The 144,179-nt window shown below is 41.9% G+C and overlaps 1 protein-coding gene across 3 annotated transcripts; it reads left to right on the forward strand.

Annotated features, from left to right (window-relative positions):
• Positions 1 to 12,506: 12,506 nt before the first annotated feature.
• On the forward strand, positions 12,507 to 111,579 carry LOC126484331 (allergen Tha p 1-like). Of its 3 annotated transcripts, XM_050107777.1 has the most exons (3): positions 12,507 to 12,729; positions 35,557 to 35,764; positions 111,321 to 111,579. In XM_050107777.1, the coding sequence occupies exons 1-2, from the start codon at positions 12,525 to 12,527 to the stop codon at positions 35,748 to 35,750; spliced, it is 399 nt and encodes a 132-aa protein (XP_049963734.1). In that variant the 5' UTR covers positions 12,507 to 12,524; the 3' UTR covers positions 35,751 to 35,764; positions 111,321 to 111,579. The 3 variants fall into 3 exon arrangements, with proteins under 3 accessions (XP_049963734.1, XP_049963735.1, XP_049963733.1); XM_050107778.1 differs by lacking the exon at positions 35,557 to 35,764; XM_050107776.1 differs by lacking the exon at positions 111,321 to 111,579 and having other exon boundaries at positions 35,557 to 35,819.
• Positions 111,580 to 144,179: the final 32,600 nt, after the last annotated feature.

Below are 144,179 nucleotides of genomic sequence, written 5' to 3' on the forward strand. Positions count from 1 at the left end.
GAAAGACCGCCTGGGTTTGATAAAGATCGTTTGAACACATTAATCCACAGTGATCCACATCAGTATGCTCGAGAACTGGAAATTTGATGAACTGGGATCATTCCACCATCGTGCGACATTTACATTCAAAAATCGGATGCATGGCTACCGCCTGCTCTGAGCCAAAATCACAAAAATCAGCGGGTGGCCATATGAGCATCTCTGCTTGCTCGTCATCAGGTGGCTTGTGAACAACACCAAACCGTCCTATCGTGTATCGTTACTGTTGACGAGAAATGGTGTCTTGATGCTAAAATAAGGAAAAGAAAGGTATTGTTGAGCCCAAAACAAAGCGGAAACGCCTTGAGAAATCCATGCTTAAACATAAGTGCATATGCTAACCAAGCATGCAGGTTACACTCTTTTGTCTCGTCACGAACGGCACCACTGAAATGTCCTCATTACGTTGCAAGTGTTAGTCGAGGTCACAACAGTACGCTGTGAGTGCGTTATGACGGAGCTCAGTGCATTCGAACGGTGGCAGATCATTGGTTCTCGTATGGTGGATGCCTTTGTAACCAAGGTAGCCTACGTGTTTTATGTTTCAAGACGCACCGTGCTGAATAATTATACCGCATACAGGGGAAGCGGATAAACATCGTCCGCTGTCACAACGCCGATGACAGTGTGTGCAGAGTGACCGTGATGGACGGTTATTGAAGAAGATGTTAATAAAAAATAAGAAGACGACAGCTGCAAAAGTCACTGCAAAACTGAATGTCGTACTCAAGAAACCTGTCAGCACCAAAACGAAACGAAGGGAGATCCCTAAGCAGGGAACTGGAGGGCGAGCTGGTATTCTAGAACCACTCATCAGTGTGCATCAATGCCTGTAACAGGAAGACGTGAAGCTGAAGCTATAAAACCTGGACTAAGGAGCAATGGAAGAAAGTAATTCGATGGAATGTTTCTGGGTGAGTTTACATCCGAAGAGTGAAACATGGCGGGGGTTATGTGTCGATTTTGGGAACCATATCGTGGCACTTTGCGGGCCTCGTTGTTTCTCTGTAAGGGTATATTACTGCCAAGAATTATGCGACCATTCTGACTGATCAGGTCAGTCCCTTGGTACAATGTTTACTCCCCAATTGTTGCTGTCTTCCAAGACGACAGTATCCCTGTTCACACAGCTCGAATCACCCAACTGGTTTTGTGAGCACGAGGCTGAACTGTCGCATCTCTTCTGGCAACTGCGGTGACCTGATCGCAGTATTATTGAGATCTTGTAGTTTACTTGCGGAAAAGGGAGAATGATCGCTATCCACCTATATCATCATTACGTAAAATTGCCACTGTTTTGCAGGAAGAAAAGTGTAACATCCCATAGAAAACCATGGAGGACCTGTATTTTTTCATCACGAAACTACCTGAAGCTATTTTGAATGCTAACTGTTTTCCTAGACGGTATTAAGCATGGTAATTTGTTGCCGACCGGGGTGGCCGAGCGGTTCTAGGCGCTCCAGTCTGGAACCGCGCGACCGCAACGGTCGCAGGTTCGAATCCTGCCTCGGGCATGGATGTGTGTGACGTCCTTAGGTTAGTTAGGTTTAAGTAGTTCTAAGTTATAGGGGACTGATGACCTCAGTTGTGAAGTCCCATAGTGCTCAGAGGCATTTGAACCATTTGGTAATTTGTTGTGTTTTTGGGTTTCCATATTTTTTTCCACCCCTTGTATTAGCCTCATCAATAATTCGGTGGCGAACTTATGAAATAAGTGTCCTAATAATGGATACAGTTACAACAGAAGAAGGGACTATAGCCTCAGCTGCTAATCCATTTCTTCGACAGTCATTAGCAGCCTTATGTATACATCTTTGGTCTGCTCTTTTAAGTGCAAAAACCACACTTTCTGATGCTACAAGCTATTTATTTGGAAACATTCTTGTACACGGAGTAAAACGAACAGTTATGATAGTTACTTGGTCATTCTGGAACACGAATGCTTAAAGAGTAAAAGGTATATCACACCTGTAATAAAATTCATCGACTTTATTCTGTATTAAAAAAAAAAAGTACACCAGGCTTACTAATTTTTCATCTGGGACATATTGTGCTAGAATTAAATTAAAAACAGTTCCCATGCTCCAGTTCTGTCCAAGGTTTGATGGAGGTTTTCCTTGGTTGTAAGTCAACTGTCGGAATTGGAGATCCCGGTCTAGAAGTTCTTAATGTGGTCTCCCTCTGCTCCAGTACGAGGTCGCCTGGTCTTTGGCTTTCAGCCAGAGTCTCTGACGGTATAGAGTATCCGTACTCTAACATCCTGGTATTTTTAGATAAAGGAGATTATACCAAAAAGAAAATAAGATTTTGTAGTTGGTTGTTGTTGTTGTTGTGGTCTTCAGTCCTGAGACTGGTTTGATGCAGCTCTCCATGCTACTCTATCCTGTGCAAGCTTTTTCATCTCCCAGTACCTACTGCAACCTACATCCTTCTGAATCTGCTTAGTGTATTCATCTCTTGGTCTCCCCCTACGATTTTTACCCTCCACGCTGCCCTCCAATGCTAAATTTGTGATCCCTTGATGCCTCAGGACATGTCCTACCAACCGATCCCTTCTTCTAGTCAAATTGTGCCACAAACTTCTCTTCTCCCCAATCCTATTCAGTACCTCCTCATTAGTTACGTGATCTACCCACCTTATCTTCAGCATTCTTCTGTAGCACCACATTTCGAAAGCTTCTATTCTCTTCTTGTCCAAACTATTTATCGTCCATGTTTCACTTCCATACATGGCTGCACTCCATACAAATACTTTCAGAAATGACTTCCTGACACTTAAATCTATACTCGATGTTAACAAATTTCTCTTCTTCAGAAACGATTTCCTTGCCATTGCCAGCCTACATTTTATATCCTCTCTACTTCGACCATCATCAGTTATTTTGCTCCCCAAATAGCAAAACTCCTTTACTACTTTAAGTGTCTCATTTCCTAATCTAATTCCCTCAGCATCACCCGACTTAATTAGACTACATTCCATTATCCTTGTTTTGCTTTTGTTGATGTTCATCTTATATCCTCCTTTCAAGACACTGTCCATTCCATTCAACTGCTCTTCCAAGTCCTTTGCTGTCTCTGACAGAATTACAATGTCATCGGCGAACCTCAAAGTTTTTATTTCTTCTCCATGAATTTTAATACCTACTCCGAATTTTTCTTTTGTTTCCTTTACTGCTTGCTCAATATACAGATTGAACAACATCGGGGAGAGGCTACAACCCTGTCTTACTCCCTTCCCAACCAATGCTTCCCTTTCATGTCCCTCGACTCTTATAACTGCCATCTGGTTTCTGTACAAATTGTAAATAGCCTTTCGCTCCCTGTATTTTACCCCTGCCACCTTTAGAATTTGAAAGAGAGTATTCCAGTCAACATTGTCAAAAGCTTTCTCTAAGTCTACAAATGCTAGAAACGTAGGTTTGCCTTTCCTTAATCTTTCTTCTAAGATAAGTCGTAAGGTCAGTATTGCCTCACGTGTTCCAGTGTTTCTACGGAGTCCAAACTGATCTTCCCCGAGGTTGGCTTCTACTAGTTTTGCCATTCGTCTGTAAATAATTCGTGTTAGTATTTTGCAGCTGTGACTTATTAAACTGATAGTTCGGTAATTTTCACATCTGTCAACACCTGCTTTCTTTGGGATTGGAATTATTATATTCTTCTTGAAGTCTGAGGGTATTTCGCCTGTTTCATACATCTTGCTCACCAGATGGTAGAGTTTTGTCAGGACTGGCTCTCCCACGGCCGTCAGTAGTTCCAATGGAATATTGTCTACTCCGGGGGCCTTGTTTCGACTCAGGTCTTTCAGTGCTCTGTCAAACTCTTCACGCAGTATCGTATCTCCCATTTCATCTTCATCTACATCCTCTTCCATTTCCATAATATTGTCCTCAAGTACATCGCCCTTGTATAGACCCTCTATATACTCCTTCCACCTTTCTGCTTTCCCTTCTTTGCTTAGAACTGGGTTTCCATCTGAGCTCTTGATATTCATACAAGTCGTTCTCTTATCTCCAAAGGTCTCTTTAATTTTCCTGTAGGCGGTATCTATCTTACCCCTAGTGAGATAGGCCTCTATATCCTTACATTTGTCCTCTAGCCATCCCTGCGTAGCCATTTTGCACTTCCTGTCGATCTCGTTTTTGAGACGTTTGTATTCCTTTTTGCCTGTTTCACTTACTGCATTTTTATATTTTCTCCTTTCATCAATTAACTTCAATATTTCTTCTGTTACCCAAGGATTTCTACTAGCCCTCGTCTTTTTACCTACTTGATCCTCTGCTGCCTTCACTACTTCATCCCTCAAAGTTACCCATTCTTCTTCTACTGTATTTATTTCCCCCATTCCTGTCAATTGCTCCCTTATGCTCTCCCTGAATCTCTGTACAACCTCTGGTTCTTTTAGTTTATCCAGGTCCCATCTCCTTAAATTCCCACCTTTTTGCAGTTTCTTCAGTTTTAATCTACAGGTCATAACCAATAGATTGTGGTCAGAGTCCACATCTGCCCCTGGAAATGTCTTACAATTTAAAACCTGATTCCTAAATCTCTGTCTTACCATTATATAATCTATCTGATACCTTTTAGTATCTCCAGGGTTCTTCCATGTATACAACCTTCTTTCATGGTTCTTAAACCAAGTGTTAGTTATGATTATGTTGTGCTCTGTGCAAAATTCTACCAGGCGGCTTCCTCTTTCATTTCTGTCCCCCAATCCATATTCACCTACTATGTTTCCTTCTCTCCCTTTTCCTACACTCGAATTCCAGTCACCCATGACTATTAAATTTTCGTCTCCCTTCACAATCTGAATAATTTCTTTTATTTCATCATACATTTCTTCAATTTCTTCGTCATCTGCAGAGCTAGTTGGCATATAAACTTGTACTACTGTAGTAGGTGTGGGCTTCGTATCTATCTTGGCCACAATAATGCGTTCACTATGCTGTTTGTAGTAGCTTACCCGCATTCCTATTTTCCTATTCATTATTAAACCTACTCCTGCATTACCCCTATTTGATTTTGTGTTTATAACCCTGTAGTCACCTGACCAGAAGTCTTGTTCCTCCTGCCACCGAACTTCACTAATTCCCACTATATCTAACTTCAACCTATCCATTTCCCTTTTTAAATTTTCTAACCTACCTGCCCGATTAAGGGATCTGACATTCCACGCTCCGATCCGTGGAACGCCAGTTTTCTTTCTCCTGATAATGACATCCTCTTGAGTAGTCCCCGCCCGGAGATCCGAATGGGGGACTATTTTACCTCCGGAATATTTTACCCAAGAGGACGCCATCATCATGTAATCATACAGTAAAGCTGCATGCCCTCGGGAAAAATTACGGCTGTAGTTTCCCCTTGCTTTCAGCCGTTCGCAGTACCAGCACAGCAAGGCCGTTTTGGTTATTGTTACAAGGCCAGATCAGTCAATCATCCAGACTGTTGCCCTTGCAACTACTGAAAAGGCTGCTGCCCCTCTTCAGGAACCACACGTTTGTCTGGCCTCTCAACAGATACCCCTCCGTTGTGGTTGCACCTACGGTACGGCTATCTGTATCGCTGAGGCACGCAAGCCTCCCCACCAACGGCAAGGTCCATGGTTCATTGGGGGGGGGGGGGGGTTGTAGTTGGTAATAACCCAAAATACTGGGTCTAAGGTCTGCCTCTTTGAAACAACTGTTTTTTCATATAAACCAAAATTGGTTTCAGCATATTTGTGCCATAGTCAGTAAATATTCCTTACTCTTTGCCGTAAAATGTAACACGTCGTCAGTAATAATTGGTCTAATGAAAATTATGCCTAAAAACGGTTTTTGTCTTTTATCAGTACTTCAATTTTTTCTACATCTATGTGTTATATATGACCCTCTGTACATTATGACGTATTGGTAGTCTGTCAGCTGCAGTTAAATGATGTTACTGTAAACGTGGTTGGCAAGTTAACTATTTACTTTATCTCAAATGTATTTCTTTTGCGATAATGTACTTCACGACTTTATTTTGTGATTACTTACAGTTAGCTTTTGGAAATTCTTTCTCATCTGCATTCTCATTCGTTGTTAGTAAGCACACACAAACACTACACATATTTTGTGAAAGTTCACTCGGAAATAACAGTTTTCCGATTTACTAAACACAAGTGTTTAAGTTACCCCATGTGTCCAGTCCCTGCCAATGTTTGGCTGTTCTTATATCAGTTCGGCACCTAATCTGAACTTCCTTTTTTTTCTCTCCCTTTGCGTTCAAAAAAATGGCTCTGAGCACTATGGGACTCAACTGCTGAGGTCATTAGTCCCCTAGAACTTAGAACTAGTTAAACCTAACTAACCTAAGGACATCACAAACATCCATGCCCGAGGCAGGATTCGAACCTGCGACCGTAGCGGTCTTGCGGTTCTAGACTGGAGCGCCTTTGCGTTCATGTGTGTGTGTGTGTATGTGTGTGTGTGTGTGTGTGCATGTGTGTGTGTGTGTGTGTGTGTGTGTGTGTGTGTGTGTTTGTAAGTGTTTTATCTGTTTGTGTCGTCTTTCCTGTACAGTTCCTTTAATGTGTTAAATAGCGTGTCCTTGCATAGTGAAGTGTAGTCGTTTATTAATTTATTTTCCTTCTACTAATGTCTTCTTTATCTGTAAATTTGTTTCTATTGTAATTGTGTAGTATAAACTGCGGCTGTATTTTAGTATTCTTAAATCTGCTTCCATTTTAGTTAGATCATGGTTGTGGGCTATTAAGTGATCAGCAAATATGGCATTGGAGCTCTTACTTTTTAAGCCTCTAAGTTTACTTGACTATCTTGTTTTAAAGCTTCCTTATGTTTGTCCATACAGGGTGGTCCATTGATAGTGACCGGGCCAAATATCTCACGAATTAAGCAAGAAACGAAAAAACTACAAAGAACGAAGCTCGTCTAGCTTGAAAGGGGGAAATCAGGTGGCGCTATGGTTGGCCCGCTAGATGGCGCTGCCGTAGGTCAAACGGATATCAATTGAGTTTTTTTAAACAGGAACGCTCATTTTTATTACATATTCGTATAGTACGTAAAGAAATATGTATGTTTTAGTTGGACCACTTTTTTCGCTTCACAAAGGTACACGTATCACATTGGAACAACCGAAATAAAATGTTCAAACGTACCTAAGTTCCGTATTTTCATTTAAAAAACCTACCTGTTACCAACCGTTATTCTAAAATTGTGAGCTGCATGTTTGTGACTAATACAGCGCCAACTGTCATAAAGCGAAAAAAGTGGTCCAACTAAAACATTCATATTTCTTTACGTAGTACACGAATATGTAACAAAAAATGGGGGTTTCTGTTTAAAAAAAAACGCAGTTGATGTCCGTTTGTCCTATGGTAGCGCCATCTAGCGGGCCAACCACAGCGCCATCTGGTTTCCCCCTTCAAGCTAGACGAGTTTCGTTCTTTGTAGTTTTTTCGTTTCTTGCTTAATTCGTGAGATATTTGGCCCGGTCACTATCAATGGACCACCCTGTATGGACAGACATACAGAAGCTTTAAAACAAGATAGTCAAGTAAACTTAGAAGCTTAAAAAGTAAGAGCTCCAATGCCATATTTGCTTATCACTTAATAGCCCACAACCATGATCTAACTAAAATGGAAGCAGATTTAAGAATACTAAAATCCTGCCACAGTTTATACTACACAATTACAAACGAAGCAAATTTACAGATACAGAAGAAAAATTAATAAACCACTACACTACACAATGCAAGGACACACTATTTAACACATTAAAGGAACTGTACAGGAAAGACGACCAAGCATATAAAACACTAACATACATACATACACACACACACACACACACACACACACGCGCGCGCGCGCGCGCGCGCGCTCGCGCGCGCACGAACGCAAAGGGAGACCAGACGTTTTCAATTGGTGAGAGATCTGGAGAATGTGCTGGCCAGGGCAGCAGTCGAAGATTTTCTGTATCCAGAAAGGCCCGTACAGGACCTGCAACATGCGATCGTGCATTATCCTGCTGAAATGTTGGGTTTCGCAGTGATCGGATGAAGGGTAGAGCCACGGGTCGTAACATATCTGAAATGTGACATCCACTGTTCAAAGTGCCGTCAATGCGAACAAGAGGTGACCGAGACGTGTAACCAGTGGCACCCCATACGCCAGTATGGCGATGACGAATATACGCTTCCAATGTGCGTTCACCGCGATGTCGCCAAACACGGATGCGACCATCATGATGCTATAAGCAGAACTAGGATTCATCCGAAAAAATGCCGTTTTGCCATTCGTGCACCCAGGTTCGTCGTTGAGTACACCATCGCAGGCGCTCCTGTCTGTGATGCAGTGTCAAGGGTAACCGCAGCCATGGTCTCCGAGCTGATAGTCCATGCTGCTGCAAACGTCGTCGAATTGTTCGTGCAGATGGTTGTTGTCTTGCAAACGTCCCCATCTGTTGACTCCGGGATCGAGACGTGGCTGCTCGATCCGTTACAGCCATGCGGATAAGATGCCTGTCATCTCGACTGCTAGTGATACGAGGCCGTTGGGATCCAGCACGGCGTTCAGTGTTACCCTCTTGAACCGACCGATTCCATATTCTTCTAACAGTCATTGGATCTCGACCAAGGTGAGCAGCAATGTCGCGATACGATAAACTGCAATCGCGATAGGCTACAATCCGATCTTTATCGAAGTCGGGAACGTGATGGTACGCATTTCTCCTCCTTGCACGAGGCATCACAACAACGTTTCACCATGCAACGCCGGTGGACTGCTGTTTGTGCATGAGAAATCGGTTGGAAACTTTTCTCATGTCAGCACGTTGTATGTGTCGCCACCGGCGCCAACCTTGTGTGAATGCTCTGAAAGCTAATCGTTTGCATATGACAGCATCTTCTTCCTGTCGGCCTAATTTCGCGTCTGTAGCACGTCATCTTCGTGGTGTAGCAATTTGAATGACCAGATGTATAGCTACCAGTGAGCAATGATTTACATCAGTGGGGCAAGTTGAAAGTTTGTGCTACACTGGGATTCGATTGCAGGTCTCCTGGTTGCTTGGTAAATCACTGACCACAATGCCATTCGGACACAATGGTCACTGCAAGTTCACGGAATCACCGGTTAAGCGCTTTCAGGCTGGGCTAGTACTTGGATGGGTGACCACCCAGTCTGCCGTGCACTTTTGGCAGGCGGGGTGCACTCAGGCCTTGTGAGGCAAACTGAGGAGCTACTTGACTGAGAAATAGCGGCTTCGGTCTCGTTTACTGACATACGGCCGGGAGAGCGGTGTGCTGACCACATGTCCCTCCATATCCGCATCCACCGACGCCTTTGGGCTGAGAATGACGCGGGCCGGTCGGTACTGTTGGGCCTTCACGGCCTGTTCGGGCGGAGTTCAGTTTTTTTAAATGGACGGAATACCATGTCACGCCTCCCCATTGATTTAAACTTGTTTTAAATCAGTGCCCACCAACAGCTAACGTCTTTATTTCCTTTGTGTCTTGGTTCATAGTGGCTGCAGGATCTAAATAGTGTCCGTTCTTTCGGACACGTTCGAAAGACCAGACACCACATCCATAACGGAAATTAAGTCAGAAGACAAGTGAAGGCACCTTTAAAGATCTGAAAGTGCCGCAGACAAATATTGCACCAAGCTGCAAAATACATGCTGCAACTTCACCACACTTCTATTCAAGTAATTAGCATCCACGAGCAAGCTGAGATACCCATCGTCCATAAAAAGATGGAGACAGTGACAGAATCAGAATGTAGAACGGAAAGAGAAAAGCCTTATCCCTCGTTGAACGGGGTCACAAACATGCTATCCGACCAGCGCAGGCCTGTGACTGGCTCTTACATGGTGTCTCCAAAGTACGTCATAGCAGAAATGCCGTCACTCGACTAATCAGGCTGTAATGCATTGAGGAACCAAAGAAACTAGTGATCCTGCCTAATACCGTGTAAGGCCCCCGCGAACACGCAGAAGTGCCGCAACACGGCGTGGCATGGACTCCAGAAATATCTGAAGTAGTACTGGAGGCAATTGATACCATGACTCCTGCAGGGCTGTCCATAAATCCGTAGAGGTGGAAATCTATTTTGGAAAACACGTTACAAGGCATCCCGGATGTATTCAGTAATGTTCATGTCTCGGGAGTTTGATGGCCAGAGCAAGAGTTTAAACTCAGAAGAGTGTTTCTGGAGTCACTCTGTAGCAATTCTGGACGTGTGGGATGTCGCATTGTCCTTCCGGAATTGCCCAAGTCCTTCGGAATGCACAATGGACCTGAATGGATGCAGGTGGTCTGGATGCTAATGTACGTGTCACCTGTCAGAGTCGTATCTAGACGTATCAGGGGTTCCACATAACTCCAACTAACACCGGATTCTTGATAATCACGGTACACTCGTGGAACGGTCGTAAGGGAAAATCCCCACTTCATCGCAGCCTCGGAGATGCTGTGTCCCATAGCTCGCGCGCCGACTATAACACCATGTTCCGACTCACCCAAATCATGATAAACTGCCGTTGTAGCAGCAGCAAGCGATCTAACAACTGCGCCAGACATTTGTCTTATATGGGCATTGCCGAACACAGGGCCATATTCAGCCTTTTTACATATCTCTGTATTTGAATACGCATGCCTATACCAGTTTCTTTGGCGCTTCAGTGTATATATTTGCAACACACCTGCGAATCAGAACTTGCAGGAGAATGAATAATTTGAAAGTTAAATTTTAACGAACGATTTTCAGCTGTTCATTCCATTCAACAGGTCCCGCAATTCTTCTGCTGTTTCACAGTGTTAGAAGGAATCTTATCACTGACAACCTTACAACCTGACTTTTAATGTAGCTCACGAATATTTCTTTAATTTCCTTACCGCTTCTTCGATGTACAGGCCTAGACCGACCATTAGGAGCGAAAGACTACACCCCATTACGGTTTGTTAATTATTGCTTTCGGACCGTTTAATCACAACTAAGTAAAACATATTTTTTTTGCCATCGGTGTTTCTCCTTTATTCTTCGTAAGGTATTTATTTGGTTTCCATTTATGACGTTGTGTAAATAGTTTATAAACAGTTCTGGCACTTTTGTTTTTCTGTGATGCAGTAATAACTTAGGTTCTACTCACAGATTTCGTGCATGTTGATCTACATATATGTTGTGCTTGTGTTGCTTTGTTATAGCTGTTTTTCTTTTGATAATTGCCGTTCGAAGTTTCTTAGGCGTGACATGAAGGAATTTTAAAACACGGTACAGAGAACACATTAGATGCTGGAAGTACAAAACAAACCATTCCACGTTCTCAGAGCACTTAAAACACCACAACCACCATCACACAAACGTGGAAAAAGATATGAAAATAATCATAACAAACAACCGCAACAAATGCCTTGCACAAATGCAGGAAAACCACTACATCCAGAAAGCCTATACCGTACTGAGAAAAAACATGTGATTAATGACCAGACATACATCAATAGAGGCTTTCTTCTAAACTTAAAAGAAATGATAAGATAAAATCCATTCCATTTGTCCCTGGAGCCATATTAAAACAAATACCTGTTTACACACACACACACACACACACACACACACACACACACACACACACACACACAAACAGATCACAGACACTGCAAAAGCACATTCAGTAGCTGGCGGCTGCGTTCAACAGTTGACAACGAAATCCAAAACAAACATCAAAACGTGCGTTCAAGTCCTAATACTGTGAAGTGTAAAAAATAAAATTACAAATGGTAATTATCAGAAGAAGAACAGCTAAAAACCAGCAACAAGAACACAGCATGTAGATCAACATCCACGAATTATGTGAGTAGAACTTTAAATTATTGCTACATCACAGAAAAACAAAAAGTGCCAGAACTGTTTATAGCCCATGCGCGTCATAAATGGACAAAATAGTACAGTCAATATTACGTAAATATTCCAGGATACTGAAGATGCCTTGCAAACAATAAAGGCGAAACGCGTATGACACAAAAATTGTGTTTTATTCGATTGTGATTAGACGATCGCAAAGTTGTAATTATCACCATAGCGTCACATTGTACGCTGCTGACGGCGACAAGACTACAAAAGTGAAGACGTTGCTACATCCCTGTCTCAGACTTTTCTAAGACATGAACTACAGTCTTGGTCCTCCATTCTTCATGCTGAGTTTATGACATCGTTTATGGTAAGAGTACAGCATTTAGCAGTGTCGGCCGTTTGCAACACAGATATCAAGACATTTAGTCAAGTGTTGTCTGAGGCAGCAGCGGGCTATACTTTAACATTTGCTTATTGCAAGTTGGCTTCTACGTACGATGACATACAAATTGTGCAGAGGTTTGAGACAGCAGGGTCGGCCCCGACATCCGCTCCGCCTCCTCTCATGCTGACAACATGGGCGCGCCCTCAAGGACGGCTCGCGGCCGTTATAAAAGGCGCTGAAGCCCTGGACCGCTCAGGCCGTGTGCCGACACGATGGCGCGTCTTCACGTCGTCCTGGCCCTCGCAGGCCTTGTGCTCGCCGTCCACGCGGAGATTGCCGCCGCCGGTTTCTTTGCCCCGGCGGTGCTCGACGTGGACAGTCCAAAACAAAACGAGGAGGCCTTCCAAGACACCATGCGCTGCGTTCTCAGCCGTGACGACTACAAGTTCTGCGGCTCCAACTCTGTCTCCATTAAATGTAAGTTCTCTGTCACATCTCCTCCTGCAGGTAAAGATATATCGTGGATTTCAATCCGAAAACTCGTTTCATGCATTTCTCCATGCCAATCTATCTCTGCGCAGCTACTGAAATCTACATTTATTTCAACCTCTTTACTGTATTCGAGCCTTCCATAATTTTCACCTTCTATTTCTTTCCATTACCAATTCCCGATTCCTTGATGCCTTTAGGATATGTTGTATCAACAGTTCTCTTCATCTAGTCAACTTGTGCCATATATGTCTTTTCCCTTCGATTCGATTACCTGTCTTTAGTTATCCAATCTACTCTTCTAATATTTAGCATTCCTCTGTATTACAACATTTCAAAAACTGCTGTGCTTCTCTTATCTCCAGCGATTCACTTAGCTACATTCAAATCTACACTTCAGAAAAATAATTTAAGAAAAAAGACTAGGAACACATGGATTGGTGTTGGATTTTTACATAATTACCTGTTTCAAAAACTCTTTCCTGCTATTGCCAGTCTGTTTCTTATATCCTCTCTATATCGTCCACCGTCATCTATTTTGAAACTTCCTGGCAGATTAAAATTGTGTGCGGGAACGAGACCCGAACTCGGGACCATTGTCTTTAGCAGGCAAGTAGAGCACTTGCCCGGAAAAGGCAGAGGTCTCGAGTTCGAGTCTCGATCGGACACACAGTTTTAATCTGCCACGAAATTTCGTATTAGCACACACTCAGCTACAGACTGCAAATTTCATTCTTGTAATTTGTTTTGTTGGCCAAACAGCAAAATTCATCCACCACTTTTAGTGTCTCGCTTGCTAATCTATTTCCCTCAGTGTCACCTCATTTGATTTAATTATTCAACACTCCAGTAGCTCTGTATTACCTTAGCTGACATTCAACTTATAATAACATTTTTTTCTGAAGTCACTATCCATTTCATTCAAATGACCAAAGACCTTTGCAGAATCACAATGTCATCATCAAATCTTAACATTTTTATTTCCTCTCTTTGAACTTCAATTCTTTTTCCAAATTTATCTTTGGTTTTCTTTACCACTTGCTAAATGTAGAGATTAAATAACGCAAGGGATTAGTTACAACCATTTCTCGATGTTATCTATACGACTTTTCCTTAGCAAAATGAATAATTTTGTTTATCTCATGATACATTATTTCACTCTCTTCATCTCGTTGAGCTAGATCGTATCATATATATTCATACTTGTAGTACTGTCATGGGTCTTGACTTTATGTCTATCTTGGCTACGGCATTGTGTTCACCACGCTGTTTACAGAACTAGAGGAGCATTCCAGTTTCATTACTGTTATCACAGGTTCAACGTTATATACATACGGTATTGTGCTGTTTACCGTTACTGACTTCATCAGAAATACAGTTCATTTTGTCACCACTTATCACTAATTCCGTCTAAATCTAACTTCAGCCTACCCATTTCTCTTCTGAAGCTCTCTAGCTCACCTACTTGATTAAGGGATCTAACGTTTCTCACTCCGGCCCGAAGAGCGCCAGAGTTGATTTTTCTGGCTACGACATTCTCCTGCCTGCCCGTAAATCCGAATGAGAGTCTGCTGTCCATCGCAAATACCTTTACCCAAGTGGATATAATCAGCATTAAGGCATACAATAGATTTGTCCTCTTCTGGAAAAATAACGTCTGCAGCTTCCCCTTGATTTCAACCGTTCACAGTACCAATCTAGGAAGCCTATGCAGGTTAATGTTACAACAGTCGCTCAGTCAGTCATTCATACTGCTGCCCTTGCAGTTACTGAAAAGGCAGCTCCCCTTTTGAGGAAACGTGTGTTAGTCTAACTCTCCACACATTTATGTGTTCGTTTTCAAATTAGTTTGTACACGTTATTTGGACAGATGATGATGAAGTCCCCAAAATCCTCCCTGAAGAAATAAGAAAAGCTATAAACGAGATGCAGAACGGTAAAGCAGGGGGTCATGATGGTCTGACAATTGACATACGAAAGCTTACAGGGGAGGAAACATAGAAAAATGGATCAAATGGCTCTGAGCACTATGGGACTCAACTGCTGAGGTCATTAGTCCCCTAGAACTTAGAACTAGTTAAACCTAACTAACCTAAGGACATCACACACATCCATGCCCGAGGCAGGATTCGAACCTGCGACCGAAGCGGTCTCGCGGTTCCAGACTGCAGCGCCAGAACCGCGCGGCCACTTCGGCCGGCGGAAACATAGAAACATCTGGCTAAAGTACACTACTGGTCATTAAAATTGCTACACCAAGAAGAAATGCAGATGATAAACGGGTATTCATTGGACAAATATATTATACTAGAACTGACATGTGATTACATTTTCACAAAATTGGGGTACATAGATCCCGAGAAATCAGTACCCAGAGCAACCACCTCTGGCCCTAATAACGGCCTTGAGACGCCTGGGCACTGAGTCAAACAGAGCTGTACAGGTACAGCTGCCCATGCAGCTTCAACACGATACCACAGGTCATCAAGAGTAGTGACTGGCGTATTGTGAGGAGCCAGTTGCTCGGCCACCATTGACCAGACGTTTTCAATTGGTGAGAGATCTGGAGAATGTGCTGGCCAAGGCAACAGTCGAACATTTTATGTATCCAGAAAGGCCCGTACAGGACCTGCAACATGCGGTCGGGCGTTATCCTGCTGAAATGTAGGGTTTCGCAGGAATCGAATGAAAGTTAGAGCCACGGGTCGTAACATATCTGAAATGTAACACCCACTGTTCATAGTGCGTCAATGCGAACAAGAGGTGACCGAGACGTGTAGCCAATGGCACCCCATACCATCACGCCGTGTGATACGTCAGTATGGCGATGACGAATACACGCTTCCAATTTGCGTTCACCGCGATGTCGCCAAACACAGATGCGACCATCATGATGCTGTAAACAGAACCTGGATTCATCCGAAAAAATGACGTTTTGCCATTTGTGCACCCAGGTTCGTCGTTGAGTACACCATCGCAGACGCTCCTGTCTGTGATGCAGCGTCAAGGGTAACCGCAGCCATGGTCTCCGAGATGATGGTTGTTGTATTGCAAACGTCCCCATCTGTTGACTCCGGGATCGAGACGTGGCTGCACGATCCGTTACAGCCATGGGGATAAGATGCCTGTCATCTCGACTGCTAGTGATACGAGGCCGTTAGGATCCAGCACGACGTTCCGTATTACCCTCCTGAACCCACCGATTCCATATTCTGCTAACAGTCATTGGATCTCGACCAACGCGAGCAGCAGTGTCGCGACACGATAAACCGCAGTCGCGATAGGCTACAATCCGACCTTTATCAAAGTCGGGAAAGTGATGGTACGCATTTCTCCTCCTTAAACGAGGCATCACAACAACGTTTCACCAGGCAACGCCGGTCAACTGCTGTTTGTGTACGAGAAATCGGTTGGAAACTTTTCTCATGTCAGCACGTTGTAGGTGTCGCCACCGGCGCGAACCTTATGTGAACGCTCTGAAAAGCTAATCATTTGCGTATCACAGCATCTTCTTCCTGTCGGTTAAATTTCGCGTCTGTAGCACGTCATCTTCGTGGTGTAGCAATTTTAATGGCGAGTAGTGTTTTTACTTCGTGTATACAGAATGGCAGCTTCCCAATCTGCTGGAACAAAGCAAACATAATCTTACTACATAAGAAGGGAAGTATTCACGATCTGAAGAACTATCGCATTAGCTTACTTTCTCTTATATGTAAAGTGTTTACTAAAGTCCTGATAAATCGCATTAAAATGGTAGTGGAAACTGCACAGCCCATAGAACAAGCTGGATTCCGGAGTGGTTTCAATACAATTGACAATATAAACACACTGCTTGAGGTAATTAGTCGAGCCAATGAGTATGAAACGCTACTATGCACAGCCTTCATTGACTTCGAAAAAGCCTTTGACTCTGTCAGCCACATTGCAGCCATACAAGCGCTGGCCGAGCAAGGAGTGGAAAAAAAATAGACATATTGTGCAACATTTGTGACACGTCTGTAGCATTTATCAACATAGGAAAAAACAAGTGTGTATTTCCCATTGGATAAGGAGAAAAGCAGGGCGATTCTATATCCTCGAGGTTATTTATAGCAGTTCTCGAGATGGCTATGTCCAAAATTGTTTGGAACAACAGAGGAATGAGGATAAATGGTAAAAGGCTCCCCAACTTGAGATTTGCTGACGGTACAGTGGTCCCAGCTAACAGCAAAATGGAAATTCTGTCCTCTATAAAAGACTTAACAGATCGTTGTCAGGCAGTTGGACTTAAAATAAATTACTCCACAACTAAGATTATGCGTAATAAGTGGGTAGTTGCAGGACAAGTAACACTGAACGGCAACATCCTAACCAATGTTACAGAATACTTTTATCTGGGGTAATTAATTGACACAAAAAGGGATTTGAAACCTGAAATTTTTCGTCGAATTAAACTGGGTTGGAGGGCTTACGGAAGGAATGCAACAGTTTTCAAACCTAACATGCCAGTCTACTTAAAGAAAACAGTCTTTGAACAGTGTGTACTACCGGTTTTAACGTACGGGTGTGAAACTTGGACTTTAAATGAATTTTTCAAAAGGAAACTTAGAACTGCTCAGAGAGCTATGGAAAGGTCAATGTTAGGTCTCACTAAGAAAGATCAACAGAAAAGTGAAGACATTCGAGAAGTAACAGGAGTAAAAGATATTATAGAACTGGTTAAGACTCTAAAATGCCAGTGGGCAGGACATAGTGTACGAACGAAGGACAAAATCAGTTTTAGAGTGGAGTCCCAGAGAAAAACGAAGACCACCAGGGAGACCAAATGATCGCTGGGATAAGGAACTCAGGAAAGTTGCGGGCTTCAACTGGCAGAAGACAGCAGCGGACAGAGATGCATGGAAGAATCTCTTAAATATGTATTTAATAACTTACAGAGGCTACATCTTGTATAGACTGAATTAGCTGAACCATAAATAAGTTTGGACGTCAGCGATTTTGGAGTTCATATAGTGTCACAGAAGATTCTTCTGCTGATTTGTACATTTTACAACGATGCTAAAATTTTCCACTGATGGAAGACTCGAACATTATAATGTCATGGATAAATACATTACCATAGTTCAACGTTCTAGTGTAAATCCGTGGGTAGTCGTGGATTCACTTTAAAACTTCAATTTGTTGGTAACCTGATGGTCTGTATTTCAAATGAACATGGATTTTATAAAGTTCGGCTCTTGTGATATATATTGCGGCAGCCGGCATGCGAATAAAGCGAGTTCGAGTCAGGCCTATGTCACTAATGAATTTTCAAATGAGATTCTCAGTAATTAATGTTTTCTTAGTTATTAATTATTCGATTTGTTTGATGCTTTGTCCTGGTAATGATTTTCCACATGATTCTTTCCTCATTAATTCTTTCTAGACCATTTTTATTTTGCGGTGGAGAGTGTTGTCAGACTGTCGTCTCTAGTCAGAACTGTAACAGAAGTTTAATATATTTTCTTGTATCATTTTTAATTGATGGCATTCACTTATTGTGAGCTGCAGCCTTCTTCATAAATTAAAAAATACAAGAAACAAAAAAAAAAGAAGATACCGAAAGATTAAGGAGTTTCCAAATGTTTTAAGGTGCAACATGTACACTGTTCGACATAACACCAGTCTGAGTGCGCGCCGATCACGACATGGGACAAATAAACTGGCCACGCTGATAAGACCCTGTTTCCGGCTATCTGCACAATCGGACAACATTGTAGGCTGCAGCAATTTCCGGAGGAAGTCTTGTCTTCTGCTACTCCTGTTCTGCGACATCTACACCTGTGATCTAGCAGTAAACTGGGTATTATCTGAATTACTGCTACTCAAGAGTAGGTGGGGCTGTTGTCACGTAGTGGTGGATTGTCGAGGCGCTGGTGGTGGCCAAGGGTGATTAGGAAAACCCCGCTGCATCTGTTATTTAGTCTGAGCTACAGACCTGAAGTGCTGCGACGCCACCACATACGGCCTCCACAGCCGCGTGGTCTGTCTGTGGTGTCGCTGGCATCGGAAGATCGTGTCGGCGAGATGGCAGTTTGACTCGTGTGTCCTGTTTTCTGACGCTGTTTAACCAGTGCGTGCCTTAGTATGCTCTATGTGGCTCTGTGTGAGCAGTGCCAGGGCCAGGGCCACGAATATCTGCTGAATACTCGTGGGCGTCCGCCGCTGCCAGGTAAGAAGCTCGCCCTGGTGGAGCTGGATGTCAGCAGTACCGCTCTGGCTGTGAACTGCTGCCCTCCAGGGCAGGAGCTCGGCTGCTACCATGGAGCCTGGGGATGGCTCGTGTCGTTTTGATTCCACACGTGCGGACTTAGAATTGCGAACTAGTCTGGTAGAGATGCCTGCCTGGACCGGCGATGGCTGCTGCACGACCCATAACAGAGACATGCGTGGACCCGATTTCGTGGAGGATGCTACCAGACTGCGAGTAACTGTGCTAGAATCAGAGGGTTAATAGCACAAAGTAATAATGCGGACGCGATCGAATCACGCTATTGTCCTTCTAGACATGCTTGAACTACAGAGAACACGAGCCGTGTACCTCCTTCCTGGTTGAATGACTGGAACTGATCGGCTGTCGGACCCCCTGCGTTTTATAGCCGCTGCTCATGCATGGTTGTTTACACCTTTGGGCGGGTTTAGTGACACCTCTGAACAGTCAAAGGGACTGTGTCTGTGATACAATATCCACAATGAACGTCTATCTTCAGGAGTTCTTGGAACCCAGGTGATGCAAAACTTTTGTTTGATGTGTGTAGCTTGGTATGCGTAAGTAGACATATTGTGTAAGGTTTCTCGTCAGCTTTTGTTAAAAAATTTCTTCTAGCTATTAGCACTCCATTAAATAAAACGGAAAACGAGAACATTAGGGGTACTGGTCTGCGCTACGGTAAGAAATGACCACAAACACCACCACTGCATCACAAGACATGCGGAATCAGTGACCTAACGAAACGCTGCTGGGGACAGCTCTCTCTCATCGCAGTACTGGTCGCTGAGCGTCATACAGTAACATTATGCATGAGAAAAGTTTCTGCTTATGAGAAGTACCAAAACTAAATTTTCTGTCTCAGTGTGTCATCTTATATGAGGATTATGTACCATAACTCGTCGAGGTGGAAATGCCAAATAAATTCAACGGAACAATTCAGGACCACACGCAGAGGTAAAGTGACTATCACAGAGACGCCATATATTTTCAGTGATGTTGTCAGCTGTTAACCGTACTAGAAACTGCTGTGAAGTAAAGTGCTTATTGTGCTCGTCTTACGTGCCCTCTCAGATGAGAGGCGTGAGCGCCTGATGCCTTCCAATGTCACCCTTCGGGCTATCTATATATAAGGCATTCAGTTATATTTAATCTAGAATTCCTCATTTGTGGTATTTTCCTGCGTGGAAGGGAGCTGTTAAAGCCGGTGTTTTACAGGGCGCGTCAAAAAGAATTATCTGATTTAAAATAATCATAACTATTATGTTATGTGAAATATGTGTGTGAATAACGTACTGTTGGAAAGAGCAAACTCTTGACGTTTACATGGTCCCCGCTAGATAGCAGCAGTGTGCTCCCACTTCAGTTCTAGTAAAAATGGTGACGGAACGACAGAAAGCATTTTGTTTACTACGTTTTGCACAACGCGGGTCAGTAATAACTGCTCAGCTTAGCTTTCGTACTAGGAATGTTGTGGATCCTCCTACAGCAGAGTATTAGACGCTGGCATGAATAATTCACAGAAACAGGTTGTTTGTGTAAAGACAAATCGCAGGGCCGTCCCCGAGTGGTCAAAATGGTTCAAATGGCTCTGAGCACTATGGGACTTAACATCTATGGTCATCAGTCCCCTAGATCTTAGAACTACTTAAACCAAACTAACCTAAGGACATCACACAACACCCAGCCATCACGAGGCAGAGAAAATCCGTGACCCCACCGGAAATCGAACCCGGGAACTCGGGCGTGGGAAGCGAGAACGCTACCGCACGACCCCGAGCTGCGGACGTCCCCGAGTGTCTTATACAGACGTCGGACCAGTCTGCCATAGTTTCACAAGGAGTCCGCAGAAATCCGTTCGCCTTGCAGCTCGACAGCTCATCACGCCCCTGATATCCGTCGGGCGTGTGTTGCAGCCACGTTTACACATGAAACAAAACAAAATTCAGCTACTGCAAGCTCTTCGTGAAGGTGACAAACAACAACGTGTGGAATTCTGTAATTTCGTTCTTGGAAAGACGGAGGATGAAAGTATTCTTCCATTTAAATGGAAAGGCGAATCGTCATAACGTGGGGTACGGAACAATCACATCAAGTTGTACAACACGAGAGGGACTCTCCAAAATTTAATGTGTTTTGTGCAGTTTCATGGGAAAAGGCGTATGGTTCATTTTTCTTTGTCGAGAACAGTGCTACAAGAACCACATATCTCGATATAGTCGAGAATTTTTTTTCCACAGTTGGAGACTGCTTCGAAGTACTTCATTTACCAACAGGATTGGGCGCCGCCACACTGGCATCTGCAAGTGCGGGAATTCTTAAATCAAAGGATTACCGAACGATGGATCAGTCGGACTGGACCGATTCAGTCTTACGTTAGTGGGATCCAACGTTACCGGACCTGACTGTGTGTGATTATTTCTTGTGGGGGGGGGGGGGGGTCTACAAAAGACTCTGTTTATGTGCCACCATTACAGACAACAATGAATGAACTGAGACATCGCATAACAGCAGCTGAAGAAGCTGTAACTCAAGACATGCTCTCTGCAGTGTGGGAACAACTACAATTCCGCATTGAAATATGCCGTGGATATCAAGGGGAGGCATGATGAACGCCTATGAAAAGGCACCAAAAAAACTTTTTCAGTTTCCCGTTCACAAAAAACAAAATTCATTGTATATGTTTATTAGTTCGAAAAATATAGACGTACCAAATCGGATGATTCTTTTTGATACACCCTGTATAACGTCAGTGCAGGTATAGCGAAGCTTGTGATATTAGTTTCTGCGTATGCAGCATACAGTATATAAGATATTGAGGTATATAGTTTTCCATGATGATTACAATTTCTCCAAAATACAAGAAAATAAAACACTTACATTGACAGTTTGCAATGAACCCGCCAGGATAGCCGAGAGCGCTAACGCGCTGCTTCCTGGACTCGGGTAGGCGCGCCAGCCCCGGATCGAATCCACCCGGCGGATTAACGACGACGGCCGGTGTGCTGGCCATCCTGGATGTGGTTTTTAGGCGGTTTTCCACATCCAACTAGGTGAATACCTGGCTGATCCCCACGTCCCGCCCCAGTTACACGACTCATAGCCATTTGAAACACATTCATACTATTTCACGATTTACACTCGACGCAGACAGCTTGGGTACACTAATTCCGTCCTGGGGGGTACGGGGTGGCGGCAGGAAGGGCATCCGGCCACCCCTTAAAATTAACATGTTAATTCCGGTTAACCATGGCCGACCCTGCTAACCGCACAACAAGGCGAAAGCGATAGAAAAGCGATAGAATTGTCAGTTTACAATAAAAGCTTATTTCAATAGAATAAAAGGTAATTGACATTAATCTGGCACCACACAGGCACAGAAACTAAACTGTATATGTGGCCAATGTGCATTTCTGCAGCTTAATAAGTTTTTCACATTGAGATCTATACATATAACACGTAGCGTACTGACTAGCCTGTTCACTGATTTGGTATTGTTCCCCTCTCGTTTGATCCCTATATGATGTGAAGAATCCGAATCCACGTCACTGCTAGTTCATTCAAATCTTCCCAGCAACTTTTATCAGGTGCTGTTGCTTGGTATTGGTAGTCACGATTCCTGCTCCCACGAGGTACTGGATCGAGGTTGCCAGAAAACTTGTGAAATGTATCCGCAATCGAAAGTCATAACTGAAACACGCTTTTAACAATACGGAATTTTCATGTTAGTTTACATAGCTACGTAAATAAAAGCCAGAAAAAACCCTAGTTCATCCATTAGAATAACTACTTCGAAAAGCAGCGAAACAAAACTATCGAGCCTAGTCTTCCATTTACAGTTGTAGCACTATAACCAGCATCTGAGTTAGTGCGAAAGAATGGTCGTGGTCACAAATTCGAAGCTACTTGTAGCTGTGGCACAGCTACGAAACCCGATTCTTCTCGCCTGTAGCGTAGTCAAGACATTGCAGCGTCTTGGCCATTGTTTGCCTATCTTCTTGTTACAACACTGAGAAGTTGTAACCAGGATGGAGTAATGTGTATAGCAATAACGAAGTATTAATATTGGAGTGTGTGTGACTTTATTTTTGTACGTTATGTTTATTTCTTTGATATATTTATGATACAGTTGCTTTTGTCAGTTTCCTCATGTTAACCAGAATTATTTTTATTTGTAATATATTGTGTATATGTAATTAAGGATTTATAAAAGTAGTTAATGCAGTCATAATCATTATTTATCTTTTAAAATAATAAAGTTTGACCTGATTTGACTGGAAATTATGTAAATATATTTTCACAGCCACTGTGAAATTCTGCTATCTCCAGTATTTATTTTACTGAAATAAGATTGTAACAATAATAAACATTTTGTACATTTAAAAAAATTTCATTTCATAATGTCATATGGGATTATTTTTTGGAGTAATTCATCAAGCCAAGCTATAGTTTTCCGCGCACAAAAACGTGCAGTAAGAGTTATATGTGGTGTGAACTCAAGAACATCCTGCAGAAGCCTGTTTAGGGAACTAGGGATACTAACTACTGCTTCCTAATATATTTATCCTTTAATAAAATTTGTCATTAAAAATAAATCACTTTTTCAAACTAACAGCTCAATTCATGGAATCAGTACTAGAAATAAGAATAATCTTCACAAGGATTTAAAGTCGCTCAGTCTTGTACAAAAAGGTGTGCATTATTCAGGAACGTACATTTTCAATAACTTTCCAGCAGCCATAAAAAGCTTAACAACCAATGAAATTCAGTTTAATAGAAGCCTAAAGGATTTCTTGGTGGCCAACTCCTTTATTCCAATGATGAATTTCTCAGTAGAACCAACTGATTTGTGTATATTTAAGAACAATATAACTTCTGCACAATTTCAGTGCAGCAATGTGTTCATTGTAAATAAGTATGTGTGTGTGTGTGTGTGTGAAAGAGAGAGAGAGAGAGAGAGAGAGAGAGAGAGAGTGTAAGTACAATTTAACTTCTACACCATTTCAGTGCAGTAATGTGTTCATTGTAAATAAGTATTATAGTAGATGTATTACACATTTATTATCTTATAAATAAATTAAAAAACTTTTTTATTTTAAATTCAGTGCATTAGTATTTGTAAAATGATTCTTTCATATAGTGTTCATTAAAAAATGACGATCATTCAACTTAGGACCTGTGGAATGGTACATTAGCTTATTTGTTTGAGTTGTAAATATTTGTCATGTATTGTTGTTTTTCTGACATGTTCTACATCCTGTAGGACCTCCTCACTACGTATCAATTGGAATGAAAGTAAATCTAATCTGATCAAAATAGTGAAATTCAAGTGTGGGACTGATTTATGCTGATAAATTAACTTGTCTTCTCCTTGTCATCTGTCGTGGCCACAAATTCGTAGCTATCTTACGGTTGTGGCAGAGTTACGAAAACTGATTCTTCTGGCCGGTAGCGTGGTCACGACATTGAAGCATCTTAGACATTGTTTGGCTACCGTGTTGCTTGACAGTGATTTTCGGGCGTGGGACTGATTTATCCTGTCAAATTCGCTTGAAATTTTGTTGTCATCTCCATGAAATATTCTGAATAATTCACACTTAAGATAACACGTAGAGTTACTAAAGTAAATGTTTTTGATTCCAAGAACGTTGTTTCAGGCGTAAGCTACCCCTACTCGCATCTTTCACGTTGCAAGCTAGCTGCTTCAGCTTCGATTATGGCAATGAGATAGTGTTTAATGCAGCAGTGCTTTGTCCACCTAGTTGTAAAGTGCTCACTTTTCAAATGGTAGCTGCTTTCAAAGTCAGTTCCAAGGTTGCGGCAGAATTTGTGCTTATCACTTACTTTCACTACTATTTTAATTGAGCTGCTAACTGTCACAAGTAAGTGATGAATTTTAACCCTCCTTGTCATGTCCTCTGGCAACCTCTCAGGGGTAGCCATACACATCTGATTCGTGAATACGAAGCTACATCACTAATAATACAAGAGAAAGACTCTTAAGAGAGTCAAAGCAGCTATCAGTGACGGATCTGAATTTTATTCATCATCGCGATATCAGACAAGACGGGAGAAATGTATGGAAGCAATGAACAAGCTTATGGAGGTGAAAACCAAATGAACGTGAACAATTGCACGTTTGCCAATTTCTTGTGTTTTGTTTCTGTTTCAATAGCCTTACATTCAATTTTCTTCTTTTGAATCCTCGGTTTGATTTATTACTCAGTGTCATCGATGTGGTAGTCTATCATCCATAACATCTCCAGATATTGATGGTGTTCCTTATATTCAAGTTGTTTATGACACAAGACAGGACTAACATACAAGTCGTTTGAGGTCAACAGTGTGAATACCCTCAAAGTTTCGTGACATATTGGACAAGGAATTTTTGTACATATTTTTGTTTTATTAGAGAAAGCTTTCAGCCAAGCCCAAGAAGATAAGTGTGCAACTCATCTGTTTGCTGGAGCAGGTTGTGGACAGCGGTGAGGACGTTGTGAACTGCCCATGGAGTTCTTTGTATTGCTAATGCAGTTAAGATTTGGCAACGATGCTGACGATATGTGACACTTCGTGATCATTCATTCACTTTCGGGGTTGGTGCTGAATGATCATCCTTAATTCTCGTAATATTCTCTTTCCATAGTGATGAAGAAATGTGAATAGTTTTCGTACGAGATCGAGATCGTAAATTCTATTTTTGACCTTATGACTGTCATTTCACGCTCAAATTTCAACCAGTTTCGTATTTTATGTTGTGAAATATCTGCATTAATTAACACCAGAGCAATAGCGTACAACTAAATAAGCAGTGTCATGTTTTCTCCATGGCACCATGCTTGTCTCTTGATCTAAGGCAAGGGTAGACCTCGTTGGGCTACCGATGTGTAACGCTTCAATTTTTTCTTTGTAATCTGCAAATAGAACGTAAATTTGTAACAAAATGCTAAGAAAACCTCTGCATTATGCCAACTGAAAGATCAGCTTATTTCTGTTTATTTTTATTTTTAATTGGTCAGCCTTCTTCCATACTACAATAATTTCATTCATTATTAGTTTGTCATTGTTTCTATTATTTTTCTCATTCCTTCATTCACAAGAGATTTCCAATCACTATTTGGTACCGGTGTACACGGCCAGTATTAATTCTGCATGAGTGGAATGGTGGACGTTTTTCTACCCAGAGTATGCATATTTACCTTGGCGTCTCATTTTTAGGACAATAGGAAAAGCCCAATAAGAAAAGGCAACGTGAGGCCGGTGATGCAGTCAGAAGTCAACAACAGTTCCTGTTGATTTAAAACAGTGATGAACATGGAGGTTAAGAGGAGTTTTCATAACGTCACAGCCCTGAAACTCACATCTGCCCTGTTAGTAGCCCCAAACATAAGCTTCTGATGTAAGTGTTTTGATCAAAAATGCCAGTTGCAACACGTATGGGTGTACTAACCGTTGTCATTATAGTGTAAAGTGTAAAGGAATCACATTTCATTTGTATGTGTACCCCTTCAAGTGATATTTTCTTTTATATACATTAATCTTGGTTGCTCTGTTTACTTTTATTTTGTTTCCTTTGTGTCATTTGACCTCAGAGTTCCTGTCAATCCAACCCGAAAAGCTCACGCGGTGCAGTCTGTGAGATGAAGAGATTGGAAACCGACCAAACATAGCAATTTCAGGAAGATAACATAAGCCGAGAATTAGTTCTTCAGTCTGTATTTCAAGGAAACTTTCGATTACGAAAGCAGTTTTCTCACAACACGTACATCTGTTATTTGTTATTCGAAACGCATAGTTAGTTAGTTAGTTAGTCAATTGGTTGCATGTTCCACTGATCAATCGCACAGTATGACGTGGTACGTGTCAAGTGCACAAGCAATGCACATATGAAAGAAGATATATATATATATATATATATATATATATATATATATATATATATATATATATATATATTACAATACAGAGTTAAAGATTAATATTTCTATTATTTACCCAATTCAATTAAATGGCACAAAATGTATGCTTAGTATGCTCTACCCTATCTAATGACGTCTGTTGATGTGATATATTTATTGAAGGAACTGTACTTTTTGCACCAGAAAATTGGATGTACTGTGTTTTTTTAATGTACAGAGCAAGCCCATTTGCAGAAAACCAATAAATGACTTTTCCAAAGACCTTATTTGTATCATTTTCAAGTGGAGTTTCTTTTACTGGATTAATAATGATGTTTGTATCATCAGCAAACAGTGTCAGTTCAGCCTCCTGTTTCAGACAGGAAGGGAGGCCATTCACATGTATGAAGAACAGAAGGGGACCCATGTTTGAACCCTGTGGAACATAGTGTAATTTCACCTCAGTTAGATGACGTGGCAAACTTACTTAAATCACTTGACCCACATAAGGAAACTTTTTGCTTCCTGTTCTGTAGGTATGACTTAAACCACTCGTATGCTATTGCATTTATACCATAGAATTGTAATTTCAGTAACATAATATCATGGTTCACACAATAAAATGCTATAGTATAAACAAAGTTACATAAACGAGGTGGAACGAATAGTAATAGTGGATCAGACATACCTTTGAAGCCAGATAAATATCTGAAAATGCCTTCCTGCAACTATATTATTCAGGAAAGCACTGAAACATTTTCTGTTTAAGACAACACAAACTATACTAAGTTCGACAGTACAGCACTGCGGTGGATGATCCATTGACAGAATTGAACACGCAGCTCAAAATCCGTTGGCTCCAGCGCTTGCACACATTATTTACGACGGAGGTATATACCAGTTCCATCAGTACTCTCCATACTGAATCCTTCAAAGTATGCATTTTGTGGGCTACAATCCAAGCTGTCTGTCTCCTGCAAGGATCTTTGAGAGAGTACGACAGAACTTCATGTGCCATTGCCATGCATGCACTGAGACTGTCGGTCGTCACTTTGAAGGAACCATCAGAGATACGGATTTGGATTCTTTACATCATTTCGGGACCAAACAAGTGGGCAACAATACAAAGCCAGTGGAGAGGCTAGTTACTGTGCACGATAGTGGATGCTCTACCGATTAAACTGAAATAGGGAGCCAATGGTCAGAAATGCATGTCTATTGTGCTACAGACGTACACAGTATACACAGCATAACAGCAACATAGATCATAGTAGCTGTTTGACCGCCAGCGTCAATGTATGCATGGCAATGCCGCATGAAGTTCTGTCGCACTCTCCCAAAGATCCGTGGTGTCTGTTGTACCAGAAGACAGGCAGCTTGGGCCCTAGCAAGCAGGTCTTCTTTCGTTACTACGGCGATTTCACATAAGAAAACCTTGGCATAACCCCACAGGAAAATGTCCAGAGGCGTGAGATCCGGTAATCTCGCTGGCTACGAGACAGGACTTCCTCTACTTGTTGTTCAGGTGCTCGCTGACATTAACATAGGAGAGGGTTGGTGCACTATTGTGTTGAAACCACATCCTTTCGCAGACAACAAGGGGTACAGTGTCCAAGGACTGTGGCAGCACTTTACGTAGTAACAACAGGTAATATGGACCAATCAAAGAGGAGGCAGTAAATTAGGGTCTATTATGTGATCTTGGACAATGTCCTCCACACATTGACAGAAAAATTGTCTCTGGTGGCCACCGATGTGGATGACGTGGGGATTGTCTTCACTCCGGACACAGCTGGCGCGGCTGTTGAAACAACCATCATGGGTGAATGAGGCCTTATCCGTGGAAAATACATACTGCACGAAGTTCGGTACTACAGCACTGCGGTTGATAATCCATTGACAGAAACGAACGTGGGGCTCAAAATTCGTTGGTCCAAGTGCTTGCACACGTTATTTGCGATAGTGGTGTAGTACCAGATTGACCAGTATCCACTGTATCGTTGGAAGTGTGAGTTTCATGGGCTAGGGCCCAATATGACTGTCTGCTGGTACAATAGACACCAATGATCTTTGAGACAGTATGGCATAAATCCTTGCGCCATTGCCATGCAGGCAAGGAGATTGGCGGTGGTTACTTTCAGCAATAACTATGAGCTACGTTTTTGTTATGCGCTCTGCACTGTATATGCCCATAACACAATAAATATGTATTTCCGACCTTTGGTTCCCAATCTCTATGTAATCACTTGTGTACCCACTATTACCTGTTTCAATTTGACCCAAAAGGCTTGAGACACCTTGTCTGCATAGATCTCAATGTGAAAAACTCATGAAGATACAGAACTGCATATTGCCCACATCTGCATGCCGGATTCCTTGTTAATGAACATAATTTTCAGTTTCTTCTCCTCCGAATCCTCAAATGAATTGATTACTGTGTGGCATTGGATGATTAGTTAACTGTGTTTCTTAATGCTTCCATCCTCACCAACATACTTCTGCATTCTCGTGGTAGTAGTGAAATTCTAACTGTATGTGCCACAAGACTGCACGTAGTCAATTTGATTTCGATGTGCAAAGCGTTTAATCTCTTACTGTTTAGTGACGGGTGGGGCAAGTTGATTTCCAGTTACCTTTCATTCCATTGAAATGAAATTTCATTGCAAACTGTCAATGTTAGCCCTTTATATGTTAGTATTTTGAGCAAATCGAAATTGTCATGCAAGTTTGTATACCTCAGTATTTTATGTGCTATAATTTGCAAAGGCGGAAACTAATGTCACTAACTTTGCCATACCTGTGCTGAAATTCCGCAACACCGGCGTTAACAACCCCCTTCCATACCGGAAAGAATCACAGCAGCTTCTCGTTAGTTCAGTCGTTCTTCAAATGTACGGGGGCGGTGTGAGTTGTCAGTTCTAATCACAGTGCAGATCAATGCACTCGAAGTTCTTATTTCTCGTTTTATTTAAAAGAGCTGCTAGTTGCTAGAAAAAAATTCTTTAACAAAACCTTTACACATTAAGTCTTCTCTTATGCTCGTCTCAGTCGGCTCTACCAATGGCCATAGATGTCTGCTTTGCGAATACCAAACTGATCACTGTGCAGACGTTTCTCAAGAGGTTCAACTTCATTTTCAACGATACCAATTTTAGTTTTGTTCGACACGTAGATCCATGCGCCAGGGAAATATTTATGGAGTGAACATACAGATTAACATACTTGTTCTTCGTTAAATCTCTGTGATGGTAATTAGGCACCCTTATAGACTTTTGTCAACACTGGCGTTACAAACTTCCTTCACTCTAGGTAGCTTATAAAAGCAATTTTGATGGTTTAAATCTGAGTACCTTGAATATCACTTTAGATCCGCGTTGAGATTGCCATGAACGTGTGTGTTGATGTAGAGCACGCAGTGCAAGGAATTCACACAGTTCATCGCATATATTTATCGTCAGGAATCAAATAATGACAATAAAACAAATTACACCACAGTTACTCACTTCAACATCCTGACGAAAAATTTGCGTGGAGAATCACTTCTAAAAGAAAATGGAACGATGTACAAAGCATTACTCATCACACTAAACCACGTAGTGTGAGGTACTCTGATTGGATCACAAACTATATAATTAATTCTGAGTCACACTTATGTCTTCCATGTCAGCGTAATACGCGGAGGTGATAGCGACGTTCACATATACATATGGCAGTAGTATCATGTACGCAAGGTATAAAAGGGCAGTGCATTTCCTGAGATGTCATCTATACTCAGGTGATTCATGTGTAAAGGTTCCTGACGTGTTTGTGGCTGCACAACAGGAATTAACAGACTTCGAAAAAGGAATGGTAGTTGTAGCTAGATGCATGGGATGTTCCATTTCGGAAATCGTTAGGGAATTCAATATTCCGAGACACACAGTGTCAAGTGTGTGCCGAGAATAGGAGCAGCGGCGTTTACGTAGAGTTGTCAGTGTTAACAGACGAGCAACATTGCTTGAAATAACCACAGAAAGCAAAAGGGACGTACGGCGAACGTATCAGTTAGGGTAGCCCGGTGAAATTTGGCGTTAATGGGCTGCGGCAGCAGATAACTGACACAAGAGCCTTTGCTAACAGCACGACAGCACCTTCAGCGCCTCTCCTGGGCTCGTGACCGTATCGGTTGGACCCTAGACGACGGGAAAATCGTGGTCTGGTTGGATGAGTCCCGATTTCAGTTGGTAAAAGCTGATGGTAGGGTTAGAGTGTGGCGCAGACTCCACGGGGTCACTATGCAATCTGATGGTGGTTCCACAATGGTGTGGGCTGTGATTAATTGAATGGACAGGGTTCTCTGGTCCAGCTGAACCGATCATTGGCTCTAAATCGTTATGTTCGGCTATTGGGAGACCGATTGCCGTCATTCATGGACGTCATGTTCCCAAACAACGATGGAATTTGTATGGACGACGATGCGCCGTGTCACAGAGTCACAACTCTTCGCCATTGGTTTTAAAAACATTCTGGGCAATTCGAGCGAATGATTTCGCCGCCTAGATCGCCCGACATGAAACCCATCCGTGCCCGGGTTCCCGGGTTCGATTCCCGGCGGGGTCAGGGATTTTCTCTGCCTCGTGATGACTGGGTGTTGTGTGATGTCCTTAGGTTAGTTAGGTTTAAGTAGTTCTAAGTTCTAGGGTACTGGTGACCATAGCTGTTAAGTCCCACTGTAAAAAAAAAAAAAAAAACCATCGAACATTTATGGAATATAACCGAGATGTCAGATCATGCATAAAATCTTGCCCCGGCAACACTATCGCAATTATTGGCGGCTATAGAGACAGAGTGGCTCAGTATTTTAAATCCGTACCACGTCGAGTTGTTGCACTAGACCGGGAAAAAGGATTCCGACAAAAAAAAAAGTCATGTAACTAGGGCCTCCCGTAGGGAGGTGCAGGTCTTTCGATTTGACGCCACTTCGGCGACTTGCGCGTCGTTGGGGATGAAATGATGATGATTAGGACAAGACAACACCCAGTCTCTGAGCGGAGAAAATCTCCGACCCAGCCGGGAATCGAAACCGGCCCCTTAGGAGTAACATTTTGTCACGCTGACCACCCAGCTACCGGGGGCGGACAAAGGATTCCGATAAAATATTAGAAGGTATCGCATGACTTTTCCTAGATTTAGAGCCAGCTGCCATTCACCACAGCAACTACAAATTTAATCTAAGTCATCTTACATAATTCTACAGCCGATTAACGACGACATTAGCAAACAGCCATGAATTGCTGATCGCCACATCCGTCGGGTCATTTACTGATACAGAGAATAAAAGCACACCTATAATACATCCGTGGTGCTCTCCTGACGAAACCTTCGTCTCTAATGGAAACTCGCCGTCGAGGACCACTTACTGGGTTCTAACGTAAAAACGTCTTTTAACCACTCACATATCTGGGAAGCTGAAATGTATGCTCGGACCTTCATCAGCCATCTGCAGTTGGTCACAGTGTCAAATGACTTCCCGAAATCTAAGAATGTGAGAGTTCCCTCTTGCCCTTCATCCATTGTTTGAAGATAGGATGTCATGTCAGAAAAGAGCCAACTGAGTTTCGCACGAGCGATGCTCTCTAGCTTCTTGATGTTTTGTTGGCGGAAGCTTTTCCGTCTCAAGGAAATTTATTATATTCGAAATCAAAATGTGTTCAAGAATTCTGCAGCAAACCGATACTGAGGATATTGACTGTAACTACGTGTGACAGTTCTTTTACCCTTCTTATACAGGGTGGTCCATTGATAGTGACCGGCCAAATATCTCACGAAATAAGCATCAAACGAAAAAACTGCAAAGAACGAGACTCGTCTAGCTTGAAGGGGGAAACCAGATGGCGCTGTGGTTGGTGCGCTAGATGTCGCTGCCATAGGTCAAACGGATATCAACTGCGTTTTTTTTTAAATAGGAACCCCCATTTTTATTACATACTCGTGGAGTACGTAAAGAAATATGAATGTCTTAGTTGGACCACTTTTTTCGCTTTGTGATAGATAGCGCTGTAATAGTCACAAACATATGGCTCACAGTTTTAGACGAATAGTTGGTAACAGGTATGTGGAGCACGATGACAAATATCCTTCAAGTTTCCCCACAGAAGGAAATCCGGGGACGTCAGATCTGGTGAACGTGCGGGCCACGGTATGGTGCTTCGAAGACAAATCCACCTGCCATGAAATACGCTATTCAATACCGCTGCAACCGCACGCGAGCTATGTGCCGGACATTCATCATGTTGGAAGTACATCGCCATTCTCTCATGCAGTGAAACATCATGTTCCACTAGTAGCAGCCATTGTGGATTTTCCGTTGCCCAATAGTGCATATTTTGCCGGTTTACGTTACCGCTGTTGGTGAATGACGCTTCGTCGCTAAATAGAACGCGTGCAAAAAATCTGTCATCGCCCCGTAATTTCTCTTGTGCTCAGTGGCAGAACTGTACACGACGTTCAAAGTCGTCGCCATGGAATTCCTGGTGCATAGAAATATGGTACGGGTGCAATCGATGTTGATGTAGCATTCTCAACACCGACTTTATTTGAGATTCCCGATTCTCACGCAATTTGTCTGCTACTGATGTGCCGATTAGCAGCGACAGTAGCTAAAACATCTACTTGGGCATCATCATTTGTTGCAGGTCGTGGTTGACGTTTCACATGTGGCTGAATACTTCTTGTTTCCTTAAATAACGTAACCCTCTGGCGAACGGTCCGGACACTTGGATGATGTCGTCCAGGATACCGAGCAGCATACATAGCACACGCCCGTTGGGCATTTTGATCACAATAGCCATACATCAACACGATATCGACCTTTTCCGCAATTGGTAAACGGTCCATTTTAGCACGGGTAATGTATCACGAAACACCGTCCGCACTGGCGGAATGTTACGTGATACCATGTACTTATACGCTTGTGACTATTACAGCGCCATCTATCACAAAGCGAAAAAAGTGGTCCAACTAAAACAATCATATTCTTTTACGTACTACACGAATATGTAATAAAAAGTGGGGGTTCCTATTTAAAAAAAACGCAGTTGATATCCGTTTGACCTATGGCAGCGCCATCTAGCGCGCCGACCATAGCGCCATGTGGTTTCCCCCTTCAAGCTAGGCAAGTTTCTTTCTTTGTAGTTTTTTCGTTTGACGCTTATTTCGTGAGATATTTCGCCCGGTCACGATCAATGGACCACGCTGTATACAGGAGTCACGAGCGACGATTCGATTTGGACTTCTCTGTGCGCGAGAGATTCTCAATGAACGCGGGCTAAGTAAGGAGCCAGTGCTCTGTAAAACCAAACTTGGATTCCGTCTGGACCCGTTGACTTCTTTGTTTTCAACTCTTTCAGTTTGTTCTCTACGCCACGGATCTCAATTTTTATGTCCACTGTGCAGGAGTCTGTACGACAGAAATCAACGGTATGTTTGTACGATGGTTTTGCGCGAATGATTTCTTAAGCGGAAAACTTAAAACTGCAGCTTTCCTTTTGCTGTCTTTTGCCGCCGCCCCAGACTGGTCGACACACGCGCACAAGTAGTTTGGTAACTTAGCTGAACCAAGTTTGTTTCAGGGTTTATCAGTGCGCGGATCGTGTTCTTTAATTAAAGACTATCCACCACTAATACGAACATTTGTTTGTGTTGCTAAGAATAATAAGAGTATTTTAAGTAACGCCGAGAACAAAAATGTTGTTTATGTCCACTCCCCGGCAAGTGTTGACGTTGTCTCCACACGCAATTTTTTCGACACGCATACAATACATACCACAGTGACATTCAATTTATTTCTGAAGCAAGTATTTACAATTAACCTACATCAATTTCGTGAATATCTGATTACTCATATTACAAATGGATGACTAAACTCTCTATATGGGATCAGTTTAGATAAAGTCGCATTTCAGGGCACAAGAGAAGTGGATACACTAACGTAACGAAATAATAACGCTATCTCGGATGGAAGCGCGTAGAAAATTTGTTGGGGCCCTGTTGTGGCTGCTGTTGCAGTCTATAAGGGGCAGTCAAATGAAAACGAGACAGATGGAAAAAAAGTGCGTCAGCTGCTCATTACTTCAAAAGTAATCGCCACAACTGTTCATACATTTATCCCATTGCAACAAAAGTCGCTCAGTGTCATCACGGAAAAATGTTTGCAGAAGCCTACGGAACCATGATTGTACCGAGGCATACACCTCTTCTTCCGAAGTAAATCGATGGGCCCATGTATTGCCAAGGTTATTTCGAGTACGCTGAAAAATTTTCGTTGGGAAGCTCTTACAGTTCCCCCATACAGTCCCGATTTCTCCCCAAGCGATTTCCATATTTTTGGAGCCCTAAAGAAAGACATTCGGGGCCGTCGTTTTTCTTCGGACGTGCAGGTGCACGCCTGGGTACAATCATGCTTCCGTAGGTAACCGCATTTTTCCATGAAGGCATTCACTGTCAGATCTCACAGTGGGCTGAGTGTATTTACATTTATTGCGATTACCTTTGAAATAATAAACAGTTTACCTATTTTTTCCGTCTGTCTCCCTTTACATGTAGTCATAATTAATACTCGTGTACAAACACAATTGTGGGAGATAAAAAATGATGAAAAACTACATTTTTATCTATCGGTAATGCTTTATCACACCAATTTACTTTCTACAGATACCATGTGGCGGCTCTTGGAGAAAGGCTGCAACAGCTGTGCGGAAGACGAGCGGAAGGTGTACAGTTTCATGGCGTACCTGTCCAACAACAGGCCGAATGAGTGGCAGCAAGTCCTGAGTATGTACGACCCTCAGGGCGACTTCAAGAGGAAGAACGGCGATCAGTGGAAAGAATACGGCGTCCTTGTGTAAAGCTCTTGTATCCGGTAAAGAATTTATTCTTGTGTACGTCAATAAAAGCATTGCTTACTTTGACAATAACATTTCAATCAGGCAATTGATTTTTTTTTTTTTTTGAGTTATCAGTCTTGTGACTGGTTTGATGCGGCCCGCCACGAATTCCTCTCGTGCGCCAACCTTTTCATCTCAGAGCAGTGCTTGTAACATATGTCCTCAATTATCTATTGGAGGTATTCCAATCTCTGTCTTCCTCTTCAGGTTTGACTGCCTACAGCTCCGTCTAGCACCATAAAGGTTACTCCACGATGTCTTAATAGATGTCCTATCATCCTGTCCCTTCTGATTATCAGTGTTTCTCATGTATTTATTTCCTCGCCGATTCTGCGGAGAAGCTCGTCATTACTTACCATAAGAGTCAACCTAATTTTCAATATGAAACTTCGTGGCAGATTAAAACTGTGTGTCGAACCGAGACTCGAACTCGGGAACTTTGCCTTTTGCGGTCAAGTGCTCTACCAACTGAACTACCCAAGCACGACTCACGACCCCTTCTCACGGATTTTATTCCGCCAGTACCTCGTCTCCTACCTTCCAAACTTCACAGAAGCTCTTCTGCGAACCTTGAAGAATCTGAACTCCTGGAAGAAAGGATATTGCAGAGACATGGCTTAGCCTCAGCCTGGGGGATGTCTCCGCAATATCCTTTCTTGCAGGAGTGCTAGTTCTGCAAGGTTGGTAGAAGAGCTTCTGTGAAGTTTGGAAGGTAGGAGACGAATTACTGGCAGAATTCAAGCTGTGAGGGCGGGTCGTGAGTGGTGCTTGGGTAGCTCAGTTGGTAGAGCACTTTCCCCCAAAAGGCAAAGGTCGGAGTTCGAGTCTCAGTCCGGCACGCAGTTTTAATCTGCCAAGAAGTTTCATATCAGCGCACACTCCGCTGCAGAGTGAAAATCTCATTCTCGTTATTTTCAATATTCTTATGTAGCACTGCATCCCGAAAGCTTCGATTCTGCTCAGTTATGGTTTTCCCACACTCCGCGTTTCACTGCCATACGATGCTGTGCTCCAAACGTACATTCTTAGAAACTTCTTCCTCAAATTAGGACTTACGTATGATACTAGTAGACTACTCTTGGTCAGGAATGCTCTCTTTACCTGCACTAGCCTGCTTTTTATGTTCGCCTTTCTCCGCCCATCGCCGGTCATTTTGCTGCCTTGGTGGGAGAACTCCGTTACTTCGCCTACTTCGGGGTCCCCAATTCTTACGTTAAGTTTTTTGCTGTTCTCATTTCTGCTACTCCTCATTACTTTCGTCTTTCTTCGATTTACTCTCAATCCATATTCTGAACTCATTACACTGTTCATTCCATACAACAGATACTGTAAAAAAATGTTCAAATGTGTGTGAAATCTTATGGGACTTAACTGCTAAGGTCATCAGTCCCTAAGCTTACACACTACGTAACCTAAATTATCCTAAGGACAAACACACACACCCATGCACGAAGGAGGACTCGAACCTCCGCCAGGACCAGCCGCACAGTTCATGACTGCAGCGCCTGAGACCGCTCGGCTAATGCCGCGCGGCAACAGATACTGTAATTCTTCTTCAATTTCATTGAGAATAGCTATGTTATCAGCGATTCTTAGCATTTATATCCTTTTACCTTGCATTTTTATCCCACTCTTGAACCTTCCATTCATTTCCGTCATTAATTCTTCCATCTGTAGATTGAACAGTAGGTGTGGAATAGTACATCTCTGTTTTAAACACATTTTAATATGAGCACTTTGCTTTTGTCTTCTAGTCTTAATGTTCATTATTGGATATTATACATACTTTTCCTTTATTTTTCTAAGAATTTCGAGCATCTTGCACCATTTGACATTGTCGAACGATTTTCCCAGGTCCTCTCTTGATTTTTGTATAGTCTTGTAACCATCATCAACCAGCTTCAGAATTGCCTCTCTGGTGCCCTTATTTTTCCTAAAGCCAAACTGATCATCATCTAGCACATCCTCAGTTTGATTTTTCATTCTTATGTATATTATTCTTGACAGTGACTTGTATGAAAGAGCTATTCAGCTGATTGTGCTATAGTTCTGGCATCTTTGGGATTGCGCGGATAACGTTTTTCTAAAAGTTTGATGGTATATGGGTATATCGCCAGACACATACATTATACGCATCAACGCGAATAGTAGTTTTGTGGCCGCTCCCCGCACGATTTTAGAAATTCTGATGGAATTTTACCGATCCCTTATGCCTTATGTGATATTAATTGTCCAAAGGTCTTTTAAATTCTGTCTCTAATACGAGACCCCTATCTCTTCCTTGTCAACTCCTATTTCTTCTTGTATTACGTCATCAGGTAAGTTCTCCCCCTCGTAGAGGCGCTCACTTAACTCTTTCCGCATATCCGCTCTCTTCACCGCGTTTAACAGTGGAGTTCCCGTTACATTCTTAACGTTACGGGCGGTTGTATTGACTTTCCTAAGTATCTTAGCCTCAGAGAACTTAGAGAACTTCAAGCGTACCTCTTCAATCCTTAGTACTTCCGTATCCCACTTCTTTGCACACTGATTCTTCCCGACTAGTCTCTTAAACGTCAGCCTACTTGTGCTCTGAGTCTATACCTGCTCCTGAGTAAGCATTAAAATTCAATATGTGATTTTGAAATCTCTACCCGACCATGGTAGAATGTAACTGGAATCTTCCTCCATCTCTCCGCCTTTCCCAAGTATACTTGCTCTTGTTGTGATTTTGAACAGATTATTCGCTACTACTAGCTGAAATTTATGGCAGAACTCAGTTAGTCTTTCTCCTCTCTCACTTTTACTATCAAGTCCATAATTATTATCTCGTAACTCTTTCTTCTACTCCTTACCCTACACCGTATTCCAATCCCCCACGACTATTAGTTTTTTTTTATCAACATACTCAGCTACCCATTCAGTATCCTCGTATATTCCCTCTATCTCCTCCTCTTCTACTACCGACGTTCACATGTATACCTGAACTATTGCTGTCGGTGTTGGTTTGCTATCGATTCTGATGAGAACAACCTTATCACCGAAGCGTTCACAGTAACTCACTCTCTGCCCTGCCTTCCTATTCATAACGAATCCTACTCCTGCTACAGCATTTTCTGTTGCTGTTGATATTACCCTATACTCATCTGACCAGAAGTCTTTGTCGTCTTTGCATTCGCTTTACTGATCCCCACTACTATAGGTAGATATAATCTTACAATTTCCATTTTCATATTTTCTATCTTTCATATCACGTTCAAACTTCTGACATTCCTTGCCCCGACTCGTAGAACGTTACCCTGCCTTCGGTTATTCGATCTTATTCTCATGGTCATCGCTCCCATGGCAGTACCTCGCGGGAGACCCGAATGTGGGACCGCTCCAAAATATTTTGCCAATGAACAGATTATCATGACGCTTTGTTCAATTACAGGCCACATGTGCTGTGGATACACATTATGTGTCTTTAACGCAGTAGCTTTCGTTGCCTTCTGCATCCTCACACTGTTGATCACTGCTGATTCTTCCTCCTTTTAGGGACAGTTTCCCTCCCCAAGGGGAAGAGAATGCCCTGAACATCTGTCCCCTCCTCCGCAGTGCCGTTGGTAGTACGAGGTTATCTTCTTATGCTGGTCTTTGGCCGCCTTTGCTGATGAGTATTTATTCAAAATTTAAGCAGGGGCAGGGTTCGAAACCAGTACCCATATAATATAAATATATTGACCTTGAGGATCACGTGAACTTTCAACTCTTATTAATGTTACACAGAATCCACCTTTCAATTCAGATACGTGTTTTGCATTATTTGTGTAACATTCAGACGTCCATTGAAAGCTCATATCATCGTTGCGACATTCCATTCAGATGTTGGGGAAAAATAGACATGAACAATAGATGGTACATTTCACTCACTTTAGTCTGTAATCGGTGTCGATTGGACGCAATTAGCGGAAGCTGGTGCTTTGTGACTCTCATTAGCTTAATAAGAGATGAGCATTCATTTATAATAAATAATATTAAAATCAAAACTGTTTTAGTAGCTTCATCCGCGCGATCGATATTAGCCTAGAGTATATTACTATCGTTCATTTGCAAATGAACAAAGGCCAAAATTTCAGTCATCGTTTCTCATTAGCAGCAAAAACTTAGAAGAATTGATGCATATGTCGCTCATCGATCAAATACACACTGCGGACCCATCAGAAAGAAACCTTTTGGATTCAAAAACAAGGTTTCTGTCGATGTGCATGTGGCGCGAAGATTTATTTACAGTGCAGAATATTATATGTGATTTTCACTTGTAGAGGTATTTTCAAGGACAGCCGTACTCAAATTATCCCATCACAACGGAACAGATGACATCTCATCGATATAACTATAGATGCCGCATCTCACGCAGAGCTCACAGTTTAATGAATCGCTTCGATGTCAACGGAAATGTAAAGAAGTGTTCTCCAGGCCAGTAACTAAGGTAACGTATTTCGAGGTAGCCGTTTGAACGTTTTCCATTTGATCACCCTATATAAGTTACCTTTAATGTGAGATGAAGGCTTTGGAGAAATATACACTACTGGCCATTAAAATTGCTACACCAAGAAGAAATGCAGATGATAAACGGGTGTTCATTGGACAAATATATTATACTAGAACTGACATGTGATTATATTTTCACGCAGTTTGGGTTCATGGATCCTGAAAAATCAGTACCCACAACAACCACCTCTGGCCGTAATAACGGCCTTGATACGCCTGGGCATTGAGGCAAACAGAGTTTGGATGGCGTGTACAGATACAGCTGCCCATGCAGCTTCAACACGATACCACAGTTCATCAAGAGTAGTGACTGGCGTACTGTGACGAGACAGTTGCTCGGCCACCATTGATCAGACGTTTTCAATTGGTGAGAGATCTGGAGAATGTGCTGGCCAGGGCAGCAGTCGAACATTTTCTGTATCCAGAAAGGCCCGTACAGGACCTGAAATGCGGTTGTGCGTTATCCTGCTGAAATGTAGTGTTTCGCAGGGATCGAATGAAGGGTAGAGCTACGGGCCGTAACTCATGTGAAATGTAACGTCAACTGTTCAGAGTGCCGTCAATGCGAACAACCGAGCGAGGTGGCGCAGTGGTTAGCACACTGGACTCGCATTCGGGAGGCCGACGGTTCAATCCCGTCTCCAGCCATCCTGATTTAGGTTTTCCGTGATTTCCCTAAATCGCTTCAGGCAAATGCCGGGATGGTTCCTTTGAAAGGGCACGGCCGATTTCCTTCCCAATCCTTCCCTAACCCGAGCATGAGCTTCGTCTCTAATGACCTCGTTGTCGACGGGACGTTAAACACTAACCACCACCACCACCAATGCGAACAAGAGGTGACCGAGACGTGTAACCAATGGCACCCCATACCATCACGCCGGGTGATACGCCAGTATGGCGATGACGAATACACGCTTCCAATGTGCGTTCACCGCGATGTCGCTAAACACGGATGCGACCATCATGCTGTAAACAGAACCTGGATTCATCCGAAAAAATGACGTTTTGCCATTCATGCACCCAGGTTCGTCGTTGAGTACACCATCGCAGGCGCTCCTGTCTGTGATGCAGCGTCAAGGGTAACCGCAGCCATGGTCTCCGAGCTGATAGTCCATGCTGCTGCAAACGTCGTCGAACTGTTCGTGCAGATGGTTGTTGTCTTGCAAACGTCCCCATCTGTTGACCCAGGGATCGAGATGTGGCTGCACGATCCGTTACAGCTATGCGGATAAGATTCCTGTCATCTCGACAGCTAGTGATACGAGGCCGTTGGGATCCAGCACGGCGTTCCGTATTACCCTCCTGAACCCATCGATTGAATATTCTGCAAACAGTCATTGGATCTCAACCAACGCGAGCAGCAATGTCGCGATACGATAAACTGCAATCGCGATAGGCTATAATCCGACCATTGTCAAAGTCGAAAACGTGATGGTACGCATTTCTCCTCCTTACACGAGCCATCACAACGTTTCACCAGGCAATGCCGGTCACAAGCTGTTTGTGTATGAGAAATCGGCTGGAAACTTTCCTCATGTCATCACGTTGTAGGTGTCGCCACCGGCGCCAACCTTGTGTGAATGGTCTGAAAGGCTAATCATTTGCATATCACAGCATCTTCTTCCTGTCGGTTAAATTTCGCGTCTGTAGAACGTCATCTTCGTGGTGTAGCAATTTTAATGGCCAATAGCGTAGTACGCTAGATTGTTTCCCTTCTGAATATGTGTTCAGATAGTATTAATTTGAACATGGTGCCTTTTGTATCCATGAGTGCAATTTTTAATCTAGCTGTATCCAGAACGAATGTTATGGCTATTTTGGTTCTGGGTCACATTACACGTGAATAACATTGAAAAATACAAGTCCTAGATGGCTAAATATCAGAAGCAGCTGCATGAGATCACAAGCCACCTAACCATTATATATGACGTCATCATCATCGTCACGTAAGAGGACATGCTCCCTTATGTATGACGTCACTCGCAATGCTAGAAGCTACACCTTCTTTCTTGGAATGGTGGCAGCCACTAAACCGAACCAGTCACATCCTAGTAATTTACAGTATCAAACCCAAAGCACTGACTTTTTTTCATTAGGATACTGGAACATATACAATGTCGATCGTTATGAATTACCTCGATGGTAACTGTCTATTGAAACATAGTATAGATCCAGAAAATATAATTTTTGTGAAACATAAGTAGCTCTTTATTCGCACGAAGTAATGAGTGCTATCGACATGGGATCTCAAATTGATTGAATATTCCTAGGTATCCATAAGGCTTTTGACACCGTTCTTCACCTCGCAAGAGACTTCTAATCAAATTGAGTGTCTATGGAGTATGACTTGTGCGACTGGATTTGTGCTTTCCTATCAGAAAGGTCAAAGTATGTAGTAATCAACGGAGAAGCAGCGAGTAAAATAAAAGTGATAACCGGTGTTCTCAAATGACGCGTCATAAACCCTCTACTGTTATTAGTCGATACAAGGTCAATCACACAAAAACTTGCTCCTCAAATACGCAGAAATGGAAAGCGTTACTGGGACTTTGACATCTAATTGACTAGCAAGTTTCAGTCCTCTTAAGGGAAGCACAACCACACTTTAAGCAAACATAACAACATCGTACCTAGCATTTACGCATGCTGACTGGCTTAAAACAAGTGTCGTTCTGGAAACTTTTCAAAATACGATGTCTCGTAAACGACTCGCACAAGACTCCTGCAACAAACACCACTGACATTTTGATTTAATCCACTTTTAGTCAAAATGGTTCAAATGGCTCTGAGCACTATGGGACTTAACATCTGTGCTCATCAGTACCCTGGAACTTAGGACTAATTAAACATAACTAACCTAAGGACATCACACACATCCATGCCCGAGGCAGGATTCGAATCTGCGACCGTAGCGGTCCCGCGGTTCCAGACTGAAGCGCCTAGAACCGCACGGCCACACCGGCCGGCCTACTTTTAGTCTGTTAATGTCAATAGGCATTTTTCCATTTGAAAAAGTGTATGTTTGCAGAAAAATACACTTACATTTTGTTGATTGGCTAATAATACGAGCCACTGACTATCATTCCATTCTGTGCAAACCGCAAATCAATAGCACTTTTTATTTCCGAAATGTTGGAGGTGCAAGTTTCAGTTTAGGAAAGAATCTGAAGAGACTTCTTAAATTTTTTTACAGATGTAGCTGTCATTTAACGTTTAGTAAAGTCATCAGACGCATAAACCCAATTACAAAATGACTTTGACAAGACATCTGTGAATGGCAATTGTCTCTTGAATAAGAGCAAGTATGAAGTCATTCACATGAGTAAGGAAAGAAACTTAAATTACGGTTACACGATATATCACATATATTTAAAGGCTGTCAGTTCAACTACATATCTGGGAATAACAATTATGAACACCTTAAACTAGAAGTATCACACAGATAGCGTTGTGAGGGCGGCAAACCAAAGACTAAGGTTTATTGAGAGAATACCTAGAAAATGCAACAAATGCGCCAAAGAGACTGTTTACACTAGGCTTTTACATCCTATTATTGCTGTGTGGTTTGGGGCCCTTACCAGATAAGCTTGACAGATTAATTCCAAAGAAGGGCAGCACGTTTCGTATTTTCGCGAAATAGGGAAGAGTGCGTCGTTGATACGATAAGCGATTTGGCAAGGTAATCATTTAAAAAAGGCGTATTTCGTTGCAGCAGGGTCTTTTCACAAAATTTCAGTCACCAGCTTTCTCTTCTGAATGTGAAAATGTTTTATTGTTGCCAACGTACTTAGAGAGTAATGATCATCGCAGTAAAATAAAGGAAATCAGAGCTCGTAAAAAAAGATTTAAGTGTTCATTTTTGCCACACATTGTTAGAAAATGGAACGGTAGAGAAGTAGCTCAACCACACATTGTTAGAGAATGAGACGGTAGAGAAGTAGTCTAAAGGTGGTTCGAAGAACCCTCTGCCAGGCAATTAAGTGTGAATTGGAGAATAGTGATACAGATGTAGATATCTGAAGTTTAAGTTCTAAGTTCAAAAGTGTATGATTATATACAAAAATACGAAGTAACTTGGCGCTAATGATCTAATTTATATGACATCACTTGCGAACATCTATAGTTCGATCTGTGTACTACACTTAACACTAACTGGCCGACTTCGTACAAAAAACGGGTGAGTCAGTAACCCTGTTAACACGTTAAATCTTCTGCTTAAAATTTTTGGAAACTATTTGGCCAAATCACAAAACCTTAAAACTCTCACCACGTTCGTTTGGCCGTTACCTAAAATAGAGGATGTATAAACCGGCAAAAAATCTGCCACTACCCGCTGATCGAAAATGAAACACAGCCTTATAAAATGTGGAATGTGGCTAACAGTAATCTCCCCCCCCCCCCCTCAAGCACCATACATTGAAGGGTCCTCTCACCGTAGCAAGAAGCCTTGAGACATACAGCTATGCTATACGCTGTAACCTCCCCACAAAAATTATAAATAATAATAATGAATGTGATTCTAATTTAGTGTAACCTCTCTACAGAAATTCATTCACATTTAACCTCCACACAAAATTTAAAATTAAATAAATATTATTTTGGTTAATGATTCTAATTTTAGTGTGACCTCAGAACAAAACTGGTTCCCATTTATAATCTCCGTGCAGAAATGCATTCACATTTAATGTACCCACAAAATTCTTTTCACATTTAATGTAAGCTCGAAACAAAAAAATTCCTAAATCCCGAAATAAAAATAAAATTAAGTAACCTGGTAAAATTTGGACGACAGCAGTGCTGCGTCGTGGCCCTGTAAGATCATTCTGCATAAAAAGCAAAAATTCTTACCTCAATAAAAACGGCGAATATATCTGCTCTTACTTAACATTTTTCCGGCACAGCTCCGTGCAATGCTGGCCTATACATTTGTGATTTGTGAAAGGAAGCAACTGATTTTTTGAAATGAATGCTTTTTTAAAAAAAATTACTTTATATTACAAAAATCATTATTAGGACATTTTTTTAAAACATTTGGGTGACAGTTCAGATACATTACTAGATACGCGCGAGGCTGCTTTTTACCTGATACAACAATACCCAGGCTCCGGACTCCCGACCAGAGCAGACTGCAGACAGGCGCAGACATCCTCAGACTAGCGACTAGCAACAACCAACTGCTACAGTTACACAGTTCGTGCTGCAGTCAACACTGCTCTCTGGTCAGTGATTCTCATATCGCAGGCAGCGCATACCTCTTACATAACCCTCCACTGGGGGGGGGGGGGGGGGGGGGGGCAAAAATTTGGCAGCGATGGTGAGTCAATTGGACTTGCCATGAGCAACAAATTTTTCTTAATTAACTGAGTTTACAGTCACAGAATATATACATATATATAAGTGCAGAACATGAAATAAAATATAGTGCACTTGCACTGAGTACAGAACATATCAAGAAATCACAAAATGTAAACGCAATGAGTACAAATCATATTAACAAATGACATAAAGTGCACACACACTGTAGTACAGAACATATCAAGAACATAAACTGCATACGCACTGTAGTACAGAACATATCAGGTAATGACAAAATGTATACGCAATGAGTACAAATCATAATAGCAAATGACATAAAGTGCACACGCACTGTAGTACAGAACATATCAAGAAATCACAAAATGTATACGCAATGAGTACAAATCATATTAACAAATGACATAAAGTGCATACGCACTGTAGTATTTTTTACCATTTTACAAGAACTAGGATAGGAAAGGGAAGGATTTGCATCTTGGTTGTAGCACAGTAGGTTGCACGTAGCTGTACTGAAAGTCCAAATCTTTCTACAGAAGCACAACACCACGTGAGGCAATCTGAAGTTCTCTTCCCTGAAGTATTAATCAGTGTAGCCAAGACACTGAAATGTCGTATTAATATTCAATGTTATCGTTTTGGTAGTACATTAGGTACACCAAACAGTGGGACCATAATAACATCTCCATCGATCATGGTGGTGGACAGCATGTTGTGTCAACACCACGTTCTTGTAAGGTACACCAACGTAGAATTAGTGCAAAAACCAAATATGGTGCTCCATGATCATGAGGATAGACAGGACAAACAGATATTGCAGTAATTTCTGGTAATTAGGTCAGAAGGTGAAGGACATTAAGTCTTATGCCAGTCATCATTGAGAATTACACTAGTCTATCAACTGATTTGAGTAATTGGTGGCACTCATCGCCTAGTTACTGAACATTTCTGTACTATGTATGAAGTATTACAGAATAATGTTCATAAGTCATCTGATTATAGTGAACATTGGCACTCATTGGCCAGTTACAAACCATTTTTATGCATTATTCAAAAGTGATCATTCAAAACAAGAGTTAATTAATGGCATACTATTTACATAATTCAGCTAGTTATAGTAATCATTGGAACTCATTGGCCAGTTACAAACCATCAGAAGTCATCCTTCAAAACAGGAGCTAATGAGTGTAGCATCAAGCTACTAGTATTCATATATATAGCATGTAAGTGACATAATACAAATTTAAAATATAAGAAAAAGTGGCATTAATTGGCCAATTACTAAACACATAGCAAGTATTGAATATTACAAAACATTTTTCATCATTGAAGTGACATACAACATATTTAAAATAATTATTAGCACTCATTGGCCAGTTAGAAATCATCAGAAGTCATTATTCAAACGGGAGCTAATGAGTGTAGCATCAAGCTACTGGTATTCATATATAATAGCATGTAAGTGACATAATACAAATTGAAAATATAAGAAACAGTGGCATTCATTGGCCAGTTACTAAACATATAGCAAGTATTGAATATTACAAAACATTTTTCATCATTCAAGTGACATATGACATACTTAAAATAATTATTGGCACTCATTGATCAGTTACAGACCATCAGAAGTCATCAGTCAAAGTGAGAGTTAGTTATTTACATAGCATTTATAGAGTATAACAAAAATATTATTTACAGAAATTATTGGCATAGCATGTATGCATTATTACAAAATATCATTCATTATTACTCAGAACTCATCATTCAAGTGACATATGACATTTTAAAAATGTAACACTCTGTAACTATTACTCAAAGTCTGTGATTAGAAAACATCATTCAGTATTACTGAGAACTCTCTTAAACTGGTAGCATTATTTGGGACTGTTAATACATTTTTTTTGTGCTAGCAATGCATTGCGTTGGGATCGATAACTAATTGCTGGGGCATAACAATATTTGATTTTGACTTATTGCTGCGAATGAGGATAGGTAACGTCATTCATCATGAGTCAGCTGTAGCAAGGTTATGAAACAAGTAGAGTATATGTGATCACATTCATGAATGACACACACAAATGGGTAAAAAAAGCAAGTACTAGAACAGGTTTAATGATCAACTGCTTATAGCACATTAATTTCATGAATAGCTTCTCCTAGAAAAAAATACAAAATGGATTATTAAGCTGAAAGAAGAAACGCCTATTATGCTGAAAAGTAGTGAACTTCGAATTAACAGGTAATGAAATGTGTATTCAATATATATGTTCTCTAGCTGTCCTTTCCAAAACCTTCAGTCATTATACCATGCGACATAAGACATACTGTCAAAACGAAGTGCAACAAATACTTAAATAACTACATAGCATTTCTTAACTAACAGTAAATATATAAACTTCCTCAATATCCTCATCTGCAAAGAAAAACTTAAAAGTGGTGCGTTTAGTGGCCATATAAAATTTATCACTATCATCACCTGTAAACAAAAACTTCATTATTCATATCACCATAACTCCATTATTATCATCACCTGCAAAGAAAAACTTCATTATTCATATTACCATATTCTTCATCACTATTCATCACCATTCATTATCATCTGCAAAAAGACACTTCATTATTCATGTTACTATTTACTTCATACAACTATTCATAGTATAGAGTTCCTTATTTCTAGCATATTTCATCACTAATACTAAGATGTGTAGTTCTGTTTGACAGCCTGCATCAATCGCCTCGTATTCTGAAAGAAAAAATTAGTTAAGACCGCTATCATACGATGTGTATAGTATATTCTTGTTAATGCTTGTTAATTCTGATCCATTTACTCTTCGTGACGAGGTATTGCATCTTCTTTCTTTCATTCCGATGGTGAAATTCCCATTTCATAGTAATCCACTGTGGTTTGTTTAATTTATTTCTTTTATGCGTTATTGCTTTCTGAAAATGATGAACAATGATTAATGTCTTGCATTTAAATCATATACCCATTAAATAAAAACTGGTTTCTAGTGATATAATTGAGCATACAGCAAAGCATGACAGAAAACGTAGTAGGTCAAAAACATAGACAGTGTTCAGATGCAAAAATGTACACAGAATATCATAATGTAGTAGCAAAAAAAAAAAAAAAATGTAAAATAGTCACGACGTTGAGATATCATAAGGCAAAATGTCAAAGTCAACTGGTGTTTGTTACATCTTAAACATTTCATAGTGCATACAAACAAAACAGGAAAACAATCATACATACATGAAGAATGGAAAATGTGCACGATCTGATGTGTAACGACAAGAAATGCCTTTCTTTGTTCAGCTTGTATGTTGTGTAGTTGATAGCGGCGAGAGTTGAAGACTTTAATGGAGAAAGAATTTGATAAAATTAATATGTCACTAGATAGAATTGCATAATTGGTCATAAAATACGTAAGCTTATCTGGAAAAATGTGCACGGTCTGATGTGTAACGACAAGAAAAGCGAACTGCTAACCTTACCTTGCCGGGCACTCGCCAAGAAAAAATATGATAATCATCAGTAAGTGTTCATATAAATATAATTGCATAAGTGGTCATAAAATATGTAAGTTTATCTGGAAAAATGTGCACAGTCTGATGTGTAACGACAAGAAAAGCGACCTGCTAACCTTACCTTGCTGGGCACTTGCCAAGAAAAAATATCATAATCATCAGTAAGTAGTCACATAAATATAATTGCATCATTGGTCATATAAAAATCAGGAAATGGCATTACAGTGTGATAAATCATAAAGTATATTCATTTAATAAAGGGAGACATGGTGATTGCCTTTACTTTTTCTGGTTCTCATAGTTTCGACGTGTACTACATTGGGGTGAGGAATGCTGCGAATTCGATATGGACCTGCGTATAGAAGCTCAAATTTACTACATCTATTCTTTCCTCTGTTAGATAAATAGTGTGTACGTACTAATATCTTCTGTCCAATGTGAAAGTCACGGCGTGTACAAAACTGTTTTTGCTGTCTTCTCCGGCGCTCTGCGGCACGATTGATGTTGTTCAGCGCAATGTCAATTATTTCATGGTGTCGTAGTCGACGAGATGTAGGAAAGGTTACTAATTCTTTAATTTTGTTAGGTGGTTCAACATTTTTCAGTATAACAGTCGGAGATAGCATAGTAGATTCATTTGGTATGGAATTAATTACATCCTGGAATGAGAGTATGTGTGTGTCCCAATCAATATGTTTTTTATGGCAGTATATTCTACACAGTTTACCAATTTCTTTCATTAGTCGTTCACAAGGGTTCGAAGAAGCATGGTACCTGGATATATAGATCGGAGAAATGATTCTAGCTCGAAACATACGTGTCCATATAGCAGATCGAAACTGTGATCCATTGTCGGAAATTACTTTCAATACATGCCCTACATGGAATAGAAAATGTTTTACAAATGCTTTCGAAACAGTTTTAGCAGTAGCTTTGCGTAACGGAGTGAAGGAAACAAATTTCGAAGTGAGTTCAACAGCGACAAAGATGTAGCAAAAACCTCTAATAGTTATGGGAATCGGACCAAAAATGTCTACAGCAGCCATGTGTCTCAATTTAACAGGTACAATGGGATGTAACGGAGGAATATGTGAAGTCGTATCTGACTTAGCTTTCTGGCAGATTTTACATGACGCTAAAACTCGTCGAACACGTTTCTCCATGTTGGTAAAATAACAGTTCTGTCTCAGTATAAGAAAACATTTTCTGGCTCCATAATGTGCGTAACTTAAATGGGTATACCAAATTAATTTGTTAACAAGCTCGTCAGGAATACATAATAACCAGTTGTTGCTGTCAGGGTGAGAGCGGCGAAACAGATTATTATTCCGTACAGTGAAATGGTTTCTAATGGTAACATTATTCCTATCTTGCCAAAGGTGTTTAATTTCTTTCCATACGTTGTCTTTATTCTGCTCTTGTGCTATGTCTTGTAATGACGACGAAATGAAATTTTCAAATGCAACTTGTTGAATGTACATGACGCTGAAATTTGCTTTGCAGAAGTTGGTTGCGATGTCTTGCTGATTGTTGCTGAGAGAACGGGATAGTGCGTCTGCTACAATATTTTGTGTGCCGGGAATGTGAACAATTGTAAAATTAAATTCCTGTAAATAAAGTTTCCATCTGCTTAATCTGTCGTGTGTAAATTCAGCGGAAAGTAAAAACTGTATAGCTCTATGATCTGTGTAAACGGTAGTGTGTCTTCCATAAAGAAAATGCCTAAATCTCGTAAATGCCCATACAACACATAATGTTTCAAGTTCTGTAACAGAATAATTGCGTTCAGCAGGTGACAGAATGCGACTCGCAAAGGCGATGTTTTTAATTACTGTAGTACCATCTTCTTCAATTTCCTGAAAAATGTGTACGCCTAAAGCGGTGTTAGAACTGTCGGTGGCAATGGAAAAATTTCTAGTAAGATGATGTGATAAAAGTGGTGCATTCAACAAAGCTTGTTTCAGGATCACAAATTCAGAATGTGCTTGCCTATCCCAGGACCAAATAGTGTTTTTACCTGTCAATTGACATAATCTAGGCGTGTCTAAAGCAGAGTAATGAATAAATTAACGAAAAAAGATAATTAAACCTAAAAAGCTGAGTAGTTGTTTCTTCGTCGTAGGAACAGTAATGTCACGTAAAGCTTGAAGTTTTTCCGGGTCAGGCGCAATGCCTTCTGCTGAAATTACATGTCCAAGAAATTTTATAGAAGTTTTGCCAAAGTGCGATTTACTGAGATTAACTGTGAGTCCTTGTGCACGAAAAGTTCGTAACAGTTGTTCAAGAATCAGATTGTGTTCAGACCAGTTAGCTTCTGCAATAAGAATGTCGTCTACATACGTTGTGATTCTGTCGGGAGTATAGTATTCAAACCGCGAATAAATGCTGCTGAAGAGATAGTTAAACCGAACGGTAATTTACAAAATTGATAACAGTCACCAAAACAGAGAAAAGCCGTGTACTTTCTGCAGTACGGATGGAGTTGAATCTGCCAAAATCCCGATTTCAAATCTAATGTGGAATAAATAGCAGTACCATGTAATTTCTGTAGAAGTTCTTCTAGTGTCTGTGGGCGATCTGTTTCATTAATAATAATGTCGTTGATGTGACGCGAATTAAGTACGAGACGAAGTGAACCATCCTTTTTCTTAACAATATGGAGCGGGTTTATGTACGGACTAACTGCCGGTTCAATAATTCCTTGGTCAAGCATAGCTTGCAGTTCTTTCTTAACTTGTTCTCTGTGAATATACGGAATGGGATAATGTTTGGCTTTAAGTGTGTCGTGCTGTTTAACTTGAAATTCATACATAAAATCGGACATAGTACCAGGAACGTTGTCAAAAACTGGAGCTTGCTGTAAAAGAATTTTGCGTAGTTGCGTGCGTTCGTCGTCTGTATTTGCACTGCTCTGTTTAACTTTATCAGAAATCATCTGTATAACGTCATAGTCGGCTTCGTCTGGAGTATTATAGTTGTGTACGTACGTGTCTGTGAACAATGTGGAATGACAGTCTATGTCACGTGATGCGGAAATGACCTCTGTACGATTAATTGTTTGTTCTTCTGCAGATAAAGAGTGCTGAAATTCTAAAGCCAGTTGTACATTTTCATCCTTTAACAATAAATAGGAGTTTTGAAAGTCAACAATTACGTCGTGTTGTTTTGTTTGTTGTTGTTTTGTTGGGGGAAGGAGACCAGACAGCGAGGTCATCGGTCTCATCAGATTAGGGAAGGATGGGGAAGGAAGTCGGCCGTGCCCTTTGAAAGGAACCATCCTGGCATTTGCCTGGAGCGATTTAGGGAAATCACGGAAAACCTAAATCAGGATGGCCGGACGTGGGATTGAACCGTCGTCCTCCCGAATGCGAGTCCAGTGTCTAACCACTGCGCCACCTCGCTCGGTACGTCGTGTTGTACCAGAAAATTCGTACCTAAAATAACGTCTGTCGTCAGTAAGGGAACAATCCAAAAAATTGAGTGAAATGTATGACCTGCAATACAAAATGATAAATGTGTCTGTAATTTTACATCTACTCCTTTACCAGATACTGCTCCTTTTACTTTAGTTTTGCCTAATGGTAACGTAGGATAGGTATTATCTTTGTTACATTCGTTGAAAGTTTCCTCATTTATAACTGACATAGATGATCCAGAATCGATTACTGCTGAAAATTTGGATGATCCAATCTTTACTTCAATGACAGGATGTGGAATTGTTTTTTGAATAACTGGTCTTTCCTGCAAAAGAGTGTCTCGGATGTCGTCAAAAGTAATAACATTTTCGTGAACAAGATTCTGCGTGTCAAAAGCATTGCTTGCGTTACTGGAAGATGCAACCTGTACTGTATCTAGTCAAATTCTATCTGACGTGCTATTATTTTCGGGAGGATGCTGTGGCATTTCCACTATTTGTACTGTTCTGTTATTTCGTCCTGACGTATTACGTTCGGGATGATATCTACTGTCTGGTTCATTCATGATGATTTGTTGTTACGGATGATTTTGTTGTTGGTAAGACCGACTGTTATTAAACGTACGCTGAAAATTCTGCTCATTACTTTTACGTCTGTCATGATAGTCATTTCTATGCAGTGCATTGCGATAGGATTTGAAATGGTGTGTTTTCTGTACGTAGTTATTTCCTTGTTGCTGTGCGTTACTATTTGTTGGAGCTGATGCTATACGTGCACGCGGCGAAACATTAAATCTTGGTTGACCTTGTACATTACATTGTTGGTTAGGTGTGCTAACCGGCTGGCTTTGATGCTGTTGCGGTGAAAAGCGGCTATTGTTACCAAAATGTGGTTCCTGTTGCTGGTAATTTTGACGATACTGATAATTAAAATTTTCTGTTATTATAGTTCTGGTGGTTGTCGTTCCTGAAGCGTCTATTACCTTTGCTATTGAAATAGCGTGGCTGTTCGTAATTGCTGTATGCTTGTTGACCTTGGTTATTATATGAAAAACTTTTGTTTATGAAGGAATAATCCGATCGCTGCACTTCCAAAAGCTGTAACAGATCTCTGAATACCGAAATATTTTCTTTCTGCTGACCCGTTAAAAGTGACACTCTTAATGATCGTGGTAATTTAGAAATACATAATTGAATAAGTGCAGATTCACTGTATGGTTCACTTAAGTACTGGTTTTGTTGGACCATGTGTTCAAAAAATTGCGTGACAGTGGAAAAATTTGAGTTCTCATAATTCGGTAAACTAATTAATTGATCCTTGATTCCGCGCTGTGTCGTCTGCGACCAATACACTGACAGAAAAGCATTCTGAAATTCTTCTACCGAGTAGCATTGTCTTGCGTTCGGTCTCATACGAGTTGACGGTTCGCCTTCCAAAAAACTGCAAATAAATTCAAGTTTGTGTGTTACAGGCCAAGTCGGTGGAAAAGCAAAGCTAAATTGTTGTATCCAATCCAAGGGGTGAATCTGTGTTCTGTCATTTTTAAATACGTTAAATTTTCTCACGGATAGAAAGTGCTTGTAATCAAAATTATCGTCTCTGTACATCTGAAGAGGTTCAGGATTGTATGAGAATCTATTTGTCTGTGACTGTTCGGAATCTAACTCACGTACTCTCTGTAAATTACCTAAATTATACTGGCTGTGTGAGTCTGACAAATGTTCGCAAAGTGGTGTATGATGTGATGTGTTAAAGGCTGAAACATTTTTCATCTCTGTCACTTCTTGCTGTAAAGTTGACAATTTTCTACGTAATGTATTATTGGACGAATCTATCTCACTGATCGTCTGCTGTAAATTTTGGAATTCAGGTGTTTGATTAAACGAAACTGGTGAAGTATCGTCCGATTTGGTGTCATTATTACTTTCGATAACGTCAATACGACTGGCCAATTCATCATATTTTTCAGTCAGTGCTTTTACCTGATCATCGTTTTTAGTATCGCAAGCATTAATTTGTTCTTGTATTTTACGTGTGGTTTTGTTCAACTTTTTAACGTCTGCTTTGATGGCATCAGGATCCTGAATTAGTTCTAATTGTTCAAGTCTGTCGGTCACTGTCTGAAAGTCTACTGTGTGTGTGTCTGTTTTTGCTTTAAGATCGGAGATTTCATCATGCAATTCGGTGTTCAACTGTTTGATAGTTCTAATTTCGTCTGATACTGTAGCAATATTGTTGTCTATGTATGTTTTTGCTTTCGTAAACAATTTACGGTTATCTTCCTGTCTCTGAGCAGTAATTGTTTCCATGACTTGTCTCTTTACTTTATTCTGTTCCTGTATAAATTTACGGTAACGCGTTTCACTGTTTTGTAGGTGGTGATTAAAACGTTCATCAATTTGGCTTTTCTGTTGGTCAAATTTCACGTCTACTTTCGCATCCAGTGTACGTGAAAGTTCTGCTGACATTAATTTAAACTCGTCGCGTAACTGTGTTGCATTTTCAGAGCATTGTTTAGCGACTGCACTAATTTCATCTCTAAGTAATTTCGTTGTAGCTGCTTGAGTATTCCTTAATTCTTGTGCCACAGATCTAACTTCTTCACTACTGTTCCTAGCACAAGCCTTAATTTACTCACGTAATTGTTCTTTAGTATCATGACATTGCGCAGCAATGGCTGTAATCTGTTCACTAAGCTGTTTGGAATTGTTGTCTAGTTTTTCATTAAGTTGTTTGTGATTGTTCTCTTGTTCTTTCTTAGACTGTAGCAATACTGCCATAATTTGATCCAAGCCAAAATTAGCGACTCTTTTCTCTGAGCTATGTGGTGGTGTATCTGAATTTGTCACGTTTTGTATAACCATTTGGTCATTTTCTGATTCTTGAAAAGGTTCGCCAATTGGATGTGCACTGTTGGTCACTACCTTGGAATCAAATAGATCTGACGTATTTTGACTACATTGTTCATCTTCGTGGGAAACATTTATCTGTTCACAATTCAAATTTTGCAAACCGGGTGTGTCAAACTGAGCAGCGTTCATTAAAACGGAATGTACCGCGTCATCAATTGTTTCATTTACTCTAGACATAATTGCATTTGTTTGTTCATCATTAGGATCAAAATCAATATTAGTGGTCGGTACGCACTGATTGTCTGTAATTAGGGGATTATCACTATTACACTGAGTGTCACAAATATTATCGGTCAAGCTATACAAGTCGGTTATTTCACTCATTGCACATCGCGATGTACTGTTAACAGTTTTTCGTGGCATTTTTCACAAATCAAAATTAAGCACGAAAATGAAACAAAGACGACGCAAAAATGGAACAAACACAATTACAACAAAGAGCAATAAATTGTCGATGATCTATGAAAGAAAGAGTGACAAATTAGTAAATGTGTTGCGCCAGATGCAAACTACATTTAAGTAAATAAGAGCAGATATATGACTACTTCTCAGAGATTCACAAGGAAATACGATCCTGGCGGGGTCGCCAAGTGTAACCTCCCCACAAAAACTATAAATAATAATAAGAATAATAATGAATGTGATTCTAATTTAGTGTAACCTCTCTACAGAAATTCATTCTCATTTAAAGTCCTCACAAAATTTAAAATTAAATAAATATTATTTTGGTTAATGATTCTAATTTTAGTGTAACCTCAGAACAAAACTGGTTCCCACTTATAATCTCCATGCAGAAATGCATTCACATTTATTGTACCCACAAAATTCTTATCTCATTTAATGTAAGCTCGAAACAGAAAAATTCATGAACCCTGAAATTAAAAAAAAAATAAAGTAACCTGGTAAAATTTGGACGACAACAGTGCTGTGTCGTGGTCCTGTAAGATCATTCTGAATAAAAAGCAAAAATTCTTACCTCAATAAAAACGGCGAATATATCTACTCTTTCTTAACATATTTCCAGCACAGCTCCGTGCAATGCTGGCCTATACATTTGCGATTTGTGAAAGGAAGCAACTGATTTTTTGAAATGAATGCTTTTTTAAAAAAATTACTTTATATTACAAAAATCATTATTAGGACATTTTTTTAAAACATTTGGATGACAGTTCAGATACATTACTAGATATGCGCAAGGCTGCTTTTTACCTTATACAATAATACTCAGGCTCCGGACTCCCGACCAGAGCAGACTGCAGACAAGTGCAGACAACCTCAGACTAGCGACTAGCAACAACTAACTGCTACAGTTACACAATTCGTACTGCAGTCAACACTGCTCTCTGGTCAGTGATTCTCATATCGCAGGCAGCGCATACCTCTTACAACACACAGACAAGTAAGGAAAACCTCATTCTGTCTGCGTGGCTGGAAGGAGGTCCACCACTGCCGCGTTTTGGCCTTTACTGAACGGAGCTTATTGTCTGTTACTTCCAGCACATCTCAGTACCTCAAGAGACGATAGCATGCAGGGGGATGGTACACTGAACTTACCGAGGAACACAGCACCCCTCGTTGGCTGCTACATCTGCCCTTTCTTTCCCGAAAATACCCATGTGTCCTGGCAACCCAACGTTTGTAGCCAGCTGGACACAGGCATTGCAGAGACTGAAGGGCACTCAGGGATTCGGAACAGACGAGGAATTTAGCAGGCATGGCACGTCTCATTTGCTCAGAACCCTCAAGATCTGGATAGTTCGGCATCGAATACTGTGAACTTCAGAGGCAACTGAATCTTAAGGACAACAACAGACCAACCAATGGAGTCTCACTGTTGAGACCCATACGATAACATAGTCGGGGTGCTGATTTAAAATGTGGGATAATAGCGTATTAAAAACAGGTGCTGGAGTACAATCTCACCTGTACTGCATTAAGTAAAAAATTATTCTGGGCGTCTGCAGTAACCATGGTGGCAGTCGGTTTAAACCCCCGATTTGAGCCCATACATGCCCCACACCAAACGACTCCAACATACACTTCCCACATATCCCAAACGACCTCGTTGCTTGCGGACGTTTGGTAAAGAGGCATTCCATAGCTTGACGAGCAATGGTATGGTAAGCTGGGGAATAGGGTGTAGCGAGGAACTGACGCGCCTGATGCACCATGAGAAGCTGCCGCCGGATGGTGAGTAGCGATTCACCAGACTTAGCGCAAGCTCAGGGTATGGGGCTGGTCCATAGCCAGCCTGATCCCCTGATTGTGTATAGCATGACCTGCAGGTACGCAGGCCTCGCTGACTCATACACCATACGCCCATAATCCAGTCCTGTAAAACTGGAGCAGACGCACCCCACCTGTTTCCCAAGACCTGTGGCTAAAACAATTCAAAACGTTCAGTGCCTTCTGGGACCTTGTCTTCAGGTCCTTGAGGTGCAGTAACCAAGACAATTTGGAGTAAAAAGTGAGGTCCAGAAACTGCGCAGAATCGTTGAATGGGAGAATGTTTTCGACATACGCGATTCAGGTAAGTTAAAAATGCGACGAGAATAAACACACACTCATTTCTCTGCAGAAAATGTAAAACCAGGCTTGCGTCCCACTCCTCCAGCCTCTGTACTGTAAGATGCAAATGATGAGTTGCTGTTTCAATACTGGAGTAGGAACAGAAAATTGGAAAAACGTCCACAAATAAGGAACATTGTACAGCACTACTTACTGTAGATGTGATACCATTTAAGGTTAAGGCAAAGAGGGTAACACTTGAAACTCTGCCATGAGTACCACCAGTCTCCCGCTCAAAGCTATTCAACAGCATGTCTCCATCTCGGCACCGAAAAAACCACTTTGGTAAGAAGGACCAAATGAAGATGGGGAGATGGCCACGGAAGCCCAATTGGTGGAGATGTCCTAGAATACTTTGTCGCCAAGTCAAGTTGAACGGTTTACCGATAGCAAAAAAATATAGCTATAAAATGATGTTTGCATAGGAAAGCCTGCTGAATAGCTGCTTCTAGCATGGTTGGGTTGTCGAAGTGGATCGATATCTCCTGGATCCACAGTAGGAGTGACTTAGGAGCTGGCTGGTCTCTAACACCTAGAGCAGACGACGGTTAACCATTCGTGCCAAGGTATTTCCTATATAGCTCGTTAAGGAGACGGTCTGGTAACTGCTGGGGCATGTTCGGTTCCTTCCTGTTTTGTGAAGAGACATCAAAATTGCCCCCATAAACGAGTTCGGGAAGTTTACTGTCTGCCATATCAAATTAAAACATTGTAAGAGGACTGCCTTTGACGCTGGTTTCATGTTCCTCAGCATACTATGGACACGAGGTCTCGGGGTTACGTATGTGATTAGTAATCAAAACGTCGTCAGTCCCGGGTTCGAAACTCACACCACTTAAATTTTGATTAATAATCGACATTGGCGGCCCAAGACTTCCGGCATAATAAGTCACCCTCATTCTGCCAATGGCCTTGTCAAAAAGGGAGGAGAAGCGGACAGAGGTTCTGGGCACTCCCTTGTCTTTGGGATGGGATACTGCCCCTAAAGGCAGAAAAATCAGCAATGATCACCAGGCGAGGATGAAGAAAGCAACGGAAACTACTGCGTTGAAGACACATAACGTATATCGACAGGACAAGTGGCCTATACGTGAAAAAGTGTGGTGATCATCCCTCCATTGGCAAAGGACTCCAGAACAGTCCTCCATTCAGGTCTCTGGGAGGGGACTGTCAAAGGGGTGGTGACCACGAGAAAAAGATTGAATAACCGACGAAAGTATAACGTTCTACGAGCTGGGGTGTGGAATGTCAGAAGCTTGCATATGGTAGTTGTTGTTGTTATTGTTGTGGTCTTCAGTCCTGAGACTGGTTTGATGCAGCTCTCCATGCTACTCTATCCTGTGCAAGCTTCTTCATCTCACAGTACCTACTGCAACCTACATCCTTCTGAATCTGGTTGGTGTATTAATCTCTTGGTCTCCCTCTACGATTTTTACCCTCCACGCAGCCCTCCAATGCTAAATTGGTGATCCCTTGATGCCTCAGAACATGTCCTACCAATCGATCCCTTCTTCTAGTCAAGTTGTGCCACGCCACAAGCTTCTCCTCTCCCCAATCCTATTCAATACTTCCTCATTAGTTACGCGATCTACTCATCTAATCTTCAGCATTCTTCTGTAGCACTACATTTAGAAAGCTTATATTCTCTTCCTTTCCAAACTATTTATCGTCCATGTTTCACTTTCATACATGGCTACACTCCACACAAATACTTTCAGAAATGACTTCCTGACACTTAAATCAATACTCGATGTTAAAAAATTTCTCTCCTTCAAAAACGCTTTCCTTGCCATTGCCAGTCTACATTTTATATCCTCTCTACTTCGACCATCATCAGTTATTTTGATCCCCAAGTAGCAAAACTCCTTTACTACTTTAAGTGTCTCATTTCATAATCTAATACCCTCAGCATATCCCGACTTAATTCGATTACATTCCATTCTCCTCGTTTTGCTTTTGTTGATGTTCATCTTATACCCTCCTTTCAAGATACTATCCATTCCGTTTAACTGTTATTCCAAGTCCTTTGCTGTCTCTGATAGAATTACAATGTCATCGGCAAACCTCAAGGTTTTTATTTCTTCTCCATGGATTTTAATACCTACTCCGAACTTTTCTTTTGTTTCCTTCACTGCTTGCTCAATATACAGATTGAATAGCATCGGGGAGAGGCTACAACCCTGTCTCACTCCCTTCCCAACCACTGCTTCCCTTTCGTGCCCCTCAACTCTTATAACTGCAATTTGGTTTCTGTACAAATTGTAAATAGCCTTTCGCTCCCTGTATTTTACCCCTGCCATCTTTAGAATTTGAAAGAGAGTATTCCAGTCAACACTGTCAAAAGCTTTCTCTAAGTCTACAAATGCTAGAAACGTAGGTTTGCCTTTCCTTAATCTAGCTTCCAAGATAAGTCGTAGGGTCAGTATTGCCTCACGTGTTCCAATATTTTACCCCTGCCACCTACAGAATCTGAAAAAGAGTATTACAGTCAACATTGTCAAAAGCTTTCTCTAAGTCTACAAATGCTAGAAAAGTAGGTTTGCCTTTCCTTAATCTAGCTTCCAAGATAAGTCGTAGGGTCAGTATTGCCTCACGTGTTCCAATATTTCTTCGGAATCCAAACTGATCTTCCCTGAGGTCAGCTTCTACTAGTTTTTCCATTCGTCTGTAAAGAATTCGCGTTAGTATTTTGCAGCCGTGACTTATTAAACTGATAGTTCGGTAATTTTCACATCTGTCAACACCTGCTTTCTTTGGGATTGGGATTATTATATTCTTCTTGAAGTCTGAGGGTATTTCGCCTGTCTCATACATCCTGCTCACCAGATGGTAGAGTTTTGTCAGGACTGGCTCTCCCAAGGCTGTCAGTAGTTCTAATGGAATGTTGTCTACCGCCGGGGCCTTGTTTCGATTCAGGTCTTTCAGTGCCCTGTGAAACTCTTCACGCAGTATCATATCTCCCATTTCATTTTCATCTACATCCTCTTCCATTTCCATAATATTGTCCTCAAATACATCGCAATTGTATAGACCCTCTATATACTCCTTCCACCTTTCTGCTTTCCCTTCTTTGCTTAGAACTGGGTTTCCATCTGAGCTCTTGATATTCATACAAGTGGCTCTCTTTTCTCCAAAGGTCTCTTTAATTTTCCTGTAGGCAGTATCTATCTTACCACTAGCGAGATAAGCCTCTACATCCTTACATTTGTCCTCTAGCCATGCCTGCTTAGCCATTTTGCACTTCCTGTCGATCTCATTTTTGAGACGTTTGTATTCCTTTTTCCCTGCTTCATTTACTGTATTTTTATATTTTCTCCTTTCATCAATTAAATTCAATATTTCTTCTGTTACCCAAGGATTTCTACTAGCCCTCGTCTTTTTACCTACCTGATCCTCTGCTGCCTTCACTACTTCATCCCTCAAAGCTACCCATTCTTCTTCTACTGTATTTCTTTCCCCCATTCCTGTCAATTGTTCCCTTATGCTCTCCCTGAAACAACCTCTGGTTCTTTCAGTTTATCCAGGTCCCATCTTCTTAAATTCCCACCTTTTTGCAGTTTCTTCAGTTTTAATCTACAGGTCATAACCAATAGATTGTGGTCAGAGTCCACATCTGCCCCTGGAAATGTCTTACAATTTAAAACCTGGTTCCTAAATCTCTGTCTTACTATTATATAATCTATCTGATACCTTCTAGTATCTCAAGGATTCTTCCATGTATACAACCTTCTTTAGTGATTCTTGAACCAAGTGTTAGCTATGATTAAGTTGTGCTATGTGCAAAATTCTACCAGGCGGCTTCCTCTTTCATTTCTTAACCCCAATCCATATTCACCTACTACGTTTCCTTCTCTCCCTTTTCCTACTACCGAATTCCAGTCACCCATGACTATTAAATTTTCGTCTCCCTTCACTATCTGAATAATTTCTTTTATCTCATCATACATTTCTTCATTTCTTCGTCATCTGCAGAGCTAGTTGGCATATAAACTTGTACTACTGTGATACGCGTGGGCTTCTTGTCTATCTTGGCCACAATAATGCGTTCACTATGCTGTTTGTAGTAGCTTACCCGCATTCCTATTTTTTATTCATTATTAAATCTATTCCTACATTACCCCTATTTGACTTTGTATTTATAACCCTGTATTCTCCTAGGGAAGCTAGAAAATCTGAAAAGGGACATGCAAAGGCTCCATCTAGATATGCACCAATGTACAAAATTCAAGCAACAGTCTGCTATTTCCCCGTCCTGATTCTAATTCACTATATAATCATAAAAACTGTCAACAGATGTCGAAACGATCGTGTTCTGCACGGAAGATGGCATTCCGATCAACGGACAACCACGCCAGCAATGACGTCAGTGCACCTATCAAGCTGGGTAGCCTTTGCAGGGTGCTCCAACATCCACAGTCGCTGCGTATACAGTCTCGGACGGGGCAGTATGGCACGGAGAAGACGTGTACAGACTCTCTGAGGTGGAGGGCCAAAGGAAGAATGGAAGCAGGAGAGTCGCTAATAGATCTGGCCTGATGGCTTAATGTGAATCATTCTGTTGTTTCTCGGATAAGGCGATAGTTTATACAGGGTGTTACAAAAGGGTACGGCCAAACTTTCAGGATACATTCCTCACACACAAAGAAAGAAAATATGTTATGTGGACATGTGTTCGGAAACGCTTACTTTCCATGTTAGAGCTCATTTTATTACTTCTCTTCAAATCACATTAATCATGGAATGGAAACACACAGCAACAGAACGTACCAGCGTGACTTCAAACACTTTGTTACAGGAAATGTTCAAAATGTCATCCGTTAGCGAGGATACATGCATCCACCCTCCGTCGCATGGAATCCCTGATGCGCTGATGCAGCCCTGGAGAATGGCGTATTGTATCACAGCCGTCCACAATACGAGCACGAAGAGTCTCTACATTTGGTACCTGGGGTGCGTAGACAGGAGCTTTCAAATGCCCCTATAAATGAAAGTCAGGAGGGTTGAGGTCAGGAGAGCGTGGAGGCCATGGAATTGGTCCGCCTCTACCAATCCATCGGTCACCGAATCTGTTGTTGAGAAGCGTACGAACACTTCGACTGAAATGTGCAGGAGCTCTCCATCATGCATGAACCACATGTTGTGTCGTACTTGTAAAGGCACATGTTCTAGCAGTACAGGTAGAGTATCCCGTATGAAATCATGATAACGTGCTCCACTGAGCGTAGGTGGAACGAAACTAAAATGAGCTCTAACATGGAAATTAAGCGTTTCCGGACACATGTCCACATAACATCTTTTCTTTATTTGTGTGTGAGGCATGTTTTCTGAAAGTTTGGCCGTACCTTTTTGTAACACCCTGTAGAGACCGAAACTGTATCCTAGAGACCTGGACATCAGAAAAAGTGGACTTATATTTGGCTGTAAGGGAACGACGGTACCGGTACTGCACTGCAACTAGCATCTGACCTTACAGCATCCCCTTGACATGTTGCATCGAGGCAAAAGGCATGCAGAAGGCTACAGTAGAGTGGCCTTTATTGTTGGAGACCTGCTGTCTATTAACCTCTGGCGTGTCTTCACAGTAGGGAACATCTAGAGTGGAACCATCAACATACCATCTGGACGATAGAACGATAGGCCAATTCTATTTTCATAGATGGGTCCCGATTTGGTCTGGAGAGTGGTTCCCGACGGATTCGCATCTGTAGAGCACGTGGAACACAATTTTGGGACCCATACATTTTGGAAAGAGACGATATTGAGGAGGATTTCTAATGTTGTGGGAAGGGATTGTGTTGATCACTCGAACACCACTTCTGTGCGGGTGAATTAGGAAGATTTGATTGCCGTCGGGTACCGTGAAGAGATCTTGGGATCTCATTCGCGGTTGTTGAAGGTGCTGTAGGTCCAGACTTAATATTGATGGACGATAATGTTTGACCTTATAGAGCACAGATGGATGATGTTCCTTTGGAAACTGAAGATGCTGTTGGTATGGTGTGGCCTGCTAGCTCTTCTGATTTGAATCCCAAAGAGCGCGTTTGAAATGCATTAGAGAGACGGGTTGTAACACGTCAGTATCCACCAAACACTCTCCAATACTTGCGAGCAGCTCTGCATTAAGAATGGGCGTTATTGCCTCAACATGAGATTGTTGACATCATTAACAGTATTTCCTGTCGTTGGCAGGCCTGTATTTCTGCCAGAGGCGGTCACAACACATACTGAGCACATTAACCTGCTGTCAGAATGCGTGTGCAAATCAGTTAAGTTGAAAAAAAAAAAAAAAACGAAGGACAATTTTGTCTACCGTTACGCATGTTGCAGCTGATTATTTTCTGGATTTTTTACATTGTTTCTACTTTACCATCGCCTGTTTATAATGTTTTGTGTCAAAATAAATGCAACCTTGCGAAATTTCAATTTGTTGCTTTAATTTTTGATACAGTGTAGTAGGGGGTCAATGAAGTGAAAAGGAAAGAAGACAGGGATTTCTAGTCAGATGAATATAAAGTAATATCAACATCAGCAGAAAATGGTGTAAGGGAAGTAGCATTCATTATGAATAGGAAGGTAGGGCAGAGAGTGTGTTACTGTAAACAGTTCAGTGATAGGGTTGTTCTTATCAGAATCGACAGCACACCAGGACCGACAACGATAGATAGTTCACGTGCAGATGCCGACGTCGCAAGTTGAAGATAAAGAGATGGAGAAAGTATTTGAGAATATTGAAAGGGTGGTACACTACGTAAAGGAGGATGAAAATGTAATAGTCAGGTGGGAGTGGAATGCAGTTGTAGGGGAAGAAAAGATAACAGTAGAATATGGGCTTGGGACAAGGAATGAAAGAGGAGAAAGACTAATTGAATTCTGTAATAAATTTCAGCTAGTAATAGTGAATACTCCGATCAAGAATCACAAGAGGAGGAGGTACACTTAGAAAAGGCCAGGTGATACAAACAGATTTCAGTTACATTACATCATGGTCAGACGGAGATTGCGAGATCAGATACCGGATCGTAAGACGAACCCAAGGGCAGATATAGACTCAGATCGCACTATAGTAGTAATAAAGATCAGGCTGAAGTTTTAGAGATTAGTCAGGCAGAAACATTAGGCCAAAGAAATCGGATACGGAGGTATTAAGTAATAACGAGATAAGCTTGAAGATCTCTAAGGCTTTAGATACAGCAACAAGGAAAAGTTCAGTATGCAGTACAGTTCAAAAGGAATGGAAATCTTTAAAAAGGGCAATCACAGTAGTTGGAAAGAAAAACATACGCACAAAGAAGGTAACTTCGAAGAAACCATGGGTAACAGAAGAAATTCATCACTTTGTAACGTTCCCTGGCAGCACACACACTATTAACAAAATGAAATGACATTTAATTGTACTATGTATGCCACTATGAAGCAATTCGTATGTACTGTAATTGTTTAACAAAAAAAATATTATTTAATTTTGTATAAAGGACATTCGTTATTATTGTAATATTTTCTGTAATAATATTCTCGATGTATTTATGATTGTAATATTTCTATACTCATAATGTAATTACGAAATATGTTAATATCTGCGATAAAAAAATGTAAAATACAGCCACAGAGGAAAATAATGTTGTAAGATTACAAGGAGACATTAACAATCAGCAATAGTATAAACAGGGATACATAATGTGCATTCTTTGTCGTCTTCCTCGAGAGACTTCTTTTGTCTGTATCTATCTTTAGCCGCCATTAGAGGAGAAATTACAAAGTAATGTAAGTTTAATTATTGTTGTGGTCTAAATACATTATAATTTATCAAAATTGTGTATTACTAATGTAAATTAGCTTGCCCATGTCATCTATAATATTTCTTTAAAGAATTTTCAGCATTTTTTAGCGATTATCGTTGGTGTTGCTGGGCTGTGCCGCGACCGAACGATTTGCAGCGGCGGCACATTTAAATATTGTTCCGCTAAAAAATTAACCAAACCCGTAAATCGGGAGCAGATAAAATTAGCAGTGAATTACTAAATATTTTTCTTTCACAGCGATCCTGAGGCTGACAGAATTTATTACTGGTTTTACATTTGTGCATTCATAGGCGGATAATTAACGTTGAAGTTGTTAATCTGTTTGTTCCTTCAATTTCTAAAGCAAATAACTTAAACGTATAGTGAAGTGTGTTTTGTCAATGATAATTAAACGTTCAGGTCGGCTTGGCAATATTTAACCATTTTATGCTAACAGAGACAGTCTTGTGTTCCATAGCTAACGCCGGGAAGGATTTCAGTAAATATTTAAAAAATCACTGCATTTAGAAAATGTGTGCCAAGGCCGAAATACGTAAAAAATTTAATTTATATAATTTTCAACTAAATGTTCTTAATAAGTTAGTATGAATTTATCAGCATGAGAGGGTTGCTAAGGTTCACGTAATTTTAAATGTGCTTAATTCTGTCTAAATGAATTTTTATTACCACACGTAAATAAGGGGTTCTACAACAAAGTTCGTACTGAAAGAGCAAATAACAAAAATATTTAAAGCAACATTTCTTCTCTCCATTATCAAATCCATTTTCATTCATTTTCTTTTTTACATAATAAATATATATATATAAATATTTCTTTTTATTTCATTAAAAGTTAACCGATGAAAGGAGGAAATATAAAAACGTTCAGGGAAATTCAGGGATACAGGAATACAAGTCGCTTAAATGAAATAAAAAGGAAGTGCAAGCAATCTAAGACGAAATGGCAGCATTAAAAATGTGAAGAAATAGAAAATGAAATGATTGTTGAAAGGACTGATCCAGCATATAGGAAAGTCAAAATATCCTTCGGTGAAATTAAAAGCAAAGGTGGTAACTTTAAGAGTGCAACGGGAGTTCCACAGTTATAGGCAGAGGAGAGAGCGGATAGGTGGAAAGAGTACACTGAAGACATCTACGAGGCGGAGGATTTGTCTCATCTGATAGAAGAAGAAACAGGAGTCGATTTAGAAGACACAGGGGATCCAGTATTAGAATCAGAATTTAAGAGAGCTTTGAGAACCGAAGATCAAGTAAGGCATTCCAACAGGATTTCTAAAATCATTGAGCGAAGTGGCAAAAAACCACTGCTCACGTTAGTGTCTAGAATGTATGAGTCTGGCGACGTACCATCTGACTTTCGGAAAAATGTCATCCACACAATTTCGAAGACTGCAAGAGCTGACAGGTGCGAGAATTATCACACAATCAGCTAAATAGCTCATGCATCCAAGTTGCTGACAAAAATAATACACAGAAGAATGGAAAATAAAATTGAGGATGTGTTAGATGTTTAGCTTTAGGAAAGATAAAGGCACCAGAGAAGCAATTCTGGCGTTGCGGTTGATAATGGAAGCAAGACTAATGAAAATTCAACATACATTCATAGGATCTGTCGACTTGGAAAAGAGTTCGACAGTGGAAAATGGTGCAAGATGTTCGAAATTCTGAGAAAAGTAGGGATAAACCATAGGGAGGGACGGGTAATATACAATACGTACAATAATACGAGTGGACAACCATCAACAAAGTGCTCGAATTAGAAAGGGTATAAGACCGGGATGTAGTCTTTCGTCCCACCAGTTCAATCTGTACATCTAAGAACCAATGACAGAAATAAAAGAAAAGTTCAAGTGTGGAATTAAAATTCAAGGCGGAAGGATATCAATGATACTATTCGCTGATGACATTGCTATCCTGAGAGGAAGTGAGGAAGAATTACGTGATCTGCTGAATGGAATGAACAGTTTAATGAGCATAGAATATGAATTAAGAGTAAGTAGAAGGAAGACGAAAGTAATGAGAAGTAGCTGTAATGTGAAAAGGAGAAACATAACATCAGGGCTGATGACAACGAAGTAGATGAAGTTCTGTACCTAGGCAGCAAAATAACCAATAACACATGGAGCAAGGAGGTCATCAAAAGTAGACTAGCACTGGAAAAAGGGTATTCCTGTCCAAGAGAAGTCTACTAGTATCAAACGTAGGCCTTCATATGAGAAAGAAATTTCGGAGAAAGTACGTTTGGAGCACAGCATTGTATTGCATTGGAAGACAGACTGTGGGAAAACTGAAACAGAAGAGAATCGAAGCATTTGAGAAGTGGTGCTACAGACAAATGTTAAAAATTAGGTGGACTGATAAAATACGGTATGAGGAGGTTCTGCGCAGAATCTGAGAGGAAAGGAATATGTGGAAAACACTGGCAAGCATAAAGGACAGGATGATAAGACATCTGTTAAGACACCAGGGAATGACTTACGTGGTACTAGAGGGAGCTGCAGAGGGCAAAAGCTATAGAGGAAGACGGAGACACATCCAGCAAATAATTGAGGACTTAAGCTGCAAATGCTATCTTAGATTAAAATGCTGGCACAGGAGAGGAACTTTTGATTGACCACATCAAGCCAGTCAGAAGATTGATGAGCAAAAAAAAAAAAAAAAAAAAAAAAAAAAAAAAAAAAAAAAAAAAAAAAAAACCATACTGTATCGGAGTTGATTGTGACCGGAGGCAGTATCATGAGCTCCGAAATGGAGAATGGGAAGTTGTATGACTCCAAATTGTTAGACCTGAAGTCTGCTCACTCCTTTCGCTGCTGGCACAGTAATGCTGGAACGCTGGCTGGCAGTAGCAGTAATCAGCGCAGAATGCTCTGCCATTGCTTATGAAATGTCTCTAGGTGTTGTTTGGAGGCACCACTGAGTCAACAACGCTGCTGTAGGCAACCAACTGCCTTTACTGGAAAGCCTCCAGTTGACTTCCCACACTCTAGTAGAACTAGTGGAACTGTTGACAGAGCCCAGTAACAGATACCATAACCTTTTCTGTTCTTCTTAACGATGCATCGAGCCTTTGCCCTCGCTAATCGAAGAGCTGTAAGTTCTCCGCCGTTGGGAGGCTCTTAAACCGTCGCTGAGTTGCATGTCTGACCTAAATGACAGAACACACTCATATGATGGAACAACATTTATCAGTTCACCAAGGAACAGGTGGCCTCTTAATATGATGAGAGGATTTTGGGATGGAGAGGTCAGCGGCATAGTAGTGTGATATAATCCACACACTCATGTATGCTGTCGCTATTCTCAAACACAGCCAGCTGGCTGAACAGTGTCAAGTTGGCTGTGCTGATAAATCGTGGCTGCGTCCTTCCAGGGAGAGCTCCATCCAATAGGTGAATTTTGAGTGGGAAGTTGTCACTGGAATGAAGATTATCAATGAATTCCCATGGAACGGAGTCCACAAGGGCTAGAGAGAAGAAAGAGAGATCGATGGCTGAGAATGACTCAATAGGAACACAGAAATTAGTGGAAGTGCCTCTGTTGAGGATCCACAGCTCGTGAGATGTCGTGAGGCTCTCCAAAATCTGACTCTGTGGGTAAGTAGTGGTCAAGCCCCATAATACATTGTGGATAATGAGATCTCCCAGTACGAGAAATTATTGGTGGAGTTGTTCTATAGATTCATTACAGCCTCAGAGTCAGTAGCATGATTTACAGGTAAATATAGCGAGCAAACAGTGATTCTACCACAAACGTGCTCTTCAATTGCGACTGCTTCCTGGTCAGTACCTACTAGGGAAGAGCAGAGGAGTGGTGCTCGTTATCGACAAATAAAGCGACCCCTCTGTTGGTCCTTTCCCCAGTTGGGTCAGCATCACGATCCATAGGCATTAGACGCTTTAAAATGCGTTTCGTAAAACACAAGCACAGAGGGCATTCCTGTGTTAACAGTTTCAGTTCCTCCACATGTATTCTGAACTCATTAATTTTCCACTGTAATATGGGAGCTGAACATATCATGGGTGGCACTTTCGCTCTTTCTTTCCCCCATGAAGGTGAGACTGTAGTGGGTGGAGGCTCAGTATTGTGGCAAGACGTGTGCTTCAGGCTGACATCAAGGTCCGTCGGCTCTGTAAATGAGTCATGAGAGATTCATAGAGAGGAGTGCTGACTTGGTCATACTGCTTTCTTCCTGTCTCCATTGCCAGCGGTTTCTTTGCCCAGGGAGGTTTTGAAACAACAGCCGCAGAGGTTGTAGAGGCAGTGCAGGACAGATGACCAGTCTGAAACTTTGGACGAGCAATGTTGGCAACCATGGCCTTACCTGATGTTCTTGGAAGAGAGAGGGGCCTCGCAGCAATTGCAGCAGTACACATGCATTGACAAAGGCAGGAGCTAGTGCTAACACTAGCAACATCCGTTTATGTAGTAGCATTGGTCTTCTGAACTGGCTGTTTAAGAAGAGATAGAAACAAGATAGCAAATGTCGGGGGCTGCATGGTCTTATAGATCTTTTTGGTCCACCATAAGAGATACGCTTAGTTGTTTCGCTCTCCTGTCTCTTCCTTTCTTCAAGGAAGCTCCTATTTCAGACAGGATGATTCCCAGAGTATTTTACGCACTTCAGAGACGATGAACAGTGAACTCTTTCATGGGCGACCTAACCAGATTTACTGCAAATGGCTTATCCCTGAAAACCTAAGGTGGTGCGCCCGAAGTGCTGGCATGTAAAATAGTGCACAGGTTTAGGGGCATACGGCCTCACGCCGAGGCAAATGAAACCTGCCTTAACGCGCATTGGAAGTTGATGCTTGTGAAAGTCACTATAAACGAGACGGGTTTGATAAGATTGCCATCCACACTTTTCATGATATTATGCACCAACTACTCCTTCTTTGGACCACTCAACTTTCAGTTCTTGGGAATGTCCACCAGATCCCTGCATGTCACAACATCTTTGCTGTAATTCAACATGGTGGAGAGCTCAGTTTCAATGGAACATTCCACAAGGCATTTCGCTTTCTGCAGGTTTGCTGCTTGCTGGGAATTAGAGGTTTCGACCCATAATGCCCCACTGCATAACCGTTCGACTGATTTTAATGCCCCTGCGAAGCCCTCTAAACTCTTTTGAATGTAAGAAGGGGAGACTTTCTCGAAAATTCTCTCTCTTCTCTTAACTACCAAAACTACATTCTGACCTGCAGAATGTATTCTCACTAAATATTGAACAACTCTTAACAGTTCCAGAATCTGGTGGTGGTGGTGGGGGTGTGGGGGGGGGGGGGTCGTTAAACGAGACCTGTTGAGCGATTGGGTATTGATACCCACCAGCGGCCCTCCCATTCCGCTGAGAAGGGAGAAGAAGATTTCGAGGGGTCCATATCGATCCCACTAGCAGCGATGGAAATAAAGACCACCTAGACAGGGCCCCATGTGTCTAGATAAGTCTTACACAACTGAGGTATGGCAGATTTCCCCAGAGGTTGCCTGATAAGGACTGTTACACCTCAACATCCATGCATCTCTTCAGTGTGCAGCACAGATTGAGCGTGAGGTTTCTTTTTATAGAGCTTTTTACCGTCTTCGCGACCCAGGTGGTTAAGCTAAGATCCCAGTTTACTATGGCACACAATCTTACACTGCCACATCGTACACTGGTCACTAAGCATGGTCAGAGCTTATGGTGACATAGGACTGGTGGCGCTTACCAGTCCCCAACTCTGGTACTCTGGCATCACCAAACCCATACCTAGCAAATGAATGCTGAGCTCCTGAGGTGTCATTAGTAGTTATCAGTATTAAAACCATTTCATCTATGTCTACATAGAAACTCGGCAGTCCATTGTATGACACGTAGCAGAGGGCACCCTGTACCACTACTAATCATTTTGTTTCCTGTTCCACTCACAAATGGAGTGAAGGAAAAATGATTATCTGTATGTCCCTTTATGAGCCCTAATTTCTCGTATCTTATCTTCATGGTCCTTACAAGCTGGAGGCAGTAGAATCATTCTGCAGTCAGCTTCAAATGTCGATACTCCAAATTTTTTCAATAGTGTTCCTCGAAAAGAATGTCGCTTCCCCTCCAGAAATCCCCATCTGAATTCCCAAAGCACGTCCAGAGCACTTGTATGTTATTCAAACCTGCCAGTAACAAATCTAGCAGCCCATTTCTGAATTGCTTGAATGTCTTCCTTTAATCCGACCCGGTATGGATCTCAAACACTCGAGTAGTACCCAAGAACAGGTCGTACTAGCGTTCTATACGCGGTCTCCTTTACACATGAACCACAGTTTCCTAGAATTCTATCCAACTGACATGTAGTGACCACCATGCTAGGATATTTACTTCATTTTGCTGTAGAAAACGATTGTCATATTATGCTGATAATGCTAATTTATGCTGCCAAGCAGTGGAGGCTACATGACACTTCAACATTTTACAACAAAATTGTAGCACAATGCTCGATGTTACAGAAAAAATGTTCAAATTCCCTCATAAATTGTATTACAAATAAAGTGTTACAAACTGTATCATACATCGCTATGTTACAATGAAACTTTAATAAAGTCTCCATACATCTCTATGTTAGAACAAAGCTGTAACAGTTGCCCCATGGTACAGTAAATTGTAAAATAGTGCTCCATACAATGTAATGTTACAGCATAATTCCTTAGCCTATAAGTAGATCATGTATTTCATGTTAGTCAGTCACACCAGTCCTGTCGGTAACTTAGCGTATTTTTGATAAATAAACGAAACTTTTGAAAACGAGTCAAAAATTCAATTACTTTTTTACATGGTCAAGATGCTGGCCCTGGTGCTACTTTGGAATGGTTGTTTAGTTTTAAGAGCCTGTAAATTATTGGGATGTGGTAGGACGTTTAGTTTAATGGGTACCACCATCCCAAGAAATGAGATGTGGCTTCGTAGATTATGAATGACTTCATAGATAAAGAATATACATTTTTCTGCACAATGATGACGATGATGATGACATCATAATTCATGTTTGTGTGACTTGTGATGTCATTTTCCCCTAGTGAGCAACCAGCGCACTTGTACTTGCACTTTTCAACGTCACTTAATGTCAAAGTAGACCAGAACCAGCACAGCCATTCATTTTACATTCAGTTGGATACAGCAACAGAAACGAAAGAAACCATTTAGATTAAAAGTGCTACGGCTACAATGTGACATATCTGAGCATCAGCTTTTATTAATTATACACATTAGGCCATACCAAAGTAAACTTCAATTTATTGCTTCATTAACAGGACGTAACTGAAAATTAATTTTCGTTTTCCATTCACACATTAATTTAGAATTGCAGTGATATGTGTACTTACCATTTCGCTTGCTATATGTGTTCGGCACACGTATCAAACTATTTAGATATGTAATTACCATTGTGGTAATTAATTCGATGGTTTACAGTTATTCTTTAGGTGTCAAATATAAGTTATATGTTAACTGCATTCTTCCAGTAGCTTACATTAATTCAGACTATGTACTTGTTTGTGCACCAGCCTACTTATAATTGTGTTCTACCCAACATGTTTTTTCTGCAATTATAGGCTTGAAGATGTGAGTTTTTCTGCACGCTCTCGTTTTGGACTACAAATGAAATGTCAGTTACCTGCTTAGCTTGGCTTCTTCGGCCAACGTTCACCTAATGATTTTACTGACGTTTCGCCAGCACGACGCAGCGTATCATACGGAATACGAATCGATTAATCAAGGCGTCTTCTCTGCCTGCGGACGTACAGAGATACCTGCGCAACACAGAAGCCCTACCACCTTGGCTGTATGGATTGCCCAGGATCCATAAGAACAACGTTCCATTAAGAACGATTGTTAGCTCTCCTGCCTCACCGACGTATAATATAGCAAACCACTTTGGCCTTTCTGCTCCAGCCACACGGGGGGAAGACCGACACATACATAAAGGACTCAGGACATTTCATTGAGAAGCTGATGAAACTGAAACTTGCACCAAACGACATCCTGGTCAGCTTTGATGTTGTTTTTTTGTTTACGAACGAAAGCGCCTCTCAGTTACGCTCTGGAGCACATCGGTTCCATTGCCTCGCAAGACATCACAAAGCTCTTCCATGCATGTCTCGCTACGGGCTACTTCAAGTGGAATGGCGATTTCTACGAACAGCTGGAAGGCGTCGCCATGGGTAGTCCTCTTAGTCCAGTGGTGGCCAACTTCTTCATGGAACTATTCGAAGCACAGGCACTGGAATGGTGACTTGCAAACCTAAGGTGCGGTACAGATACGTCAATGATACGTGGAGCCATGGTGAAGAACAGCTCGGTGACTTCCTAAGACACCAGAACAGCCTCCATGCCAACATAAAATTTACCAAGGAAGTAGAAAGGACAAAAAAACTGCCATTTCTAAATGTGATGGTCACAAGGGATGGCGAAAACCTGGGACACATCGTGTATCGAAAATCGACACACACGGGCCGATACCTGCATAAACTATCAAACCACCACCCGAGTCAGAAAAGAGGCATGATTAACACGCTCGTAACGCGAGCAGTACGAATATGTGAGCCGCAGCACCTCAGACGAAAAATGCAACACCTGGAAAGTGTTCTGAGGAGCAATGGGTACTCCACAAATTATATCAGAAGTTTAACAGCCAAACACTCGGCGAAGTAAGGAACAGAAAAAGAAATGTCGGATACGGCCTTTGGGCTATGAGCACTATGGGACTTAACATCTATGGTCGTCAGTCCCCTAGAACTTAGCACTACTTAAACCCAACTAACCTAAGGACATCACACAACACCCAGTCATCACGAGACAGAGAAAGTCCCTGACCCCGCCGGGAATCGAACCTGGGAACCCGGGCACGGGAAGCGAGAACGCTACCGCACGACCACGAGCTGCGGACCGGTACGGCCTTCCTGCCATACATTCCCAGAGTGATGGACAGAATCGGCCGTATATTGCGCAAACCTGGCGTAAAGACGATCTTCACACCAACAAGGAAGAGCAGAGAGTGTCTTCGACCGGCAAAGGAGAAAAGGGACCCTCTTGCAATGTCGGGAATATACCGTATACCATGCACATGGCCGAGCGGTTCTAGGCGCTACAGTCTGGAACCGCGCGACCGCTACGGTCGCAGGTTCGAATCCTGTCTCGGGCATGGATGTGTGTGATGTTCTTAGGTTAGATATGTTTAAGTAGTTCTTTAAGTTCTAGGGGACTGATGACTTCAGAAGTTAAGTCCCATAGTTCTCAGAGCCATTTGAACCATGCACATGCGGAAAAGTTTATATCGGAATGACTGGACGAACAATCAACACCAGGATCAAAGCACATAAGCGACATTGCAGGTTGAGGCAGGTGGAGAAATCGGCCGTGACAGAGTACGTACTGAGTGAGACCGACCACGGTAAAATTCGCCGACACGGAAGTTCTGACTGTAGAGAAGCACTATGAAACGCGCTTGTTCAGAGAAGCTGTAGAAATACAAAAACACGCGAACAGCTTCAACAAGAAAGATAAACGTATCCTGGCTTCCCGCACTGCAGCGAACGACCGTCGCAGGTAGCAAGAGGAGAACCGCACCGCGGAGAAGCCCTCGGACGGTGGCGCGCCCGGTACATATACAGGGTGTTACAAAAAGGTACGGCCAAACTTTCAGGAAACATTCCTCAAACACGAATAAAGAAACGATGTTATGTGGACATGTGTCCGGAAACGCTTAATTTCCATGTTAGAGCTCATTTTAGTTTCGTCAGTATATACTGTACTTCCTCGATTCACCGCCAGTTGGCCCAATTGAAGGAAGGTAATGTTGACTTCGGTGCTTGTGTTGATATGCGACTCATTGCTCTACAGTACTAGCATCAAGCACATCAGTACGTAGCATCAACAGGTTAGTGTTCATCACGAACGTGGTTTTGCAGTCACTGCAATGTTTACAAATGCGGAGGTGGCAGATGCCCATTTGATGTATGGATTAGCACGGGGCAATAGCCGTGGCGCGGTACGTTTGTATCGAGACAGATTTCCAGAACGAAGGTGTCCCGACAGGAAGACGTTCGAAGCAACTGATCGGCGTCTTAGGGAGCACGGAACATTCCAGCCTATGACTCGCGACTGGGGAAGACCTAGAACGACGAGGACACCTGCAATGGACGAGGTAATTCTTCGTGCAGTTGACGATAACCCTAATGTCAGCGTCAGGGAAGTTGCTGGTGTACAAGGTAACGTTGACCACGTCACTGTATGGAGAGTGCTACAGGAGAACCAGTTGTTTCCGTACCATGTACAGCGTGTGCAGGCACTATCAGCAGCTGATTGGCCTCCACGGGTATACTTCTGCGAATGGTTCATCCAACAATGTGTCAATCCTCACTTCAGTGCAAATGTTCTGTTTACGGATGAGGCTTCATTCCAATGTGATCAAATTGTAAATTTTCACAATCAGCATGTGTGGGCTGACGAGAATCCGCACGCAATTGTGCAATCACGTCATCAACACAGATTTTCTGTGAACGTTTGGGCAGGCATTGTTGGTAATGTCTTGATTGGGCCCCATGTTCTTCCACCTACGCTCAATGGAGCACGCTATCATGATTTCACACGGGATACTCTACCTGTGCTGCTAGAACATGTGCTTTTACAAGTACGACACAACATGTGGTTCATGCACGATGGAGCTCCTGCATATTTCAGTCGAAGTGTTCGTACGCTTCTCAACAACAGATTCGGTGACCGATGGATTGGTAGAGGTGGACAAATTCCATTTCCTCCACGCTCTCCTGACCTCAACCCTCCTGACTTTCATTTATGGGGGCATTTGAAAGCTCTTGTCTACGCAACCCCGATACCAAATGTAGAGACTCTTCGTGCTCGTATTGTAGACGGCTTTGATACAATACGCCATTCTCCAGGGCTGCATCAGCGCATCAGGGATTCCATGCGACGGAGGGTAGATGCATGTATCCTCGCCAACGAAGCACATTTTGAACATTTCCTGTAACAAAGTGGAGTCACGCTGGTACGTTCTGTTGCTGTGTGTTTCCATTCCATGATTAATGTGATTTGAAGAGAAGTAATGCAATGAGCTCTATGGAAAGTAAGCGTTTCCGGACACATGTCCACATAACATATTTTCTTTCTTTGTGTGTGAGGAATGTTTCCTGAAAGTTTGGCCGTACCTTTTTGTAACACCCTGTAGTCTGCGGACGCGAGCTCGGCTTCAGTTCACCACCGGCAATGGAGGGCGAAGCTTTGACAATGCCAGCCACTCGTGCTGGCGAAACGTCAGTAAAATCATTAGATGAACGTCGGCCGAAGAGCCCGAGACAGAAGCCAATAGGCAGTTTGGTACCAAGAAATGTAGAAGTTTGGTTTGGAAGTTTGCCAGAGAACTCTGTGTGACCGTGTAAATCCTGAATCCAAGTCCCTGGCTGTCGTCAGTTAACTTGTGGGTACCACCTGGCGTTTAGTTGTTATTCCTCGTACGAGTAATGGTTGCTTATAAACTTGATGGTCCGGCAGTTCCACTGGGATATTACACTGAAGAGATAAAGAAACTGGTATATCTGACTAATATCGTGTAGGGCCCCCACCCCCTTAACATTGACTCGACTAATGTCTGAAGTAGTGCTGGAGGGAATTGACATAATGAATCCTGCAGGGCTGTCCATAAACACGTAGGAGTACGAGGGGGTGGAGATCTCTTGTGAACAAGCACATTGCGAGGCATCCCAGATATGCTCAGTAATGTTCGTGTCTGGGAAGTTTGGTGGACAGCGAAGGGTCTAAACTCAGAAGAGTGTTCCTGAAGCCACTCTAAGCAATTATAGAGTGGGGTGTCGCATTGTCATGTTGTAATTGCCCAAATCCGTCGGAATTCACAATGGACATGAATGGATGCAGGTGATCAGACAGGATGCTTACGTACGCGTCCCTTGTCCTAGTCGTATCTAGACGTATCAGGGGTCCCATATCACTCTAACTGCACACACCGCACACCAGATTGAACAGTCCCTTGCTGACATGCAGGGTAAATGGATTCATTATGTTGTCTCCATAACAGTAGACGTCCCTCCGCTCGATACAATTTGAAACGAGACTCGTCCGACCAGGCAACACGGTTCCAGTCACCAACAGTCTAATGTCGATGTTGACGGGCCCGGGCGAGACGTAAAGCTTTGCGTCGTGCAGGCATGAAGAGTAGACAAGTGGGCTTTCGGCTTCTAAAGCCCATATTGACGCTGTTTCGTTGAATGGTTCGCACGCTGACACTTGTTGATGGCCTAGCATTGAAATCTGCAGTAATTTGCGGAAGGGTTGCACTTGTGTAAAGTTGAACGATTCTCTTCAGTCGTCGTTGGTACCGCTCTTGTAGGATCTTTTTTCTGCCGCAGCGATGTCGGAGATTTGATGTTTTACCGGATTCCTGATATTTACGGTAAACTCGTGAGATGCTCAAACGGGAAAGTCCCCACTTCATCGCTACCTAGGAGATGCTGTGTCCCATCGCTCGTGCGCCGACTGTGACACCAAGTTCAAACTCATTTAAATACTGATAACCTGCCACTGCAGCAGCAGTCACCGATCCAACAACTACACCAGCCACTTGTTTTCTTATATAGGCGTTGCCGACTGCAGTGCCGTATTCTGTCTGTTTACATATCCCTGTATTTGAATACGCATGCCTATAACAGTTTCTTTGGCTCTTCAGTGTAAAAGTAGTATACCCATCTTCTCCTCAATGGTGTACATGTCTGCACACAACGAATTTTAAAGCAGGAATGTGCGGCCTGCAGGGCAGACAAGTAACAGGCAAATGTGTTGACATTTGACGCAGCGTAGCACGAGAGGTTTGCTTGGCGGTGTTAGCACCGGTAATGCAGATTTTAGGCACCGTGTTCGCAAATACTTGGACTTCTCTCGATTTTTTTTTTTTTACGACAGGCTTAAAAGTCAATATTCGTAAAGGCTATGTCAATGCTGTTGTCTTCTCAAGAGCTCTCGAATGGTTTTATAAAAAGTATACAGTTCCATTTAAAGAAACCTACTTCTTTCAGTATCTCCATTGATACCAGCGCTGAAAACATAAGAAATAGGAAAAGAAAAATTCGTGCCTTTCGACGCTCTAACATTTGCCGAAGCCGCGTTTCGATTTGCGTAACCGTTCACGAAATAAAAGGAGTGTTAGGTCTTCCGTGACTCACCCTTTATAAGGGACTCCTATTACGCATGTGGAAAACTATAATAATATATTTATATTTCCGACCAGAAACTTGACTACTATTATTGTCCTCTTATAAGAAATTTTCTCAGTAGTTTTTCAGGATCAGAATGGGCAAGTTGCTACAACTTAGGCCTATAAAAGAGGTGTGCGGTGTCTGTCAGCCTGTCATCCATACTGCAAGATGCCCAGAGGTTGTCCTGTATGCTGCTGTTTCATACACTGTGGTGGACGCCGATTTTCTGTTGGATGTCACATACGTAAACGTCCGTCATTGAATCCAACGCACAATCTTTTCTTCTCATTACAAACAGCTTGGAGATATTCATCTCCCCATTTGTTATTCTCACTCCGGGAACGGCAACACGGTTTTTTTTTTTTTTTTTTTTTTTTTTAAATTCCATGGTCCGTCCGTACTCTAGGTGCAACACAGGACACAACGAGCGCTGCGAGCACCGTGTTGTCACAATTTGTACTCGTTTGGTGCGGCCGTCCAGGTGTGAGTCATTGTGCCACTGCCTTTTGGTTGAAGCATTTTGTGAATAAGGGACGACAGGTTGTCTGGTGTTCCGACCAAGTAAGTATGGTATCAAAAGGAAAACAGTCATATTGAAATACCGCTTTTAGAAAGTAAATGATTTAGACGAAGATAGAATAGTTCTGAAACATTTCTTTTCTGTTGCTTGGTTCTTATACATCACTCGAAGGCATTCTTCTGTTTGTCGGACAGTCTGACTTCTTATCTCAGAGCAACGTAGCTTTACGTGGTTTAATAAATACCTGTGTCGACGAGTGACAGGAGGTACATGTGGCACTTTCACTGAACGCGTATTTGTCTTCCAAAAACATAATTATTTAAATACCTGACATTGTCAACTGAAGAGCGATTAGTTAAATCAATGAAAAGAAAGATTCTGATATGAAGTTTTTTATTGCCTCGATTTTCGACAGGACTAAGCTGCCATCTTTATCTGAAGTCATCCTGGGCAATAAATTACACGTTTGTTTTCGCACCATCGAAATGTGCTCATAATAAAGAGAGAGTAGAACATTAAAAACTCTAATAAACAGCTAGTTTTATTATGATTCATAAATGAACTCATACTAAAAAGAGAAGAGAACGTTAAAAATATGAAGACATGACTATTTTTTATTATGAGTCCGTTTCGATGGCACGGAAACCAACCTGTGGTTTATCGCACAGCGTGATTTCGTAACGGTACTCTGTGGATCTGAAGATGGCAGCTTACTCTTGTTGAAAGTAATTCAGTGTACATGGACGCCATCATGGCAGTAGAAAAGTTCATATCAGAATCTTTCTTTGCATTGAGACAGTTATGTCACATGTGGAAGGTTATATCATGCGTGCCTTTTTATTTATCTCCTGAGGAATTGAGCTGCGACGATGAAACATGACGGTGTTAGCCCTTCTGCACATATTAGCCTTTCAATGTGATACAGTTTCACCAGCGATGGATGGTTTGTCGGATACATTGGGTGTAGAATTTTGCGTGTTGGCAGTTCTGGAAACTTTCCATCTCGAAAATCACGTCTCTGTCATCCGGGAAATATTTACCACACAAAGGTTTCTTCATCTAAGGGAAGAATAAGAAAGCACTGTCAGCGGGATACGGGTAATCAGGCAAAATCTTATAGCCCACAGAAGCAGAATGTGTGACAGAGTCCCATGCAGATTGAGCTGGGGCGTTGCCGTAAGCAAAAACCCCCTCCTTGACAGCTCCCACCCCAGGCGTTTCGTCTTGACAATCAACCGTCACCTTGTCGGGAGATTCGAGTGTGCCCATACGAGCATAGTCTATTAGCTACATCCTATGGAAGTCTGTAAGTGCATTCAGCATCGCCTTATCCTTTGATGGTTCGGTTTTCGCCTTTTTCGGTGGTTGTGAATCAACATGTCTCCACTGTTTGCACTGCTTCTTTGTCTCAGGTTTATAGTGCTGCATCCAGCTCTGGTCCATGGTGATCATATTCCAGAATACATCATTTGGAATGACCTAAGACAGCTGCAAAATATGCGCGGCTGTCTCGATTCGGAGGGAGTTTAGTTTAATTTATATTTCGCGGAACCCAGCGAGCGCGGATCTTTGCCATGTTCAAATCTTCGTGCAATATGCTTAAAACTGATCCATGACTTTTTCCACCGTCCTGTTGATTATGATACGACGGTTTTCGAGGACCCGGTGGAGTATCGCCTTCTTGGACACTGCGGTGGCTAGTAATAATACGGTTAACTAAAACACTCTGAATGCCAACGGCCTTACCGCAGTGGTAACACCGGTTATCGTCGTATCAGCGCTGTCGGGCTGGGTTAGCACTTGGATGGGTGAGCATCCGGTCTGCCGAGCGCTGTTGGCAAGCGAGATGAACTCAGCCCTTGTGAGGCAAATTGAGGGGCTACTTTATAGAGAAGTAGCGGCTCCAGTCTCGTAAACTTCCATACATCCAGGAGAGCGGTGTGCTCGTTCATTACAAAATATAGGTTCAGCTCCACGTATAGGACTCGATACATCACATTACCAAAGATAAAAATGCGACTTATTTAAATGTAGAGAATAGAACTTAGAACGATGATGACTTTTGGACTGTCTGTTAGTACAATTAGTAGAATGTCTAATTGTCAGTTGTGGATATAGGAGTAACCTGAAGGCGCATGCTTGTGCTACTTGAAGGATTTAAGGAAAATTAGTTTCCAAGAACGGATAATCCATGCACAATATGAGTTACGCTCTTTGCAGAAAGCCGCAGGCGGATGCAATTTTATGATGCTTGTCCATTCTCCTTGTTATAGAGGAAAAATTACCAAACAACACCACTTCTTAATGCATTAAACATGGGGTCACTAGGTCTTCTCAGAAATTCCTTGCAGTACGTCATTCGTATTAGAAGTCGTTTCCCGTAGTATGTAAAGGAATATAAGTTCGCACAGCAGCAGTTAACGGTGAACATTTGCAAGTAGTGTCAGAATGCAGAACTTGGTCTTGCATGTGACATTTCTAGCCGTGGCCAATGGCTGCATCACCAAACTCAACGCCGATGTACACCAGGTGCAAGTCAATAAACGTGGGTTCAGGGAGGACCATGAGTGTCTCGTCTCAGACACCGACGTCGCTTGCACTGCCGAGGGCAAAGGCCTCAAAAGTAAGTGGACCCTCGATACGAGGGTAAAATAAAACGTTTGGTAACAAACAGATGATATAACACTTTTATGGGTAAAGAAGAAGTATTAAACAATGGAAAATCCAGGATGGAATAATCATGATAGATCACAAGCAGGCACAACAAAATACTACTAAACGCTTAAGTTTTCCGCCCGAAGACTTTCTTCTGAAATAGACAACATACACACATCCGCATTCACGCAAACGCAGCTCCCACACAGATGACCACTGTTCTAAACATTCTCCGTGGTGTCTGTTTGTTCTATATCGTGTCTCCCTACCACTTCCACGCAACGACGCTCTGAGCGTGTTTTTTTAGGGAATTGATTAGTTTGAACCGGGGACCTGTTGCTGGTAAGGAGACGTCAGACCACACATGACATGTATAATTCAGAAGAGTTCAGTGAGACTAGCGATGATATACCCAAATACTTAAAGATTTCAGCGTCAGCTCCACTGCACTCCCTGTAAAAGAATCTTAATACTAACTAAATTTAGTGGAAGGGGTTCAAGGCTTTCCTATTTTTAGTTAGCTGGTAAAATAACGTCGAAAAAGCAGTTAAGTTTACCATTAGAAATTTTATTCTACTCACAAAACATTGTTTATAAATTGCACTACTGATAAAAGGAAATGTTTTAATACAGGATGGTAAAAACCAACTGCGTTCAACAAAAATGTGAACGAATATTCCCTGAGTGGGTTTCCAAGTTCTACAATGGATCGAAGGATGACCTATGCCATATCACATCTATAATCTAGGTTTAAATTAAGTTTCACAAAAAAGCAAATTATCAGAATGGTCTACAGTGACCCTCAATTATCTTTAATTACTTATCTAACTTGTCGTAAATTACAGTGGCTGATGTGGCTTCTCAATAACTATATAACAGAAAAATCATTGCGTTTCAGATTTTTACTTCAAGTGGCAAATGTGAACACCATGAGCTTTAAATGACGATCAACACTAGTATTACGCAAAAAGGGGATGTAACAGATGAGACTTCCGCAGTTGTGAGTGAAACTTTATGCGCTGTTATGCGGCATCGCGTGCGTTCATTACCTTGTCGGTGTTCGTCGGGGGGCAGCGGGCAGCACAGCTCTGCTCACCTCGCAGTCTCGGAAGCAACTCTCTTTTCCTAACTTCTCCTTACTACAATTTACCGAAGCCAGCTCTTTCAGTGCTCTGTCAAACACTTCACGCAGTATCTTATCTCCCATTTCGTCTTCATCTACATCCTCTTCCATTTCCATAATATTGTCCTCAAGTATATCGCCCTTGTAAAAACCCTCTATACACTCCTTCCACCTTTCTGCCTTCTCTTCTTTGCTTAGAACTGGGTTGCCATCTGAGCTCTTGATATTCATACAAGTGGTTCTCTTCTCTCCAAAGGTCTCTTTAATTTTCCTGTAGGCAGTATCTATCTTACCCCTAGTGAGACAAGCCTCTACATCCTTACATTTGTCCTCTAGCCATCCCTGCTTAGCCATTTTGCACTTCCTGTCGATGTCATTTTTGAGAAGTTTGTATTCCTTTTTGCCTGCTTCATTTACTGCATTTTTATATTTTCTCCTTTCATCAATTAAATTCAATATTTCTTCTGTTACCCAAGGATTTCTATTAGCCCTCGTCTTTTTACCTACTTGATCGTCTGCTGCCTTCACTACTTCATCCCTCAGAGCTACCCATTCTTCTTCTACTGTATTTCTTTCCCCCATTCCTGTCAATTGTTCCCTTATGCTCTCCCTGAAACTCTCTACAACCTCTGGTTCTTTCAGTTTATCCAGGTCCCATCTCCTTAAATTCCCACCTTTTTGCAGTTTCTTCAGTTTCAATCTGCAGTTCATAACCAATAGATTGTGGTCAATATCCACATCTGCCCCAGGAAATGCCTTACAATTTAATACCTGGTTCCTAAATCTCTGTCTTACCATTATATAATCTATCTGATACCTTTTAGTATCTCCAGGATTCTTCCAGGTATACAACCTTCTTTTATGATTCTTGAACCAAGTGTTAGCTATGATTAAGTTATGCTCTGTGCAAAATTCTACAAGGCGGCTTCCTCTTTCATTCCTTACCCCCAATCCATATTCACCTACTATGTTTCCTTCTCTCCTTTTTCCTACTGACGAATTCCAGTCACCCATGACTATTAAATTTTCGTCTCCCTTCACTACCTGAATAATTTCTTTTATCTCGTCATACATTTCATCTATTTCTTCATCATCTGCAGAGCTAGTTGGCATATAAACTTGTACTACTGTAGTAGGCATGGGCTTTGTGTCTATCTTGGCCACAATAATGCGTTCACTATGCTGTTTGTAGTAGCTAACCCGCACTCCTATTTTTTTATTCATTATTAAACCTACTCCTGCATTACCCCTGTTTGATTTTGTGTTTATAACCCTGTAATCACCTGACCAAAAGTCTTGTTCCTCCTGCCACCGAACTTCACTAATTCCCACTATATCTAACTTTAACCTATCCATTTCCCTTTTTAAATTTTCTAACCTACCTGCCCGATTAAGGGATCTGACATTCCACGCTCCGATCCGTAGAACGCCAGTTTTCTTTCTCCTGTGATTGGAATCGCAAATGCGTAATATCTTCGTTAATTGCTTGTTTTTCCGGTGCTGTTACAGATACGGATGTGGTTGCAGACTCTGTGCTTGTTCGATCCTGTTCACTACGCTCTTCAATGGTTTGCAACAACTCTGTTCGCAATTTCTGAAATTGTCGCTTCGTTTGCGCTTCTATTTTGACTATGCGGTTATCTCATCTTTTCAGCGCTGCTTTTGTGATACGTTTCTGTAACACACTGTTTTCAACAACTTCACGCGCTGTACCTGCTGCTTGTCTAGTAATCTCGTTTATTTGTTTCTCTAGTTTCTTGATTTCTCCTTGGGTGTTGTTACGTAATGTTTTGATCTTGTCCTGAATGTCATTACGCAATGTTTGTACGTCCACTTGTACCTTGTCAATGTCTGTTCTCAATTGATTGTAACCTGTTATTAAGTTTCCTATCACTTCTCGAGATTCTTTTGCCTCGTCTTCAGTATGACTTAGGTGAAACTGAATTTTTTTGTTTTGTTCTTTAATCTCACGCATTTGTCTCGTGGTTTCTGCAATTTGTTTCGTCGTTTCTGCATTTTGTTTCGTCATTTCTGCATTCTGAATTTTAATTTGTTTCGCAATTTCTTTATTTTGTCTTGTCATGGTTTCCGTCATTAATTGTAATAATTCTGCCAGATTGGTGGGTCCTTTGCGTTTTCTTCCGACGTCCTACGCTCTGTGTTTTCGCCAAGTGTTGGTTCACAACCGATTGCATTGAACTGTGCTGTGACACGTTTCTGCTCGCATTCCTTGTACTCTGTGGTGAGGGAGCTCTGATTACTTGTACTATGGGTTCTACGTATTCAGAACGCAAATTAGAATCCTCATCGACTGTCTTTCAACTTTCCTGCTCCTCTGTCGTATGCTGACCTAGGTTTTCTGTGCCTTGACGTACATTATCCTCGTTATGGTGCGTTATATGTCCTATTTCTCGCGATACTGCATCGTCTGTTGTACTGTCCTCTATTCTCTGTCCATTTTCATGCTGGGTCTCTACCTCAATTCGGTCAAGGTCTCGATCTGCCATTGCTAATATTTCTGAATCCCTTATTTTCTGTTTTAAAAGCAATTCACGCGCCCTACTTCGCGTCAACATGCGCTCATACGATCTCACGCGTTTCATAAACGTTTTGTTCACACGACTTGACACCACCAAGACTGACAATCCATTCACTTACTTGTTGGCTCAGAACCAACTTGTCAACGATGTATCTGCCGCCTGTGCGCTTGCATTGGAGAGAAAACTTAATTCTAACAATATTAAAATTCATAACTTAATTATGCTATTGTCTCTGCCAGACTCACTTTTTCTTGAATACTTTTACTATCAATCGCCGCAGCTGCTGTTTTCGACTATGTACAACTTTAGGGGAAAAAAATGTTTTACAAAAATTTTTCAACAGGATATTCTTTTGACCTAGTTAGGCATGTGGTCGACCTTCAATCATTGTATTTCACCATCCTGGCAGGGTCGCCATTTTCTAAACATTCTGCGTGGTCTCTGTTTGTTCTATATTGTGTCTCCCTACCACTTTCGCGCAACGACGCTCTGAGCGTGTTTTTTTAGGGAATTGACTAGTCTGAACCGGGGACCTGTTGCTGGTAAGGAGATGTCAGACCACACATGACATGTATAATTCAGAAGAGTTCAGTGAGACTAGCGATGATATAACCAAATACTTAATGATTTCAGAGTCAGCTCCACTGCACTCCCTGTAAAAGAATCTTAATACTAACTAAATTTAGTGGAAGGGGTTCAAGGCTTTCCTATTTTTAATTAGCTGGTAAAATAACGTCGAAAAAGCAGTTAAGTTTACCACTGGAAATTTTATTCTACTCACAAAACATTGTTTATAAATTGCAGTACTGTTAAAAGGAAATGTTTTAATACAGGATGGTAAAAACCAACTGCGTTCAACAAAAATGTGAACAAATATTCCCTGAGTGGGTTTCCAAGTTCTACAATGGATCGAAGGATGACCTATGCCATATCACATCTATAATCTAGGTTTAAATTAAGTGTCACAAAAAAGCAAATTATCAGAATGGTCTACAGTGACCCTCAATTATCTTTAATTACTTATCTAACTTGTCGTAAATTACAGTGGCTGATGTGGCTTCTCAATAACTATATAACAGAGAAATCATCGCGTTTCAGATTTTTACTTCAAGTGGCAAATGTGAACACCATGAGCTTTAATTGACGATCGACACTAGTATTACTCAAAAAGGGGATGTAACAGATGAGACTTCTGCAGTTCTGAGTGAAGCTTTATGGGCTGTTATGCGGCATCGCGTGCGTTCATTACCTTGTCAGTGTTCGTCAGGGGGCGGCGGCCAGCACAGCTCTGCTCACCTCGCAGTCTCGGAAGCAACTCTCATTTCCTAACTTCTCCTTGCTACAATTTACCGAAGTTGGTTTGAAAAAAAAACTATCTGGCTCTGTTTTCATCTGACCAATCAGGGTCTCAACGTTAACCTTAAGCTCCGCCTACAAAAATTCTGTCTATCCAATGAGAAACGTTATACTTTTCGTGGTGGTGCAATGTTTTTAAAGTTTGCAACGTAACAGAGATGCGAAAAAGTCTCACGCTAAAACTTGCAGCTGGTGTGGTCCTTTTAGCGTTATCGTAAGATCTATACTGTTCCTCTGGAGGGCTCTATCTTTTAACATGGGCTGGGGGGTGGTCCTAACGTAACAGAGACGCGAAAAAGTCTCACGCTAAAACTTGCGGGTGGTTTGGTCCTAGCAGTTAGCTAGCGACGTGGGTGTCCGTCCGTCCCTTATCGTAGGGCCTTCCAGCTTAACACGGTTCTGTTCTCGGCTTTTGTTCTCGTTTCTCCCCTCGTAACTGCGTCTGTCTCACGGTGGGAAGGTATGACATGCATTTAGGCATTCTTGTGTTAGTCTGTGGTATTCCATTTGCTCACTCGTTACTCGTATTTATTCGGAGCTATGTGACATACTACTGGATTTGCTTATCATGTCAGGGTTTTCATGGAAGGTGTTGGATTTGACTGACACCTTACACTGTCTCTGGCTGCTGAGGCTAGCCTCTGAGGCCGAGTGGAGGGTCGGAGCAAAAGGATTCGTCGACTACGTAATGATCCTGGATGCAGATTTCTAGATTATCGTTATCGTGTGAGGATTTGTAGGACTCCTCATGATAGGACACGGGTACGCTACACAAAGGAAGCAGCTATTCGGTTTGCAGACTTGTTGTAGAGTGCACATGAGGATTTTTTATGCTAGACAGTAGTTTCAGGTGATCTGATGAATGGTCGCCAGTCAATAAGCACGAAGAAAGTCAGGCGGCGTTCTGAGTACAGACACTTCGACTATCAAAATTTTATCAGCAAACTGTCGAAGTATTCATAGTAAAGTTCCCGAATTTACTGCCCTCCAGGACAATTCTCATTCTCAAATTAATCTTGGGACCGAGAGGTGGTTGAAACCCAAAGCGGAAAGCTCTGAGATATTTAGCAAGCTGCTGAACGTATATCGGAAAGACAGATAAGAGGCTGTAGAAGGGAGAGAGTTTATTGCAGTTGACAAAATATTGTCACCATTGAGGTGGAAGCTGAGTGCGAGAGTAAAGTAGTCACGTATAGCAGGTGCAGGTGAAACCAAGTTATTTGTTGCATTTTTGTACTGGCCATCCGACTCCTCTATTACAGTTCTTGAGTCATTCAAAGAAAGTCTGCTGTCATTACCGCGGAAAGTATCGTCGTAACTGCCGTCCGCTTCACATCTGCTGTGCAGCAAGCCACGTAAATTTAAGTATTGACTGTGTTTTTCTTACTTGCCACTTTTTTTCCGTGTGATTTTGCTTTTAGGAAGCTTTAATTTTCGAGTACTAGTAATAGTGTTCCATGGATTTCGTGTTTGTTTTGAATACAATGCAGAGAAAGATAGTGCTTATTTTCATCGTTTCCAACAAGAAGTGTCTAGTAACCACAGATTAGTCAGCTTTCAGCCGCCTATAGTAAATTGGCAGTCTAGTTAAAAGTTGATTAACTCTCTACAGTAAATTGTTGATTTCTTAGGATGGATAGGATGTGTGACTGTTGTGTACGGACGCAGGAGGAGCTGGCCACTGTTCGCGAACAGCTGAACGTGCTGACGGCCGCGGTCAGCCGTCTTCAGGCCGCTGCCTAGGAGTGTAGGGGCAGTGGGGACTCTGGTGCGTCGCATGGTACACCCCAGGTGCTACATGCTTCACCCACAGTCCATGCTGTCAAGACATCTTCGCTGGTACAGGGCGCGGTTGGGCCACCCTCTCTCCTAGGGGAGTGGCGGGTTTAGCGGCGTTCGCGTCGCACGAGGCGGAGGGTCAATGTGGAGGCTGGCCGTGTGGCGTCGCCCGCTCTGCCTGTGAGTGGACATGTGGCCGCTCCTTCAGCAAGGTCCGAGCAGGCACACGGGTGGGGCGGGGGGGGGGGGGGGGGGGAGGGGCTTATTAATGATTGGGAGCTCCAGTGTTAAGTGGGTGATGGGAGCTCCTTAGGTAAATAGCGGAAACGTCGGGGAAGAAGGCCAGTGTTCACTCTGTCTGCTTGCTGGGGGGTCTCATCCGAGATGTGGAGGAGGCCCTGCCGGCGGCAATAGAGAGCACTGAGTGCACCCGACTGCAGATTGAGGCTCAGGTCGGCACCAATGAATCCTGCCGTCTGGGTTCAGAGGTCATCCTCAGTTCATACAGGAGGTTGGCGGAGTTTGTGAAGGCGGAAAGCCTCGCTCGCGCGGTGGACTCTGACCTAACTATCGTTCCCAGAACCGATCACGGTCCTCTTGTTTGGAGCCGAGTGGAAGGCTTAAACCAGAGGCTGAGACGATTCTGCGGAGATCTGGGGTGCAAATTTCTCGACCTCCGCTATCGGGTGGAGAAATGTAGGGTCCTCCTGAATAGGTGAGGCGTGCACTACACGCAGGAAGCGGCTACAAGGGTAGCGGAGTAAGTGTGGAGTGCTCATGTCGGTATTTTTAGGTTAGAGAATTCCCTCCATTGGACCGACAAGACGCCTCATGAGACGCGACAAAGTAGTAGAAGCTGTTTCACACAGGAAGACTGCACTGTAGTTCCTTCTCTAGATTTTCGCACAGATGACAAAATGGTAGATATCGAAATAGATGACAGAGGGATTGAAAAACAATTAAAATCGCTCAAAAGAGGAAAGGCCGCTGGACCTGATGGGATACCAATTCGATTTTACACAGATTACGCGAAGGAACTTCCCCCATTCTTGCAGCGGTGTACCGTAGGTCTCTAGAAGAGCATAGCGTTCCAAAAGATTGGGAAAGGGCACAATTCATCCCCGTTTCCAAGAAGGAACGTCGAACAGATGTGCAGAACTATAGACCTATATCTCTAACGTCGATCAGTTGTAGAAATTTGGAACACGTATTATGTTCGAGTATATAGACTTTTCTGGAGACTGGAAATCTACTCTGTAGGAATCAGCATGGGTTTCGAAAATGGAGATCGTGTGAAACCCAGCTTGCCCTATTCGTCCATGGGACAAACGGGTTCCCAGGTAGATGCAGTGTTTCTTGACTTCCGCAAGGCGTTTAATACAGTTCCCCACAGTCGTTTGATGAACAAAGTAAGAGCATATGGACTATCAGACCAATTGTGCGATTGGATTGAAGAGTTCTGTTGTGGCGTAACAAGACAGCTACGCCACACTGAAGTAGCCGAAAGGCACGCGTAATCTCACGTAGGCTAGATAGAGGTCTGAAACAGGATACGTAATGAATGGTAGCAAGAAAAATACGTAGCTGCTTTAATACTTAACTTTTAATCCTTCATGTGAATACAGCATTCCTTGGTGATACAAGTGAGCCTCTATCTTAAAATGGTTAATGGCGCCTTGCTAGGTCGTAGCCATGGACTTAGCTGAAGGCTATTCTAACTGTCTCTCGGCAAATGAGAGAAAGGCTTCGTCAGTGTAGTCGCTAGCAATGTCGTCCGTACAACTGGGGCGAGTGCTATCCCGTATCTCGAGACCTGCCTTGTGGTGGCGCTCGGTCTGCGATCACACAGTGGCGACACGCGGGTCCGACATGTACTAAATGGACCGCGGCCGATTTAAGCTACCACCTAGAGAGTGTGGTGTCTGGCGGTTACACCACAAGTTCCTAGATAACAGAACGCAGCATGTCATTCTCAATGGAGAGAAGTCTTACGAAGTAAGAGTGATTTCAGGTGTGCTGCAGGGGAGTGTCGTAGGACCGTTGCTATCCACAATATATATATAAATGACCTTGTGGATAACATTGGAAGTTCACTGAGGCTTTTTGCGGATGATGCTGTAGTATATCGAGAGGTTGTAACATTGGAAAATTGTACTGAAATGCAGGAGGATCTGCAACGAATTGATGCATGGTGCAGGGAATGGCAATTGAATCTCAGTGTAGACAAGTGTAATGTGCTGCGAATACGTAGAAAGAAAGATCCTTTATCATTCAGCTACAATATAAGCAGGCCAGCAACTGGAAGCAGTTAATTCCATAAATTATCTGGGAGTAGGCATTAGGAGTTATTTAAAATGGAATGACTATATAAAATTAATTGTCGGTAAAGCAGATGCCAGACTGAAATTCATTGGAAAAATCCTAAGGAAATGCAGTCCAAAAACATAGGAAGTAGGTTACAGTACACCTGTTCGCCCACTGCTTGAATACTGCTCACCGGTGTGGGATCCGTACCAAATGGGGTTGATGGAGGAGATAGAGAAGATCCAATGGAGAGCAGAGCACTTCGGTACAGGATCATTTAGTAATCACGAAAGCGTTGCGGAGATGATAGATAAACTCCAGTGGAAGACACTGCCAGAGGGACGCTCTATAGCTCGGTACGGGCTTTTGTTGAAGTTTCGAGAACATACCTTCACCGAGGAGTCAAGCAGTATATTGCTCCCTCCTATGTATATCTCGCTAAGAGACCATGAAGATAAAATCAGAGTGATTAGAGCCCACACAGGGGAATACCGACAGTCTTTCTTTCCACGAAGAATACGAGACTGGAATAGAAGGGAGAACCGATAGAGGTACCCAAGGTACCCTCCGCCACACCATGCCAGGTGGCTTGCGGTATATGGATGTAGATGTAGATGTAGAAATATCCACGTCGAGTAATACCAGTTGGAGGCGACTTTAACCTACCGAGTACAAAATGGGATGCCTAAGGATTCACTGCGTGAGCTACAGACAGACGGCCTTGCGAAATACTTTTGAGTACGTTACCTGTAAACTGTCTTGAGGAGCTAGCTCGGCACCCCACACGCAGACATGGTGGGCAGTTGACTGCTGATGGTACCGTGGTGTGCGGTAAGGCGTCGCTATAGGAGGATACAGGATGACTAAGCCAAAATTTCTAGTTGGTGTGATGAGTGGCAGCTAGTTATAAATGTAGAAAAATATAAGATAATGCGGATGAGTTGGCGAAACAAACCTATAATGTTCGGATACAGCTCTCGTAGTGTCCTGCTTGACACAGTCACATTGTTTAAATATCTGGGCGTAGCGTTGCAAAGCGATGTGAAATGGGACGAGCATGAGAGGATTGTGATAGGAAAGGCTAGTGGTCGATTTCGGTTTATTAGAAGAATTCTAGGAACGTGCGGTGCATCTGTACAGGAGACCGCTAGTAGGACGCCAGTGAAACCTGTTCTTGATTACTGCTAGAGTGCCTTGGATTCGTACCAGTTCGGATTAAAGGAATACGTCGAAGCAATTCAGAGGCGGGCAGCTAGTTTTGTTACTGGTAGGTTCGAGCAACACGGAGATGTTTCGGGAACTCAAATGGGAAGTAATGCAGGGAACGCGATTTTCGCTTTGAGGCACACTACTGAGAAAATTTAGAGAACCGGCATTTGAAGATGACTGCAGAACGATTCTGTTGTCTCCAACATACATTGTACGTAAGGACCACGAAAATAAGATACGAGAAACTAGGGCTCATACGGAGTAATGTAGACATTCGTTTTACCCTCGTTCTGTTTGCGAATGGAACAGAAAAAGAAATGACTAGTAGTGGCGAAGGGCACCGTCCACCGGGTACCGTACGGAAGCTTGCGAAGTTGGATTGATTGGGGGAGGAGACCAGACAGCGAGGTCATCGATCTCATAGATACTGCGAAAAGGAATAGTTCAGTAGGCAGCTCAATTGAAGAGGAATGGAAATCTCTAAAAAGAAGGTGGAAAGAAAAACATAGGTAAAAAGATAACTCCGAAGAAGCCATAGGTAACAGAAAAAATAGTTTAAATGATCGGTGAATGAAGGAAGTAGAAAAATCTTCAGGGAAACTCAGGAATACAGAAATCTAAGTCGCTTGGGAATGAAATAAATAGGAAGTGCAGGAAAACTAAGGCGAAATGGCTGCAAGAAAAACGCGAAGAAATCGAAAAAGAAATGATTATCTTAATTACTGACTCAGCACATATAATCTAATTTCGGTGAAATTATAAGCTGGCTTGGTAACGGTAAGAGTGAACTGGAAATTCCATTGTTAAATGCAGAGGAGAGAGCGAGTAGGTGGAAAGAGCATATTGAAAGCCTCTGTTAGGGGAGAGACTTGATGATGTTATAGAGGAAGTAACAGGAGTCGATAGAGGGGAAATAGGGGATACAGTATTATAATCGAAATTTAAAAAAGCTTTGGAAGACTTAAAATGAAATGAGGCAGATGGGATAGATATTATTCCATCAAAATTTCTGAAATCATTTGGTGAAGTGGCAACAAAACGACTGTTCACTTTGGTGTACAGGATGTATGAGTCTGACGATATACCACACCACTTTCGGAAAAATATCATCCACACTATTCCGAAGACTGCGAGATCTGACAATTGCGAGAATTATCCCGCTGTCAGCTTAGCACCTCATGCATCCAAGTTACTGACAAGAATAATATGCAGAAGAATTAAAAAGAAAATTGAAGATGTATCAGATGACGATCAGTTAGGCTTTAGGAAAAGTAAGTGCACGAGAGAGGCAGTTCTCACGTTGCGGTTGATAATGGATGCAAAATTAAAGAAAAATCAACACGCGTTCAGTGGATTTGCCTGGCTAGAAAAGGCGTTCGACAATCTCAAATGGTGCAGGATATTCCAAATTCTGAGGAAAATAGGGGTAGCTACAGGGAGAGACTGATGATGTACAACATGTACGAGAGCCAAGAGGGAATAACAACACTGAAAGTCCAAGAACGAAGTTCTCGGCTTAAAAAGGTCATGAGAAAGCAATTTAGTTTTTCATCCTTTTCATCGAAATAGCAGTGACGGAAAAAAAGTTCCAAGAGCGGAATTAAAATTCAGAGTGAAAGAATATCAATGATAAGACCCATTGATGACATTATTATCCTCAGTGACAGTGTAGAAGAATTACAGGACCTGATGAATGGAATGAACAGTCTAATGAGTACACTACATGGATTGAGAGTAAATCGACGAAAGATGAAAGTAATGAGAAGTATCAGAAATGAGAACTATGAGAAACTTAACATCAGAATTGGGAATCACGTAGTAGACGAAGTTAAGCAGGTCTGCTAACTACGCGTAAAATAACCCATCATGGACGGTGCAAGGAGGACATAAAAAGCTGACTAGCACTGACAAAAAGGGCATTCCTTGCCAAGAGAAGTCTACTTGTATTTCTGACAACGTACGTTTGGAGCACAGCGTTATATGGCAGTGAAACATGGACTGTGAAAAAACCGGAACAGAAGGGAATTGAAGTATTTGAGAAGTTGAAAATTAGGTGGACTGATAAAATCCGCTGCTCGTGGTCTCGCGGTAGCGTTCTCGCTTCTCGAGCACGGGGTCCCAGGTTCGATTCCCGGCGGGGTCAAGGATTTTTCCTGCCTCGAGATGACTGGGTGTTGTTGTGTCGTCCTCAACATCAACATCATCATCATTCATCCCCTAGTACGGCGGTGCGGGTCTCCCGCATCGTTCCCCTACGCTCCGTCACGGAGTATGGGACTTCATCATCATCATGATAAGGTAAAGACAGGATCGGAGAGGAAACGAATATATGGCAAACACTGACAAGAAGAAGGGACAGGATTAAAGGACATCTGTTAAGATGAAGCGGCAGAGGGTAAAGGTTCATGGCGTAAGTAAAAAAAGAACCATCAGTGATGCCTATTATTATGTTGTCCATTCCTCAATACCAATGTGCAAAGGCCAAAAGAAGGTATGTTTCACGATTCTCCAGTGTGAATGGTTTCTTAAACGTGAAATTTAAAATTCCGCTTCCTCTTTGTTATCTTGAACTGCCACCCCAGACTGGTCAGTGGGGCGCTGGATAGAAGCCTCCGACACTCTTAACAGTTTTACAACTGTAACAATCTCGGGTTCGGCAAGATCTTTTGGTAAGGTATGACGGTGGTAGTTATATTCTTCGTGCGTCGATCTTTTTACAGGCGCACGATTCTGTACTAACTTTGGCTGCCGTCATTTGGGTATTCTCTCTTGAACCGAATGTGCAAAAGGATTTGCTTCCCCAGTCGTTTCAGAATTTTGTTGGCAAACCACAGTGGGTCTTTTTCGTATTAATCCACTCATTGGACACATACTTCTCCAGAGCTCAATTTACAGGCCGCTCCTATTTTACCCAGAGTTCCTCTACATCCATCATACTGTAACGAAATGATACTTCATTGTTCAAGAGGGTGCTAACAACTGTTATCTGCTCTTATTGGCACAAGTATTTTGCTGGACTTCTTGGCTGAATTATTGACTTAAGTAACAACCGTCGCTATGATGACATCGTAATCACTATTCCCTGTCTCTGTACTTACACCATGGATAAGGTCAGGTCTGTTTATAATTACAAGGTGTAAAATATTTCCATTGCGTGTGGGTTGTCTAATTATCTGTGAGCTGTGGCGGCTTTAATTTTGGGTGGCATGGCATTTTGCTGGTGCCACTAACTTCCTGGGCTGTAGATATAAATCCTGATCATATGTCACAGGCTACGGTCTTTGGACGAGGAGGGTGCGGTTTTTTGTTTTTTGGCGGGCCCTGGGGCTGACAGTTAGCTGGAGGCCATACGGCTGGCAAGTTGCTGCTTTTGGAGGACTCCTGCTGTCCGGAACGGGCCTCGAGGAGCCGCGAGTGCTTAAATTGGTCGGAGGAAAGTTTTCCCGGCTGGATTAAGAATTCATAGCGGTGAGTTTCGGGAAGAGCAGCGGATGCCGCGTGCGATCTGGTCAGCAAGCTCCAGGCTAATTATGCAAGCTCAAATTTTACGGTAGCTGAAAGATCGCCTGTATGAATTGGAGGCAATAACACCCCTGCTTGGAGTCCAGGAAGACACGGCATCTGCGTACTTGAGTGGAGGCCATATTTTTTGCAAGTGTACGAGCATTCTCTGTTCTAAATTGAATTGATGAGATTGAAATTGCAACATAGTCTTTATTGAAGAACTGCTACGGTCGCAGGTTCGAATCCTGCCTCGGGCATGGATGTGTGTGATGTCCTTAGGTTGGTTCGGTTTAAGTAGTTCTAAGTTCTAGGGGACTGATGACCACAGATGTTAAGTCCCATAGTGCTCAGAACCAGCCTTTATCGAAGACCATAGTAATTTGATTTGTAGGTGCTGATATTTCACCTTGTTAGTTTTCTAATAATTTTAAGGACTGTTAAGCTTGTAATTCGTAATGTGTAGTCACTTCCGGAATAACTTAATATTGCCTGCATCCTAGACATTCTCGTCTGTACCCTTCTTCGGCCAGATCGCTTTTCCCTTCCGACATGAGTTGGCAGAGTTGGTCGGACAGCGGATGACGCAGTCATGTTTTCTGGGCCCGGAGCAGAAAAGTGTTTTCTTTCTGCTGCGACGACACTTTTTTCAGTCGTCGTCCGACACCTAGGTTAGCCCGCAATTAGACGCCTCTATCAGCTGCCTCGTACTGGCTCAAGCTACGTGAATTTGGTAGTTTGATACGTGTCACGGCGAAGTATCGCTAATTAATTCCGGAACTATTGATCTACGGAGAATTGTGAATTCACCAAAAATTTAAACTTTAAGGGGTATTCTGCAAATGCGAAATTCCTTCTGACTATATTTGCTCTTTAATTACTTGTTTTTACTTATGAGTATGAATGTTTTTTTTTTTTGTTTGCCTTTCATCCACAACCATTAGCTAACTCCATTCATTGTGAACTTAGCTGCGTCTTGCCTGTTTGATATAACAGCCACCGGTGTAAATTGTTAACTTTATTGTATTTTGGGGGATTCTGTATTTATTTAAGGGTCATTATTAATTTTTCTGCTGGTGTGTGTACCAGTACCATTATTTTGGGAGATTATGTATTGTATTCCTTAAGGGACTTTATTAAGGTTTATAAACCCTAAGTGCTTTTCTACAGCGTCAGTCAGTGGCCTGACTTGTATTATTTCTGTATTTCAGGTGGGCGTTGTCTATTTGTTTAAAATTTTATCTATGCTTGGGAATTGCTAGCACTTTCAGTGGCAGTCATTTTTAATTCATTTTACTGGCAAAACTTAGTTTGTTGAACCATCTTGCAGTCACAGCTAGTTGTTGTGACTTCTTACTTGCATCTGTGCATTCGTAGTTTTGATCCCTGTTCTTGATGGTATAAATTGTTAAAGTTTTTTCATTAATGAATTGTTCCAGTTCAAGATCTTTAAATTATTTTGAGCGCTGTTATTTATTTTTGACAATGCTATTTAATTTGTAATCGTAGTGATTGTTGTTAAGCAATAAAGTGTATTCCATGTAACAACAAATGACGAAATACGCGGGTTCACGTCCATGTGTTTTCTCTTAAAATTGTCCCAATCCGGTTTGTGAGGTATCAATCTCCTCAAGACAGTTTATGGAAAACGTGTTCAACAGTGCTTCACAAACGTGCAGTGAATCCATAGACATCCCAGGCTGTACTCGGGAGGCTCAATTCGCCTCCAACTAATGTTGTATGATTTACTGGGCATAGACTTTCTTTGAATGAACCTAAAACAGCCACGGCGGAATCGGGCGGCCGATAAAAACATGTTTTACCTGAACTTGTGTGCTTCCAGAGAGCATATTAGTCACACTCAAATTTGATCTCAATAGAAACAATAATTCTGTTGATAGCATTGAACGCTCCACTTCAGTGGCGTCTGATCTGTCTCTCCCATGCTAAACATTTCAGAGCTTTTGCTTCGTGTTTCAGCCAGCTCTAGGTCCCTCGAATAATTAGAATGCGACCAGTTACTTAGAGGGCGATGAATTCGGAAAAGAGTACTTCGATATTTTACTGTCAAAATTTGAAGACTCGAGGTGTCCTTACTATGAACGTGATCTGATTTCACTATCTGTGTGTCGGCTGGTGAGTGTTCATCGGAGTACTTGAAACAACCGCCAAGTCTAAAAAACCACTATGTGCATTCCACAAGTACTAGCTACCCTAGTAGCTGCTTCGTTTGTGTAGTGGACCAAGGAGAGTCATTCAAACCTCCAAATCAAGAAATCTGCAGCCAAGACTGTCACAGAGTCCTCTAAGCCTTTGATTTCGTACTCTTCACTCGACTCCAAGCCAAAGGATCCCTATCAGCACTGGGAAAGGTGAGGCAAATTGCGAGCTCAGCTTGCACCTTGTATACGAGGCCAGCAGACTTCAGTACTTTCGCCAGCCGCTTGTGTGAGGATGGTCTCAGAACCCAAGCTAAAGGCGTCGCTAGTGCCACCGTGAGCCACAACTTGCAGAAAACTGCAGCCTGCATGGTCGATGTGCGCTGGCACTGCCTCCATGTCTCGTATAAGGTCCCACGACAGACATACCGAGTGCACGTTCTCCTTCTTTCGAGGCCTCAACGCTATCTGCCTGCTGAAGGAGCAACCACCTGTGTACTCCCAGGACGAATGACCGAGGTGAGACTGCCAGCCTCCACGTTGACCCTCCGCCGCGATCGATGCGAACGCGTTATCATCCGCCACTCACCCTGCAGTAAGGGAAGATCCACCGCGTCGGGCACACTGTATGTAGAGCCCGTGGGCGAAACAAGTGATACCTGAGCGTTCCCACTCAACACGTCAGATTCTCAGAAAACGCTACAGTCCGAGGCAGTCACCTGAAGATAGGTGACAGAGCCAATCGAGGATTCAGATATTTGCGAACTGTGGCCAGTTCCTCCTGCAACCAGTCATGTAAAGACATTCCCAGAAACTTGTAGTTAGAGATGGGGGGGTGGGGGGGGGGCATTTTACTTGTGACGACAACTGTCAGTGCTCGTGTGTCCTGTCCTCCTTGAGCACGTCTCTCATTGGCTGTGTACGTCTCTGTACTTAGCCTTATGGTGAGACAAAGCACACACAATTGTCTTCACCATCAGTCATTCAGCACATACTTCATTCAGGACACCATTTTGAGATTGTGGCCGCGCGGGATTAGCCGAGCGGTCAGGGCGCTGCAGTCATGGACTGTGCGACTGGTTCCGGCGGAGGTTCGAGTCCTCCCTCGGGCATGGGTGTGTGTGTTTGTCCTTAGGATAATTTAGTTTAAGTAGTGTGTAAGCTTAGGGACTGATTACCTTAGCAGTTAAGTCCCATAAGATTTCACACACATTTGAACATTTTTTTTGAGATTGTGCTGGCGTCAGATGAAAATCTGTCATTTCGTCTACTATGAACAAAGTAAACAATAGAACGAAGTCATTCTTTTCATAGAGATTAACGGCAGACAGGATTTAGCCAACGATGTTAATCGGACGGAACATTTTGAGTAAGGGTTCATGTTTTTACGAGATTCCCTTTCCTTTTTTACCTCTCCGGTTGCCCTCATTCAGGTTTGTGGCGTTTTCTAATCTCGAGGTAAATAGACAATTGAATTATGAGTATTTATTGCGCCACAAAGACACATTATGGATGTCATACACAGACAATAATGAATTAAGCAAAACGTCAGCAGTCCATTCCACGTGTTTGCTCGCGGGGTTCTCCTTCGCTGGCACTGTTTTCCATGTATCAAGCAATAGATGAAACGTGTCGCCATATTTTTACATATATCATATAAATACAGTTCACATACACAATGTCAATATGCAACTTGCATGTTTTTGGGTGGTCACGGTGACTCATCTCGACATAAGCTTCTGCTGAATTGCCGATGGCGTCTCTTAAAAATCTATAGAGGGTGTTTCAAAAATACTTTTTCAAACCATTTACATCAAAAGAAGAACAAACAAATTTTCACAACAAACACATATTGGAGTATCGCAAGCAGTATAGGCTAGGCATCAGTATCATGTGTGGGCTGGAATTCTAGATGACTGCCTGGTACGTCCATACGTGCTCCCAGCACGTCTCACAGACCTGCCTACCGGGACTTTATTCAAAACAATCTCCAAGCCCCACTAGAGGATGTGCCCCTGCGTATAAGAAGAAACAAGAGGGTTATTCATGATTGAACTCAAGCGCACTTCAGTCTCAGTGGTCGAGATGCTCTTTCCGGTATTCACTGTGACAAATGGATAGGTAGAGGAGGACACGTTCCACGGATACGTGTTCCTCATTCAGTCCTTTGGATTACTATTCTCTGGAGGCACCTTAAACAAATGGTCCACGCAGCAGATCACCGGATGCCGAAATTCTTTTTCGACGTGTCACGGACGTTTTTGGTTAGACGATCGCATGCATCTTTAAAGCAAGAGAGAACATTTAGAGCATTTGGATGAAATTACGTGTTGATGAGCTGCAGTCACCTAAACTCTAAACTTTCATTAACAAATCGAAAACGAAGGATTTAAGACATATGTTTATATGGGCTTTTTTACCTGTTTTGATATAAGGAACGTGTCCCCAAAGTTCGAGAAAGTACCTTTTAAACTCCCTGTATAGAAGCATACCTCTCACCACTAGTTTAAGAGATGTTACTTCATAAAGACGAAGTATAAGTATGTATTTCACAGTGAGATTAAGGTGCCTAAATTCCAGCACTGTTTTAATTTGCTTTAATTTGTTTTTTGTATGTTTGTCTTTTGTATGTTAAATTAATTGTTATGTATGTGAATGTGCCAGCAACCATGTTCGAGTTACCTATTTCTCCCATAACTCGTTCTGCGCTGTAACAGAATAAAATGCACATTATTTTTAAGAAGTTTAAAACAACTTTAAAATGATGTGTAATATTATCATCTCAAAAGAAATTTCATACTAATTCTAAAATTGGTCATGGATTTTACTAGTCTCTAATATTTCATAAGGTACGGAACGTTTAACATAATAACAAGATTGTTTGTGTGGCCATCCTCCGCAGCAAGCATATAAATACTTGTTTTGTAAATAAAACTTTTTCCTGCTGCTAATTACTTTCGCCTTCTCCTGTTCTAAGACATCATCAGTGGTATCTGTAACGATACAGTTTTGTTACTTATAGATTATCAAACAGTTCACTTCGCGATTTTTTGAAAAAAAGTAATTACTTACGATTTGCTGATCTGCGTTTCCTCACATCTGTAACTAGTAGCAGGAAAGGCAGTTTTATTCACAAAACAAGTGTTTAACATAATGATTAATCACTTCTTAATATTAATTCCTTGATGCATTTTGGTAACAGATGTATGTGTAAAACACAATTTTTTGTTCACTAGTATCAATTGAATGAACGTTACATTTGAAAACTGCTTGCTAAGTTTAAGTTTGTGTTCACTGTCCTATAAAACATTGCACCAGCCACTATGCAGCCTCATTGTGAAAGCTGTTTTCGATCAAGCAATGAGTTAGTTGACGTTCGTAAGCATCTACAAATCGCCCTGACTACCATCAACCGATTAGCAGGGCTTCTGAGAGTCTTATACCAGACGTACCAAAGGTACCCCAAGTGCTCTCCTCTTCTGCGGACCCTGTCTCTTCTGCTGGAAGTGTGGCATTTGTCGGAACCAGGGAGGATTCATACCCATCCCCCTAACAAGCATGTTCGAGACGCTGTATTTTGGTTCAAATGACTCTGAGCATTATGGGGCTTAACATCTGAGGTCATCAGTCCCCTAAAACTCAGAACTACTTAAACCTAACTAACCTAAGGACATCACACGCATCCATGCCCGAGGCAGGATTCGAACCTGCAACTGTAGTGGTCGCGCAGTTCCCGACTGAAGCGCCTAGAACCGCTCGGCCACAAGGGTCGGCGGCGTTGTAGAAATTGAGACAGTGGGACACATTTCACCTGATGGGAGACCAGCTTTGTCCTGTATCGAGAAGAGACAAACGCAGAATCGTTGGCAGTATAGCGAATAGTGGTACCCCTTAAGAAAATGTCAGCAATGAACAGGAAAGAACACCATGTGCGCTCAGATGTGTTTGGTTCAGGGCTCAATCAACATGTTGAAGCAACTTCTCCAGCAGCCATTGAGGGAACAGTGTGCAACCAGCGCAGATTGTGGCACACGTTAGAACACATTATGCCTGTCGCCTGCGCTCCAAGATCGTACTGGGATCATTCCAGCAATTGACAGAGAAGGTTGAGAAGACCAGCCTTTTGCACAGAGTTTCAATGAAGCTCACTATTTGCAACACTGCTCCCAGAAAAGATGGCGGCCCCCTGTTTCTGAAGCGAGTGTACGGACTGAACCAGGGACTTCGAAAAAACTAGGTTGCGACCTGCTGGACTTGCGCCATAGGGTTGAGAACTGCAGGGTCCCCCCAAATGGGCCAGGTGGGCATTACACACCCATGTAGCTGATTGTGTGTGGGGCGCACAAATTAGTCGATCCAGTCCAGATAATGACAGCTGTAGGAGACATGGAAGTGTTAGTGTGAGATTCAATGAAATGCCCCCACAGGCGAGAATCCTAATTGTTAACTGTCGAAGCATTCACAACAAGCGCTAGAGTTTGAAGCGCCCCTGAAAAGCACTGAAACTCACATACTACTGGGTACAGAAAGCTGGTTAATTCCTGAAGCTGATAGCAGTGAGATTTTTGGGGAAAATTTGATTGTGTATCGAAATTACAGCCAACGGAGGATGGAGGATATGTATTAGTCGCTGTAGACAATTCATTCAAATTCACCCAGATACAAACGGAAACAACATGCGAGATTCTCTGGGCAAGACTCCATATCAGAAGTGGTCATAAAATTGTAATTGGATTCTCCTATTGATCATTAGGCTCGCCTCGTGAAGAAACTGAAAATTTTGGAGTAAACCTCAATACCATTGTACTTGAGGTCCCCAATCATATTATACTCATTGCAGGAGACTTCAATGACCAAAATATCAATTGGGAAAATTACAGTTCCGTTAGTGGTAGGCGTGACAAGACGTCCTGTGAAACATTGCTAAATGGTTCTTTGGAAACTACCTAGAACATATGGTTCGAAACCTTAATCAGGATGGAAATATGTTAGATCTAATGCCAACAAGCGGACCTGACCTATTCGTTGATGTCCATATCGAAACTGGTATCAGTGACCATTGTGGCAATAACGATTAACAAAGTACAAAGAGCAACTTAAACAATTAGGAATATTTGTATGTTTAGTAAACTAGACAAAAAGCAATGGTGTCATATCTCAACGAACTTAAAGCACAGGAGAGGAGCACGTAGTGAAGCTTTGGCTTGAGTTTAAAACAATAGTTGATCATGCACTGGATAGAGCTGCATCGAATAGAACTGTTCATAACGTGAGGAGGCCTCCGTGTTATACAGTCACTGTAAACAAACTTCTAAAGAAACAGAAGCAACTGAACAATACGTGTAAAAAAAAGCTTAGGGTATAGCTAGAGAGATGCTGAATGAAACTCGTTTGGCTGTTAAGATAGTAATCCATGAAGCCTTCAATGACTATCATAGCAGGAATTTGTCTAATGATATTTCACCAAACCCAAAGAAATTCTAGTCATATGTAAAGGCTATTAGTGTACAGTTACTCGGGGAAGAGACACGAAGTGAAACTGATACTATTAAAGCGAAAACAGAAATGCTTAACCCTGTTTTCAAACGTTTCTTTACAAAGGAAAACCCAGAAGAACTGCCCTAGTTTAATTCCCGTACCACTGAAAGATGAGTAAAATTGTTGAACAACAGTTGAAATCATTAAAATTCAACAAAGCTCCAGGGCTCGATGGAATCCCTATTGGATTTTATACTGAATTTTTGGCTGTTAGTCTCTCTTTTAACAGTAATCTCTCGTGGATCCTTCGAAAAAAGAAAATAGTACTCAGTAGTTGTAAGAAATCACAGGTCTTATCCGTTTGCAAAAAGGGTAGTAGAAATGATTCACAAAACTACCGTTCAGTATCCTTGATATTGTGTCTTCTTAGGCTTTCCAGGTTTTCCTCGGGTTTGATGTCGGATCCTAAGATCAACTCGATTCAATACTTCGGCGATCCACCATCATCAGGTGAACGCTGCTGCTGCTGTTGCTAAGAGCCGCTGAAAACTGTAAAATAAATCGTCGACGATTTGCAGCCTCGGTATCAGTTTCCAGCGGGGTGCAGCCAGCAGCAGTGTTCTTCTGAAGACGGCGGACAGTTGCATCGCCGAAATATTGAATAAAGTTGATTTTAGGATCCGGCAGCAAACCCCGGGATATGTTCAGTCCCTGATATCTGTTGTCGGTGACTATTAGAATATACTTTGAGCTCAAACATAATGAGATATCTTGAACTGAATGCATTTTCCATGCCAACCAGTACGGATTCCGAAAACATCGATCATGAGAAACTCATCTCGCACTTTTCTCACGACACATACTAAAGGCTTTGGATCAAAGCATTCGGGTAATGCAGTATTTCGTGATTTGCGAAAATCATTAGATTCAGTACCACGTCTACTCTTATTATCAAAAGTACGGGTATGTGGAATATGAAGCGAAATTTGTGACTGCAATGAAGCTTTTTTTGGCAGGTAGACGCAGCAAGTTATCTTGGATGGATGGTCATGGATAAATGTAGAAGTAACTTCGGTTGTGCTCCAGGAAAGTCTGTTGCGACACTGTCTGTATATATTGTCTAATAATGACATTGTAGACAATATTAATAGTAACCTCAGGCTTTTTTTCCAGATCATGCAGTCAATGAAGTAATGTCTGAAGGAATTTGCACAAACATTCAATCAGATCTTGATAAGATTTCAAAGTGAAGCAAATATTCGCAACTTTCTTTAAATGTTCGTAAATGTAAAACTTCGGTCTTCACAAAATCAAAAAAATGTAAATATCCAATGACTATAGCACCAGTGAGGCAACACACACAAATACCCGGGTTTAACACTTAGTAAGCACATGATATGGAAAGTTTACATAGGCTCAGTCGTGGGTAAAGCACCGTGGTAAACTTCGGTTTGCTGGCAGAAAACTCAGGAAATGCAATTAAGATGCAAAGGGAATTGCTTACAAATCACTCGTTCAATCCATCCTAAAATACTTCTCAATTTTGTGGGATTTGTACCAAATAAGACTAACAGGGGATTTTGATCGTATACAGAGGAGGGGTCACGAATGGTCACAGATTTGTTTTATCAGTGGGAGAGTGTCACAGAAACGCTGAAGAAACTGAGCTCCTAGTCTCGTAAAGACAGACGCAGTCTATCCTGAGAAAGCCAACTTACGAAGTTTTCAGAAATGGGTTTGAAATATACACACTGAGGTGACAAAAGTCATGACATACCTCCTGATATTTTAACGGACCATCTTTTGCCCGGCGTGGTACAGCAACTCGATGTGACATGGACTCAACAAGTCGTTCGAAGGCCCTTGCAGAAATATTGCGCCATGCTGCCTCTACAGGCGACCATAATTACGAATGTGTTGCCAGTGCAGGAGTTTGTGCGCGAACTGACCTCTCGATTATGTCCGATAAATGTTCTATGGGTGGCCAGATCATGCGCTCGAATTGTCCGGAATGTTCTTCAAATCAGTCGTGAACAATTATAGTCCGATGACATGACGCACTGCCTCTACAGGCGAGCATAATTACGAATGTGTTGCCAGTGCAGGAGTTTGTGCGCGAACTGACCTCTCGATTATGTCCGATAAATGTTCTATGGGTGGCCAGATCATGCGCTCGAATTGTCCGGAATGTTCTTCAAATCAGTCGTGAACAATTATAGTCCGATGACATGACGCACTGCCTCTACAGGCGAGCATAATTACGAATGTGTTGCCAGTGCAGGAGTTTGTGCGCGAACTGACCTCTCGATTATGTCCGATAAATGTTCTATGGGTGGCCAGATCATGCGCTCGAATTGTCCGGAATGTTCTTCAAATCAGTCGTGAACAATTATAGTCCGATGACATGACGCACTGCCTCTACAGGCGAGCATAATTACGAATGTGTTGCCAGTGCAGGAGTTTGTGCGCGAACTGACCTCTCGATTATGTCCGATAAATGTTCTATGGGTGGCCAGATCATGCGCTCGAATTGTCCGGAATGTTCTTCAAATCAGTCGTGAACAATTATAGTCCGATGACATGACGCACTGCCTCTACAGGCGAGCATAATTACGAATGTGTTGCCAGTGCAGGAGTTTGTGCGCGAACTGACCTCTCGATTATGTCCGATAAATGTTCTATGGGTGGCCAGATCATGCGCTCGAATTGTCCGGAATGTTCTTCAAATCAGTCGTGAACAATTATAGTCCGATGACATGATGCACTGCCTCTACAGGCGAGCATAATTACGAATGTGTTGCCAGTGCAGGAGTTTGTGCGCGAACTGTCCTCTAGATTATGTCCGATAAATGTTCTATGGGTGGCCAGATCATGCGCCCGAATTGTCCGGAATGTTCTTCAAATCAGTCGTGAACAATTATAGTCCGATGACATGACGCACTGTCATCCATAAAAATTCCATCTTTATTTGGGAACATGAAGTCGATGAATGGGTGCAAATGGTCTCCAAGCAGCCGACTATAGCCATTTCATGGCTGCAAATGGTCTGCAAGTAGCCGATCCAGTCAGTGATCGGTTCAGGTGGATCCTAGGGCCCAGTCCAAGCCATGAAAACGCAGCCTACACCATTATGGAGCCACAATTAGCTTACCCAATACCTTCTTGACAACTTGGGTCAGTGGCTTCGTGGGGTCTGTACCAAACTCGAACCCTTCCTATACCTCCTAACAACTGAAAACTGGACTTATCTGACCAGACAGCGATGTTCAAATCCTCTGGGGCCAACCGATATGGCCACGAGCCCAAGAGAAACGCTGCAATCGATGTTGTGCTGTTACGATAGGCACTCGCGTCGGTCGTCTGCTGTCGTAGCCTCTTGACGCCGCATTTCGCCGCACTGTCCTGAGGGATACGTTCGTCACTCATTCTGCGGATCAGGGATCCGACAGTTTGTTGGTAGGTTTGTGGATGTATGTGGTGTTAGATGTCCACGGATGTTTATGTACAGGTCATGTAATTCGCGTAAATAACGGGCCGTTGATTTGCGTACTCGGTGGTGGCGACCTATGCCGACCAAGGTGAGTTCTATAGGATTTACATCAGGCGAACTTGGTCGCCGAGATATTAACCTGAGTTTACTATAACGATCCTCAAACCTCTGTAGCACGGTTCTAATTCCAAGACATTGACAATTATACTACTGAAAGATGTCATCGCCATCGGGGAAGATATCAGTCATGAAGGGATGTAGGTGGCTCACCGCTGTCAGTGTGCCTTGGATGACTACCACAGGTCCCATGCAAACGCAGGACAAAGTCTCCCACAGCATAATACTGCTCCCACCAATCTGCATCCGTGGCGCGCTGTGCGTTCGTGCCGCCGTTCACCTCGATCACGGCGTTTGTGGAGACGACCATCGATCTAGTGTAGCAAAAGTGAGATTCACCCGAAGAGCCAACAGGTTTCCTTTGATCGACGCTCAAATCCCGATTGACGCCTGCCCGCTGCAGTCGTAACAGACGATGTCGTTGAGTCAACATATGAACACCTAGGGGTGGCCTGCTGCAGAGCTCCATGTTCAAAAATGTACGATGGAGAGTGTGCTCCGAAACACTTGTGCATGTACAAGCATTTTGCTCTTTTAGCAGAGATTCCACTTATCACCATCTATCTTACTTTACAGAGCAGATAAGCCTGCGAATCCTACGTTCTGTGAAGAGTCGTTAACGTCCAACGATTTAGCACCTAATGGTACTTTCACTGTCCATCTACCTCTTTCCATAGATGCTCACGACTCTAGCATGTGAACATTCGACCAGTTTCGCGGTTTTCCAGATACTCGTTCACAGACTCTGCGTAATAACTATCTGCCCTTTCTCAAAGTCGCTTATGTCAATGGAATCCCTCTCCCTTTTTTTTTTGATCAGACCAATACCAATGTACATACCTGTATTATTGGTGGGTTTCGGCTTCGTGTCCATCTACGATAGTGCATTCGCTGTTCTGCTGACTGAAGTTGAGCTGCATTCCTATTTTCTTTTTTATTTTAATACATATTCCAGCGTTAACTACATGTGATGTGTTGATACTACTATTCATCTGATTAGAAATCCTGTTCTTCCTACCATTACGTTACTAATCCCCTCTGTATCTAACTTCAACTGTCCGTATCCCTTTACAAGGTCTCTAACCTACCTACTCGAATAAGGCATCTAACATTACAAGGTCTCTAACCTTCCTACTCGAATAAGGCATCTAACATTCCTCACTCCGACCAGTACAACGCCAGATTTGTTCGTCCTGGCTACGACATCCTCATGAGTAACTCCTGCCCGCAGATCCGAAATGGAATCTACTGTACTTCACAAATATTTTTGCCCAAGCACATGCTGTGAGCATTAAAGCGTACAGTAGAGCTGCTCGTCCTCAGAAAAAAACATCGGCTGCAGCTTACGGTTCGTTTCAGCTGTTCGCACTAGAAGCTTTGCAAGACCATGTAGTTTAATGTTACAAGGTTAGACTAGTGGCCTAGTGAGAATGGCCGGAAATGGATTTGAACCGTCATTATCACGAATTTGAGTGCAGAGTGCTAACCACTGCGCTACCTCACTCGCTGTGTTTGTTTTAAAGTTCATTGTTCCCACGTTATTTGAACGTGATATTGGAAAGGCAGCTAGACCCCACCCCTTCCCCCCCCTCAGGAGCCATACGTCAGTCGGGGATCTTCACAGATATTTGTGTGTTTGTTTTGGTTGGTTGATTTGGGAAAGGGGACTAAACAGCGAGGTCATCGGTGCCATCGGATCAGAGAAGACTCTAAAAAATACGGGACTTAACATCTGAGGTCAGCAGTCTCCTAGACTTAGAACCGCTTAAACCTAACGAACCTAAGGACATCACACACATCCCTGCCCGAGGCAGGATTCGAACCTGAGACCGTAGCAGCAGCGTGGTTCCGGACTTAAGCACCTAGAACCGCTCGGCGACAGTGGCTGGCTGATTAGGGAAGAATGGGGAAGGAAGCCGGCCGTGCCCTTAAATATTTGCCTGAAGAGATTTAGGAAAATCACGGAAAACCTATGTGAGAATGGCCGGAAACGGATTTGAACCGTCGTTATCACGAATGCGAGGATGGACTGCTAACCACTGAGCTACCTCACTTGCTGTGTTTGTTTTAAAGTTCATTGTTCCGACGTTATTTGAACGTCAGTGATATTGAAGTTTCGGTAAGAGCACCGAGGGTTCATTTCGCGATTTGTACATTCTACAACAACACTAAAATTTTTCAATGGTAGATGAACGGAAAATTATAATTTCCTGCACAAACACATTATATTAGATCAACTTTTAGGGCAAGTCCGTGGCTGTGGGTGGATTACTTTCAAACTTTAGCTTGTTAATAACCTGATGGTCTGTGTTTCAAACGCTTGGATTCTGTGAAGCTAGGTTCGTATGGTACATGTTGAAAGACTGCTCGGAAGAACACGAGTTCGAGGCCAGCCTATGGATTTAATGAATTATTTTATAAAATTCTCAGTAATAAATGTACTCTTAATTATTAGTTATTCGTCTTATGTTTTGTTCTGTTAACGGTTTCCACATGATTCTTTTCTCATGAGTTCTTCCTAGAATGTTTTTATTTTATGCTTTATGTATCATGCAGTATTTTATTGATGCAGTTTTTTATCATCCTTCGGTGCAGCAATATATAAAATATTTCCAGTATTTTTTCCTACCATTTATCACGATCCTATCTAAGTTTCCACACAACGCCCTGCTTCAGACATCTGATTCAAAAACGTTTCCAAAAATTTACTCTCATCTGTAGCAGTAAAGCTCTCGCAAAACTCCTTCAGCTCCGTTATCTTGTATACTTATTCTTCATACTCTTTAATTTGTCTTAGATATTATACCAAGGCTCACTCTTCTTCAATAATTTTTTTAGTTAGACAGTTCCTACTCTCCGTCGGAGAACTATCGTCACTTAGAATAAGAGCCTTTTAGATGTACTTGCTAGTAGTCAGAGTTCCCTTTAAGAATCGTGAAATTAAGATGTTTTATAGCTGACATCCAACCTTCTAACCACTTGCTAAAAATTATCACTGACCTTCGACCCACTGTTGCGCCTGATCAAAGGTTAAATGGAACCATACTGTTCGCCTGCGTACACAACTCAACAAATTCACTGGTAAGTTGGGTGGTACTGTCCTGAATGCGTGTAGTTTTATACTGAGGTTTTAGTAAGAAGGTTTAGTGCGAAACGAATGGTTCCATTTACAGTTTATAGCACGCTTCTCTTCAGAATGATGTGGTATGTATGTAATTATGGACACCCATGTGCTACAAACACACACACACACACACACATACACACACACACACACACACACACACACACACTCCCCCCCCCCCCCCTCTCTCTCTCTCTCTCTCTCTCTATCTCTCTCTCTCTCTCTCTCTCTCTCTCTCTCTCACACACACACACACACACACACACACACACACACAGAAACAGAAATAGTTTAGTGTCTTCTTGTTCCTTTAACGTGTTACTTGGGCGTGGATCGCGATCTTTAACTAAAGAATATCCATTACCAACACGAACATCTGTGCTTGTGAGTACAATAGTGTATTTTAAATAAGTCTTACAAAAAAATTTATGCCTACTCCTCGGTCACTGTTGACGATCGTCGTCTCTACATGTACTTTTTTTTTAATACACTTTCCACAAACTTTACGATACTTTTCAGTTTCATTTTAAATTAAGTATTTCAAATTCAGTATTCACTACTGCTATGAAAAATCTAGTTACTCATTTTACAAATGAGTGACTAAACACACTTTATCCAAGAAATGTAGACTAAGTCACATTTTAATGCAGAAGGCATGTGGATGCAACAATGTAACACAATAGTGATGCTGTGTCTGGATGGAAGCGTATAGAAAACTGGTGTGAATGGGAACCTGATATGGCTGGTGTTGCAATCTATATAGTCATAGTTAATATTCATGTGCAACCATAGTTTTCGGAGACGACCTTCTACAAAACAAATGAAATGTAACTGTTTTATCTGTGCACAATGCTTTATGTAACCAATCTACTGTCGACAGATACCATGTGGCGGCTATTGGAGAAAGGGTGCAACAGCTGTACGGACGACGAGCTGAAGGTGTTGAGGTTCATGGTGTACCTGTCCAACAACAGACCGAATGAGTGGCGGAAGATCCTGAACCAGTACGACCCACAGGGCGAATTCAGGAGGAGGAACGGCGCACAGTTGAGACAATACGGCGTTGCTGTGTAATGCTCTTGTATACAGTACAAACTGTAGATCTGTGCACGACAATAAAAGCGTTGCTTACTTAAAAATCAATATTTCGATTAAACCATTGACGAGCCCCATGAAATAACAATAGTATGGTTGCCACGAGTTCGTACGGCTTTTATTAAGAAGAGGACCGTCAGTGGAGGCAGAAATGATCTACCTAGTATAGACTGGGATGTCTGTGGATTCATTACAGGTGGTGTGAATTACTTTTGAATACATTATCGGAAAACTGTCTTGAGCAGCTAAATCGACAGCCAACTCGTAATGTAAATATTTTAGATCTGGTAGCCACGAACAGACTCATCGAAGGTGTCAGTGTTGAGACAGGGATTAATGATCATGATGTTCTCATTACGACTATGGTTACGAAAGTTAAAAAGTCGGTCAGGAAGGCTAGGAGAGTATTCTTACTAGAAAGAGCAGATAAGCAGTTGTTAGCATCCCACTTAGTAAATGAATCGACTTCATTTACTTCCGGTACGATGGACGTGGAGGAATTATGGGCAAATTTTAAACACATTGTAAATCACGTTTTCGACAAGTATGTGCCGAAAGAGTGGGTTACGGACGGAAAAGACCCACCGTGGTTTAACAGTGCAATTCGGAGAATGCTCAGGAAGCAAAGGCAGTTGCACTCGCGGTACAAGAAAGAGCGGGAGAATGAGGACAGGCAAAAGTTAGTAGAGATTCGTGCTGCTGTAAAAACAGCGATGCGCGAAGCATTCAACCACTACCACCGTCATACATTAGCAAAAGATCTTGTTGAAAACCAAAGGAAATTCTGGTCTTACGTAAAATCGGTAAGCGGGTCGAAGGTTTACATCCAGTCACTCACTGATCAGTCTGGCCTGGCAACGGAAGACAGCAAAATGAAAGCTGATATTTTAAATTTAGCATTTGAGAAATCTTTCACGCAGGAGGATCGTACAAACATACCGCCGTTTGAGTCTCGTACAGATTCCCGTATGGAGGACATAGTGATAGACATCCCTGGGGTTGTGAAGCAGCTGAATGGGTTGAAAATAAATAAATCGCCAGGTCCTGATGGGATTTTACAGAGAGTACTCTACTGCATTGGCTCCTTACTTAGCTTGCATTTATCGCGAATCTCTTGCCCAGCGTAAAGTCCCGAGCGACTGGAAAAAAGCGCAGGTGACGCCTGTATATAAGAAGGGTAGAAGGACGGATCATCAAAATTACTGACAAATATCCTTAACATCGCGTTGTTGCAGGATTCTCGAACATATTCTCAGTTCGAATATAATGAATTTCCTTGAGACAGAGAAGATGTTGTCCATGTATCAGCACGACTTTAGAAAGCATCGCTCCTGCGAAACGCAACTCGCCCTTTTTGCACATGATATCTTGCGAACCATGGATGAAGGGTATTAGACGGATGCCATATTCCTTGACTTCCGGAAAGCGTTTGACTCGGTGCCCCACTGCAGACTCCTAACTAAGGTACGACCATATGGGATTGTTTCCCAAGTATGTGAGTGGCTCGAAGACTTCTTAAGTAATAGAACCCAGTACGTTGTCCTCGATGGTTAGTGTTCATCGGAGCTGAGGGTATCATCTGGAGTGCCCCAGGGAAGTGTGGTAGGTCCGCTGTTGTTTTCTATCTACATAAATGATCTGTTGGATAGGGTGGATAGTAATGTGCGGCTGTTTGATGATGATGCTGTGGTGTACGGGAAGGTGTCGTCGTTGAGTGACTGTACGAGGATACAAGATGACTTGGACAGGATTTGTGACTGGTGTAAAGAATGACAGCTAACTCTAAATATAGATAAATGTAAATTAATGCAGATGAATAGGAAAAAGAATCCCGCAATGTTTGAATACTCCACTAGTAGTGTAGAGCTTGACACAATCACGTCGATTAAATAATTGGGCGTAACACTGCAGAGCGATATGAAGTGGGAGAAGCAGTTGCGGGGAAGGCGGATAGTTGTCTTCGGTTCGTTGGTAGAATTTTGGGAAGATTTGGTTCATCTGTAAAGGAGACCGCTTATAAAACACTAATACGACCTATTCCTGAGTACTGCTCGAGCGCTTGGGATCCCTATCAGGTCGGATTGAGGGAGGACATAGAAGCAATTCAGAGGCGGGCTGCTAGATTTGTTACTGGTAGGTTTGATCATCACGCGAGTGTTACGGAAATGCTTCAGGAACTCGGATGGGAGTCTCTGGAGGAAAGGAGGCGTTCTTTTCGTGAATCGCTACCGACGAAATTTAGAGAACCAGCATTTGAAGCTGACTGCAGTACAATTTTCCTGCTGCCAACATACATTTCGCGGAAAGACCACAAAGATAAGATAAGAGAGATTAGGGTTCGTACAGAGGCATATAGGCAGTCATTTTTCCCTCGCTCTGTTTGGGAGTGGAACAGGGAGAGAAGATGCTAGTTGTAGTACGAGGTACCCTCCGCCACGTACCGTATGGTGAATTGCGGAGTATGTATGTAGATGTAGAAATATCTCCCCTTTTCTAAGTTTTTTTTATTTTTATTGTTTTATTTATTTTTATTCATACAAGAAATTGTCATGGTAATAGAATGAAAGACAATAGCTCAGAATACAAATATACACAGAATACGTAAGTACGCTCTATGAAGATTGAACAGGTGGTCGACCGTGGCCTTGCCGAACGAATCATCTCGGCATTTTTCCTGAAGTCATTTAGGAAAACTACAGGAAACCCAAATAAGGATGACCGCACAGAGCGAACTCCATACCCCCGAATATGAGCTCATTGTCTATACAGCTGCACTGTTCATTCAATTGTTTCCTATTATACAATGTTCTTTGATTTACACACAATTACATACAATATACAACGTGGTTATGCTCTTCATCACCGCACACATCAAGGACACCCGCTGTTGACTTTTGAGCCATGAAGATATTGCTACGCTCCTTGCACGAACTTCTGCCTGTTCGGAAACCTGACTCCACAGCCACAAACATTCAGCTGCGCTCTACGTTTATCTGAAAAACTGAGTCGACGTCCCCACATGACGAGTGAGTCGCTGAACTCAGGACATTGCGATTTTCTTGTAAAAGTTGTAGGTCGTGAGATCATGCATCGGAATTAACAGGGTGTTCCAGTTATCCCTCTTCATTATTAACCACTACTCCGAGTCCTCGAAGCAATCTTTGACTGTGTAGTATCCAGTACTTATGAAGAATATTTTACTGCCTTTTTATTCGGACATATTTTAGTAACTCCTCACATTTCCTTGCTAAATTTGTTAAAAAATCTTATTCTCTGTCAGAAAAAGTTGGTTTGAGCATTTGGTTTTGACATTATGAACAACTTCCCCTTTTCGTCCAAATACGCGTTTTACGTTCTTTGTATTTCATTCAGATTTCCATTAGGGAGCTTGTTTGAAGCTCTTGTCTCGATAGCGACATTCCATTCAGTTGTTGCGGAGAAAGAGACGTGGGCAACGGATATTACACTACACTAACTTTTTGCCCGCTTGTCGTTAGCGAAAGGTCGCGTTAAGAGATCGCGCTTGTTTTGTGACTCGCATTAGCAACGTAAAAAAGAATTAAGTATTCATTTAGAATAACCAGTATTAAAATTTTTAGTGTTTTAGTAGTTTCATCAGAATCTTGGACATCAGCAAACATGATACTCCTAGAAGATCAAAAAATACCTTAGAAGACAACATTATCGTGCATTAACAATGGCATGATTCAAACAAACTAAATAACTTTGTTTTATGAGATGTGTTAAAGCACTAAATTGTTGCTTTTGCGAAGGACCAAAGGCCCAGATTACAATCGTTGGTTTTAAATAAGGTTATAGTCAGAGGCGAAAATGATGTCATGTAAAAAGTTTTATGTGGATGAACTCCAGAGAAGAAAGGGTAACCAAATATTTAAGATGTAGGTGTATATTTAGGAAGGAGAAGACTACACTGTGATTTTCACTTTTAGGGGCATTTTGAAGGGCCAGGTGTATCAAACAATCTTATCTCAATGGAAGCGCTGCTGTTGGTAGTTGAAATAACTATAGGTGTCACACTACATGCAGAGCTCACAGTTTAATAAATCGTATAGACGTCAAGCAGGTATAATGGATAGCCAACCAGTTGCAATAAATGGCGGTTTTCAAATAAGATTTGCCGTGGTTTCGACGGGTTTTAAACCCGTCTTCCTCAGAAGGACATGTGGCTCCTATTTAAGATATTTGTTTTACTGATGTGACGAGCCCTTGATTCTAGGGGCCTTAATTTTTACATACGGACATACAGAACGTTGCCGTTACATATCATGTGGAAACAGCTTTTCTGGTTGATTGCTAATATGAAGTTTGTTTGCCCTTCTAAGGAAGACAGGTTTAAATCTGTCGAAACCATGATTGAGGTTATTTGAAAACCTCCATTTATTGCAACTGGTTGGCTGTGTGTTATACCTGCTGACCTGCAACCGTCGCTGTAGTCCAGTCATGTTCGAAGTATAGGCGTCAAGCTAAGTGTACAGAAGAGCTCTCCTCATCATTTAATATGGTAACGTATTTCGAAATAGGCGTATTAACATTTTCTGGGTAAGTTTCATTTGATCACTCTAATTGTATTATCCATTGTGTAAAAGAAATAAAGTAGACTAGAATTTTTTCCTACTCACTAATTACTCAAATGTTTACTAAGAGTTAAGAGTCACATAAGGGTTTCAAAGAAAGTAAAGGAGAAAAATACAGATAAATATGGCTCACGCACGATATGTTACTAAATAACATTCGCTGATGACATTGTTATCTTGAGTGAAAGGGAAGAAGAATTACGTGATCTGCTGAACGGATTGAACAGTCAATGAGTACAGAGTATGGATTGAGAGTAAATCGAAGAAAGACGAAGGTAATGAGAAGTAATAGAAATGAGAACAGCGAGAAACTTAACTTCAGACTGATGGTCACGAAGTAGATGAAGTTAAGGAATTCTGCTACCTAGGCCGTTAAATAACCAACGACGGACGGAGCAAGGAGTACATCAAAAGCAGACTATCAATGGGAAAAAGATCATTATTGGCCAAGAGAAGTCTACTAATATCAAATGCCGTCCTTAATTTGAGGAAGAAATTTCTGAGAATGTACGTCCGGAGTACAGTATTGTATGGTAGTGGGAAAACCGGAACAGAAGAGAATCGAAGCGTTTGAGTTGTGGTGCTACAGACGAATGTTGAAAATTTGGTGGCCTGATAAGGCAAGGAATGAGGAGAGGAAAAGAACATATGAAAACACTGTTAAATAGAAGGGACAGGATGATTGTTAAGACATAAGGGAATGACTTCCATGGTACTAGAGGGAGCTGTACAGGGCATAAACTGTAGAGGAAGACAGAGATTGGAATACATTCAGCAAATAATTGAGGACGTAGGCTGCAAGTCCTACTCTGAGATGAAGAGGTTAGCACAGGAGAGGAATTCGTGGCGGGCCGCATCAAAGCTGTCGGAAGACCGATGACAAAGAAAAAAGGGGAAAAAAAATCACCGTGATTGATATTGCGAGATCACAGTACATCAATAACAGGTGTAACTGCCAGAACGTTGAATGCAAGTAAGCAAACGTGCATGTAAAGTGTACTGTTATGTCAGATTGTGAATTTAATTCCATACCTGTTGCCCTCCGTCGGTCAATACAGGAGCGGTCAATGCTGCTTGTGGATGACGCTAGAGCTGCGTCCGATGCTGTCCCATATGTGCTAGATTGGAGACCGATCTGGCACCGAGGCAGAATTAGCTTTCATCAGAAAGCACATCAAAGCACACCTCCGCTCTGCTGTAATGATATCTCGTCTGACACCACTGAAGTCCCAAATGGCGGTGGTGTGGGGTCAGTGGAATGCACACTCCACGGCGTTGGGGCGGAATTGTCGCTGAAGTAACCAATTTGTAAGAGTCCGTTGTGTCATTGTGTTGCCACCTGCTACTCGAATTGCTGCTGCAGAAGCTATACGATGGTTTGCCCTCTCGAGCCAAGAGGTCATCTGGAGCCCGATCTTCTCGCAACTATACATTCCTGTGACCACCACTGCCAACAATCGTGAACAGTGGCTACACTCTTGCCAAGCCTTTCTGCAGAAAGAACATCCAGCTTCTCGTAGCCCTATTGCAAGACCTCATTGAAACTCAGAGAGATGTTGATAATGGTGTCTTTGTCGCATTAAAGACATTCTTCACTAACGTCAACTCACCACGTCCAATGTCAAAGATAACTAATGCACATGAGCGTTACAAGGTGTATTTAGACCATTATATGAATCTTCGTAGTGGCGCTACTATTGCCACTCTTTCGCGATTGGGGCGAAATTTTATAGACAGCATCTTTCAGGTGTAGAAACCGCCCTTACGAACTTTCGTTTATGTCGCACAGCGCCTTCTTCATGCTGCAGTTTTTTTCCGTCATTGTATCTTTGCACTTTTATGCAAAATACATATTCATATGTTGGATCTTAAATAAATAATATTAATATGACTTACTTCGAAAACTTAATTGTTTTATTCATATATTTGATTTATTTCAAAATTTCCTTGTACAATTTTATTTACGTGTAGAGATATCGATATTAAATTGTTAACTAAATTTAAAAAAAAAAAACATTAAATAAAAGGTAATCGATAAGTAAGTACTTGTTGTGCAACCTTATTTGATACACATATAATCTTTGTCCATCTTGCTCAGTGGTTGGTTGTCGTATATCGGGGAGCACTTGATGTCGTTGGCGCATCCTGCCATGTTGAAGTTTCATGATTTTATACTTAGAAATTAATTGAAATGATTGTATATGACGAAAGTCGCGATTGTAATAACGCACTGATGTATTTCTTTACTTACGTAACGCATTTTTTTCTGAAAAAAGTATAATTTGTTATTAGTGGGACCACTGTGCCTGATGACATTGAATTAGCTCTAAATTTGAAACATGGAAAAAACTATAGGTGGGATAGGGGAAATAAATCAACAGGTAAATGCGTTCTAACCATACGATGTTTTTATTTGAAAATAATAGCCTGGATCGAATTACCTACCTGGAAATTATTCTTCCAGCAAGCAACGTTTTCGCTGTGGAGCCGCAAGAAATAGATCTGTAATCAAGTTTTTATTGTGTGCCATTCTTTCTCATACATGTTAGCTGCACAACACTAGCGTTTGCCACTGCCAAAATAGTGTACCTGATTTAAACAACGCTTAAAGACTTTTCTCAAGTTAGAACATTTAAGTTCAAATCGCTCTGAGCACTATGGGACTTAACTTCTGAGGTCATCAGTCCCCTAGAAGTTAGAACCACTTAAACCTAACTAACCTGAGGACATCACACACATCCATGCCCGAGGCAGGATTCGAACCTGCGACCGTAGCGGTCACGCTGTTCGAGACTTTAGCGCCTAGAACCGCTCGGCCACCCCGGCCGGCGAACATTTAAGTATTTTACGCAATAATACACGGGAGGGTCGACGCAACACTTATGTTCAAAAATGTGTGTGAATTCCTAAGGGACCAAACTGCTGAGGTCATTGGTCTCTAGGCTTACACAGTACTTTAACTAATAAGTTTTTCATAATGTGGGGCCACAGTCATAATACATTTCTTTAAAGTCAGTACCGCTGTTGTTTAACTACAGTGTTACATTTGCACTTACACAATCATGATCACTTTGAAGCCGAAATCATGATTGTGTAAGTGTAAATGTAGCACAGTAAATAAACAACAGTCTAATGGCGGTACTGACTTTAAAGAAGTACTTTAACTAACTTATGCTGAGAACAACACAGACAGCCATGCTCGAGGGCGGACTCGAACCTCCGGCGAGAGTGGCCGCGCAATCCGTGACATGGCGCCTTGAACCGCGCGGCCACTTAGCGCGACGCAACACTTATGACACTGATGAATGCAGTTATTTTCCTCAGGGACTCAACAAATAGATACATACATTGTGATGGCGTACGCACAACTGGCTCGAATAAAAAGACGCCATGGTGGCACTCCTGTGCCAAGTGGTTCTATTGAGCGCTCCACTGCCACTACGCCTCTTTCTGATGCCACATCAAGTCAGCTGCAACAGTGGTCGACACGCTGACAGCAACCGTCGCACTCTCCATGTGGATATTTGTCTTATAGCAGCCAAGCACGAGATACGAGACGTTTTGCACAAACCTGGGTGGGAAATGTGCCTTTCCTCTCGGGCGCTTATCACGCCGTGCCTTGAGATTCTTCAGGCCGTTGAGGTATGCCCTTTTAAATCCATCGAGTTTACATTCCTGTGATAGTTGTAGGACTACGACCAAAGCGAGAAGTAATATTGCGGAATGATATACAGCAGTGTGGTTAACCCACGATCCTGCCACAGTCGAATTCTCCTTCTTACAGGTGGCGTAATACCATCTCACAAACAAATAAAGTTCATTTCCGATTTCTAAATGAAAATCCTGGATGGCGTTGCTGCTACATACACTGTGTGATTACACTGAAAAGCTAACCACTCTCATATCCAACGATGTAGTACGTTTAATGCCGTTTCCACGATTACTGCAAAACGCTTTTTTGACATTGCAATTTTAATGGTCACCAGTGTGGTCAGATTTGTAATCATAGTCCTTCAAAACATCCGAAACACCGAATCACACCAGCTGCTCAGTTGTATTCCATCTCACTGTAAACGTCTCTTACTCCTATAACCAAGCTCAACTTATCTTCGACCGTTTACCTGTCGTAGTTCAACCTACCCTCTTCCCGGTCTGTCCTCGTCCATAGACGATTAGTGTGCGCCATGGATGCCCCATGTCCACGTTACTGTACGCCATCGCACTGGAACTCATCATCGCCGGTTTTACGACTCGTCTACAAGGTTTTGACCTTGCGCGATCATACCTGTCGCAGCAGGGCTTATGCAGATGATCCCATAGCTCTCGTCCACTCCAGTAGATGATGATGCATATCGGGCGTGGCGCTGGATCCTCTTCCCGTTGGTACCACCCTTCGTTACTTAGAGATCGCATTCACAGGCTCCATGCACCGTGCCGAGGCTTTGGCTACGGAACCACGTACAGCACCATGTTCACTGCCATGTCCACTGTAGCTTGAACCAACTACAACGTGTGTCCTAAGTCAACACATATGTGGCCCCAAAACCGCCACATGTTGGCCGGATCCTCCTGATGCCATCGCTCCTTGGTCGCCATATTCAGTCGGCCTTCAGATACTTGCTGTCAGCAGACGCTCTTTTCAAGGTCCACTACAACACTCTAACTCTGCTCCCTCTAAACGCTGGTCGTCAACAAGCGAGCGCGATCTACCGCGTTCATTGTGCTGCTATGCTACGGCACAGGCATGGTTCCTGCCCGTTTCTAATACGCAGTCTCTCGGATATCTCCGGATCAACTTCTCTTCAGCCACCGTTCGACACAGCACATATCTTCCCGTTATTGTACCATATTGTAATTTATTCATCGTTTGCATCGTCAACCCCTCACAACACTACGGAGGTACAGCACCAGACGTTAAGTGACGGATGGTTTGGGGCTGCGTCCCCCGCCCCCACTGAAAGTGTCTGCACCATTGATTGTCATTGTCAACGGTAAATTCCCGACCACTCGTCGGCTTCATTACCTAGGACTGGCTTCTTAGTCACTTAGCTCTGACTATCAACTCGACGGCACTGACGAGCATCGTATTATATGTCCCCTGAAGCAGGACGTTTGGCTCCTCGTCCAACACATCGCAGACTGCTACCTCCCCGCATCTCGCCAGCGACAGTTACTCCAAAGTGTGTATTGTTGCCCCAGATTTCATATTATTGTGAAACACCACACACTCATCAGGTTTCTAGAACGGCCTTTGGAATATCTCTTTCATGACGCTCCTCATACGGTACTTGACTTCTGGAATCAAATTGTGTGCGTGCATAATACCCTCATCCGGTGACCCCATTACCAACGAAACTTCACAGGATATCTCTACAGCATCTTTCTTGACCTCACTGACCCCCCCCCCCCCGCCCCCGCCCCCTCACAGTTGTGATGTGCCCCGTCTATCCATTTCAAGACACATCCATGATCACCTTCCACGGGAATGTGCACTGGCATGTACAGGCCAACGAACGGATATAATAAGAAAAAAAGACAACGATTGCCCCTTTTATTTAACTTAGTTTCCTTATGTGAAGAGGGAGGTTTAGGTGCAGTTAGGATGGCGACGACTGCAGAGGGAACAATTTATTTTTGTTTTGGTAGCGTCAGAAGTGGCGGTGTTCCGTTGGGTTACTCCTGTTGTTTTTTGTTTTCTTTCGTTGGGTACCCTTAATGGAAGAAAAATCTAGGCGACCGGTAGCAATAAGCGGAAAAAAGTGGTCAACGTGACAGACCGTCATGTTCGATTCCTTGTACTTCGTTGGATGGAGGAATGCACTGTGGTAAACTTCACCTCGTGATACCAGTTGAGGAGGTACCTGATTGAAAGGTAGCGGCTTCAAGATCCGAACGTCGACAACATCCATAAGTGCAGTGTGCTGACCTCGCCCCTCCACAGAGCATCCAATGATACCTTACTGAGCATGACAAGGCGGTCGGTCGACTTTGCCTTGTTCTTCAGGGCCTGATCGCGGGATCTCCCTTTTCTTTTTTTCTTTTACTTTCCTGTTTACTTACTCAAAATGGCGGGAAACAGTGCAACTTTGAAACGTCCCCTTTGAACAATTATACACGACTGTCCTTAAACTGACACACAATATTTTGTTAGCGCAACGCAATCTGACTTTCAATAATCCCTACAAAAGAATGGGCCCTGACTAACAGTAAACTATACCTTTCACAAATCACTTACCTCACAAAAATCTTCGCTACTCAAGCTACTGCAATACAGCGAGCACCACTACTGCCAGCTAAATAAAAGATTCAAACTACTGAAGGCACTAACTACTGATAGGGATAGTTAGCAAATGAAAGATATTAATAGAGAACAAACAATGTATTTACCTTGATAGTCATAATATATAAATATAGCAGTTCATGACAAATTTCAAAACTCCGCCATCTCTCTCCCCACATCCACCACTGCTGGCGGCTCACCTCCAAGTGCGCAACGCTACGTGCTGTTCACATCCAGGTGCCTAACACTACAATGGCGAGTATTACAACAATGCAAAGCAGCCACAGACGGCACACAGCACAGCCAGTGATTTTCATACAGAGGTGGCGTTACCAATAAAAAAACCTAAACAGCCTACTTACATAGCCCCCATGCTCCCCACAAAAAAATTTTACAAATTGGTTTGTGCAGTGGCCAATACAGATTTGAAAAAATTTTTCATAATTACAATAACAAAGAAATCAAATGCACACACGTATTGATACAATGTTGGTCAAAACCTCAAATTTTCTCACAGTCCATAAAGACAGTCCTGATCGTTCATCATAATAGTAATTACAGGTTTTTTTTCACAAAGTCTCATTAGTAAAAGAAATTGCACACAGAAGTAGTGGATTTCCATGCAGTCTTGAAGAAGTAGTGTTGTCCTTCCAACGGAAAGACAGTGCTGACTCTTGACATGCTGACAGGTAATGGGCCACAACAGAGCAAACCCACCAGAGTCAGTCTAAGTTTTGAAGAATATTGGTAGGTAGTTCATCACAGAGTAGACCCACTGCAGTCCTGGTAGAGATTACAGTATTGGTGGGCCATCTGAGGTGCAGACCCACTGCAGTCCTTGTAGAGACGGCCAGCAGCCATCTGTTGTGACTGTGCAGGTGCACAATCACCATTGAAGAGTCTTGCGGATAATATAGCAAGTCCATGAACCACCACTTGTGCACTCACAAAATTTTTTTTTTGAAATGTCCTTAGAACCAGCAATGCTGTTATCCAGTCCCTTGCAGAATTATTAACACATGTGCAAACACTAACAGTCCCTACTTCTCACATATTGTCCATATACTATGACCAACAGAAACGTGTGCAGTGAAATGTAACTTAATTTGAAGAACTGGTGTCTATACGATTATAAATTTACAACATAAGAATACAATTACAAAGGTACAAAATACATCATTAAAGAACATAACAATACAGATAACATTTGTAGTAACACAGGCTTTACAAAAGAATAGAAATAAACGTATGCATCAGTTTTACAAAAATAATGACATAAGTACATACATAAAGATCAGAATAACTTTTGAAACATCACCTTCACATATGAGCATTAAAACAGAACAGATAAATAATGTCTCAAATCTTTACAAAGTAAATAACATAGTATTAGAAAAATTCTACAACATATCTCTCATCAGCTAAACACATAAAGACAGGAAAAAGACAAATACACAATGGTACATACATACATAGCAAAATAATACAAAAGGAAAGGACAGGGTTTGTTTTACTGCAGTATTTTGCAAACAAAACTTTCTTTACTTCTTGGAGATCTCCCTTCATTCATCATTATTCCCAAAAAGTCCTATCTATACCTGCTTTCTGTATTCTATTCATATTTATTTCAAAATAATTATTTCTCAGTGTACAATACTCATTTTGGCCCAAATATTTTTCATATAACTTCTCAGTGCATTTTTTCCCTATTGTCCATAGTCAGTTTCTTATGTAGTCTACCCCCTCTTAAGCTAACTTAAATCTACTGAGCTCAGATACTAAACTAAGGAACGAGGCAATGCAGCAGCACAAAACAATTAACACAAACAGCAATGATAAAAAATACAAAAGGCAAAGCAAGCAGCATAAATTACAACTAACATAAGGCAATGAGCAGCAAACAATAAAAATAAATCATTAGTAAAACTGGCTTAACAGAATAATACAAAGTCAAATTCAGTAACACTATGCCTGGCAAACAGCAGTAACTTATACCTAAACATGACATAGCTCAAGCAGAAAAAATATTACAGTAAAAACAACAATGCAGATAAGGGAAATGTATATTCACATCTTAATGTCTATGTAATTAAAGTGGTGCACCACAAATTATTCTACAAAAGAAATTACCAAGCACTTGAAAAGAAAATTATAGATGCAGTTACTGTTATTAGTCCCTTCTTATTGTTCTCTCCATTCCAAGAGCTCCTTTTTCGAAGAATGTGGATCAGAAAATAATTATTTAATAAATCTGTTGACAGAAAGTGTTCACATTAGCAGATGCATTTAAGTTTATTTCATAAAACCAATGCTGCAACACAGCTGGAAACCAGATATTAAACAAAATGAGCAATCTCTTAACTACAAAGACAATAGATGTAAAATGTTTCTAATCATTTCATTAAGCATTTTAGTAAATATCATAAATTACGAGCTCCACAGTATGCTTTCAACAAGGAAATGTCAATAGCGAGGACAATGGCCTCCCCTTTCTTTTTTTCTACCTGTGCTTCTGATGAGGCACTTACTAATGACTTGTTCTCCTGGCGTCTGACACAGCTGCATGCCCACGACGCATTACGTGCAGGTGGTCACTTAACTTTCTTACGGAAATATTTACGATAGCAGTTTCCGCTACTGTGACAGTCTCATATACAAAATTTCACGGGTCGAGAATTTGCGTTGCAAATGTGTAGAAACAAAACCCTATAAATATAACAGTGTCCAAAAAATTTTCGCCGGCATTGTGATATATTCACGCATTTACACACATTTCATAACTCTTAAAGTACGAATCTTGGTTTCCAACAACCTTTTTCACAAATCAGAGTCCCTAAACACTACTCATTATTCCTTACCTTATTCGTCGACACTTCTTCAATATTTCATCATAACAGCTACGTGGCTTAATCAAATAACTCATATAGCATCAGCCTATTAATCATAAACATATCTCAGCAGCATAATACACATCGTCGTCGTAATAATAACATCATAACACCTCAGTCGAATCTCAAAATCGTCGTAGCTTCCTCCAATAATTTCAAAACCTAAAAAGAATTCTCTGCTCATTTAAATAGTGTCACCTACCTCAAACGTACTTTAAAAATCATGATCTCATACCAAATACATCATTCAAAGCTCTCATAGTATCACAATGGGTCCGAAAAAATATGAACAGTTCACAAAGCACAGACAAAATACAATTTCATAAGTGTGAAGTAATCCAACTCTGTTATTGCGTAAACATCTGTCACTGACGTAGTAAAAAGAATGTTTGTTTCTCTGTCAAATAATCAGATAGCTGTGTAATTCTGTGTTAGAGAAATATGGTACCGAAGTGTAAAGCTGTATAAGCAAATACCATATTAGCTAGGGCTCCTTGTGCTTGCCAAACACATGGTACACAAAGTAAGTGTGTACCCCCCTGAGGATTAATGTAATTATACCCTCAGGTGTTACAGATTACAGCAATGGAATGAAATGTATCACGGAAAACCTTTGTATTATTGTACTCCAAATATCTTTAAAAATAAATATTTTAAGTACAAAATCAATCACTCAAATACGTGTCCTGTAGCGCTAAATGTGCGTCTTGTTGCAACATAATCTCTGTGGAAGTGTCGTAGTTATCGTCCTCCGAAAGCTAAGTTCTGCAGAAGTCAATGTACTTACCTCATGATAAACAAAAGTGAAATGCTTTGTGTATAGATATCGTAGTTATTACGCTTATTGTTGTGATCAAGAAAGTACTGTACTGTAACGTATTGTTGTGCTACGGAAAACCCTGTCTCATTGTAGCTATACTACAAAAGTTACTACTAAAACCTGTTTTACTTTCCAGAAGAATTCAGAAAAACTGTGCAGATATAAAACAGATACACCGCAAAAGCAACATTGTAAATTGTCACTCATTAGTAGCGTCGTGATAAAACCGTGTAGTTGTCACATAAACTAACCACTGTGTCGTCTGGTATCTCACAGAAAGTACTTTAAACCCAGAATGTATTTTCAAGTAAACCAAAATGTTGCATTAAAATCTCATTAGCAGTACCAGTATGTGTCCTAAGTATATAAGCCTGATAGTCGTTACGTAATCGTGCAACTAACAAGCAAGAATGTACAAATACAACACTGTGTCGTCTGTTCACTATAGCAATGCAGTGGTAATTACTGTCTAAAAATGTTCCCTAGGTTCTAGACTGGATAGTGAACTTCAAACATTCTTGCATGTTAACAGTTTCTTAAGTCTGACAAAGCATACTAGCAATGTAAAGTGAAAAGTTTTATGGCAAAGAAAAAGTTAAAAAGTAGATTATCTTTCAATAAACGGTTTTACATGTGAAATGTGGTGTAAACCTTTACTCTTCCTAGTACGCAGAGTTTCAACTTCAACGCAATTATCATGTGGTATACTTTGGATTCTATAAGGTCCATTGTAAACTAGAAAGAATTTGTGACTCAAGTGTTTCTTCTTATGTGACAATGAATGAGCTTTAATGAGAACTTTCTGACCAATATACAATTTCTTTGCATTTGCTTTACCGTGTAGTTTTCTCCTTTTGTCTGCTGCAGATTTTATATTTTTAAGAGCCAAATCAATTATGTCTTTGTGTCGAAGTTTATGTGTATTCGGGAAAGGTACAAGCTCTCTGATTCTGTTCGGTGGTTCTTCATTCTTTAGTACAAGAGTAGGTGGTAAAGCAGTGGAATCATGAGGCATTTCATTCAGCACATTTTGAAATAAGTGTAAATATCTGTCCCAATGCTGATGCTTTCTGTGACAATAAAGTCTGCAAAGCTTATTGATTTCTTTCATAATCCGTTCAGACGGGTTACAATGTGGTGAGTACAATGAAATAAAAACAGGTTTGATTTTATGGTTGCGAAGCATGCGTGACCAAACAGCAGATCTGAATTGCGGTCCGTTATCTGAAATGACTTTACTAACATGTCCAACTTCACGTAAGAAATTTTTAACAAAGGCGTTGGATACAGACCGTCCAGTGGCTTTACGTAACGGTGTGAAAGAAACAAATTTTGAAGTAAGTTCAACAGCGACTAGAACGTACGAAAATCCATTAGATGTTCTGACAAGCGTCCCAAGAGATCAACAGCAGCAAACTCTTTTAATTTAGAAGGAATGATAGGAAACAGCGGAGCACGATGGGAGATAGTAGATGGTTTCGCCTTTTGACAAAGGTTACAAATAGACAAGACTCTTCGAATTCTCTTTTCCATATTGTTAAAATAACAAGTCGTTCGAAGAATATGATAACATTTTCATGGGTCAAAATGTGCATAGCTGAAATGAATGTACCAAATGAGCTTATTAACAAAATCGTCAGGAATGCAAAGTACCCATAGCTTGTCATCAACAGTGCAGCGTTTGAACAGTATGTTGTTTCTAACCAGATAATAATGCCGAATCTGAGTGTGTGTCTTTTCATGCCATTTGCTCTTGATGTCTTTCCAAATCGGATCTTTATCTTGTTCATGAGCAATGTCCTTTAAAGATGTGGTGATGAAGTTTTCAAAGGCGACTTTCTGAATGTAAAGAACACTGAAATTTTTCTCGAGGTTGCCTTCTGTGGTACTTTTCTCAAGCCCAGCCGGTGCGCATGACAGTGCGTCCACAACAATGTTCTCCTTACCGGGAATGTAGACTATTGTGAAGCGGAATTCTTGCAGAAACAATGCCCAACGTTTTAACCTGTCATGATTTAATTTTGAAGACATAAGAAATTGTAATGCACGATGATCACTGTATACTTTTACGTGCTTACCAGAAAGAAAGAAACGGAATTTGTTAAATGCCCAAACGATAGCTAAAGCTTCTAATTCAGTAACGGAATAATTTTTTTCAGATTTGGTTAGCACTCGGCTAGCAAAAGCAATGGTTTTCTGAACAGTAATGTCATTTTCTATGGCTTCTTGAAATAAATGGGCACCAAGACCGACTTTAGAAGAATCCGTGCTAAGGCAGAAATCTTGTGACAGATCTGGATGAGCTAGTATTGGCGCGTTAAGTAGCGATTCTTTCAAAGAATTGAATTCCAACTGAGCTTGTTCGTCCCAGTTCCAATTAGTATTTTTTCCAGTGAGAGAACAAAGTTTTGGTGTAACAAGAATTTGCATGTTCAGAAAACGACGGTAAAAATTTACGAGACCTAGAAAACTGCGGACTTGTCTTTTTGTGGATGGAACTGGAATGGCTCTGATTGCTTCTAACTTTTCAGGATCCGGCTGAATGCCTTCAGAAGAAATAATATGTCCCAAAAACCTCACCTTTGACCTACCGAATTCAGACTTTTCCAAGTTAACTGTAATTCCAGATTCTGCAAAAATACGTAACAAACTGTTGAGGATGCGATTATGTAGTTCCCATGAAGCTTCTGCTATTAGAATATCGTCCACATATAAGGTGATGTGATGTTTTAAGAACTCAGGTAATATGGAATTTAGCCCGCGAATGAATTCTGCTGAAGAAATGTTCAAACCAAAGGGAAGTTTCCGAAACTGATAACAAACGCCGAAACAAAGGAAAGCTGTGTATTTTCTACATTCTGGATGAAGTTCGATCTGATAAAAGCTGGATCTGAGATCAATGGAAGACAACACTTTTACACCATTAAAATTTTGAAGAAGTTCTTCCAACGTTTGCGGCCTGTCTGTTTCAGGAATAATGATCGTATTGATTTGTCTCGAATCTAAGACAAGCCTGATCGATCCATTTTTCTTCTCAACAACATGTAATGGATTGTTGTATGAGCTTACAAAGGAAAGCTGTGTATTTTCTACATTCTGGATGAAGTTCGATCTGATAAAAGCTGGATCTGAGATCAATGGAAGACAACACTTTTACACTATTAAAATTTTGAAGAAGTTCTTCCAACGTTTGCGGCCTGTCTGTTTCAGGAATAATGATCGTATTGATTTGTCTCGAATCTAAGACAAACCTGATCGATCCTTTTTTCTTCTCAACAACATGTAATGGATTGTTGTATGAGCTTACTGCAGGCTCAATAATGCCCTCGTCGAGCATAGATTGTATTTCTGTTCTAACACGGTTCCTATAATGTGCTGGAATTGCATATGGTCTAACACAAAATTTAGTATGCTCACGAACACGAAATTGGTATTGAAATCCCTTGATTGTTCCTGTTTTATGAGTAAAAACTGTGGAATGTGCTTGTAAAATCTCAAAAAGGTCCTGCCTATCAGTGTCATTACAATTCTCAATTGTTTGAATTTTATTCTGAATTAACTTATTAGTGTCAAATGCGCCGTCGATATCATCCCTGTCAGTACTTTCAGAGTGATTGTTAGTGTCTAGTTCCGTAGAAAATTCCGAACTGTTGTCTAACAGAAGGTAAAGCCGATTAATTTCCTCGTCATGGTTTGAGAGCCAATCTTCAAATTTCAAAGCTTTTGACTTACCTTCTTTCTCTAAACTTATTTCAGCATCGTGAAAGTTTAAGATTACTTTGTATTCATTCAAAAAGTCTACTCCCAATATAATTTCCGTCGACAATAATGGAACAATGAGAAAGTTCATAGAGAAGCTGTGGCTTTGACAAAAGAATTCTAAATTGGTTTGTTGGCGTACATCTACACTTTTTCCAAAGATTGCACCTTGTAATTTAATCTTACGTAACGGAAGTGTGGGGCAATCGTTCGATTTGTTGCATTTGCTAAAGGCTGTTTCACTGATTACTGAAATGGGACTGCCAGAGTCAAGTACTGCCGTAAATTTTACGTCATTTACTGTAATGTGAATCACAGGATATGCAATGTTGTTATGTTTTACGTCATGTTCTTGGAGTAAGATGTCCCTAATGTCTTCCACTTTTACGTAATTACTAGCTACGGCAGCTGCGTCGTTACTGTCATAAGTACGTTTTGTGGCTGCCAGCGGTGTGAGTCATTGCCTATTGTCTCTTTGTTGGCGCGCGTCGTTATTGGGATTTGGAGACCTACAAATTCACAGTGACGAGAGGGCCCTGCCCTGTTTAAATCCCGCCAGTTCTGATGCAATTCAGGTCTGTCGTTACGTTCACATCGTCTGTCGTCATGTCGGTAGTTCCTGTAGTTTCTTTCTTGTCGGTTAAGTGGTGGAGAATTTCTCCCTGAATCGTAACAGCGCGCTGGACCGTTGCGTCTAAAGTTATTCTGTCTCCCTTGATAATAATTATTTTGGTTCCCAAATTGTCTGTTTCTCTGATTGTCTCTGTGATAGTCACTACCGCGGAGAGGTGATCTTTCCCTGTAATTATTACTACTCTGCCAACGCTTGTAATACGGGTGGTGTCTGTTTCGGTCACGATTTGTGTTGTGAGAATAGCCTTGTCGCGTCCAGTTATTATTTCTTTCATCGCGGAATTGCGACTGATGTGATCTGTAATTGTTGTGCTCCTGCGTTCCGCGATTGTCAGTGTCACTTTCCAGTTCTTGTAACAGTCCCTGAAAAGCTTCAATGTCGTCTTTGCAACGTCCTGCCAAAATAATATGTCGCAAATGTTCAGGTAATTTGATTAAGCAATTGCGAATGAGTTCTGAGGGGCTGTATGGGTTTGACAGGTACTGATTCTTGTGCAACATGTCTTCAAAATATTTCACAAGACTGGAGAATTCAGATTGTTCGAAATGTTTCATCATTATGATGCCATGTTTTACTCGATCTTGTGTAGCTTGAGACCGATTTGCTGAGAGGAAGGCATGGTAAAATTCACCTTCACTGTGACAATCGTGAATGAGCGATCGCATTCTTACAGCTGGTTCATTCTCTAAATAGCCACACATAAATTCTAACCTGTGCTCCAATGACCAGTTGGGAGGAAAACAATGAGAGAATTGATGGAGCCACGCTTGTGGATGAATGTCGTTGCCAGAATTCTTAAATGTTTTGAATTTACGTGTAGTAATGAATAGCTTATAGTCAAAATCATCATGTCGGCGAGTCGCATATCGGTCATTGTTACGTCGTTTCGGCGGTTCCATTTCAAAATTCGGTGCACCTTGCCAATTTCTTTCATAATTTCGGAAATGCGCTGTGTTATTATTTTGTGGCTGTTCCGTATTTCTATGTCCCTCTTCCCGTATTGGGGCGCGAGTGTCCTCTGAAATACGTAATTCTTGTACTGCTTGTGCCAACTGATCTTGCACTTCCCGGATTTCTCTTTTGTACTGTGTATTGATTTGATTTTGATTTTGTTTGAATTTTCTAATTTCTACATACTCTTCAGTGTCAGTGAAGGCTACAGGTGTTGTGTTATTCAGATCATCATCTACCTTTGTAGATAAGTTAGTGAACTGATCTGAAAGTTCGGCTACTTTATCCGATAGTGAAATTATTTCCTCTGTATGTTTTTCTGAACCAAGTTTCAGAGTATCTACTGTGTCCTTTAAGTTTTCCTGAGTTGTTGCAAGTTGCGTAACCGAATCGGTAGATGCAACTGAGTCAATTTTAGCTTGCAAGGTGTCGTGATTTTCATGAACAATGGTTTGCAGTTCTTTTATGGCTGCTTCGTGATTCTGTAATACATTTTCATGCCGCGAAAAAATGGGTTGAAAATGCTCACAAATTTGTGTTTTTACGTCATTACAGACTTTTTGACATTTCGATTCAATGTTATGTAACTCACTAGTTAAATCTTCACGTGTTTGTTCAAGTGTGGTGTCTAACTTTTGAAGATTTTGTCCCATTGCGTCTAACTGTTGCTGCGTTTGTCTCTGGTGTTGTTCCATTGTGTCTAACTTTTGAAGATTTTGTTCCACTGTGTCTAACTTTTGCTGTGTTTGTCTCTGATTTTGTTCCATTGTGTCTAACTTTTCAAGCTTTTGTCCCATTTGTTGCATTAATTGTAATAACAATGCACTGGTGTCTGAAACATGTTCCTCAGTGCTTTTCGGCAGTGAATTTGCACCGGCAACATTCACATTTTGACAAGCGGAAAATGTGTCTTGACGCATTTGAGAAAACGGTGAGGACGCAAAACCTGAATCTACAGTATTTGCAAAATTGTGTCCTGTCATTTCGGATTCCTGAGGCGAGCTGTTGCCGACCGATCGATCGATAATGCTTCCCTCTTCACTAATTATTTCACTGTCCACGCCATTGTTTGCCGCCCGCTCCATTTCCCTATGCACAATTACCAAATTACTACTTCGAACATCAGTTAATTCATTACTCGGTGGCGCTAAAACACTGCTTTCATTTTCACTGTCATTTCTCAGTTTACTTTGGAGCCTAGTATTACGTTTTTCACACGCCATTATTGTCACAGTATTTCACACGACAACACAGAAAAACACAATTTGAAGATCAAAAATAAGAGAACACATTAACATAGCACTGAAAATAATATCTAGTTAATTGCAGCTGCGAAATACTTGGTGCAAATCTACATGCATGCCACAACTGTTTTACTGTACAACAATGAAAGACTGCAACTACAAAGGAGATTTTCTCTACAATTACGCGCTAGCAATAAACAAAATCTACACTAATTACACAAACTACAACAAAAAATCAGAAGATTCCAGTGAGGTATCCTCGGCTAAGGGTCGACATATGAAACGTCCCCTTTTGAACAATTACTAATGACTGTGCTTAGACTGACACACAATATTTTGTTAGCGCAACGCAATCTGACTTTCAATAATCCATACAAAAGAATGGGCCCTGACTAACAGTAAACTATACCTTTCACAAATCACTTACGTCACAAAAATCTTCGCTGCTCAAGCTACTGCAATACAGCGAGCGCCACTATTGCCAGCTAAATAATAGATTCAAACTACTGAAGGCACTAACTACTGATAGGGATAGTTAGCAAATGAAAGATATTAATAGAGAACAAACAATGTATTTACCTTGATAGTCATAATATATAAATATAGCAGTTCATGACAAATTTCAAAACTCCGCCATCTCTCTCCCCACATACACCACTGCTGGCGGCTCACCTCCAACTGCGCAACGCTACGCGCTGTTCACATCCAGCTGCCTAACACTACAATGGCGAGTATTACAACAATGCAAAGCAGCCACAGACTGCACACTGCACAGCCAGCGATTTTCATACAGAGGTGGCGTTACCAATAAAAAAACCTAAACAGCCTACTTACAACTTGGCTTATCACCACAATTCCAATGTGCGCCAAATTTCATTTCTAAACACTGCAGGGAATTTCTGATGTGTTCTCCTTCCAGACCAAGAATACCCTTTATTCCAAACATTGTCTACCTAGACTAACCACCCTTTCTTTTACGAGCTCGCATCCCACATATCAGTTCATTTTCACATAGATGTCCCATATCCTTTTCAATATAACCTCCACTCTAATGCTCCACACATCCCAATCACCACCCATGATGCCAGTAACCCAAATTACATCATACAAAAAAAGAGAATGTGAATAACAACATCATCGTCAATTTTTCAACTTCTTAAATTACTTCATGTGGTTCTCGCGCTTGTCGATCACACTGAAGTCCAGACCGGACACAAATTTTTTAAGGAAAAGTTCCTGTATAATGGTTCAAATGGCTCTGAGCACTATGGGACTTAATATCTGTGGTCATCAGTCCCCTAGAACTTAGAACTACTTAAACCTAACTAACCTAAGGACATCACACACATCCACGCCCGAAGCAGGATTCGAACCTGCGACCGTAGCAGTCGCGCGGCTCCGGACTGAGCGCCTAGAACCGCTAGACCACCGCGGCCGGCCCTGTATAATAGGCTGAAGCACTCTGTATTTCGTTTAGTAAACTGTTGACTTTCATTGATAAACATCCTACCATAGTATTTTACTATATCTGATACACATGGCATGTATTCTAGTTGTGAATAAGGACAGCCATCGGCTGTGTAATGGAAGACGACAATGAAAACTTTTGCCAGAGGGGGACTCGAGCCCGGATTTCCCCACTTATTGAGGGCGGTCGCTTCATCATTTGGCTATACGAGAACGATTCACAGCCATCCTCAAACTTCAATATGCCGACAACCATGTGGCTATAATCTGTAATTCGGAATAACAAGGGGCTGCAATATCGTATAAATCTGATAAACGTCCTACAAGTTTAGAGATTTCCGATGACATTTGAACACTCTTCTCAGTAGGTCACCCGGTTAGCTTTTATTTGTTGGCAAGTTATTGACATTAAGTCGTGTATGGTCGTCTGCCTCTGGTACCGCAATGCTATTGTGCTCCTCACAGGATGTGTCAATCTGATAATATTTGTTAGGGCAACAAGAAAATGCAAAGCGTGTCTAAGGCTTCCATCCAGTCACTCGTTGTCCAGTCTGATGTGGCAGTTGAAGATAGCAAGACGAAATCCGAAGGTCTAAATTCTGCGTTTAAAAAACTGCTCACACAGGAGAATCGTACAAACATACCGTCGTTTGACCAGCACACAGAGTTTCGTGCCGATAACAAAATAATAAACATCCCTGGATGAGAGAAACAAACGAAAACGTTGGAAACGAATAAGTCGCCAGGTGAGGATGGAATGGCAATTCGGTTTCACAAAGAATCTCTACGATACATTGCTTGTATTTATCGCGAATATATTGCCTATCGCAAAATCCCAAGCGAATGGGAAAAGGCGCGAGTGATTCCTGGATATAAGAAAGGTAAAAGAACGGACCCGCAAAATTGCAGATTCTGAATTCGAGTATAGCAAATTTCCTAGAGACAGAAACGCTTATGTCACTTACAAGCGTGGTTTTAGAATGCATCGCTCGAGTGAAACTCTGCTTGCCCTTTTCTTACATGACATCTCACAAATCATAGATGAAGAGCGACAGGCAGATTCATCTTTCTAGATTTCCGAAAACTATTTGACACGGTACCCCACTACTAATAGTAACGAAGTAGAAGCATACAGAATAGGTTCCCAGGCGTATGTTCGTCAGAGACAAGGTTATCGTCAGCAGTGCCCCTGGGAAGTGTGATAGGCCGCTACTGGCCGGCCGAAGTGGCCGAGCGGTTCTAGGAGCTACAGTCTGGAACCGCGCGACCCCTACGGTCGCAGGTTCGAATCCTGCCTCGGGCATGGACGTGTATGATGTCCTTAGGTTAGTTAGGTTTAAGTAGTTCTAAGTCCTAGGGACTGATGACCTCAGAAGTCCCATAGTGCTCACAAGGGAACCTCCCCATCGCACCCCCCTCAGAATTAGTTATAAGTTGGCACAGTGGATAGGCCTTGAAAAACTGAACACAGATCAATCGAGAAAAAAGGAAGAAGTTGTATGGAACTATGAAAAAAATAAGCAAAATATACTAACTTAGTCGCCCAAGTGTAAGATGGCAACATCAAGAATAATTAGAGCATAGAGGCGCCGTGGTCCCGTGGTTAGCGTGAGCAGTTGCGGAACGAAAGGTCCTTGGTTCAAGTCTTCCCTCGAGTGAAAATTTTACTTTCTTTATTTCCGCAAAGTTATGATCTGTCCGTTGGTTCATTGACGTCTCTGTTCACTGTAATAAGTTTAGTGTCTGTGTTTCGCGATACCACCGCAAAGACGAGCGATTAGTAGACCAAAGGATGTGCCTCTCCAATGGGAACAGAAAACACGATCGCAAGGTCATAGATCAACCGATTTCTCCACAGGAAAACACGTCTGATATATTATATACGACACTGGTGACGGCATGTGCGTCACATGACAGGAATATGTCGTCGACCCACCTAACTTGTACACTTTGCGAATAGGTAAAAAGATTCTTCTACCTTGCCCGGTTTAGGTTTTCTTGTGGATGTGATAATCACTCCCAAAAAAGTGCTGAAAACATAAGAGTTTGTCACATAAACTGCAACACACGAATGCAACAGTTTCACAGTCGCACAGTTTTCCCTGTGCTCTGTCAAAACATACGTTTTTAACGTTTTCAAATTTTTCCGTGTGTAGACCGTCAAATCCTGCATATGTCCAAGCAAATCTGAATATGTCCTGGAATTTTGGAGACGGACGGACGGACAGATAATAATTGTCAAAAATATAAAAATTAAACTTTTCACTCGAAGGACGAATTGAACCAAGGCCCTCCCGTTCCGCAGCTGCTCACGCTAACCACGGGACCACGGCGCACCTGCGTTCAGACTGTCCTTGATGTTGCATCTGTTGCACATGGACTACTCACTTTGTATATTTTGCTATTTTTTTCATAGTTCCACACAGCTTCTTCCTGTTTTCTCGATTGATCTGTGTTCAGTTTTTCAAGGTCTATCCACTGTGCCAATATATATATATATATATATATATATATATATATATATATATATATATATATATATATATATATATATATATATATAACTAAATCTGAGGGGGGTGCGATGGGGAGGTTCCCTTGTCAGAGTCATTTGATAGGCCACTACTATTTTCTGTATACATAAATGAGCTGGTGTACAGGGTAGGCAGCCATCTGCGGCTGTTTCCTGATGACGCTGTGGTGTACGGAACAGTGACGGAAATGTGTGACCGTAGGATGATACAAGATGACTTATACAAAATTTGTAGTTGATGTGATGAGTGGCAGGTGGCTCTAAATGTAGAAAAGTGTAGGTTAACGTGAGTGAGTTGGGGAAAACTAATCCGTATTGTTCAGATACAGCGATAGTAATGTCCTGTTTGAAACAGTAACGTCGTTTTCATATCTGGGCGTAACGTTGCAAAGCGATATGAAATGGAACGAGCATGTGAGGGTCGTGGTAGGGAAGGCGAATGGTCGGCTTCGGTTGATTGGGAGAATTCTAGGAAAATGTCGTTCCCCTGTATAGGGGGCCACATATAGAACGCTGATGCTACCTACGCTTGAGTACTCCTCGACAGTTTGGAATCCGTTCAAGGTCCGACTGAAGGAAGATACGGAAGCAATTCAGAGACGGGCTGTTAGATTTGCTACCGGCAGTTTCCAACAACGCGCAGGTGTTACGGAGATACTTCGGAAACTCAAATGGGAACCCCCGGAGTAAATGTGACATTCTTTTCGAGAAACATTGCTGAGAAACTTTAGAGAAACTGACTGCAGAACCATCCTGCTGCCACCTACATACAATTCGCGTAAGGATCACGGAAATAAGATAGGAGAAATTAGGACACATATGGAAGCATACAGAGAGTCGTTTTTCTTAACTCTTAGCAACTAGTGAGGAGGTCAGTCTTTATATTACATAGAAGATAATTCACACAGGGTGATCAAATCAAAACTTACCCGGAAAAATTTGGTACGTCTATTTAGAAATGTATTACCATGTTTACTGAACAGGAGAATTCTTATTTACACTTAGCTTGACGTCGATATGATTTATTAAACCGTGAGGACTGAATGGTGTGTGACACTTACCGTTATTTCAATGACCAGCAGCAGCTGATGGATTGTGATAGGACTATTTGAGTACAACTGATCCTTCACAATGTCCTTACAAGTGAAAGCCACATTGCAGTGTTCTCCTTCCTAAATAAACACCTACACTTTAAATATGTGGTAATCTTTTGTTCGCTGAAGTTCAGTTAAGCGAGTTCCTGTCGGCTCTCGGAGCTGGGAGACTACACCTGCCCCCTAGATAGATGGGGGCACTTCCCTCCCTGTTGCTCCTGCGCCACTTACCTCGGGAGCACTGTCCCTCCCCCCCCCCCCCCCCCCCCCCATCGGGGACACCAGTCCCCACTGCTCAGCCAGAGAAGCGTAAGTCTTCTTCAGCTCCTCTCGCTAGGAAGGGGTCACTTTGGTCATTCCCTTCCTAGGTTTCTGCTAGTGGGAAAGATGACACCCGCCAGTGGCTGAAGTGCCAACAAGCAGCTGGTCACAGGGCTTCACGATCGTCCTCAGTCCCAGAGACTGAATCAGTGTAGCCCTCCCAGTCAAACCCAAGGATCAGCGAGAGGAATCCAGAAAGAAGACCCCCAAGATCAAGGGAATTGCGGTGGCACTCACACCACCACTGCCTACAAGCTCTGCGTCTGAGGATGACGTGAAGATTCTGGCATCCGCTGAGGATTTAGATCTCACCAGACCCTCAGACGCAATGGATATAGCCTGTTAAGGAAATAAGTCGGTGGCAGCAGGTGACCCTGAGGTGTAGACTGCCTCATTGAGTGCCTTCCCAGTCAACCTCCAGTGGAACTGCGGCAGTTTTTTTCCACCACCCGCCGGAGCTATAGCAACTTTTAAGCTTTACACTTACTTTCTGCATGGCCCTCCAGGAAACCTGGTTCCCGGCAATGTGAACCCCTGCCCTTCCTGGATACAGAGGATACTACAAGAAGTGCAGCGAACATAATCGAGTGTCAGGGGGAGTCTGCGTCTATGTCCTGAAGTCGGTATGTAGTGCGCCTGTGCTCCTTGAAACTCCTCTTGAAGCTGTGGCTGTCAGATACGCATGCAACGTACATCTCCCATCTCCAGATGGTGCGATACCCCTGAACGTATTGGCTGCACTGATTGATCAAATCCCTAAACCTTTCCTAATTTTAGGAGATTTTAACCCCCGTAACCCCTTGTGGGGTAGCGCCATGCTTATGGCCGTGGCAGAGATGTCCAAAATTTACTGTCCCAACTCGACCTCTGTTTCTTAAATACTGGGTCTGCCACACATTTCAGTGTGGCTCATGGTCGTTACTCGGCCATTTATTTATGTTTGCAGTCCAGGACTTCCCATCTATATACTGGAGAGCGCATGATGACCTCTGTGGTAGTTTCGTTTTATTTTTTTATATTTTTTTCACCTCAAGTTCCGTAGGACCAAACTGAGGAGCAAATCTCCAAGGTCATGGAATGTGTCAGTACATGAAATTACAACATAAAAGTAATAACAGATAATAAATGTTTATGAACCCGAAAAAGCCAGCCTATAAGTTTAAGTAAACGCACTCAACAATACCATAAGAATCAGCTTAATTTTTCAAGGAACTCCTCGACAGGATAGGAGTGACCCATGAGGAAACTCTTCAGTTCCGATTCGAAAGCGTGTGGATTACTGCAAAGATTTTTGAATTCGAGTGGTAGCTTATTGAAAATGGGTGTAGCAGTATACTGCGCACCATTTTGCACAAGAGTTAAGGAAGTCCGATCCAAATGCAGGTTTGATTTCTGCCGAGTATTAACCGAGTGAAAGCCGCTTATTCTTGGGAATAAGCTAATATTGTTAACAATAAATGACAGTAAGTCATATATATATATATACTGAAATAAGAACACCGTGAATTCATTGTCCCAGGAAGGGGAAACTTTATTGACACATTCCTGGGGTCAGATACATCACATGATCACACTGACAGAACCACAGGCACATAGACACAGGCAACAGAGCATGCACAATGTCGGCACTAGTACAGTGTATATCCACCTTTCGCAGCAATGCAGGCTGCTATTCTCCCATGGAGACGATCGTAGAGATGCTGGATGTAGTCCTGTGGAACGGCTTGCCATGCCATTTCCACCTGGCGCCTCAGTTGGACCAGCGTTCGTGCTGGACGTGCAGACCGCGTGAGACGACGCTTCATCCAGTCCCAAACATGCTCAATGGGGGACAGATCCGGAGATATTGCTGGCCAGGGTAGTTGACTTACACCTTCTAGAGCACGTTGGGTGGCACGGGATACATGCGGACGTGCATTGTCCTGTTGGAACAGCAAGTTCCCTTGCCGGTCTAGGAATGGTAGAACGATGGGTTCGATGACGGTTTGGATGTACCGTGCACTATTCAGTGTCCCCTCGACGCTCACCAGTGGTGTACGGCCAGTGTAGGAGATCGCTCCCCACACCATGATGCCAGGTGTTGGCCCTGTGTGCCTCTGTCGTATGCAGTCCTGATTGTGGCGCTCACCTGCACGGCGCCAAACACGCATACGACCATCATTGGCACCAAGGCAGAAGCGACTCTCATCGCTGAAGACGACACGTCTCCATTCGTCCCTCCATTCACGCCTATCGCGACACCACTGGAGGCGGGCTGCACGATGTTGGGGCGTGAGCGGAAGACGGCCTAACGGTGTGCGGGACCGTAGCCCAGCTTCATGGAGACGGTTGCGAATGGTCCTCGCCGATACCCCAGGAGCAACAGCGTCCCTAATTTGCTGGGAAGTGGCGGTGCGGTCGCCTACGGCACTGCGTAGGATCCTACAGTCTTGGCGTGCATCCGTGCGTCGCTGCGGTCCGGTCCCAGGTCGACGGGCATGTGCACCTTCCGCCGACCACTGGCGACAACATCGATGTACTGTGGAGACCTCACGCCCCACGTGTTGAGCAATTCGGCGGTATGTCCACCCAGCCTCCCGCATGCCCACTATACGCCCTCGCTCAAAGTCCGTCAACTGCACATACGGTTCACGTCCACGCTGTCGCGGCATGCTACCAGTGTTAAAGACTGCGATGGAGCTCCGTATGCCACGACAAACTGGCTGACACTGACGGCGGCGGTGCACAAATGCTGCGCAGCTAGCGCCATTCGACGGCCAACACCGCGGTTCCTGGTGTGTCCGCTGTGCTGTGCGTGTGATCATTGCTTGTACAGCCCTCTCGCAGTGTCCGGAGCAAGTATGGTGGGTCTGACACACCGGTGTCAATGTGTTCTTTTTTCCATTTCCAGGAGTGTATATATATATATATATATATATATATATATATATATATATATATATATATATATATTGAGAGGCCAATGTCAAAATACCCAGACTCGTGAACATGGGTCGACAAGAGGTTCGTGAACTTACACCATTTATAGCCCGAACCGTTCGTTTCTGAGCCAAATATATCCTTTTAGAATGGGTATAGTTACCCCAAAATGCAATGCCATACGATATAAGCGAATAAAAGTAAGCAAAGTAGTCTAATTTTCGTGTCAAACGATCGCTCACTTCTGATACCGTTCGAATAGTAAAAATGGCAGTATTGAGTCTTTGAACAAGATCCTGAACGTGGGCTTTCCACAACAGCTTACTATCTATCTGAACACCTAGAAATTTGAACTGTTCAGTTGCACTAATCATATGCCTGTTCTGTGAAATGAAAACTTCAGGTTTTCTTGAATTCTGTGACAGAAACTGTAAAAACTGAGTGTTACTGTGATTTAGCGTTAGTTTATTTTCCACAAGCCATGAACTTAGGTAATGTACTGCACTATTTGAAACCAAGTCAATATTGCACACAACATCCTTTACTACCAAGCTAGTGTCATCAGCAAACAGATATATTTTAGAGTTACCTGTAATACTAGAGGGCATATCATTTATATAAATGAGGAACAGAAGTGGCCCCAACACTGATCCTTGGGGCACCCTCCACTTGACACTACCCCACTCAGACCCCACATCACAGCCATTATCAACATTGTGAATAATGACCTTTCGCTGCCTGTTGGTAAAGTACGAGGTGAATCAATTGAGAGCTACTCCCCGTATTCTGTAATGGTCCAACTTCTGGAGCAATATTCTGCGATAAACACAATCAAATGCCTTAGGTAAATCAAAAAATATGCCAAGCGTTCGAAACTTTTTGTTTAGCCCGTCCAGCACCTCACAGAGAAAAGAGAATATAGCATTTTCAGTTGTTAAACGACTTCTAAAGCCGAAGTGTACATCTGATAGCAAATCGTGTGATATGAAATGATCAATTATCCTTCAATAACTTTTCTAAAGACTGATGGTATAGAAATAGATCTAAAATTATCTACATTATCCCCTTCTCTCTTTTTATAAGGCGCCTTTACTACTGAGTACTTTAATCACTCGAGAAACTGTCCATTCCTAAAGGAAAAATTTAAAAATATGGCTAAATACGGGGTTAACATGTACAGCACAGTACTTTAATATTCTGCTAGACACTCCATCATAACCATAATAGTCCTTAGTCTTCAGTGATCTAATTACTGACTCAATCTCCCTCTTATCTGTATCACAAAGGAGCATTTCAGGCATCAATCTCGGAAAGGCGTTTGCCAAGAAAGTTATATGACTTCGTATAGAAAATAAATTTTTATTTAATTCACCAGCAATGCTCAGAAAATGATTGTTAAATACTGGACATATATCTGATTTATCAGTAACAGAAATATTTTCACTTCGAACTGCTTTTCTATCTTCAACCTTGTGCTGCTGACCAGACACTTCCTTCACAACTGTCCATATGGTTTTAACTTTATCCTGTGAATTAGCTATTCTATTTGCATACCACATACTCATTGCCTCCCTAATAACATTTTTAAGCACCTTACAATACTATTTGTAAGGGGCTCCTGTAGCTTGATTGTGACTACTTCTAACATTTTGATATAATTCCCATTTTGTTCTACAAGATAGCCTTATCCCCCTAGTCATCCACTCAGGCTGTTTACTATTGATAGTACCCCGTTTAGAACGTTCTAACGGAAAGCAACTCTCAAAGAGCATGAGAAATGTGTTAAGGAAAGTATTATATTTGTCATCTATGTTATCGGCACTATAAACATCCTACCACTCTTGTTCCTTGACAAGGTTTAAAAACCTCTCTATTTCTGTTGGATTAACTTTCCTACATAATTTGTAATTAAATAAGACACTGGTTTGAGTATAAAAGCCTTTTAGTGTTAAAATTTGTGTATCATGGTCTGAAAGGCCATTCACACTTTTACTATTAGAATGTCCATATAGTAATGAAGAATGAATAAAAATATTGTCTATGACTGTGCTGCCGCTCCCCTGCACCCTAGTTGGAAAAAACACAGTCTGCATCAGATCTTATGAATTTAGGAGATCTACCAACATCCTTTTTCTTGCACCATCATATACAAAGTTAATATTGAAGTCACCACATGTAACTAATTTCTGGTACTTCCTACAAAGTGAATCGAGAACCTTCTCTAGCTTGAGCAGAAGTGCTCTGAAGTCGGAGTTAGGGGACCTATAAAGAACGACAATTAGAAGTTTTGTTCCACTAAATTCAACTGCCCCTGCACAACACTGAAATATCTGTTCAGTGCAGTTTCGTGATACGTCTATGGACTCAAATGGAATACTGGTTTTTAAGTACATAGCCACTCCCACACCCTGAAAGGAACTCCTTGAGAAGCAGCCAGCTAATCTGTATCCTGGTAAAGGAAGCCTCTGAATTGTCAAATTATTTAAATGGTTCTCTGATATACCAATAATATCAGTGTCAACATCTATAAGCAGTTCACTAACTTTATCTCTAATACCTCTTATATTTAGATGAAATATGCTAATTCCTTCTCTACTTGGAAGCATTACATCCTCATAAGGTGAGCCCTTAGTTAGAGGGACTTCATTTAAGCAGGCATCATATCAGCTGACTTCAACCTGCCTGAACAGGGTGCAGCTCTAACACCAACGACTACGGGAATTTTTCCATGAGTGACCCCACCACCACCACCCACTACACTCACTACTACGTCACCTATAATCTTAGCCAGCCTCCCCTTCCCGTACCTATTGAGGTGCAGGCCATGCCTAGTGAAACCCAATCTACTGATAGACCCAACTGGCACCATTGAGATATGACCCATGCCCTCTGCCATCAGCGCCCTCCCCAGCCACATGTTACCGAGCCCAACAGCCGCATTAAGGTGAGGCCAATCATGATGCTTAAGCAGTTGCACGAAATACACATTAGTTCCACCAGTTTGAGTAGCTATCTTTACCAGGTCACCACCTACATCATATTCCCCGTCCCTATCTAGGCTGTTGCCAGCTCCACCTACTATCACTACCTGATCCTCCTCCATAAAATTCCTACATAGCTCCCCTATGCTGTCAGTCAC

This window comes from Schistocerca serialis, chromosome 6 (genome assembly GCF_023864345.2).
Source record: "Schistocerca serialis cubense isolate TAMUIC-IGC-003099 chromosome 6, iqSchSeri2.2, whole genome shotgun sequence".
NCBI lineage: Eukaryota > Metazoa > Arthropoda > Insecta > Orthoptera > Acrididae > Schistocerca > Schistocerca serialis.

Excerpts from the sequence above, each read along its gene's own strand:
- LOC126484331 (XM_050107777.1), top strand. The coding sequence starts at position 12,525 with ATGGCGCGTCTTCACGTCGTCCTGGCCCTCGCAGGCCTTGTGCTCGCC. Across the intron at positions 12,730-35,556 it reads CAACTCTGTCTCCATTAAAT|ATACCATGTGGCGGCTCTTG; the intron begins GTAAGTTCTCTG and ends TACTTTCTACAG.